Source organism: Grampus griseus, assembly GCF_964374135.1.
Source record: "Grampus griseus genome assembly, chromosome: 16".
Taxonomy (NCBI): Eukaryota; Metazoa; Chordata; class Mammalia; order Artiodactyla; family Delphinidae; genus Grampus; species Grampus griseus.
The window spans coordinates 7,098,819-7,242,997 of record NC_139010.1 but is presented as its reverse complement, the minus strand read 5'-3'; the positions used below and the strand labels follow the sequence as shown (position 1 = coordinate 7,242,997).

General features: G+C 44.7%; 1 protein-coding gene across 1 annotated transcript; it reads right to left on the bottom strand.

Annotated features, from left to right (window-relative positions):
• Nucleotides 1–93,468: 93,468 nt before the first annotated feature.
• KCNK1 (potassium two pore domain channel subfamily K member 1) lies at nucleotides 93,469–143,824 on the bottom strand (the record flags this gene model as incomplete). Its single annotated transcript, XM_082674249.1, has 3 exons — nucleotides 93,469–93,890; nucleotides 98,430–98,825; nucleotides 143,470–143,824. 3 exons carry the CDS (start codon nucleotides 143,822–143,824, stop codon nucleotides 93,631–93,633), a joined length of 1,011 nt encoding a protein of 336 aa, XP_082530375.1. The 3' UTR covers nucleotides 93,469–93,630.
• Between the last annotated feature and the right edge of the window lie 355 nt (nucleotides 143,825–144,179).

Here is a 144,179-nt window from a genome sequence, read left to right as displayed (position 1 = left end):
CATTGTAATTTGAAACAGAAAATGTAATACCACCTACATTAGCACACAAAAATGAAGTATTCAGGTATGAATAGAACATAATAGATACGAGATCTGTATGAGGAAAACTACAAAACTTTGAGGAAAGAAATCATAGATGAACTAGATAAATGGAGAGATAGTTCAGGTTCATTGGTAGGAAGACTCAATATTTTTAGGATGTAGTTTTTTCCAACTTAATGTATAGGTTCATTGTAATCCCAATCAAAACCTCAGCAAGCTATTTTGTGGCTATCAAGTAAGTGATTCTAAAGTTTATATGAAGAGGCAAAAGACCCGGAATAGGCAACACAATATTGAAGGAGAAGAACAAAGTTGGAGGACCGACACTACTAGACTTCAAGACTTACTATAAAGTTAGAGTAAACAATACAGTGTGGTATTGGAGAAAGAATAAACAAATAGGTAAATGGAACAGAATAGAGAGCCCAGAAATAGTCATACAAATATAGTCATGTGATCTTTGACAAATGAGTAAAGTCAATTCAATGGAGAAAGGATAGTATTTTCAATAAATGGTGCTGGAACAACTGGACATCCATTTGCAAAAAAATGATCATAGGCCTAAATATAAAACACAAAACCAGAAAACTCTGGAATATAACATAGGAGAAAATCTAGATAACTTTGGATTTGGTGATGTCTTTTTAGATACAAGACCAAAAGTATGTTCCATGGTAGAAAAAATCGGTAAGTTGGACTTCATTAAAAGTAAAAACTTCTGCCAAGATGATGAGATGATAAGCCACAGCCTGACAGAAAATATGAGTGAAAGACATCTCTGATAAAGGGCTCATATACAAAGTAAGAACTCTTGAACTCAACTGTAAGAAAATGAACAATCCAATTAAAAAACTGGCAAGATAACACAGATATATCACCAAAGATGATATAAGGACCATCAAAAAGCATGTGAAATGATGTTCAACATCATACGTCTTTAGGGGGTTGCAAATTAAAACAATGAGTGAGATACCACTACACACCTACTAGAATGGATACAGTCACAAAACACTGACAACATCAAATGCTGACAAGGGTGTGGAGCCACAGGAACTCTCACTCATTGCCAGTGGAAATGCAAAACGGTACAGTCACTTTGGAAGACAGAGTTGCAGTTTCTTACACAACCAGATATATTTTTACCACATAATCCACCAATTGCATAACGTGGTATTTATCTACATTGAGTTGAAAACTTAAGTCCACACAAAAACCTGCACACAAATATTTATAGAAGCTTTATTCGTAATTGCCAAAATATGGAAACAGCCAATATGTTCTTCAATAGGTGAATGGATAAAGGATGATGCATCCATATAATGATAGATTATTCAGTGACAAAAACTAATGAACTATCAAGTCATGAAAAGACATGAGGGGACCTTAAATGTATGCTGCGAAGTGAAAGGAGCCAATCTTAAAGGCTATAGAGTATATGATTCCACTTATATGGCATTGTGGAAGAGGCAAAGTTACGGAGACAGTTAAAAGATCAGCGGTTACCAGGGGTTCCTGGCATGTGTAGGGATAAGTAGGGTTGCGGGGGAATGAAACAGTGAGCACAGGGGATTTTTAGAGCAGTGAAACTCTGTTGTATGATACTATAATGGTGGATCCATGTCATTTGACATTTGTCAAAATCCATAGATTATACAAAACCAAGAGTAAACCCTAATATAGACTTTGGTTGATAATGATGTGTCAGTGTCGGTTCCCTGATTGTAAGAAACATACCACACTGACGCAGGACGTTGATCATTGGTGGGGAGGCCGTGTGTGTACATGGGGGTGGCAGGAATTTGGGACCTCTCTTTACTTTCCTCTCAATTTTGCTGTGAACCCAAAATTGCTCTAAGAAACAAAGTCTATTGAATTAAAAATTGTATTTTTCAGCTTTCCAGTGTCATAATATTCTTCTAAAAGATTGATTTACTGGATGCATTTTAACTTTTATGACTGTTATGATCATCAAAGCAACAAAGCCATTATAAAATAAAGTAACAAGTAATATCAGGTATATAAATTTTAAAAGTTACTATCTTTGTACATATTTTTTAATCTGTGTGTGTGAGAGAGACTTAGGAACGAGACACTTCTCTCTCCCTCCCCCCACACCCCGTGTGTTTGTGTGTGAAGACTTTCTTCTTTTTTTATTTTTTTAAAGATTTTTTTTGATGTGGACCATTTATTTTTAAAGTCTTTATTGAATTTGTTACACTATTGCTTCTGTTTTATGTTATGGTTTCTTGGCCGCGAGGCATGTGGGATCTTAGCTCCCCGACCAGGGATGGAACCCACACCCCCTGCATTGGAAGGTGAAGTCTTAACCACAGGACCACCAGGGAAGTCCCTGAAGACTTTCTTCTTAATCTCTTCTTCTGAGACTTGAAACAACCCTTCTTTTTCCCTTATATCTGACCTATCTCATCTTAAGCTGGTCTTGGACTGCCATGAACTGGTGTTTCTGGAGCATCCTCAGAGGACCATGTGATGTCAGGAATGTTGTTTAAAATGCTGATTCTGAATGATCACCTCTGAGTGTGGGCATGGAGCTCTCCATGCCACCGATTCCCTGGATGGGCCCTAGGCACGCTCAGAACCACTCATGTACATAGGAGGTGAAGTTTCATGAACTCAGAATCCTGCACCTTGCTTTTACAGACACAAATACTAACCCCAAGGAGAGATCTGGGCACAGCCAGAAGAAAAGCGGGGTCTCTCTTCATTCAGCCACCACATTCTGGCTACTGTGACCCTGGGCAAGGCCTTTGACCTTTCTGAGTCTCAGTCCCTTCAACTGTATAAAAAAAGATGACCTTGTAAGATCGTTGTGAAGATAAAATGAGTTAATGCATGTAAAGTGTTTAGAATAAGGCCTAGCACATGGCCAGGGCCAGCACTTAAAAGATATGAGCTCTTATTATTAGCAATGCAGCAAAAGGTTGAATTGATTATATTTTTTTGACAGCCACATCACACTGTTGACTTATATCCATGTTTATTGCCTAAATTGTGCACATAATTTTTACATGTGCAGTTGCTCAGCCACATCACTCCCCTCTTTTTTTTTTTAAATAAATAGCATGGAATTTATTTTATTTTTTAAATTTATTTATTTATTTATTTTAGGCTGCATTGGGTCTTCGTTGCTGTGCACGGGCTTTCTCTAGTTGCAGCGAGCAGGGGCTACTCTTCGTTGCGGTGCGCGGGCTTCCCATTGCGGCGGCTTCTCTTGTTGTGGAGCACAGGCTCTAGGCACACAGGCTTCAGTAGTTGTGGGACGCGGGCTCAGTAGTTGTGGCGCACAGGCTTAGTTGCTCCACGGCATGTGGGATCTTCCCGGACCAGGGCTTGAACCCGTGTCCCCTGCATTGGCGGATTCTTAACCACTGAGCCACCAGGGAAGCCCCTAGCGTGGGATTTAGAGTCAGATAAAATGCCTTAAATACTGGCTTCTCCACTCACCAGCCAGATAACCTTGGGAACCTAATTTAACTCCTCCAAGCTTCATTTTTTCATATCTACCTCAAATAGTTATTACAAAGATTAACTAAATTCAAGTATATTGAGAATTTAGCACAGTGGAGAGCCTGGGCTTGGTACTCAATAAATAGTAGCAATAGCAATGATTGTCACCTGCTGCCCCACCAAAAATTATTTACTTTTCAAGTTGTTGCAATGAAACTGGTGATCTGCCAACACCTGGTACATCCTACCTGAATGTAGATGTCTTCCTGATACTTATTTTTATAGATGGGTATTTGTCATTTTTTAAAGCAGTCATGTACTTATATCAAAACTAACACATTTTATCAAGCTACCCTCATAAATTTGCTATGTTAACATTCTTTTTTTTTTTTTTCCAGTTGGCTTCCCTTTGGCTCCTGGGTTAATTTGAAGGACGGCGGCCAGGGACGGAAATGATTATGTGCTGGCTTCATTTTGCTTAGTATTCATTTCTGAATAATTTCAGTTCTGTGACTGAAATGGGAGTCTGTATATCTGCATGCTGTGTCAGAAGAAATCCTACTAATTTTTTAACCTGAGCGAGGTTATGTATTTTTCATTTTCTGCCCATAATAAAACCTCAGTTAGTAAGTTCATCAAAATGGGTGGTGCGTTACAAGCCAAGCTAATCAACTGCTGCTTGCTAGTAAGGGATATATTCTGCAAATATGTTTTTATAGCTTAATTGTTCAATCAGTAAATGAAGTTGGCCTCATTAACTTTTAAATATTACTTTACTAAAAGCATGCTGTTTGACATGAGAAAGATGTATTCTTCACAAAAGGTCCAAGTACCTTGAAATACTTATGATATTAAGGTATATGTTTATTTTACAATTAATTAAACATGTATTGAGTCTATACCATGCCTAGAATTCTTTCCTAAACATAGTTTTCATGTCTTCCTTGCATCTTTGCTTCTTCATCCACATCTTTCTCTCTCTCTACTTAATGGCAACTACCCTGAGGCTCTCAGAGTTGGGAATACCACATAGGTTAATCTGAGAAGATTCACTCAATCTTCTTTTTCCAGAGCCTGTAAAGTCCCATTTCTTCTTCTTCGGGGTCTAGCGGCAATTGACATTTCCAGTCCTGCAAGGCTCCAAATTTCTGGACTGCACCTGTTGTGTTTCTTTTCCTCTTATAAACAAACTTTCTCTCTTGAGTTCGTCTCTTTCTATAACGCCTTGCCAAACACAGATGATAGTAGCTAACGCAGAGGAATACTTTGAAACACAGCCCATCGTCTTTACTACAGTCAAAGTGTCATAATCCTGGCTAAGGATATCTTAGCTGGTCTGGTCAAATGTCTGCGGGATCAGGGTAAAGACCTCCTTCCTACTGCACATTGTACAACATTAGAAATCTACTTGTCTTTCTGCCTGTTATTGGTTAATCCAACAACAGGATTCACTTAATCATTGAACTATAAGAGAAATAAATGGAAGACACGGTCCCTATATTAAAGGAAACAGTGGAGAAGGGATTCCCTCCTGAAAATCAGAATCAGGATTTAATCAAAGAATTTTCCCTGCCTCGCCCCAATAGGGTAGGAAGCCATCCCAACGCCTGCCCTATAGGATTTCATTACTGCTGTGGACCAATGACTGCTGTATATTACCCGTCCTTTCCCTTTCTCCAGGAAGTATGTGTTACTGTCATCCTGTCCCTATTCCGCTACTGTGTCTTGAGTGCACTTAGGGAAGCGGATAACTTGTCTTTCTACTCAAAGATTGCTTTAAACAGTCACATTTGAATTTGAGGAAGAGGAAAATTTAAAAATTCATACATCACTGGGAGGTCCTGGACTTTGATCTATAGGCAGTGACTTGATGGAACTTTGAGTTGTTTTCTTAAGGGAAAGGGTGAGCATATTCCAGACGCTCAAAGAGTGATAAAATGGATATTTGGTCACTGTGGCAGAGACAGTGCTTCACTTTTGCCAAACCTGTTTCGCCGACACTGTATGCCGTAACAAGGGCATATAGAAAGACCACATGTCTCAGCCTCCTTTAAAAGTGAAGCCATCTGGTACGTTCTTCTTAATGGAATGTAGGTAGAAGTCATGTGTACTACTTCCAGACTTGACCCCTAAAATTTCTTGAGAAATACTTTACGAGTTCTCTATTTGCTTTGGCGCTAGGGAATGATGGTGCCACTAGGTACAAGAAGCCTGGGTCTCAGAGTGTCCAGTTGGAGGAGAGCTGTCTTGGAGAACCACCCAACCAGCAACATCCCTTTGGGACATTTCATGAGCAAAAAGCAAAACTTTAATCGTATTAAAATAAAAATAAGCATAAACGTTGTATGTGCGCTAACCCATGGACATTTGCGCGTGTCTCTGTCACCGCAGCATAGAAGAATCGTCTTGACTTGCTTACCTTGGCAAATACAATACACCACCACGAATTCACTGGTTCTCCTCTCCCCTTTTACTTGGCCCTATATTTCCTCTTAGCTACAGAGTTCTTGCATTTGGCACCTTTGTTTAATCACAGAAAACTAAAAAGAAAAAATGATTAGCTTCCGGAGAAACATAACCCACTTGTATCTTTCCAAGATTTTTAGGCACTCTGAATGACGTACAGTTGAAAGCTATGCCCTCAAGGAATGGCAGAGCAGTAGGAAACAAGACACGTGCACAGATGCCTAAAATAAAAGGTAAAAAGTACAAGGTGCTTAAGTTAGACACAGAGTTCTGTAAGAATTTGGAGGAACCAGTGATTACTTCCTATACTGCAAATTAAATGCAGATAAACCCATGGCCCTGATTTTTAAGAAATTATGAATATGCCCCTCCCTCCATTCCTAATTATTTATCACCTGGACATGCAGTTTATCTGCTTCAGATTTTAAATTCTTCCCCCAGCATATATGAGAACTGTCAACTCCTGTCAGTGTATGTGAGCTTTGGGGATTAAACCAATTCCAGTTTTAACCAAGACAGATATTGGTAGGTACAGAAAACTGATTTCAAAAACAGAGCCCACAGACAAACATAAGTTCTTTAAGTATTACATACTTAGTGACTTTGCCCTCTATATGCGCTGGTAATCAATGTAAGATTCCTAACAACTAAATAAATTTAAGTTTTCTAAAAAGACTTGAGTAATTAGCTACTTCTGCTGCCTTTTCAGTGAGAAATCTCTTCCGTGGCATCTCTAAGAGGGAGGAATCTAGTCTCTGCTTAAGTACCCCCAGTGTCTGGGATCTCGTGACTTCCAAAGAAAGTTTTCCTGCTGATGGACAACTTAAAACCCAGCTCCACTTTTATCAATCTAAGCAGATAGATCACTTTCATTTTGAACTCCAGTCCACTCTTCTTTTCTTTTACTTCAAATAATTCTTCATTGATTCATTGGTTCTTCAACTCTTTTGTTATTTCTAATACTTCTTCATTGAGAAAGGGTTGTTATATGGAGTTGAAAGAAAAGAATACCTTCATAGAAAAAAAACACAAAGGAATGAGAGAAGCTATAGATATTTGTCCACAGCCCCTCTGCTCAAGGATAGAGGTGCTTGACCCTGGTGCCTTCTACTCGTGGCTTTGCTCTTGATTTATGTTTGTTTTTTTATCCAGTAGGTCCTGGGGCGTTACATCCACTCCATGATGATCACCCTGAACCATTTCGTACTCTTCCAGTGATGCCAAAGCTCTGTTTGAAGCGTTTCCAGTTTCTATCTGCTCAGGCCCACGTGCCCTTCCAGGGAGGTGGAGACCCAAGGGGGGACTGGTGACCGATGCGCTCAGCACAGCACAGTTTGTCCTCTGTTACATTGGCCCTTTAATCTCTTTAAGATGCTGCTGCCAAACACTGAAATATCCCCCAGGGGTCTGGGGGGATGTGTAGGAGGGCACAAACACACATCCGTATGATTTTGAGTATCACTTTAAGAAATTCACAGACCTGAAGAGGACCTATGCACCTCAAGTTAAGACTCTGAGCCTTACTACAGAGCTGAGTGACTGACTCCTAACATCCAGTTCAAATTACCAAGAATTTACTGAGCACAGACTCTGGTCAAACACAGCACTGGGCGTTAGTCAGACGAGAAGAAAGCACAGTACACACAAGGACACACTCCCTCAAGGGGAAGTAGACACACAATTTTAATAGAGCAAGTTTTCTTCTTTTTTATTAAAGTATAGTTGATTTACAATATGGTGTTAGTTTCAGGTGTGCAGCAAAGTGATTCAGTTATATAGAGAGAGACATTTTTTTCAGATCACCTTCCATTATAGGTTATTACAAGGTGTCGAATACAGTTCCCCGTGCTGTATAGTAAATCCTTGTTGCTTGTCTATTTTATGTATAGTAGTTTGTATCTGTTAATCCCATACTCCTAATTTATCCACCTCCCCCGCTTTGGTAACCAGAAGTTTGTTTTCTATGTCTGTGAGCCTGTTTCTGTTTTGTACATAGATTCATTCATATTATTTTTTTAGATTTCACATATAAGTGATATCATATGATATTTGTCTTTGTCTGACTTACTTCACTAAGTATGCTATTCTCTGGGTCCATCTGTGTTGCTGCAAATGGCAATATTTCATTCTCTTTTATGGCTGAGTACTATTCCATTGTATATATGTATTACATCTTCTTAAGCCAATGGTCTATTGAAGGACACTTGTGTTGCTCCCATGTCTTGGCTACTGTGAATAGTGCTACTATGAACATTGGGGCACATGTATCTTTTCAAATTAGTGTTTTTGTCTTTTCTGGATATATAGCCAGGAGTGAGATTGCTGGATTATACGGTAGTAATATAGAGCAGTCTCTGATGTATAATGGTGGTTAAATGTGCTTCTAGTGAGACGAGATGGATTGCAGCCAAGCGGTCTTCATTGTGACTATTGAGGGGCTCTGTGAAAACATCCCGCAACAGCAAGGCTGTTACGTTCAGTCTTTCATCATCACATCCTTGCCACCCTGTATGTGATGAAGTTAATGAGATTGATACATGATAAATAGCTGTGTAATCTTCGGTGGAAATTCCATTAACTTCTAAAAACGTCTCAGTGTCCTCTTAAACAGAAGGGAGCATTGTACTAGAGGACTTTAAGATCTATTCCAATTTTCTTTTTATGATGCTACGCGAAGTGATTTGAATTTTGTGTGCATTTCCTGCTTGCTTATTCAAAGTTTCTTGGTAGTTAGGAGACGGGCAAGAACGTCTGGAATGTTTTTCATTGGAGATAGTTTGTCACTGCTGGAGTTGATCGGCACTTGACTTTGTAATTTTTTTCCGTTCTACCAACTGCAGTAAAGGCCAGGCAGCTGGTCCAGCTGGCATGGCGTGGGGAGGAAGCTCTTATTCTTGAACGCAGGTGTAGGTGGATGAAAGCAAAGTCACGTCCCAGAGAGAAAAGCCTCTGAGTGTCAGAGAAGAGGACCAAAAGGGAGCTTCCGAGGAAGGGAACCGAGGCACGTTTCTGAAGTTAAGATGCAGAACCATAAGGTCAAAGATTCAAACGTCAGTGGATTCGCACAGAAAAGCAGGAGGGTGTCCGGGCAAATAACAGGAATTAAGAGCGTTGCTGTGATGGGTTTTTCCTGTGTCGCAGCAGTATGTTCTCCGTGGGCCGAATCCACTTAAATCCAGGGGTTGGCTCAGCATTAGGCACACCCCTTTGTCCACTTCCGCTTCCACTTCCTTGCTACCATCATTGACGAGTCATCTTCCAAACTCCCAAGGGTCTATTTTAATAATGATTTCTTTAGAACAGCCGTTGTAACCAACCCTCAGTGATCCAGAGGAGAGGAAATAGATCATGCGTATATAATAGGATTCCCACATCATTCATTTAAACCAACAGTTTTGATTAATATCTCATCAAATCATTCAACAGAACTGCCAGTAAATTACCAAATTTGGGGGTCTTATCTCTCTTCCTCTTCCCTTGTGTCTATCTGATAGAAATTTGATGTAGTAAAGATGACCCTTTGATAACTTTAACCAGTGTGTTGCACGTTCCTCTCTCTGTAAGTGACTACTCTCTAGCAGCCATTTTGCCGGAGCTCTGGGGATGGGGGTGAGGGCTGACGTTGCCGAGGGCAGGAGGGGGAGAGTGTGCTGTCAGGGACGTCTTGCCTAAATAGAGAGAAGAAAGGAAACTCCCATCTGGATTGTGGGAGATGAGAGACAGAGACCAAATTAGAGCCAAGAAGTTGGAAGGCAAGTTTCCCATTTGTCCCAGAGTTGAGGCTACATCTCCAAGGGCGGGGTCAAGGTGCTGTAGAAACTTCTTGGTAAGTCTCGAGGACACCCAGAACATCGGGGCTTGTGGCGTGTTTCCCTGGGCAGAAGAAAGACAGGCTGTGGATTCCTGATAGAGCAGATGACATGACTTTGGTCCTTCTGGCAGCCAGTGAGAAGGTGGGTAGAAGGTATGTGTGCTACTTCCAGACTTAGAAGCTACTTCCCGTTGAAGGAGCCAGAGAGAGACAGACAGACAGGGACAGGGACAGAGACAGAGAGTGCATTAGCCCCTTCCTTCCCAGTGTTGGCCACATGCCCCACTGATGAGAAGACCACAGTATTGGCACAATCCTAAGGTCTGCCAGACAAAACCACTGTGCAGGGGACTCCCAATGGTTAGGGGCAAGGCAAGCCAGTGGTCAGTGGCAACAGATGCCATCACACACCAAAAGGCCAGAGGGACCAGTTGCACTTCGGAAGATACTGGTCCCAGCCCAACCAACTATTCCACAACAGAGACCAGAAGGGACCCAGAGAACCCTGCATTGATCCAGGACAGTCTCAACTAACTGTCAACACTAAGATACTTCCTTGGAGGAGAAGGAGAAGGTATACAATTATGAAAGCAATTGTTTTAATACAAAAGGAGACCCTTTAAACTGGAAAAAGACAGATATGTTGTTAATGGGCTCGTTGAAGTTTCCCCACTATCCAGTGAGTTGGAAAAGAGGGTAGATAATTGCAAAAGCCAATTTTCTTTGCACCACTGAGGGCAGAATGGAAAACTCTACTAATCATGAGAGAAAAGACTGCCAGAGACAGTCAGCGAAGAGGAAGAATAACCAAGACAGTGCAGAGGCAGAATAATTAGCTTCTGAATAATTAAGACCTTTCGATGAACAGAACATCCATTACCCTTATAAAGAAAAAGACTCATTTCCAGAGGGTAAACAAGTTGCCTGGAGACAGTCACACCTTAACTGCAGAGCTCGGGTTAGAATTCACAAACATTGAGCCCAATCTTTAATCTCATTAAATATCTTCACACACATTAACTGATTTTTATGTAATGTGTCTTTATGTCCATGGTCTGGATGGAAAGGCTGAGGATCAGTAAACAACTGACGTGAATGATACGAACTGGCACCAGTCAGAAGGTAGGAGAACGTACTGCTGGGTTTGCATTTCACACTGGGTCATAGACCCTCCGCTCTATGGAACCAGGGCTCAACGGTATTTCTCAGAGTAGCTTTCCTCTTACAATGGCATGACGTTTGGGTGACTCTGGCTATAGAGCTAACACTGTGAGTCGATCTCATTTTCAAAGTTGACAGAAGGTCGGGGAACTTTGGTAAAGTTGCTGGGAGTTGCACAGAATTGGCAATAGTAATGATTCATCCTGCCCGAGGGTAGCTGTAGAGAAAGATCTCTGCACATCACACTCTTAGAATGCAAATACCAAGAGCGTGGAGAAGAGGGTCAGGTTCTGGAAAGGAAGATAACCTTGAGAAGGATTTACAATTAGAATTATCCCAGAGAATTTTCTTAAAGTTGCTTCACAAGCAGAAGCATCCCCCAGGGTAGCATCTATTCAAGGCCACAGAGGTCCTGTCATTCTTGACTCTGACTTCTGTAAAAGGAATAGATAAAAGGGAATTTCAGGGTGGCGCAATGGTTAAGAATCCGCCTGCCAATGCAGGTGACACGGGTTCGAGCCCTGGTCCGGGAAGATTCCCACATGCCACAGAGCAACTAAGCCCGTGCTCCACAACTACTGAGCCCACGTGCCACAACTACTGAAGTCCGTGCACCTAGAGCCTGTGCTCCACAACAAGAGAAGCCACTGCAATGAGAAGCCCGTGCACTGCAATGAAGAGCAGCCCCGCTCGCTGTAACTAGAGAAAGCCCATGCGCAGCAATGAAGAACCAACACAGCCAAAATAAAGAAATGAATAAATAAGTAAATAAAATGAATATTTCAAAAAAAGGGAATTTCAAAGAAGGCAACTTCGTCTTCCTGTCTGGGTCCCACCAGCTCAAGCAGCTTTATCACCTGTGACAGTCCTGAGGTCGCAGCTGGAGGACCATACTAGTGCAGCCTTCAGTCCTCTTCATGTGCTCCAGCACTTCGCCACAAGGGGCGCTGCTCACTCAACCACCTCCGCCCTCCTGCCATTGTCTCCTGAGCCCACTCGGATTTGGAACATCTAATAACAGCAAAAGGGGTTCTTGTTATTCTAGACGTCATAGAGGCAAGGAAAAGAAGGATAACTTGAGAATGGCATAACGTAACTGTTAATTTAAGGATATAAACATACATTAATATATATTTATACCTGTGCATCGAATTAAAATATTTTAAGTTATAACTCTGTATCATATGTTACCAGGCACTGATGAAACCTGCAGCCAAGAGTGTCCAGAAAAATGATGCCGCCCACGCCTCTCCCTCTTTGCACGTGCTTCCAGAATTCTTTTCTGAACCCTACTCCAGTCCACGTTTCCTGCTAATCCTCACGAGTCCACCTCTGTCTGGTCACTCTGGTGTCATTGCCCGTATGCTAATTAATTACAGAGATTTCTGGGAGAATTTGTGCAATGACCGAACGTTTAGACTTTCCAGTACCAAGTCTATGGTTAATTGCATTGAGAGATCCCCATCTTTTCTGTTCCTATATCTGACCCAATTTTCTGCAACAAGCCTCTCCTTTCTCTATATGGGAAGCAGTCAAGAAGTCCCATGGCCGATAGCGGAAGAGGAAGAGCTTATGGGTGACACCTGAACAACGTCCTCCATCAATTAAAAGCTATTTATACTCTCATTGCAAGACTAAATGCCCCATCCTGGGGCACTGGGACACTGGTGCCATGGAACAAAGTTTGGGTCTACTTGCCCACGCCCAGTAAAGCCAATCTACTGACACCCAGTCGTGGTGAAGGAAAATGCAGTGTTCATTGCAGGTATCAAGCAAAGAGTCCAGGCAGCTACTGCTCAAAAGACCAAAACTCCCTGATGGTTTTCAGGGAAAGGTTTATAAAGACGGGGTGAGGGAGGGGGCTTGTGGGGTGTGTGATCAGCTCGTGGACCTTCTTCTGATTGGTTGGTGGTGAGGTAAATGGAAGTCAGCATCATCAACTTTCTGGTTCCAACTGGCTTGGGGCCTACATGCTTGTGGGCAGTTAATTTCTTCCACCTGGTGAGGGTTTCAGTCTCTGCAAAACAGCTCAAAGGACATGGCTCAGAATATTATCTATAGCCCTTGGGGAAGAACTAAAGGTCCTTGACTTTGTTTAATGGCTAAACTATTATTATTTTGTCTTGCTTAACAGTTTTCCTTTCTTTCTTTATTTTTTCACCTCTATGATTAAGTTTATTCTTTGCAACTGGGGAAGGCCTAAGAGGCGGAAGTTTCTCTACAGACAAGAGGAAGGGCACGGAGGGCAAGGGTCTGTCCCGAGAAGGCCCCATGGCATCCTGCTTGGTTACACTGGGACGGCTCTTCACATACTGCTTCCCTAGGGTGCCGCTGCTTCATGCCCACTAGGAGGAATGTTGTACAGACATCCTATCTTCATTATTGTTACCCACTGCTCTGGAGCCTCAAGTCTGATTTCACCACAAAACAGACATGAAAGCATAATGACTTAAGGTCATATAGAGAGAGCCTATACGTATATATAGCATATAGACCCAAATAAGTGTTATTTTCTTCAGTGCCACCCATGAGGGACTCCTTCATTTATGACTTTTTGTTTTGTTTTGTTTTTTTGGTACACGGGCCTCTCACTGTTGTGGCCTCTCCCGTTGCAGAGCACAGGCTCCGGACGCGCAGGCTCAGCGGCCATGGCTCACGGGCCCAGCCGCTCCACGGCATGTGGGATCCTCCCGGACCGGGGCACGAACCCGTGTCCCCTGCATCGGCAGGCGGACTCTCAACCACTGCGCCACCAGGGAAGCCCCATGAGAGACTCCTTCAATTCAATCCTATTGCTATTGCTCAAAAAAATTTTTTGAAATTGTTTGTAGACTCTATAGCACAAACTTTTCAATATGTTCTGTGGTGATGATCTTTATTCATGTAGGTGGCTTTGGATTTGGAAAATAGTCAAAAGTCATTTGGATCAAACTCTGATTAAAATGTGGTTGATGGAGCTAAAGTGAAATCAATTTAGGGTTTTTTGGGGGGGGGATTTTTTTTTTTTGGTCAAATGTTCCCATGTTTGGAGAATTGTCAGGAGACAGAAGCCAATCAGTGGGCCATAGCACAGTCTTTTCCTTTTGCACGAAAATCTCTCAGAGGCTTCAGTTTCTACATGATGATTCTCCTGGACTATTTGATGGTAAACAGTAAAATCTACGTAAACAATGCATTATGTCAAAGAAACAAATGAACATTTAACAATTTTGCCACATATGTTTTCTGGACTCTCTAAGACATTGTCATTTTTCTACTGTTAACTTAATTTTAGTTTTCAGATCATATTCAAAATAATAAACCAAAAATCCTTTGCTTCATCTCTGGGCATTTCCTCAAGAGTTTGTGAAAGTCACATTAAAAGAAATAGGCTTCCTCCCACCCTCCCTACCAAGAGGGAGGAGATATGGGGATGTATGTATATACGTGGCTGACTCGCTTTGTTGTACAGAAGAAACTAACACCACATTGTAAAGCCATTATACTCCAATAAAGATGTTAAAAAAAAAAAAAAAGGGAAAAGGCTCATGAAATTCAGGAGGCTGGTAACTCCAGAATCTGCAGGGCCGACTTCCAGTTTGAGTCCGAAAGCTGGCAGGCTGAAGAATTCTCCCTAACTAGGGGTAGGGTCAACCTTTTGTTTTACACAGGCCTTCAACTGATTAGACAAGGCCCACCCACATTACGGAGGGCAATTTGGGGGCAAAGGCTGTGACCCACACGCACGTCACCATGCCTCTTCAGTGTGGTTCCAATGATAAGTGAAGGCCATGTTTTTCCTGTTCAGCCGACATTACTACAGGTATACACAGCATCACACATCCTCACCAGGTTTAAACACACTTGCTCGACAAATTCATTGTTCCAATGATCTATCTGCTATAACTCTATGCTCAGTTGTTAACTATAGCCAAACATCCTTCTGCTGACTGCCTGAGAAAGAAAAATAACAAAATGATTTCCGCTTCCTTGGATGAGAATTGGGAAATCCTTTCTCTTCTTTCTTCTTTTTTTAAAAATATTTATTTATTTGGCTGCATCAGGTCTTAGCTGTGGCTTGCGGGATCTTCGTTGTCGCGCGTGCGGGATCTAGTTCCCTGACCGGGGATCAAACCCGGGCCCCCTGCGTTGGGAGTGTGGAGTCTTAGCCACTGAACCGCCAGGGAAGTCCTGTTTCTCTTCTTTCTTACCATGGTGATCTCCATGAGAGTGGGACAGCAACACAGCTTAATGCTCATGCGTGTCTCCCAGGAAAATGCTTTTATTGTGTTATGAAAACCTCAAATCTTTGTGCCCTTGAACAACGCAGAGGTTAGGGGTGCTGACCCTTTGTGCAGTTGAAAATCTGTGTAGAGTCAGCCCTCTATGAAGTTCCTCTGTATCAGCAGTTCTTCATCCATGGATTCAACCAACCGCAGGTTGTACAGTACTGTAGTATTTAAAAATCTGCATATAAGTGGACCCACGTAGTTCAAACCTGTATTGTTCGAGAATCAACTGTATATATATTTTAACCTTGTAAAGCAGGGGTTTAGACAAAAGCAGAGAGTTGTACTTTTTTAGGCAACAAATATTTATTGAACAGCTATAATATGAAAACAATGACAATAAACATTTTATGTACATGGTTATTTCCCTTTGAAGACCACATTATACACAGGCGTATGGAGAGAGGAAAAATAGTTGTGACCAATTATTTTGGAATTAGGATGTGTGTTTAAAGGGAAAAAAAAGCATGAGTAATCCTGAAATGAGCATTTAGGGGAAATGTGACTACAGTTCATCCCTATAAGAAGCAGAGAGTTTAAAGCAATTCATGAAATGAGGTAGTTTAAGAGTATCAAAGAAAATATCAAAGAATAACCGTATACAAAACCCTGAACTCTTATGGAAAATCAACTGAATTTTCCACTAAAATACATGTTAATTATTAAGAAATAGTTGATATCTTACTAAATCATATTCCAAGTGTTCTGCCCGAGTCAAGGATACATTTTGTTTTCATAAAATAGATGTAAGATTGGATAAAACGAGCATTTAGATTTGCACATGTCACTGGTACCATCTGAAAATTTTTTAAATGACAAAAGAGATCTACAAAAAAAAAAAAATGCTGGGCTTCCCTGGTGGCGCAGTGGTTGAGAGTCCGCCTGCCGATGCAGGGGACACGGGTTCGTGCCCCGGTCCGGGAAGATCCCACATGCCGCGGAGCGGCTGGGCCCGTGAGCCACGGCCGCTGAGCCTGCGCGTCCGAAGCCTGTGCTCTGCAACGGGAGAGGCCACAACAGTGAGAGGCCCGCATACCGCAAAAAATAAACAAACAAACAAAAAAAGATAATAGATAAGAAAATAGAAAAAATAAAATGAGAGGAATAAGTTAAAGCTTATCAATGAAACTATATGTGAAGAAATTAAAATTTCATATTAAAATTGGCTTAAAAATCAAACAAAGTCCAGGTATACCCTATTTATCGAGATATTTCAAAACACTGGCTTCAAAGATATAGTCCTACATCTGTAATGAGCTCCCCTTTTCTGTGTAAATTGGCTCTAATATGTTTATGTAGCTTTGAAACAGAATTCCTAATAAGTAGAATGAAGGCATGGCTCCTTCCCCCAACTCCATTGCAAGACCTTAACAGTAAGAAATATGTCACTTTATTTCATTCATTCATTCATTCAACTAATATTTAATAAGCACCTACTATGTACCAAACACTGGTGTAGGAGCCTAGAACACAATAGTGAACACGATATTGAAAATGCTTATATCAGGATGTGCTACAATAGACAGGATGGTCAGGGAAGGGCTCTCTGAGAAGAAGATATTTAAATAGAAACCTGACAGAGGTTAGGGAGTAGACATTGATGCCGAAGGCAAAAGAATGATAAAGGCAAAGTTTCTGAGATGGGAACGTGTTTGGCGTGTGAGGAACAGAAGCCAGAGTGGCTGGGAGTGAACCCAGAGTGTCTGGGAGTGAGCCCTTCCTCACTCTGGAGTAAGCAAGGAAAAGTGAGGTGGCAGTGGGGTTGGTAAGGAAACCTGGTGCCATGTCCCATAGGGCCTGGATTCGGATTGTAGGGTGATGGGAAGCCATGCAGGGCTTAGAGTAGGAGGCAGCCTCGTCTGATAGATGCTTTTAAGTGATCATTCTACTTGGGGTGTAGAGAATTAACTGGGGTGGGAGTGGGCAGAGGACAAGCGAGATGGGGAAAAAAGAGACCAGATGGGCTGCTCTTGCAGGATCCAGGCAAGACACGAAAGGTGCTCTCACTAGGATGATGGTGAAGGAAGTGAGAAGTGGGCGGACTCAGGATGCATTCCAAAGACCGAGCTCGCAGGGTCCGCCATAGATGTGATATTTGAGAGAAAAAGAGGATTTGAGAATGACTCCAGGAATTTTGGCTTAAGTAACTGGCAGAATGCTGTTGCCATTTCCTGAGATAGGAGAGACTTGGAGAGAAGCAGTTGGGTAAGAAAAACAAAGAATTATATGCTAATATTAAATTAGATATCAAAGTGAGATATCAAAGAGGCTGTTGGATACTCATATTGGAGCTCAGAGAAGAGCAGGTTCATGAATGCTCACTTTCTTGTTATTCTTTATATCTCTTTACCTGGCACAATATTATAGACAATCTTTTGTCCCTACTCAACTTCTTTCAAAATAATTTAAAAATAAAAACCAGTGAATGGTAAGCAAACACTGTAATTGTGTTGTAATATCATAATCTTTAATTTGACGGTAGGATCACAAGTATTCGTCTTACGAGGTTTCATAAATTACACATACGTTGCATTTGTTCTTTTTGGGTATGACATATATCATAAGAAAAATGAAAAAAAGGACTGGGAGGTAAAGATATATAATCTCAAGTTGAGAGAACTCTTAAACTTGAATCTAAGAGACTGCAGGGAACTTGGGCAGCAGTTAAACTTGGATGTGGGATCAACTGGTCCATCGTGGGACGTGGAATCAACCTCATGCTGATGGGGGCTGGTATCAGCATGCTCGCATGTAGATGGAGCGGCCAGGGGAGAAAGTATGATGCTGTAAAGGAGGGAGGGATGGAACCCACTGCACACTGTTGCAACTGGCCTTGGTGCTGAGCGGAGGTCATTCTCCTCCATCTCAGGAGGGAAGTGTGAGTGCATGGCACCCATGGGGCACATGGAGCAGGTTGGCAGTTCCTTCTCAGCACCAGGATAGATCTGCACACATCCTAGGTGGTCCTCAGTTGGAGCTGCACATTAGAAGAACCTGGAAGCTTAAAAAACAACCTAATGCCTAGACCTCACCTCGCATCAATCAAATCACAACCCCTAGGAACAAGGGCTTTGCATCAGTATCGTTTAGAAGCTTCCCAGGAAATTGGCATGTGGATCCAGCTTTGAGGAACAGAATTCTAGCTCCTGAAAATGCACTGAGTGAAGAAAACAAGAAAGGAAACTTCTGTAGCTGATGAGCCTTTCATATTTGAAGTAGCAAAGCATTCAATAACCTGGACACAGAAATGCTGTTTGAAAAATTGTCTCGGGCTCCAGCTAAGCTCTGCCCTGGGCTGCCTGTAAATTCTCTCTTCTCTGTCCAGCCTCTACCCCCAAATCTGCTCTCATAAAACTTCATTAGCATTCCCAGAGCACTTTCTTTTGGCAGAATATTTCACCACTTGGAAAGGAAGCACATCCTATTATACCCACAAGAGGAAAATAAAGCTCGTGGAAAGAGGAGCAAATAAGGCTTCGTGGGCAGAATCTGATGGTCAGCGTCAGTACTTGCTTGATTTTCTGAGTTTTTCTCTGACTTTTGAGACCCACCCTTCCCTTTTCTCTGCAGCATCCCTTAGACTCCTGTAACATTTAGAACTGGGGCGAGAGAGCCTTGGGAATGTCCACAGTGATGGCTTGTGATTTTTTTTAATTTTTATTTTTAAATTTCTAAAAATAAATTTATTTATTTATTTTTGGTCACGTTGGGTCTTCTTTGCTGCGCAGGCTTTCTCTAGTTGCGGTGAGCCAAGGCTTCTTATTGCAGTGGCTTCTCTTGTTATGGAGTACAGGCTCTAGGCATGTGGGCTCAGTAGTTGTGGCTCACGGGCTCTATAGCGCAGGGGCTTAGTTGCTCCATGACATGTGGGATCTTCCCGGACCAGGGCTCAAACCCACATCCCCTGCATTGGCAGGAGGGTTCTAACCATTGTGCCAGCAGGGAAGTCCCCTATTTTTTTAAATTTAAGCCCCAAACACGCTATGCAAGCATATCTAAGCTGGCATGGGGGCCCAAAATGTAGCTTCTTGGGTTGAGGCAGAGGGAGGACCTGGACCCCACCTCCCTCTCTCCAGGGGGCCCTAGAGAGCAAAGTGTGCAGATCTGAACAGTACAACCCCCTAATTTGTAGATGAAGAAGTGGGGCTGGGAGAGCTGATGCGTCTTGTCCAAGGACAGCCAACCAGTGAATGACCACAGTCAGCAGAGGCTCCTTCTACATCCCCAAACTGCCCTCCTCCTGCGTGGAGACACAGTGCACTGCTAGAATAAATCGGCTTAAAAGCTATGATGGGGGCTTCCCTGGTGGCACAGTGGTTAAGAATCCGCCTACCAATGCAGGGGACACGGGTTCAAGCCCTGGCCCGGGAAGATCCCACATGCCGGGGAGCAACTAAGCCCGTGCGCCATAACTACTGAGCCTGTGCTCTAGAGCCCACAAGCCACAACTACTGAGCCCGCGTGCCACAACTCCTGAAGCCCGCGCGCCTAGAGCCCATGCTCTGCAACAAGAGAAGCCACCACGATGAGAAGCCAGCGCACCACAATGAAGAGTAGCCCCCGCTCGCCGCAACTAGAGAAAGCCCGTGGCAGCAACGAAGACCCAACGCAACCAAAAATAAATAAAAAATAAAATAACTCATTAAAATCTATTTAAAAAAATAGGTGTGGCATGGGCCCCACCCAATCAGAATGAGCTTCTTCTGAGGTTCTGAGCCCATGTGTGCCAACTGTGTGTCAGCCCAGATAAACATACCAATAGACACCTAGAAGTGTATGGTGAGGACATTCCATGCTCATCCCTGAGTGGGTCTAGCTGGGGAGGGAATGAGAGCTGAACAGGTAATACAGAAGGAAGTGGAGGACTTCCATGGAGTAAGGGATATACTCAGCTCCATTCTGTAAGGTCAGGTCACGAAAAGGAGAAGGTGAACTCTGAGAAGGAACCACAAAGTGACACTGTTGAGTGACACACCCACTATACAGCCTTACAACCCCACTGCTAAACCAATAGAGTGGTCAACCAAAGGAACTGTGTTCCTTTTCTTGTGCAGGGGCTGAACGTCTCTATAACTTCACCTCTCTATGCCTCGCTTGTTCCTCAACACAGAACCTCATTCATTCATTTCATTCAACCAATATTTATCGGGCAGTTACCACGTGCCAGGAGGTGTTCTAGATACCGGAGATGCAGTGGTGACACAAAGACACAGCCCCTGCTGTTGTCATGGAGCTGATGGTCTAATTGTCTTACAACAGCTTTGAAGAGAGTACCAGGGGCGTCCCCTGCTGCAGGCGCTACAGGGGGCCTTCGCCCTGTAGTTAGGACCACCTGACAGTCTCCTCTCCTTGTTCCTAATGAACTCAAATTCCCCAACTCAAGAACAGGCTAGGTACACCTGCCCCTCCTAATCGGTCAGTCTCCTATTCAGCCCAGATTCCTTTTCCATGGAGAATGTGCTGCTCTCACGTTTCTGAGGGATCCAGTTGCCTTTGGGCTTTAGTGGCCCAAGAACCTGCTCAGCAGCTCCCCTACCCTGAGGCTTCCATAGTGGCCACTTCACTTCATGAGACAAGGTAATCATGGACTCCTGGTCCCCCAGGGACCTCTTCACTCCCAGGCTCTTAGTGGCCCCTGGAAACCACATCACCAAGCTTAGCCAGGAGAGCCTGCAGACGTAGTCAATGAGATCTCCCCTGCCAACAGCTGACTTTCCCAGCGACCTCCCCTTGCCACCAATGGGATGTGTGTGATGAAAGCATCTTGAGGTGGTCTAGTCAGTCTTCTGCCAGGCTCTGGGGGCACAGTGGCTTCTGCCCCCCTTCAGCAGCCCCTCTGTCATACTGTGACTTGAGCTACCGCTTGGTACCATCTGGAACTCACAGGCAGAAGGGCCACAGTCACCCCCTCCCTCATCCTCACAGCATCTACAGACAGGTATTCCTAGACAGATCACAGCTGATGTGATATGGGACTGTGTTCCAACAGAGACACCCCAACCCTCGTTGATCTCCTTTTTATCAGGTAGAAATGAGAGTAACCTTGCACAAGAGAATAAGCATCTGAGCTTAGCTACCAGCTACTTAGGTGAGGACTGGAAAACGCCTGCTGCTCTGCACTTCAAGACCTTGGGATCCCTGGTCCCCTAAAGAGATGAGTTCATGTGTAGTCCCTCCAGCTGGGGGAATGAGTAGCCTCTGGTCCCAGCTGGCTTGTTTCCAGGCAACGAAGAGCTAGCTCACATAGCCATTCACAGTTCCGCTGGACTCCATTGAGGGACAAGCAATAAACAAAATAGAAAAAAAGGCATATAGTGGGCTAGAAGGTGATAAGCACTGTGGGGGAAAGTACATCTTGGGAGAACATTTAGGTTGTGCCTGAATCTCGGGGGACAGTGTGGAGCTGGATTCCGTTTCATCACTCCTCTGAAATTGTTCCTGCCATGGTAACCAACAATCTCTTCTGATGAAGATCACCAGAGTGATGACCTTCACTCTGCAGCCCTTTCATATTTGCTCTCTTGACGGCATTCAACTCTGTGGCATACTCCATTCTTTATATTCCCATAGCTGTCTCAGATTCATGGCTTTTTCCTCACTCTTTCTGTCCCTAGAGTACACTTTCTATTCTTATTTGTCATCACCATCCAATTAGACTCCCAAACCAGAAACCTGGGAGTCATGCTGGACAGGCCAGATGCAGGGCTAGGCTCTGGGTACATACTTGTCAGTAGAGACCTGGTCCCTTGCATCACAGAGCTAACAAAGTGTCAAGCTGGTGATGAGCATGATGGGACCTCCAGTAGCTCCTCCAGTAGGAGGAGCTATAAAAACGAATGTTTTCATGAACATTGACATTATTTTCTATGATGCTGCATTTCACACTGCAATTTACTCAATTACCACTTATTGAGGGACTTTACACATGTCACTCATACATATATATATTCAAAATATACATCTTAGGATTTTTTTTGGTTATACATTTCGTAATAGTGGTTGTCAGTGGGGAAGTTTGGGGGTCAGAATTACATCATGGGCTGTGTTCAGTACTACACACTGACACGTGTGCATACACATGTATTTATACAAAACCATGTTGAAGACTACAAATTCGGGGAAAATTCAGAAGTATCTGGGAAGTCATCACACAGTTACTATGTCCTTATTTACAACTGATCACGTTTCTAACTCTAAAACTGCCTCTGTTTTATGATCCAAAGCCTTATCAAGCAATCATGAAATAAAGAGCATTCTAACTGTGAGGCTGGTGGAAATGATCTAGCAGTTTTTTAAAAAGTTAATTTGGGGCTTCTCTGGTGGCGCAGTGGTTGAGAGTCCGCCTGCCGGTGCGGGGGACGCGGGTTCGTGCCCCGGTCCGGGAGAATCCCACATGCCGCGGAGCAGCTGGGCCCGTGAGCCATGGCCGCTGGGCCTGCGCGTCCGGAGCCTGTGCTCCGCAACGGGAGAGGCCACAACAGTGAGAGGCCCACGTACCGCAAAAAAAAAAAAAAAAAACCCCAAACCAAAACAACAACAACAAAAAAACAGCTTCCCTAATTTTTGTCCCTGTTTCCAACCAGAGAAATCTAACCAATCAGAAGAAGCCAGATATGCTCCCCTAACCAATCACATCGGATGCTCTAGTTACCCCGCCTCCAGCTTCTCCAGGCCAAGGGCCTCCAGTCACACCTGGAACCTTCCTTTGTCCCGCTGTGAAGCTTTCCCTCTCCTCTGTCGGCCCTTCAGCGTCTCCCAGTGATGGTGTCTGACTCCTTTGCTCCAGCAAGCTCTGAATGACAAACAGCCTTCACTTTTCCATCCGGTGGGTCTCCATTCACGGCCACCCTGCTGTTCAGACCCACCAGCTTCAATCTGCGGCCTCAAGCGCTCAGCTCGATTTTGTCTTCTTAGCTCTTCTCTTGGCATGGTCTTGAGAGTGAACAATAAATAGCTTAATTTGTTTAAAAGGACTGAGTTAGGGCAAGACGATTGGTTTTGGATAACTCTTTAGAAATAGGAGAAGACAAGATAGCATTCTCATCTTTGAAAAAAAGTTTTTCTTGTGAGGCATAGCAGCAAGGTATAGGTAGTATAGGTATAGATGTAGGTAGTATAGGTATAGACGTAGATTTTTGTTCTCTATTTGGTATGAAGGATGAGGTGAAGGGGAAAAAATTTTATCCCCTGTCAAGCAATAAGTGAATAAGAAAGTGGAAAGAAAAGGAAAACCAGTCACTGACCACTCTAAGCACAGGAATAATATTTCTCCTTGAAAATCAGCCACACGTCAGCTGACATGCGTGTGCATTTATAAAGTACACACACGCGCACACACGCACACACGCACACACACACGCACACACACACACGCACACACGCACACACACGCACACGCACGCACACACACGCACACGCGCACGCACACACGCACGCACACACACGCACACACACACGCACGCGCACACACACACGCACGCACACACACACACACACGCACACACACACACAGATTCTAGTTTAACGTCTAGCAATACATCTTTCACTTTTCTTCTCCCTTACCCATAGGCAATCTTATGATCCTTTATAATTGCCTCTAAAATTATTATATGCACGGAAGTGTAACATTATCAATCACCTTATCAATACTTGAAATATTCTAGATGTTAGAGCGCAGCAAAGGAAACGAAGACAAACAAAATTGGTCTAAACCAACACTCTCTTCTTAATGCTCTTTATAAAGTCGTAGCTGTATTCACACAGCGCTTACACTAAAATTCCAGAGGGAGTCAGGAGGAAACAGACAAGTAGCTTATAATTTTGAGTTTCTACATGAGACAACCATATGGTCTTTCTTACCTAACTCCCCCTATGCTCTGCTCCCACCCAACCCCACCCCCTCCCAACGATCTTTCACTCATTTCCATCTCTGTTTTTTTTTTTTTGCGGTACGCGGGCCTGTCACTGTTGTGGCCTCTCCCTTTGCGGAGCACAGGCTCCGGACGCGCAGGCTCAGCGGCCATGGCTCACGGGCCCAGCCGCAACGCGGCATGTGGGATCTTCCCGGACCGGGGCACGAACCCCCATCTCTGTTATGTACCTCTTTTTTGTTTTGTTTTGTTTTGTTGTTGTTGTTGTTTGCGGTACACGGGCCTCTCACTGTTGTGGCCTCTCCCGCTGCGGAGCACAGGCTACAGACGCGCAGGCCCAGCGGCCATGGCTCACGGGACCAGCCGCTCCGCGGCATGTGGGATCCTCCCGGACCGGGGCACGAAGCCGTGTGCCCTGCATCGGCAGGCGGACTCTCAACCACTGCGCCACCAGGGAAGCCCCTGTTATGTATCCCTTAAACAGTATTCCTTTAAAAAAAATTTGTCTTGAAACCTAGAAAATTAAGAATTCAGTAGTTACAGACAAGAGCAAGGAAGTGTCCATATTCCTCTGAGGTGAAACAAACAGGTCCCGTGTTTAATTTAGAAGCTCCCTGACACAGGATTGGACCCAATAACGGTTATCAGAAGTCCCTCCACAAACACCTCTTCATTTGTCCCCATACCGGGTTGCTCTTCTTTCCCTCGTGTGACCCTGTCAGCTCCAGAAGCAGCTTTGAACGCTCAGGAAGCCACGTGTAGTCTCAGGTACTGCATCATTTCCCTTTATGATCGCCCCCTTGCATCTGCTGTGTGTCAGTCATTCTGTGAGGTGGGGAGCTTTCACACAGAGTATTCCTGGGGGTAGGGGGGTGCATGTATCCTGGAAACTTGTTTTCTACCTCTTTCTTTAAAAACACGACCTTGCTTTCTTTGAAATACTGATCAAAACGCTCTTCCATGAAGACGTCCCAAACGAATACCCAATGAGCCCTCATTAAGGGATCCCTCCAGCCTCCCAGCTGCACTGACTGGAATATGCAACTCTCCACTCCTACAGTTTCTTCCCTCGCCTCTGTCCTCAGCTCCCATGTGACTTTACCAACCCCGCTTCTCAAGGAGCACGATGTTTCCATCCCTGTGGAAAAGAGAGAGGAAGGCGTTTCCACAATCCATCTCTCAACCAAAACACTTAATTATGTCCTTCATCGACAGGTACTGTGTGCAGCGGGAAGCAAGCTGGGAGCTGCTAAGTGTGCCTGTGTTTCGGCAAGTTTCTCTCATTAGTGTGGGAAAGATGGTACTTCTCATCTGCTAAACAGAGCCAGAGAGACTCAGCAGCCCAGGAACGAAAAGCTTGCGAGCGTTTTGTTTTGTTTTTTTCAAGTTAGATTGACATGTCTACTTTTTTTTTTTGGCTGTGTTGGGTCTTCGTTGCTGTGCACAGGATTTTCTCTAGTTGCGGCGAGCGGGGGTCACTCTTTGTTGCGGTGCACAGGCTCTAGGCACACGGGCTTCAGTAGTTGTGGTGCACGGGCTTAGTTGCTCCGCGGCATGTGGGATCTTCCCGGACCAGGGCTCGAACCCGTGTCCCCTGTATTGGCAGGCGGATTCTTAACCACTGCGCCACCAGGAAAGCCCCAGTGAGTGTTTTTTATAAACCTTCCACTGGGTCTTCAACACTTAACTCAGTGTAACAGGAACAGAAATGCTGGTTGTTGGTGGCTTCTACCCCATCCCCAACCAGTCTTTCAAAGGAGAACCCATGGTTTCCCCGTTCCCCAACTAGGGTGGGTGAACAGTTTTCCCTGAATAGTGTTAGATGTGGAGACACAGATCTGGAGAAAATGAGGAAGGCTGAATGGTCTGTAAGAGGAAGGTCATCAAGACAGATTCCTGGAGCAAATAATAACAACAACAACAATAACAACAACTTGAAAGGTGTGGAGGGCTGAGAGAACTTGGCCAAAGTAGAAGGGCAGTGAGAAGACAGTGACGTGACTTGGGAATGTCTGGAGGCAGCAGGCAGCAGGACTTGGGGACAGTCCTGGGGACAAGTGATGCTTTGGGAAAGAGAGATGTCCAAAACAGGTTTTCATAAGTCTCTCCATGTGCTGTAGGATGTAAACGCCCACCTCTCCCTCACGCTCTCTACAGTTCCCCAGTAAACTTTCAGAAAAGACCTGCATTGCTTTGCAGCGCTTTTGTGGTGCTGGGTTTTGCATCTTCTGGGTGCTGTGCTATTCAAGGTAGGAGCAAAGGGGCCTGTTGCATGGTTTTGTTTGTCTGGTGGACTGCCAACTGGGAATGGAGGCCAATGTACCCAACCATACCTTGGTTGAAATCCCAGCCTAGAACTGGGTCATCAGAGTGATTTCACCACAACTGCCAAGGTACTGGACCGGTGCTGTGAGGGGCTCAGGGTGTAACAAGCACCATCTGTGATGAACAGAAGTGAAGGAAATGACTCTTGAGTTCAGGATTACGGTTTTGGGGAGAAAGCACTGGGAGTCTGTATATATCCCATAGAAACCCAACCTTTGCATGGATCTCCCCCTCTCTGAGAGGGAAAGCCTGAGAAAGTTTCTCACAAGTTTGCAGGCTGGGAATGAGTGTTTGGCTCGAATTCTGGGGAGACACAGTTCTGTAGGAAGGGGAGAGATGTCCCTACGGGACAATTGCGGCGCTGCCCTGGTGTCATAGGCTCACGCGGGTGTAGAACCTATGTGGCTCCATTGCGTCACTGTAGGAGGAATTTGTAGTCGGGAGTTACTTTAAAAACTTAAACTTCTCCAAAAGCCATATGAATTCTAGAAACTAGCAAAACTAATTTAGAAGGATGTGGCGATGCCTGTGCTCAGAAAACAAGACCAAATAACGCCAGGACCAAAATTGGCATTGGAGACGTGGGAGGGGGCGGGAAGCGCCGTATATGTGACTCAGTCTGCTGCAAGTAGGGACCCAGTAAGTGGTCATAAATATGTTTCCTAACCCTCATCAGGGCCTCCCCCCACCTGTATCCTGCCCCCCAGTCATCTGGTTTGGATCATATAGGATGCCTCTGATTTGCTTTCAGGTGATGGAAGTGGTTAGAAAACCTGAACACCACTTAGGACTTGAAACAATCCATATATCCTTGCACTGGGCAGGGTTTTGATGATGAGAAACACCTGGTGGCAGTCTGTGCCCATGAGGAGAGAACTCTGTGAAAACCCCATCTTTCTCCTCTAACAGAAACATTAGACCCTGGGACCCGGGAGAGACACCCACAGTGCCCTGTGGAAACTTCCACGGTGTTTTATTCCCAAGACAGCCATCCAGCATTGGTATGTAAACTTGTATTAGTTCATATTCGTTATATGTGAACATTGTTTGGATATCTTGGATAGGGATGGCATACTCCATACCTTTTTTAATTATTATTTGTAAACATTTTTTAAAGTTTGTATTGGAGTATGGTTGACTTACAATGTTGTGTTAGTTTCAGGTGTACAGCAAAGTGATTTAGTTATACATATACATATATCTATTCTTTTTTCATATTCTTTTCCCATATAGCTTTTTACAAAGTATTGGGTAGAGTTCCCTGTGCTATATAGTAGGTCCTTGTGGATTACCTTTTTTTTTTTGCGGTACGGGGGCCTCTCACTGTTGTGGCCTCTCCCGTTGCGGGGCACAGGCTCCGGACGCGCAGGCTCAGCAGCCATGGCTCACGGGCCCAGCCGCTCCGCGGCATGTGGGATCTTCCCGGACCGGGGCACGAACCTGTGTCCCCTGCATCGGCAGGTGGACTCTCAACCACTGCGCCACTAGGGAAGCCCTGGATTACCTATTTTATATAGAGTAGTCACACCATACTTTGTGTTATTGAAATTTAGGATTAAAAAAAATTCACCAGCTTTCCACTTCAGTGGTGGAGTTTACGAGAACAAATGAATCGTTTTAAGAGACGGATTGTCTTACCAAGATTTCTTTGGAAAGGGGAATTTGGTTCCCCTCATTTGCTGATGTCAAAGCACATGAGCCTGCTGAAAGAGCCAGTCTGCGCTGGGTGTCGCTCCCCACCCCCCTAACCCCCCCTCCCCCCCGCAACCTCACCAAGTGACTGGAAACTTCGGGGAAGAAAACTGCTTCTGCTTGGAAGAGAACGTTGGGGGACGGGGAGAGGTCTCAGGAGGATTCCCTGGAAGTCTTGTTGGGTGACCTGCAACAGAAACGCTCTCTTTGCTCCTCAGGAAGTATCGCGGGTGAGGGTCCGTCCTCGGTGATCTTCTCAAGTCTGTTTTGTGGGGTTTTTTCTAGGTGCTTCGCGTGGAGACACTTGTCTCCAGGCTGGACCAGCTCTAAGCTGCTTCCGTATGGGTTATGATAATTAAGACTATCAGATCCATATGTTCAAATGGAAACACTCAGTAAGCTTTCTGTCTGTCATGGAAGTTTTTATAGAGACAACACTGGGATTCAGACATGGCAGCAGCCCAGAGAAATCTGTTTATTTTTTGGCATTAGAAGTCTTGTCAAAACGAGGGTTGGATGTGAGTCCCATTGGCAGAGGTGAGACCTGGGGAGGAAACGTACCTCTCTCTGCATGTGCTAATCCCCTCCGCGAACTCTTTCATGCGCCCCGTGGGGAGAGGGGAGCAGGCAGTCAAGGTCACAGGGACCAAGGTGGGATGCTTCATGCAGCACGGGGGAAGACTCTCCGTTGGGTGCGGCCCCCCCACGGTGAGCGTGGCCTTGCCTGGACACTGGGTTTGCCGCTGGTGGCCTCAGAGGACCAGCCCTTGGCTGGAGAGTCAGCACCCACCCCACGAATAGCCCTGCAGCAGTGCAGCCTGTAGATGGCTCTCAGGGTCTCTACCTATGTGGACCTAAGCAAGGGGCCTGAAGGGGGAGATGCGTTTAGAGACCTCAATTCCTGCCTCGTGGGACTTTGAGAAGAGGGCTGTCCAGGTGTGTGAGTCAGGCAGAAGGTAGTCAAATGTCAATGAATAATTTATGCACAGGCGGGGATCCCGAAAAACCCAGGATCACTCAGACTGAGGAGATACTACTTGACCGTTTAAATAAATAATACAACCTCTTCTGCTTCTATAAGGAGGGGACGGTGGATCTGTCATTAGAGGACATTCCCTTGGCATTTTTGTGGTTGCTGTTGTTATTGGGTTTTGTGGTTATTGTTGTTGTCTGTCTGTTGTGATGCTTTTTAGCAGCGATGACAGATTCTCAAGTGAAAGGTCCTCAGTCTCTTACGAAGGATGACTTGCCTATTGGACACTTGCTAAGCTTAAGCATGTGAGGAGGGACAGAGGCATAGTTTGTAACTGAGGCGTAAAGAGAAGAGAATGGTCAGATGAGGATAAAATCTGTTACCTAGGCCCTCATAATAATTTGTACTGTTTTACTCATTAATTTAAGTCAGTTTCTACTCGTGCCAAGCTGGTAGAGCCATAGATATGAACAATGCAGCATCTTTGCCTTTGATGGGGGGCAACCTGAACACAAATAATTTCAATGGAATATTAAAAGTGCGAGGACAAAGTTGCACTTGAGAATAGATGTGCAAAAAAAAATTCTTTGCCTTGAGATCTGAGAGGGTTTCACAGAGAAAGTGACAGTTGAACTGCATATTGAAGGGTAGGTGGGGATTTCCTTAAGGAGAATTAAAAAAAAAAAAAAGAGGAACGCTGGATTATGTACCAACCCTCTCGATAATCCATCTTGCCCCTTGAAGCAGGTAATTAAGACTTGGCTTTGAGACTGAAAAGCTAGTATGAGTCAATACATGTGCTTCTGACAGATGCTTTGGGGAAGATGCCAGAAACGCTGACAAGGTTCTCACTCAACAATTGTACTGATCATGTCTTTTTTTAACACTTTCTTTTTTTAACTGAGGTACAGTTGATTTATAATGTTAGTTTCGGGTGTACAGCAAAGTGATTCAGTTAAACATATCTATACATTCTTTTTCATGGTTTCTTACAGGATATTGAGTATAGTTCCCTGTGCTATACAGTAGGTCCCTGCTGTTTATTTTATATATAGTAGTTTGTATCTGCTAATCCCAAACTCCTAATTTATCCCTCCCCCATCCCCTTTCCCTCTTTTTTTTTTTTTTTTTTTTGCGGTACGGGGGCCTCTCACTGCTGTGGCCTCTCCCGTTGCGGAGCACAGGCTCCGGATGCGCAGGCTCAGCGGCCATGGCTCACGGGCCCAGCCGCTCCGTGGCATGTGGGATCCTCCCGGACCGGGGCATGAACCCGTGTCCCCTGCATCGGCAGGCGGACTCTCAAACACTGCGCCACCAGGGAAGCCCCCCTTTCCCTTTTGGTAACCATAAGTTTGGTTTCTGCACAAACCGTAAGTTTGTGCCTGTTTCTAAAACATGAACACTTTCTAATGTAAGCTGTACTTCTGCAGAGGTAGGGATATCGGGAAGGGGGCCTTTCACTATCTTGATATCACTGTTACAAGGCAAATCAGCCCGTTCTGATATTCTTTTGCCTTATTTACCTAAGAAAGAAGAAAATAGCAATTTTGCATGAAAACTTCCCCTAAACAACCCATCTTACTGTGGAATTTATTATATGCTCCTTACTCCCACAAAGAACCAAATATATTATGTAATTCAGAGGAAGGCCTAGTATTCTTAATGTTCTAAAACTCAGTGGACTAATAAATCTGTCTTGATCCCAGTCACAGGGCAATCACATCCCACTTCGCTCCCGTGACCACGCAGAGCTTTGAGTGAACTCAGGGTTGCTCCCCGAAAATGGGCTGACTCTCAGATTTGCCAAACTGTGGTCCCTTTTGTCTAAGACCTGGAGCCCATTTACCAACCACTGCTCTAATTCGCTGAGAGAATTACTCTGGCTGTTGTGGTTTTATGATGTCACTGCAGATAACGGGAAGTATTATGAACCAGAGTATGGGGTTGGTGTCCAACATCACAGGTTCTGAAGAGCCCATGTACCTGTGGTTGGTACAGGGAAACACATGGAGAGCGAGAACAGTTGTGGAGCCCTGAACCAGCTTTCCCCATTCCTGGGAAGTCATCCAGCCTTAGAAGACGCAGGAATTGCCCCCATGATGGGATCTGTCCATCTCCCAGCCCGTCTCGTGATCACTCTAGGCAGCGCAAAATCTCACTCTTAGACCTTTAGCTTCTACCCTTATATGAAAGGCACCAACCCTGGCAAAGCTACATACGGCCAGTCTTGCCCTTTGGGATGATTAAAGAACCTGGAAAAGGGGAGAAAAAGGGCAGGAGAGAACACATTAGAGAGAGAAGCATTTTCAAAGCTGAGGAAGTGAAGGTACCTTTTCTTTGATGCTACGTGTGACAGGAAGACTTGAAAGGAAGAAGGAAAAAAAGGTCAAGGAGGGACTCAGGATTGAGCTGCGGAAACGTACAGGTGATTTCAGATGCTGCCATGGGCGTCACCCCACCTCTGGGAGCAGCCACTGCGATGGTGGCCCTAAAGAGTGATGTACAGAAGACAGATGTGGCAGGAAGGGCAGCAGAAGTCTGAGAAAAACCCAGGAGGTGTTTTATTTCGGATTTCAATGATTCCGTCTGAGGCTCTTCTAACTTATTGGCCCTGGGGCCAGGGTGGGCGTGAGATGTTGAAATTTGCATGGCTGAAATAAATTCTCCCAAATCCTACAGTTATGTGGAAAGAGCCCCGGGCGCATTTCCCTAAAGCAGCCCTGAGTATTTTGTAAGGCGTGTCTCTGACATTCCTGGAGACACAGAGGAGCTATCTGGGCGAGCATGGCTCTTTTCCTTTCTTCACTGTGCATATTGTGACCAGTGGCATTGATGGAGGGTGGAGATGGGGCATCGGGGATCCTGACTCACCCGCCATTCATCCCACAACTGCTCACAGTGTTTCCTCCACACCAACCACGGGCCTCGCCGTGCTCTGTCTTCTTGGGACGATGCACCAGCTTGGAAGGAAGTCAGAGCAGACGTGCGCTCTCCAAAGGCAGCAGCAGCCTTCGGAGCCAGTCCAGGTGCTGCTGGGGGGGTGCTGGAGGGCATGAAAGCTGCCCAGCAGAGACCTCACTCCCGCCCCTTCACTGGACACCCTGCAAGCATGGCCCTCCCAGGCCACTTCTTCTGTGGGGTGGAAAACACAGCTTTCGGTGTCCTTGTTGGGAGAGCTGCCTAGCAGGGACTCAGGGATGGTTTTCATCTTCTCGGCAGACAAATCCTTGCCCAAACCAGGAGCCTGGGTGACCTGCTGAAGGACAGGGATGGTAGCGCCTGTCTTTGGCCTCTCTGTAGCTCCTCAGCTAGGATGGTGGGTCCCTGTGCCTGACCCACCCTTTCAGTAGGAATGAGCACCTCTGAATGTCTGTGCAGCCGCTACCAACCCCCGACAGGGGCAGGTGGCCTCAGGTGCCCGGGGAAGGCGACACCAGAGAGGGGGAGGACGGAAGGTCTACTGACTGCCCCCTGTTCCTGCCAAGCATCTTATACTGACCATGTCCTTCCTCCGTGCCCCCCTCCCTTCCTTCCTTCTGCAAATATTCACTGAGCACCTCCCATGTGTGAGGCCCAGGCCCATATGGAGCAACCAGGGCCACGGTAATACCCGGTTCTGAGGAACTTGGGCTCACAGAGGCTAACACTTTTGCTGGTGTCGCCTAGTCCTGCAGATGGAAGGGTTGAAATGTGGACCAAAGACTGACTAACTTCAAAGTCCTTTTCACTCTCTCAGGCTACGTCTTGCTCTGAGAACACATCTGCTATAGCTCTTTTCTTCACAGAGGAATGAAATGGACCAAGCCCGGACACATCTTATTCTGTGCCACGTCTGCTGGATGGGGTCTACACTCACCTGGCAGTCACGATGTCTCAGTCCCCTGGACGATGCAACCTGGACAAGCCTGCAGATACCTGCATGTACCATCACCCATCTATTGCTCTCGGCCACACATGAGAAAAGAGCCATGATTGAGTTAGAAAATGCTTTAAGATTTTCCTAGTACCAACATCAAGAAGAAAAACTGCAGAAGCCCAGACAGTGGGGCTCACAAACCAAGACCTGACGATATTGGGGAGTAAACTGAAAATAATTCTTGCCCTGGTCTCTGAGAAAGTGGACTGCATGCCCTCACCGCACCCAGTCCGGTGATTTCCGCCCTGTCCTGTGAGAGGGCACACGGTGGTGGAGAGGCGGGCTATGGTTCAGAGCACAGGATCTGGGATCAGACAGCCTGTATTCAAAACTCAGAACCTGGGCTTCCCTGGTGGCACAGTGGTTGAGAGTCCGCCTGCCGATGCAGGGGACGCGGGTTCGAGCCCCGGTCCGGGAGGATCCCACATGCCACGGAGCAACTAGGCCCATGAGCCACAACTACTCAGCCTGCGCGTCTGGAGCCTGTGCTCCGTAACAAGAGGCCGCGATAGTGAGAGGCCCGCGCACCGCGATGAAGAGTGGCCCCCGCTCGCTGCAACTGGAGAAAGCCCTCGCACAGAAACGAAGACCCAACACAGCCAAAAATAAATATATAAATAAATAAATAAATTTAAAATATATATATACTAAAAAAACAACAACAACTCAGGATCTGCCCCCGTGTGACCTTGAGGCCAACGCCTCTGAGCCTCAGGTTCCTCCTGTGAAATGAGGCCAGTAACAGTCCCCAGCTTGTGGGCCTGTTAACTACATTGGTTAACGCACTGAAAGCAGCGTCAGGCAGAGCGTAAGCTCTCAGCAAGTGCTGCTAATACTGCTACTACCAACACGGGCTTTCGTTCTAACTGACCCTATCTTTCACACAGGGATTTGAATAAGAGGCCACCGACACTGTTCCCAAACCAGGCTTGGGTCCGCTTGCCCAAGAAGTAAAGCCAGTCTACTGACACCCGGTGGTGGTGAAGGGAAGTGCAGCATCTATTGCAGGCGCCAAGCAAGGAGTTGAGGTAGCCTAGCGCTTAAAAGGACTGAACCCCCCCCCCCCGAGGCTTTCAGGGGAAGGTTTATAAAGACAGGGGGAGGGAGAGGGCTTGTGGGGTGTGTGATCAGCTCGTGGACATTCTTCTGATTGGTTGGTGGTGAGGTTATTGGAAGTCAGCATCATCAACCTTCTGATTCTAACAGGTCTGGGGTCTAGGTGCTTGTCAGCAGCACACAGTTAACTTCTTCCACCTGGTGAGGGTTTCAGTATCTGCCAAAGACCTCAAAGGACGTGGCTCAGAATATTATCTGTATCCCTTGAGGAGGAATGAAAGGTCCTTGATTTTGTTTAATGGCTGAACTCTTATTATTTTGTATTACTTGACTGTTTTCCTTTCTTTCTGCATTTTCTCACTTCTCTGATTAAATTTACCTTTGGAACTAGGGGGAAGGCCTCAGAGGCTAAAGTTTCTCTACAGACAAGAGGCAGGCAGAGGACATGGGGGGGGGGTGTGGTTTGTTCTGGGAAGACCCCATAGGGTCCTGTCTAGTTACAACACCACCAATCCCAGCAAGTCTTAGAAGACAACCCAGTGTGTCTAAGACATTCTATTCTACAAAGTGACACTCACCTTTTTCAAAGAGCTTAGGCTAAATTACCAAAGTCACTGCTGCTTTGTAAAGAAAAGTTTTTAATGAATATTATAATACTTTCATATTTTATATCTGATAATATTTCCATACTTTTTAGGACACTCTAAACTGTTGGCTGGGCTCTCTCAGCCCCTGGTATCCCACTAAGTCCACAGAAGAAGAAACAGCTATGTTGGACGTGAGTGCTAGAGGAGAGGGGAAGCTGGCTGAGAACAAAACAATGATGATGATGAATAATTAAATAAAACAACTCTCACTGTCTTCCATTCAGGCCTAATTTCAGTTTGTGATTCAGAAAGAGGCTGAGGGTATGAGAGGAAGCAGGTGAGGAAGTGGGCATTGCTCTAGCATCTCAGAACTCATGAGACAGGTCCCTTTATCTCTGTCACCTGTGTCCTTTTAGCTGCCCTGAACGGGCCTTCCCTGACCCAACTCTCTTAGGTCCAATTTCTCAAAACCCCAGTTTCCCCAGTTTTTGTTGTTTTTGACTGGATTTCAATAGATGCTTTTTGGCAAACTGGTCCCATTGCCTGATGTCTTTGCTCAATTACCTGATCTATTTCTTTAGAAAGTACCTTAAAGAGGGACCCCAACACAAGACATTTAAGGAAGGACTCAGGACACCCGGAAAATATGGATGTTGTGGGGTGTATCAGCCAGGGTCCTCCAGAGGAACAGAACCAATAAGGTACAGAGAGATCCAGATAAAATGAGATGGATTACAAGAATTGGCTCACATGATTATAAGGACTGAGACGTCCCACCATCTACCGTCCGAAAGTGGGAGACCCAGAAAAGCTGTGGTGTAATTCAGTTTGAGTCTGAAGTCCTGAGAACAAGGGGGGGGCAATGGTGTGAGTCCCAGTGTGAGCCCCAAGGCCCAAGAGCCAGGAGCCCTGATATCTGAGGACAGGAGAAAACAGTCATCTCAGCTCAAGAAGCAAGAGAGATATAGTAAGTCCCCTATATACGAATGAGTTCTGTTACAAGAGCGCTTTCGTAAGTCCAATTTGTTTGTAAGTCCAACAAAGTTAGCCTAGGTACCCAATGACATAATCGGCTATCCAGGACTGTACTGTAATAGGTTTATAATACTTTTCACACAAATAATATATTAAAAAACAAACAAAAAAATAAAGAAAACGTTTTTAATCTTACAGTACAGTACCTTGAAAAGTGCAGTAGTCCAGGACAACAGCTGGCATACAGGGGCTGGCATCGAGTGAACAAGCAAGAAATAAAGATACTGTACTGCCGTACTCTCCACAGTACTGTAGTAAAGTACACAAAAGCACAACCACTTGTAGAGGCTGCACACACGTGACAATGTACACCAGACACGTGAACTAACTTACGTGATTGGACATGCGAACACACGTTCGCATCTTTGAAAGTGCGCAACTTGAAGGCTCGTATGTAGGGGACTTATTGTAATTCACCCTTCCTCTGCCTTCTTGTTCTACTGGGGCCTCAATGGATTGGAGTGATGCTCCCTCACATTGGTGAGGGCGATCTTCTTTACTCAATCTACCCATTCAAACGCTAATCTCCTCTGGAAACCCCCTCGCAGTCATACCCAGCAATCAGGTTTCACCAGCTATCTGGGAATCCCAACCCAGTCCAGTTGACACATAAAATTCGCCCTCCCATAGGTGGTGTGAGCACGGCTTAAACCCTGCCAAAAGACACACGATTGGCTTAGCCATCTGTGCAGTGGCAAACGGCTTGGGGCGGAGATCATTTTCAAACCTCTGCTAAGTAACAAAGGCGCAAGCCACTCCACAGTGCATGGAGCTGAAGGAATCACACTGCAGCGAGGAGGCCTGAGCCTGTAACATAAGCCACCTCATGGCGTGGCGCCGTTGCTGGCCTTGCTGGCTGATAACCGTCCGTGCCAGGAGGCCTCCAGGACACATGGCCAGGCTGCCTTTAAGGCAATATAGATTCTGCAGCATGTGACGTGTGGAGAAACACAAAACATGCTGCCGGACTCTGCAGAGCATTAGCGCAGCTCTGGCCAAGCACAGATTGAAACTTCACTGTCCGTATGTGATGTGCTGTCGTTCTGTCGGCCGCGCTGAAAATTACAGCACCAACCAAGGCACAAAAGGGCAGCCGCCGCCCCGCTTGTCATGTTTTATTCAGAAGCTTAGAACGTAAGCCTGTTATAGTCTACTCTAGTTTGGATCAACTGGAAATTCAAAGATAAGGGTATGAATTCGAGTTTTGCATTCCCGTTTGCATTATGTTCCAATTACAACTTTTTTTTTTCAAGTGAAATATTCTTTAAAATGCAAGAAGGAAGATTAAACACCAAATTTGACTCTTCTTTCATGTTAAATAGCAAAGTAGGGTTTTCCGACTATTGTCCCTAATATTTGAAATAAATGACAATTTAAAAGAGGCCCACCCCTAACTCTTAAGGAAAACAAAGTGCGGAACCCTAAAGCCTGTCACCTATGGCTCTATCTGAATTTCTGTGTTGTGCTCCTGCACAGCCACTAGAGGGCGCACAAGCTAACGAACGTGCCTGGTCCCCAGAACTCTGGCACCTTTGAGGACGCTTGCAGCGGAATTTAGGACACGATATCCATGCTTCCATCTTGGTATCTGTTCTGCAAAAATACTGAATGAACTGGAAACAAAATCATAATACGGGAGAGCAGCGTTTCACTGTCCGAGTGTCCTTTGTTCCTGGAAACTCCAGGAACACCAAGAGCAGACAGGAGAGAGCATCTTGATCCTGGTTAAAGAGCTTTAGGACAAGGGCATCCAGGAATGCACAGACCGCAAGAAGCCCTCAGTCAGTTTCCAACTTGCCTTCCTTGGGTGGGGTCGGGGTGTGGGTTCTCTGACGAGGAATCCAGGCAAGCCCCCATGGAGAGAGGGGTGGTATAGAGAGGTGTGTGTGTGTGTGTGTGTGTGTGTGTAGGGCCATAGGCAGATTCTCTGTGCAAAATCTTTCCAAGGTATCCTACTAGATCAGGAGCTGGGAAACATCTGAATCCTAATAACCAGAAAGTGTTTTCCAGTGAGGGTAGCAGCAGGAAAGCCTTTTTTATTTTATTTTAACTCAGCTCATAGAAAATACTGTCCACACTCATGTGGTAAAATTGGTAAGTAATTTATTTCTCCCAGGAAGAAAATAGAATGTCCAAGTTACATTATCACTTTCTGATCTGTCTTCTAGTAAGGAGGATCCTTCCTTCCTTAGGCTCAGATTATACTGCTGACTACTTTAGAATTCCCCAAAAGGATTTTGAGGCTTGAGAAAGGAGCCCAGAAAATAAAGGTTAAGGGCAGCACACACATTGGAAGGCATTTCTTAATTTAATCATTATTTATTGAGTTTTTACTATATGCCAGTTGGAAACCATGCCCTGATAATTCAGTAGTGTAGGAAGTTTTTGGTGTGTGGTAACCACTCAACAAATGTTTAATAAATGAATAAATGAAAGAGTGAGTGAGTGAATGAATGTTATGATAGAAGAAAGTACAGGGTGCTGACGAATCATGAAAGGAGGAGTGGAGAGAGGAGGTGTTGGGGGGATTTGGGGAGGAGGAGGCCTGAAGGATGGCTGGAAGGCAGGGGATTAGGGAAGATGAGGTGGCAGTAGGATGGAACATTGTAGGCAAAGGGAGGAGCATGTCCAAAGATGCTGAGTGAGATGTGAAAGAATAAATACATTGGAGAAATTGCAGGTAGCTTAGTATCATGGGAACATAGAGATTACAAAGAACTTAATTAAGCATAAAGATTAATTTATAGGTAATTTTGAAATTTGATAAGCATTAATAATAATAATGGCTAACAACCAGACCCAGTACTAAATGCTTTCTGCATGTTAACACACTTAGTCGTCACAACAGTATAAGGTAGGTATTCTTATTTCTTATTATCCCCATTTTGCAGGTGAAAAAACGGAGGTGCAGAGTATTTAAGAAACATGCGCCAAGTCACGTGGATCTAATGTGTTATTAGGAGGTACTGAAATTTTTTTCCAGAAACCCAACAACGTAGAAGGACTATATGATAAAGACTATACTTTTTAATCATACAACCTTTAAAGGCTATAGTCTTTCAAAGCTACCCCTTGGAAAGATTTTCAAAGATGAAGTGAATGGACCACTGGTTTGGCCAAGTCTGGTTTTCTTGATATTTACCTGGAGAAAAATAATACAAGTCATTTCAAACAAAGAAGACATCTACATCATAGGTTAAACCATTATCTGGAGCTCGAATCTTAAATGGGGGAGGTATAACATTACATATAACTTAATTTACTCAATTACAAATACTAATAGCCAATTCGAAAAGTAACAGAACTAAAAATCTTGACAGTTGAAAGAGCAGAATTGGGAAAGAGAATAGTTAGATTTAGGGGAAATGCTTACTTTTTACAGAAAGTATTTGCATTAATATAATATAAAATTAGAGTCCAGCTCACATAATTAAAAAAAATAAATTTCCAAATAAGTCAGTATTTAACATTAAAAAATGAAAATATGCAGAAAAAGTATATATATATATATATTATCTTAGGGGAAAGAAAGCATAGAGGTAAAGATTAATAAAATTAATGAAAAGTATCTAAATTTTCTATGTTAAAAAAAAGTTCATATTTCCAAAGCAGACAGAGAGATGACCAATAAATACGTGAAAATATGCTCAACGTCACTCATCATCGGGGAAATGCAAATCAAAACCACAATGAGATATCACCTCACGCTATTAGGACGGCTATTATAAAAAAGACCAGAAATAACAAGTGTTGGTGAGGATGCAAAGAAAAGGGAACCCTTGTGCACTGTTGGTGTGAATGTCCATTGGTGCAGCCACTATGGAAAACAGTTCCTCAAAAAATCAGCAATCCCACTTCCGGATATATATGAAAAGGAAATAAAATCACTATCTTGAAGAGACATCTGCACCCCCATGTTCATTGCAGTGTTATTCACAATAACCAATTTATGGAAATTATAAACTAAATGTCTCTAGGCACTGTATATATACACACAGTGGAATACTATTCAGCCTTAAAAAAGAAGAAAATCCTGCTACTTGTGACAACATGGATTGACCTGGACATTATACTCTAAGTGAAATAAGCTGGATACAGAAGACAAATCCTGGGTGACCTCATTTATATGTGAAATCTACATACACCATGAACTCATAGTAACAGAGTAGAACGGTGGTTTCCAGGGGCTGAGGGAAAGGGGGAAGGGGAATTATTGTTTAACGGGGACAAAGTTTCAGTTTTGCAAGATGGAAAGAGCTCTGGGATGGATGGTGGTGATGACTGCACAATATGGATATGCTTAGTATCACTGAACTGTACTCTTTAAAATGGTTACGATGGTAAATGTCATGTTATGCATATTGTACCACAATAAGAAAAAATTGGTCAAACTTTATATGTGTGCAAAAAACCGAGAAAGAACATTTGCAACCTGTTTGACATTTTAAAAATTAATAAGAAATTACATCCAGATGCAAAAAGAAATAGGGCTAAAACAAGAATAGAGCATTTTTTTTTAAAAAAAGAGTAATATAAGGAATTAATGATCTGAAAGAATAAACTCACTAGGAATAAAAGAAGCTCCAATTAAAATATGTTACCCCGGGCTTCCCTGGTGGCGCAGTGCTTGAGAGTCCGCCTGCCGATGCAGGGGACACGGGTTCGTGCCCCGGTCTGGGAAAATCCCACATGCCGCGGAGCGGCTGGGCCTGTGAGCCATGGCCGCTGAGCCTGCGCGTCCGGAGCCTGTGGTACGCAACAAGTTGCCCTGTGAAACAGCTGCTTTAATACTTCATTAGTAAGATAGCAAATTGGTTTAAAATTTTTGAAGGAAAATTTGGAATATTTAAAATATTTACACTAAAATATGGAAGGATCCAGGACCCACCCCCTGGGGATACCAAAATCTGAAGATGTTCAAGTCCCTAAACCCCTTATATAAAATGGCATAGTATTCGCCATTCTCCGAATACTTTAAATCTAGATTACTAATACAATGTAATACATTGTAAATGCTATATAAAATGTTGGAAATACAATGTCGATAGTTCCGTGTGTGTGTGTGTGTGTGTGTGTGTGTAAATGTAAGAGAATGAGGAAGAAAGATTGGAAAGCATCAAGTTTGATTTCTATCTCATATCAAAGACATTTTAAAAAGTTCATCCACATCTTTTTGACATGAAATTGCATTTCTAAGGAAATTAATCAGGCATGCAAACGAATATTTATTGCAAGGATATTTATTTTAGTGTTATCTATCCTAATAAAAAACTAGAAACAAAATAAATGCACAAACGTAAAATATTGTACCTCTAGATAAGAGATTACTATGCAACCACTGAAAATCTTGATTAAACATTGTTTAAATCCATGAGGAAATGCTGACAACATGATTGTTTAAAATAGAGTTCAAAACTCTACCAGTATTATCCCAGTTTTATTTTGAAAATCTATACATTTAAATATAAGAAAAGAGGGAAGCAAATCTAACAAGATGTTTGTAGTAGTTGTCTATAAGAGGCCAATTCAAAATTATTTTTAAGTTTCTTCTATACATATAATATTCTTTTTTCACAAAACTACAGAGGCTGTGTGCTTTTTTTTTTTTAATTTTCAAAGAAAACTGAAGGCTAATTATGAAAAAAAGAAAAGGCAAATAAGCGAAGCAGACTTCCTTTAGTCTGCAGAGAAAAATCTCTTCACTGAGGCTGTTTGGTTAAAGTCCCCAAGTATCATGTCCAGGGACTTTGGGACTAAATTATGTCTTGGATCTCATATGGCAGAGAAGCTTCATTTGTTTTTTCCTTGGAGTTGAATAATCTCAACTCAAATTTCATCAATTATAACGCCTTGGAATTTCTCATTAAGTCATTATTTCTCTTCTTACTCTTTACTAAATTTCAGGCCAACGCCTGGAATCAGCAGCTCCTGTTGCCCTATGGCTTGTACACATCATTCCAGGTTTCTCTATTAAATGGCATTGCCATTTAAAATTATTTTTATGTGATGCTCTTTGGAAGGCCCAGAACATTTTGTATAGGAGCAATTAAAAAATAAAGGTCCACATTCCCCCTGGGGTAATCAATCATTCACAGACTGATGTTCCCCTTTTAAATGAGCTCCTAGGCTAGGTTTAGTGTCTCCTATTAGCTTCTACTTTATGAAAGCTTTACTGCATCTGTGTCATAAACGGTGTTTACAATTTATACTGAAGTTACTTCTAGACAGATTCAGGATGGCTTATGACAAAATATGCATGCATTTGTTTATATACCCACATACACTCAAGAGAATATGCATTCTCATTGGGGATGACATCACCACCAACGGGATGAAAACTGGTGCTTGGAGGGTTAGAAGGTCTTAAATAGTATAATAGTCTGTGGCCCTCCAAAGCTCCCCTCTACCCAACAGAGTCTTATTCTTTAGTATTTAATTTCTCTCATTACAAGGAAATTAAATTTAAATAAATATAATCAATAAATATGTCATGAAAATTTAAGTTCAATGAATTTTTTTCCCTTTAGTTGGAGCAATAATGGAAAAAGGCTGAGAAACACTGTAATAGGATAATAAGATGAGAGAAGAAAACAATGAAGGCTACGTGACACGCTTGGAGATGTAGTATAGTCATAACTGTCAGGCAATGGGACGTTAAAAAATGCAGGATAGGAGATGGACAAAACTGTAATGCACCCCATGTTCATAGCAGCACTATTCACAATAGCCCAGACATGGAAACAACCTAAATGTCCATCGACAGATGAATGGATAAAGAAGATGTGGTACATATATACAATGGAATATTGCTCAGCCGTAAAAAAGAATGAAATAATGCCATTTGCAGCAACATGGATGCAACTAGACATTATCATACTAAGTGAAGTAAGTCAGAAAGAGAAAGACAAATACCATATAATATCACTTATATGTAGAATCTAAAATAGGACACAAATGACCATATCTAGGAAACAGAAACAGACTCACAGACATAGAGAACAGAGTAGTGGTTGCCAAGGGAGAGGGGGGGAGAGGGGATGGATTGGGAGTTTGGGACTAGCAGATGCAAACTATGATATATAGGATGGATAAACAACAAGGTCCTACTGTAGAGCACAGGGAACTATATTCAATATCTTGTGATAAACCATAACAGAAAACAATATAAAAAAAGAATGTCAAAAAAATACAGAATAGGAGACACAGGTGAGGGTAGAATGCTGTCGTCACCACATGGAGTTCTGTTTTATTACTAGTTAGCATGTGAACATGGACCTCCCCTCTGACCTGCCCGTAACATGCACTTTCTGTCTGCCTCTATGATGTTTTACCCATTAATTACACAGCGGTGTGAATACCAAGCTGTGATTTCTTATGCGTGCTCTGTCCACAGGATAATATCCTTCATGTACAAACGTGCTCACAGTAATTGCTCTGGATCAAAGTGTTTTTTGGAATGTCTCTTCTGACATCGCCAGTTGATGAGGTGAACATAGCACATCTTCAGGTGACTCTGTTAATAAAGTAACTGCCATGTTGCAAAACTGCCCCCAGAACTGTCACACTCTTCTTCCTTTTTTATACATTTATTTATTTTATTTATATTTATTTTTGGCTGCGTTGGGTCTTCGTTGCTGCACGGGCTTTCTCCATTTGCGGCGAACAGGGGCTACTCTTCGTTGCACTGTGCGGGCTTCTCATTGCAGTGGCTTCTCTTGTTGCAGAGCACAGGCTCTAGGCGAGCAGGCTTCAGTAGTTGTGGCTCGTGGGCTCAGTAGTTGTGGCACACAGGCTTAGTTGCTCCGTGGCATGTGAGATCTTCCTGGACCAGGGCTCGAACCCGTGTCCCCTGCATTGGCAGGTGGATTCTTAACCACTGCACTACCAGGGAAACCCCACATCAATTGTTTTTAACCCTCAGTATTCCCATGAGATGACGTTTTTATTACTGCTTTACAGAGGAGAAAACCGAGGGGTTAAGTATGTTTCTCAAGGTCACAGAGAGAGGAAACTGGACGCCTTGGATTGAAATCCAGATCTGTCCGACTCCAGAGGTCTGTGCTCGGTCTGCCGCCTCTAAACCTCATCCGCAGTGTGCTCTGGAGGGGCCGAGCTGAAGTAAATAACTCTGCTTCGAGCAATAAAGAGTCCCGTGGGCCTACTGCACACACGTGGCTTCAGATCACCTCGGGAATGTTCAGTTTCAGGCGCTGCAAGTGAACTTTGATATCCACACACAACAACCAAATGTTAGCTTTCTGGGATTTTAATGTTTATTTTCTCAAAGAAAAGAAAGAAATTTTGAGTGTAAAGAAGTGATCTCTCCTTTCTCGCTGGCAAGATGTGCAAATAACCAGCAATGGTGGTCTGTGGCTTCATTTGAACCTTAACACTGATTAAGGCTGAATGGTTATCTTGTCTTTCAACAGAGGAAAGCAAGGGGCCCAGGGCAAATTTTAGGGGTGACAGAAACATTGTGTATTTGGATTATGGTGGTGATAACATGACTCTATATATTTTCTAAATTCATCAAACTTAACGCTTAAAGTATGTGAATTTTACTGTATGTAAATTATATCTCAATAAAGCTGCTAAAAATAAAAGCAGAGAAAGCTTGGACTGCTCCAGAGATTCGAGTATCGCAGAGAGCTTGTCTCGAGAGCTTGTCTCGAGAGCATCAGTAAATTAACTGCATGTGTGTCTTCCATGGTCAGGACTCACAGGCCTGTGTCCGGGCCTCGTTTCTCCAAATCCAGACAAAACGTAGCAGAGGGCAATGAGGCAGAATTTTAGCTATTTTGTAGGTCCTCAATTAATGTTGATCACCTCAGTTCTGGTCATTGCTTTCAAACTCCTGTCGATGAGATTTTACATATTTAAAGGTGTAACAATTATTGTTTTGTATTCTGGGATATTCACTAAGGAATCACTTATATTTCCACCGCTTTAGGAAACTTATATGGGAAATAACAAGTTATTTCTGAGAGGTTGAGAAGGAACCAGTCACAGGTCCGGCTGGGCCAGAAATGACATAAATTATAAATCCCAGAGAAAGCAGCCTCTTTGTGTTTGAGACTGTTTAACCTTCTTTTCATATCTCTTTCCTTTTCTTTTTTTTATTGAGATATTATTGACATATAACATTATATTAGTTTCAGGTGTATAACATAATGATTCAATATTTGTATGTAGCAAAATGATCACCGCAGTAAGTCTAGTTAACATCCATCATCATTGTTACAGGTTTTTTTGTCTTGTGATGAGAACTTTTAAGATCAACTCTCTTAACAACTTTCAAATATGCAATAGAGCATTGTTAACTATAGTCACCGGGCTGTACATTACATCCTCAGGACTTATTTATTTTATAACTGGGAGTTTGTTCCTTTTGATCCCCTAGATCCATTTCATACCCTCGCCCCCGCCTCTGGCAACCACTCATCTGTTCTCTGTATCTAAGGGTTCAGTTTGGTTTTATCTCACTTTTCTGAATAATAAATTTAAAAGATTATAATGTCTTTACGATATTATAAATCTAAAGGTTAATGGAACATTTTTCCATCCCCAAAAGCTATTTCAGTGGTAAATAAGGCATCAGCACATTCCCAGAGGGGGGCGGACTATTTATGTTTTGATCTCTATCGGTCACTGACACATAAACTTTTAAAGCAAACTTGGTCCAGTTAGAGGTGATACGGCTCCTCCTAGATAACCACCTTTTTCTTCCAAACAGCACTGCTGTATAGCAGCACCCGAGGGGTTGTAAATAGACACCTAGGGCTTCTCTGGTGGCGCAGTGGTTGAGAGTCCGCCTGCGGATGCAGGGGACGCAGGTTCGTGCCCCGGTCCGGGAAGATCCCACATGCCGCGGAGCGGTTGGGCCCGTGAGCCATGGCCGCTGAGCCTGCGCGTCCGGAGCCTGTGCTCCACAATGGGAGAGGCCACAGCAGTGAGAGGCCCGCGTACCACAAAAAAAAAAAAAAAAAAATAGACACCTACATGATGCTCCTTAAACTGCTTGATTTGTCAACGCAAAAATACCCTTTAAAACATTTAAAAATAAGTAGAGAGAATTCCCTGGCAGTCCAGTGGTTAGAATTCCATGCTTTCCCTGCTGAGGGCCCAGATTCGATCCCTGATCAGGAACTAAAAATCTCACAAGCTGCACAGCATGGCCAAAAAAACAAAAAGAACAAATGTATCTGTGTTGAGAAGGCTGCATATGCAGTTAGGACATGAATTCTTGAAATCACTTCCATCTACATAATGAGAATGATTGAAAAGTTTAGGACAAGAAATTTGCTGCAAATGACACAGGTGTCTAAGCAGGTGTAAGTAAAGGCAGCACACAAACATGGTTGTGTAACCAAGTGGGACCCTACGAGGTCTCCCTGGGACAGACCGTCCCCCATATCCTCTGCTTTAGCTTCTCTCTGAAGTACCTAGATGACAGTATTTGATGCACATTTCCTGAGTTGTTTTACAGATACTAAAAACACCACCAAATGGAAGAAATTCACTACTCGATGATCAGGAGCCCCCAGACCTACTGGCACCTGAGGACCCCCGTGACACCACCCTGTTACCTCACCATCAACAAATCAGAGAATTGTGCATGAGCTGATCACATACCTTGTGACCCCCCGTCCCTCACCTGGCCTTTAAAAATGCTTTGCTGAAACCCTTTGAGGAGTTTGGAGCTTCTGGGGCACGAGCCACCCATTCTCCTTGCTGAGCCCTGCAGTAAACCTTTCTCTGCTCCAAACTCTGATGTTCTGGTATTGTTTGGCCTCGTTGTGCATTGGGCGTGCGCACTTGCATTTAGTAAGAGTTGGATTCTTGCAGGCTCTGCCTTAAGTTGTGTAAAAATTCACACTAGTGGAGCATGTCCACCCTGGGCTGGGAGTCTGGAAAGGAGAACGCCAGTTTCCAGATCACCAGATCACCATGGGTTTGACTCTCTTGTTTATCCGGACATTGATCTGCTCTTTTTGCAGAAGTGTTCGTAAGTATGAAGGTGTTAGGCATAACTAAGGCAAGAAGAGACGTAAAAAAAAAAAACCCTGAAAGTTAAGCTGAGAGGTGAGATATATACATGGAACACTTGAATATTGCTCAGGGCAGGACCCAGGCAAGGGCACCAGTAGAGGCCACCTACCATTTAGAACCAGGTCAGCAAACTTACCTGACATACGTTTTCTCATCCTAGTCACCACATATACCTTCATGGTGATCTGAAGACCAGGCTGGTCCTGAGGATGTTCAGCGCCCACAACTGGAAGCTGATGGGGCAGGGAAAACCCACCCCTTTTTCTTCCCACCTTTGGTTCCGATCTGCCCTGCAAGGTCCTTACATGTGCGTGTGGACCCCCTGCCTCGGTAACACAGCCATGTTCCATTCACACCCTCTGGCAGGGACTTGACCTTGGGGCCTGGGTGCACATGGGGGTATATGCAGCAGCAGTGGAGTGGACCCAGGGTAGAGGCCTATGCAGGTCCCATCACCCCTGTGGGGTTGGGACATTTGGGCGGGGAATTCCCAGGTTTTAAATACATGGAGCATAGTCTAGGGGGGATGGCATGGGGGTCCCAGAGGGCATGCCCCACTGGCCCTGCAGACTCCTCATTCCATGGGAGCGGCATAGCCAGAGGAGACAGAGTGAAGGGGCCTCTCTACCTTGAGGCCTAAGCTAGAGAATCCTCTTACCTAGACCTAAAGGTGGTCCCAGAGCCCAACAAGGATGCTGCCATCTAGCCTATGTAGACCTGGTAAACACAGGGACAAGGGACAAACAGGGAGTTGTACCTGATTCACCAAAGGGTTCCAGGAGGCAGAAGACTAGAAGTCAGAAGTAAGGGCTGGTAACGATCATACGCACACGGGCTTTCTTAACTGCCGCACGACACTTCTCCCAGAGGATCAGGGATGAAAAGTGGGTCCAGAGACACCTTTTTAGAAGTAGCAGATGGAGTCCAGCACGACGAAGTTTTTCTACAAACGCTGGGCAGATGCTGAGACCAAAGGGGAAGCATTCTTTCATGGGTTGATGTGAGAGATATTCACCAAGGCCCTTGTGTGTGCCTGGCACTGTCCTGGGTGTAGACGATACCTAGGTGAGGAAGAACTGCGAGATCCCTGCATCCTGGTACCTGAATTCCAGTGGGAGACAGACGAGGGCACGGGAATAAGCCAATGCATTCCTGTTAGCCGCCGATTCCCGGAAGAAAATGAGACAGGGAGACAAAAGCAAATGAGGAGGGCTGGGGTGTGTGTGCGCGTGTGCGTGTGTGTGCGTGCGTGTGCATGTGTGTGTGCGTGTGCGTGCGTGTGTGTGCGTGTGCGTGTGTGTGTAGGGGTGGCTGCTTTAGCTAGAGGATCAGGGATGACCTCAGTGACAAAGTCAAAGTGCTCAGTGACCACCGATGAGAGATCCTGCTAATGGAGTTGTCAGGTTCGTGGGCAGATCCGGTCTCCTACGGGGTGATGCTGAGCCTGAGAGGTACAGAGGTTCCCTTCTGCATGGGAACCCCAGCTGCTCCCTAACCAGTCACATGTCCTGGGGTAAATCCATGAACCTCTCCCTGCCTCATTAAGGGATTTGTGAATTCTTGTGAACCTTAAGTGGGATCAGACGCACAAAGTGAAGAAGCCCAGTGGAGATCACCAGTGGAGACAGCTCTCAATACTAAGTCATAATAATTACCCGTAGTTGAAATAAACCTCGATTGCCAACCTTTTCTCATCCAGAGTGTGGAGAGGCTCAACGCCTGAGATGTGAGCGCAGTTGTAGAATAGAGTGCACCTGTTTGTCGGGTGGAGCATGTCCACCAAGGACTGTCAGATGACAGCTGGGGGAATCACAAAGACACGGCTCTGAAGCTCATGGGGGATTTTGCAAGAAAACAGTGTTTGGCTGGCTTAGGGTCCTGGGATTCAGCCCCGGCTCTGCCGTGAGCTGACTGTGTGACCTTAGGTGGGTCTTTTCACCTCCCTGGGCAGTGTTTTTATCACCTTCAGAGTAGAATCATGAACCGGATGCATTCTCGTTGAAGTAGCTCGAGGACGAGCTTGTTAAAAGTTAGAGAGATCCTGATGCAGTAGGTCTGAGCTGGAGACAAAGAAACTGCATTTTTACGAAGCACCCAAGTAGTTCTCAGCTGGGTGGTCCCCTGAGCCCACTTTGAGTGACACGGAGCTGGATGACAATCTTGGGTCCTGGGTAACCCCATTTATAAAAATCTACCCCATGTTTGGCTTGAGAGTCTGCTTATATTATAGGATCAGATGACCCCTACCCGTGAGCAGGCTTGGGATCGAATTCCCTAACTCCCAAACCTGCTACAGAGTTGGCTGGACAGATGAATATATGCCACCTGCGTTGGGCACCTCAGAAGAGGGGCATTGTCTGTCTCGACATGGAAATAGGTAACTGAGTGTTTGCAACGAACTCTGAGGTCCCCAGAGGACGGGGGAGCTGTGTAAATGCAAATCAGCGCTGTGTCGTGTATTATAATTTTTAGCAGCTTGGAGGAAAGCAAACGGAAGCTCATGCTTCCAGTCGGGATAGGATCTAACCGTTCCTATCCAGCTCACACTCAAAAACGTTAAATTTTGGCTCTGGGAGCAATGATTTTTGTGAACATGATTACTCTACCTCAAATTCAAATGGTCCTTTTTGTGTGACAACAAAATAAAATATAAAATAAAAACAAAGACATAACACAAGGAGCCAGGCTACCTGGTGTTTCTAGGTTCCGATCTATTGCTAAGTGGCTATGTGACTTGGGCTTTGGGAGATGTCGTTTTTTCATTTACAGCAGTATCACTTCTTTCTACCAATTTGTGGATCAGGGCAGGTAATGGCTGTGGAACCACACAGGACATGATGGGGCTTTTCACTCCCTTTGTATCATCCTAACTAACAGCATCTCTCCAAACTGCACCTGTGAGGTTCCTCCACATCTGTCAGATGTTGGAGGATGCTAGGACAGTTGAGGATGGCTGCAAGTGAGGGCAGAGAGTCATCAGAAGAAGAAATGCTGGCTGGAGGCGATTGTGTGGAGGAAGAGGGAGCAGAGGCTGTGATTATTCTGCCTACAACGGAGGCTAGATCATCGGACAAGAGATTCTGAAATGGCTCAAACCGCGGGGCATAAAGGAAGAAAGAAACGCTGGAGGCAGACATCAGTGAAATCTCATCAGATGCTTCACGGGACCAGGAGAGCCAAAGATGAGACACATCCAAAGGGCAGAGGAAGTGTGGCCACTGCTGTGATGGACACGCAAGAAGTCCTTTCTCTGTTGATCTTGTTGCCTTTGCTTCCATTTGGTTCTCTTCAATTTATTGCTTGTTTCTACTGAAGCTGTCACAGGGGCTGCTGTACATGAGCCCCTCACCCTTTAAGTCCCCAGTATCAACTCTGCCTCTAAGCTGACAATTTCCACATGGAATTTCCTAAATCACTAAGGTCACCTGACGCAGGCTCCCTTTGTGGTCTGTGGTCCACCAGCCTCTCTCTCTGTAATAAACACTCTGGCTTCTCCTTGAACCTAACCTTTGCCCTGTCTTCTCCATTTCGTCCTCATCACGGTGCCTTTTCCCCATCTTTGGGCTGTAAGGTATCCTTTTTCTACCTCTGCCCGCCATCCCTCCTCCTCTGCATCTGCAGCCTGGCACTGTCTCCCCTGAGTCCCAGATTTGCCTTGCCCCCTCGGGACCACACCTGATGGCCAGCATCTCCTCAAATTCAATACTGAGCTCATACACGACATCTCCCACCCTCAAAAACAAGACAAAACAAAACAAAACCCTAGGCTCTTGTAGGACTCTTTCTTCATTTCCTTTAATCATCCAGACTTCGGACTTCAGAACTGTCTTTGACAACTTCTTATCACCCTTCACATCTAAAAGGCCAACAATTGAGATGTTTGTTTTAAGAGCTTAGCCAGCCGTGACCTAAAAGAGTTACACCTCAGATACTCAACAGACTCCACAAAAAAGGAAAATTTAGGTCTAACTGGGTGACTCATCTTTTCCCCAAACCAGCACTCGGCTGCCTATGGCAATGATTTTCTGCTTATCACAGAAAAGCACAGGGGTTGGTCTCACGCATCCCTCTGCCCGCTGGTGTAGATGCTGTATTTCAGTAACAGCGGGGTGACCGTGCACCTCCTCATGCAGAGTCAGAGAGAGAGTAAGGGCTTTGTGGACAAAGTTCTCACCGGCCACCTCCTGTGCCCCCGGGGTTTCTCCCAGTCTCTGCATCCATTTCTCAGGTCTGTATTTACATGCCTGTTGTTTCTGTCATCTTCAGGGTTTAGATCCAGGAAAGTCAGCAAACTTAGTTTCCCATGATGTCCAGAACAATAAAACGATTAAGAAAGTAGAATAATAAATAAAAGTTTAAAAAACGGAGTCTTCGAAATTTTCAAAATGAATAAAATTTAAAATAAATATTATTTTACATAAAGAAATTCAAAGTCAGTATTATTTCTATAAATAGATTTTTTTTTTTTTTGGCCACACCGCAGCTTGTGGGGTCTTAGCTCCGCAACCTAGGATCAAACTTGGGCGCCCTGCCATGGAAGCCCAGAGTCTAACCACTGGACCGCTAGGGAATTCCCTAGAATTTAAAAATAAAGGAGAAGAATGGCAAAACCTCCTAAGCAGAATAGGAAAAAATAATAATGAAATAAAAGAAGAAATTTAAACTTTACAAATAAACTTTAAAAGGGCAAAGGCAGAACATGATAACCAAAAAGGCAAAATTTTTTAAAATTAGGAATCATGAAGATGAGAAAGATATATGGTAAAGTTGGATAAGTATAGAATGTACCAACCTAAACAACAAACCCAAGGCTATAGAAGATTTATTTATCAAAAAATTCATAGTAAAGAAAATAAGCAGAAAAACCATAAAAATACAAAATCCTTGGAAATGAGCATTTCAAAATGTTTTCTTAAACTAGAAGTTTATCACAAGGAGGGATTCGGGAGTGGAAAACCTCAGGGGGAAACTTCGGGCATGGAGTTGCCTGACAGACTGTAATGTCTACAGCTGGGCTCTTTGCCGCTCCATCATGGGTCCAAATAAGACGTGTTTCTTTACCAAGTGGCTAAAGCCCTCAGACTCTGGAGCTGGACGGCCAAGATTCCAACCTCTGCTCTTCCACTTAATAACTATGCTGCCCTTGGCAAATTATATAGCTTTCTGCGCCTACAGTTCCCCAGATATAACATGGGCCTAATAACAGTATTTATCTCACTGGGGTCCCTGTAAATATTAAATAGGTGATGTGCTTAGAACAATGCTTGACATTCCATATGTGCTTTATGAGTTAGTTGTTACTAGTTATAGGTCTCCAAGAAAATACTTTAAAGAAAACCTTTTGATTATGGAAAATTTCAAATATAAGCAGAAGTAGAGAAAACAGTATAATGAATCCCATGTGCACATCACTCTGCTTTGACAGTTATCAACTCATGGCCAAAGTGTCCCCCATCAACTCTGTCTGCCCTCCCCTTCAGAGTATTTGGAACCAAAGCCTAGATGTTGTATTAGTTCATCTTTCAACATTTCAGTGTATACCTCTAAAAGATAAGGTTTTTTCAAAAAAGAGAACCTAACCACAATGTCATTTTTGCACCTAAAAAATATTAACAAGGCAAACACTTGATAGGTCTTAGAACAGTCAGTGCATGGACCAAGCGCTTGTATGAAGGCCAAAACTTAATCTACTGTTATTTCCTCTAGATTTCAGCATGTAAAGCACGTACTCATTTGTATTCATGACCTGAAGCTAAAGTTTTTCCTCGTCTAACAATTTTGTGGTGACTCATATTATACAAGGAGAGTAGTTTTGTTGTTTTGAAAGTGAAAAAGAACCAAAGCTTTTCTCTAAACGCTCCAGGAATACATCCTGTGAGGTATGTTTTAAGAGACCATTGACAACAATTACACTTTTTCTCTGCACATTGCACATTGTGTAGTCTACAAGGGGGGCACAGCATGTGAGATCTCAGTTACCCAACCAGGGATCGAACCCGTGCCCCCTGCAGCGGAAGCGCGGAGTCCTAACCACTGGACCGCTAGGGAAGTCCCCTCTTCCTTTTTCATGTGAAAGACACATTTCAGTTCTAGAAAGGTTATCGTTATCTATTCCGTATCCTTCAAAGCATATTATTACTGTGACTCTTGAAATTCTTGTATTTCCAAAGAGAGGGAGGACAGAAGGAAAAACGTTGAACCTTCCATAGCACCAATCACGGTAGCATCCACTCCCACACCTGTCCCTGCTCCTCCCCAACTTTACGTAATCACCTTAGAAGGCTGGTCAGTAAACGGTAGAGTCTTTGTTCTGCCTCTGTTCCTAAGGTAAACCCCATATTGAAGTCTGAACACCATCTGGCTCTGCGTTGCTTTACAGTGTTCAGACAGAATTCATTTAGTCTCTTGTTTCTCTGCAGTTCCCAATGTGCTCACAGAGAAAAATTTTCAAGAGAGATGTATAACTCTCAACTTTCAAGAGAGATGTATAACATGGTAAATGAATTCATTTAGTCTCTTGTTTCTCTGCAGTTCCCAATGTGCTCATAGAGAAAAACTTTCAAGAGAGATGTATAACTTTCAACTTTCGAGACAGATGTATAACATGGAAAATGATTAAGGTTTTATTTTATCATAATTAGTTCGTTTCTGTAAATTAAGACTTTCCTTGATTTGGCCAGAAAGTGAAGTCTGGACGTTAAACTGTGATTTAATCAATTCTCCTGAGAGTTGAGTCAACCTTGTTTGTCTAGAGGTACAAATAGAGAAATTGAGGAGCAGCCTGCCTTTAGCATGCATTTTGGCAATGTGATCATTATTCAGGTACAGTAACACAGTTACGTTAGTATGTTATTGCAGTAAATAAATTCTTAGAAGATCAGTAGTTCATGTGCCCTGGTTACTAATACTAGTGACAGATGCAGTAAAGAAAAACCCAACTCAATACAAGTAGCACAAAAGTAAAGCGTAGATGTTATTATTTTTTATTTATTTTTATTATTTTTATTTGGAGGTGTTGGATATGTTTATTACCTTGATTGTGGAGATGGTAACATGGATGTACGCACTTGTCCAAACTCATCACATTGTATACATTAATACAGGAAGGTTTTGTATACAAATTATACTTCAAAAAAGCTGAAAAAACAGTACCCTTGAGATCACTCCATAGGGCTTTCTAGAGATATCTCTCACTCCTTTCAACAGCTACAGAGTACACCATTGTGTGGATGTGCCACCATTTAGTCAACTAATCTTCTGTTGGTGGACACTTTGGTTGTACCTACTCTTGCTATTACAGATACAGCTGCAATGAATAGACTTGTGACATCTTTAGCAGTTTTTATCAATATGCCTTTGAGATCAATCCTGAGATATACTATTGCTGAAGAAAGGGTAAAAACACATATAACCTTAGAGCATAGGTGTTTTTAAAAGGATGTCCAAATGCACATTATAAAAATTCATAATAAGAGAACGGTTATTAAGTTCAAGGCTCTGACTGCTAGGACTACATCTGATTACAAGCTGTCGTGTATTTCCGGGCTGAACTTCTGCATAATTACTCTTAATTTCCCCTAATGAACCTGTGGAAATAGAGAATCATAGTGTGAAATGGCAAAAACAAAACCTTCAAAAATAAAATAAATAATTAATAATAATAAATAAAATAATAATAAATATATATTAAATAAATATAACATTAAACAATAGAATAACTAAATAATAATAAATATAATAGCATTAAATAAGCATAATAATTAAATAAGGATAAATATAATAATATTAAACAAATATAAATAAATAAAATATATAATAATAATAAATTATTATTATTATAAAACCTTCAAAAATAAAACCTTGCAATTCAATCCATCTGGTGATCAGTTTTAGGGTCAAGATAATCAAGAGGATTTGACACTTGGGGAACAGTAATTGTTCGCATGTGTATTTCTTGTTTCGTTTTGCTTTGTTTTGTTTTGTTTTGCGGTACGCGGGCCTCTCACTGTTGTGGCCTCTCCCGTTGCGGAGCACAGACTCCGGACGTGCAGGCTCAGCGGCCATGGCTCACGGGCCCAGCCGCTCCGTGGCATGTGGGATCCTCCCGGACCGGGGCACGAACCCGCGTCCCCTGCATCGGCAGGCAGCCTCTCAACCACTGTGCCATCAGGGAAGCCCCGCATGTGTATTTGATAGGCAGGCAGCCACACTCAGATGGAAGGGAAGTTTAGATCTGGGGCTCCACATGACCTTCCAGGGGTGCACAGATGACCTTCTGGGGAAACCTCTGCCATTATATTCAAAATGGCATATCTCTGTGAGAAGCTTAACTTCTATCAAACTTTCAAGGGATTCATTTACTTCTGGATATTCAAATATGATACCGATAGGAATGGTCAAGTCTGGAGTAGAGGAGAGGGGCAGGGGACTGTGTAAGCAGAGGTTCCGTTCAGCTGTGGTCGGGACAGAGGTGCAGAGTGCAGTGAGTTTCCCTGACCTTGCGGTCCCTACCTGAAGCCTTGGGCACCTCCCGGTCACCACGCTGAGGAGCACAGCCATCGCAGCCCTGTCTGTGCCCTGCGTTTGTCCTTCACACGGTTCCATGTCCATGCGCTCCAGCCAGCTGTGACTGCCACCATGGGCTTGTCTGGGCCCTTTTCTGGCTCACAGGACGCTGCTCTCCCTCCTTCACAGTAAGCCCGACGCGCTGGAGACTTCACCTCCCCTGAGAGCAGCCCTGGACCAGCGACTCTTGGAGCTGGTGTATAAATACTCCAGCTCACCTACCGCTCAGTTGGGATAATCCTGAGATGCGTGTTTTATACCATTTCCCAGAGTCCCACACACACAGCATGGGATTAAGCCCCTAAAGGCCACTGTGGAAGCTGGTTTAATAATGCACACACATGGGCCATCTTCTCACCCCTGTGTCACCTCTCCGCTCTCCTAGTGGTCTTCTCCGCATCTCCCAAGAAAACTACTTGCACTTGAACCCTAGTCACACGGGTTCACTTGTGGGGAAAACTGGACCAAAGCCAGCCAAGCCCTGACCTCAGTCTCTCAGCACTAGTAACAGTCTTCTCAAAGAAAGAATTTCCTGCAAGAGTTTCCATTAGCAGATACAAACTACTATATATAAAATAGATAAACAGCAAGGACCTACTTATAGCACACGGGAACTGTATTCAATTTCCTGTAATAAACCATAATGGAAAAGAATATTAAAAAGAATACATATGTATGTATGTATAACTGAATCACTTTGCTGTACACCCAAAATTAACACAACATTGTAAATCAACTATATTTCAATTAAAAAAACAAAAAGAGTTTCCAGAGGTCTCAACAGGTGCAGAGGGGCAGCTAAGCCTCCAACAAGAAGGTACTGAGGCAGATTTGTTTTCCTGAGAGGTCCCTCAATTGTGAAGAGCATCGGCGTCCAGACTCCTCCTACACCCTGACTTCTGGGAAGTGCGGTCCCTTTTGGTCTCTTTGCCCCCTCGGAGATGTCCTTTCCTGAGAAGGTTGGCTGCCCAGGAAGAAGTCAATGTTCCCTGGGTGCTGCTGGCTCTGCCTCTGGCTCAGGTCAATGCACAGCGTGTCTGAGGTTGCCTGGGCTGTGGTCCCCAGATCTCAGAAGACTGTTTCCTGTGACCAGTTCCTCTCTTGTATCGCTGTTATCTTTCCACCGAGGCATCTAGGCTTTTCTTTCAGCAAAAACCCAAATCTCCTGCTCCCTGGGCCATAGCTACTTTACCCAGTGGAGGCAACTATGCTCTTGGAGAAAGAGAACCGTGTTGGACACAGAACATCTGGGTTTATGTTCTAATTCCAGCTGTGTGACCTTCTGCAAATCATTCAACCTCTCTACACTCCGGTGAAATGGGCAAGATTAACAAAATGATATCTATCTAACAGGGTTGTGATGCGGATGAAGAGAGATGGGTGATGATGACAGCATCTTGTAAATGCGAATTAAACCTAGCGAGAGAGCATTTTTCTCCTGTCAGGTTAGCAAATATAGAAATGTCTGATAATACGCTGTACAGGTGAGGATGGGGAAACAGGAGCTCTCATATGTTGCCAATGGCAATGTAAATTGTTGTCACTTCCCTGAAGGGACATTTGGCAAAAAGCTTTCAAAATTACAGGCACATGCCCTTTAGCCTAGCAATTCCACTCACGAGAATGTGTTCTCTGAGATACTTCATTCACGTGCAAAATACCTACACACACACACACACACACACACACACACACACACACAAAAGATGGGAATATTAACCATGTTATTTATGCTAGAAAAATACTGAAACAACCTAAACAGCCATCAAAAGAGAATAGGTTAAAGGAGTCACAGTTCGGTGCAATTCCATGCAATTGGGGGAAGAGCAAATCAACACCATCTATCATGACACAGAGTCATCTTTGAAATACATTGATAAATGAAAACAAAGCCAGATGCAGAACAGTATGTACAGTTTGCAGTCATTTGTCTAAAAACAATTACATGTGTGTGCAGACAACACCTCTGGAAAGATTCACAGGTGCCCCTGGAGAGGAGAATCACGTGGCTGGAGAACCAGACAGCTGAGGGCGTCTTATCTTCTTCCAATACTTTTTTTTTTAATTAATAGGAAAAATAAGTATTTATTTTTATATTATATAATATTTTAAAAACAATAAAACTAGCGCTAATAAAATTTTTTTAAGTTAATTATTTGAAAAAATAGTGGATAAACTGATGGATAATCTCATGACTCAATAAATATCTTTTTTTAATTTATTTTTTATTTTATATTTGACTATAGCGGATTTAAAACGTTGTGCTAGTTTCAGGTGCACAGCAAAGTGATTCAGTTATACATATACATATATCCATTCTTTTTCAGATTCTCTTCTCATGTAGGTTATTACAGAATATGGAGTATACTGTGCTATACAGTAGGTCCTTGTTGATTATCTATTTTATATATAGTAGTGCGTATATGTTAATCTCAAACTCCTAATTTATCCCTCCCCACCTCCTTCCCCTTTGGTAACCGTAAGTTTGTTTTCGAAGTCTGTGAGTTTGCTTCTCTTTTGTAAATAAGTTCATTTGTATCTTTTTTTAGATTCCACATATAAGTGATATCATATAATATTTGTCTTTCTCTGTTTGACTTACTTCACTTAGTATCTCTAGGTCCATCCCTGTTGCTGCAAATGGCATTATTTCATCCTTTTTTATGGCTAATACTTTTTTGTACTTCTTCAATCTCATGACATGTACAACTATTACCTATCCAAATATTGTTGATAAAAAAACTGGAAGGAAATCCAAGAAAGAGAGGATATATGTCTACATATGGCTGATTCACTTTGCTGTACAGCAGAAACTGACAGAACAGTGTAAAGCAACTATACTCCAATAAAAAAAAAACTGGAAAATGTGTGCAATATACAAAATTGTTAAACCTAATAATCAATGGGAGTAGAACCTGATAATAGTGCTTGCAAAGCAAAATCCTGCACCTAAGATCCTGGACAAACTTGTGGGACAGGCTGCCTGGCACCAGGGACAGTTCAGCCTCCACCCCTAGATGACACCATAATGCTTGTGTGGTTCGATGCTGAGATCCACTTCTGTCTCATCACACTGGGTCACAGCCCAGAGGCAGGGGCAACCTGTTTTCCTTTCCTTAGCAGGTGGCCAGCTGGTTGGCATAAGATCAATCATTTTCCCCATTTCCTTACCCTGTGTTCCCTCTCTACATGCAGACACTAGCCTGTTGGGTACGTTTGCAGAGATACACTGGTGAGTCCCATAACCAGATGTGTTTTTGTTTACTCCGGCTCTGCCTTTGCACGTATTTGTTTTCCTCACACCTGCTCTCATTAGGCCGTCTGGAAATTGTGTGCCTGTTGTGTGGACAGCACACGTTGCTGCCTTACTTTGTGAAGGATTGTCATCTTGGGCCCTAGTTCTCAAAGGGACACATAATGGTGCTGACATGTACCTGACTGGGCTTCTTTTTAGATGAAGAGCATCTGCGGAGGCTGTCCCAGAGGTGCCCACTGTCTCAGTCTTTCTGGCTGCTGTAAGAAATTACCATAGACTGGGCTGCTTGGCCACCAATTCATGTCCGACAGCTTTGGAGGCTGGCCGTTCAACATCAGGGAGCTGGCAGATCCAAGATGCTGTGTCCTCACGTAGCAGAGAGAGGGGAAACAAGCTCTCCTGTCTCTTATACAAGAGCACTAATCCCATACTAAGGGCTCCATCCTCATGACCTAATCACCTTACAAAGGCCCCACCTCCTAATACCATCCCATTCAGGGGTCAGGGTTTCAAACTATGAATTTGTAGGGGACGCAAACATGCAGTTCATGACACTCACCCACCAGCCCAGCAGGGGGCTCAAAGGAATCTTCAGAGAAAGATCACAGGTGACGCAGCGGTTACTTTGAGCGTGTAAACTGGTGAGGTGATGGCCTGGAGGGTCAAAAAGTGTGGTGTGCTAAGGAGTTCCAGGGGTGTTCTAGGCCAGAGTTTCTCGATACTATCCAACCGATGTTCCTTTTTAACACAAATACATTGTAACATCCTCCTCATTATTCTGAAATGAAATTTATAAACATTACCACCTACACGTAGAATTTCAAGAAAACAAATCATTCTAATTGCAGTATAAATTAAACCCATAGGAAAGACGCTTGTAATAAAATGCTGTGTCTTTCCATATGGAAATGCTCAGGTCTGCCCACACTACAGGACATCGTGGGTGGAGTAGTTGGATGTTTGTACCAACTGTACATGGAATCACCAGGATGCAACAGCTACAAACAAAAACATGGTGGGGTATATTATATTAGTGTCGAGAGAGCAACGACAGAAGCAATGGAATTTTATGAAACCAGAAATTACTCCTGTTTGTGTTCTAGACAAACAAAATACAATCTTACAGTAACATTCTGGGAAAATTTAAGTCATGGGACAATACTTTGAGCTTCTATGTAAAAGAAAGTTTTACATATAAAATGGACTTAGATACACATAAATCGGGTTTTCCTGACATAAAGGTCCAGTGGGATACCTGAAAATCATGCAGGATGTGTGGACAGTTCCTTATGGGGTGTGACTCTTGCCCAAGGAGATTTAGCATTTCTGGCCCATATCTAAATGCCAACATCCACCTGACTCCCCAATAATCATGACAAACAGGAAATGCTTGCACAAATTTCCAAAACACACTGACAGAGCCAGCCTTCTCTGGGCTCCATCTGGCCCAAAGGATCTCCCCAACTGGATTCCAAGAGACCTTAACTGTCCACCCTTAGAATCACTAGCTTGAGTTAATATACTTTCTTCAGAGCATCACTGCAAAACTGACACGTTACCTGGAAATGACGGAGAACGAACAGCTTGGCACGAATTCATTGCTATATTAGAGCACGCATCCCTGACGTAATAGAAATTGGGCAGAAATGGTCAGATCTGAGGTGGGAATGGGGAGGAAGTGAGAGACACCCCAACATGAAAGCCCGCAGAGAAGAAGCAGGTCCAGGTGCAATGCCACACAGACTGTTAGCCTCGGGGAATATTAGTGCACCTGTCTTCAAAGTTCTTTTGCCTGTGGGCTCCCGAAAGATATGTAAAATCGATCACCTAGCATATTGTGAGGTTGACGACAAAATTTTTTATCTTAAGTTTATACGGTTGCAAAGATGATAATTTCTGAGTATTGTACATATTGTCATTTTAAGACAAAACAGTTACATTTACCTTTTATATTAAATACCACAGTGGTGTGATACCCTCACCCAATGTCTTCTATTGTATTATAAAAAATTTAAACATACAGAAAAGGTGAAATAACTTTACATTGAACACCCATATACCTACCGCCTAGACTGAACCATTACAGTTTCTGTACTTGACTTATTACATGTGTATCCATCTCTCTATCAGTCTATCCAACCATCATCCTTCTTATTTTTATGCATTTCAAAGTAAGTTGAAGACATCAGACACACCTGAAAAAACTCCAGCATGCATGCTGTATACAATTAGAATTCCGTATTTGCTGATAGATTTTTTCTTTCGAGTTAAACTGAAGTAAATAAAATGTACAAATCTTTTAAATATATCACTTGAAACTCAAACCCCTGTAAGATACAGTGCATTATCTTCACCTCGGAAAGGTCATTTGTACCCCTTCCAAGTAACTCAACGTCTCCATTCCCTCAAAGTTCTGATTTTTTTCATACAATAGTTTTGCCTATTCTAGAAATTCATACAAATAGAATCATACAGGAAGCACTGTTTCGCTCAGAAAGTTTCTGACATTCATCCTATTGTTGCACGTAGCAGTCCCTTCCAATTTATGGTAAGCAGTGTTCCACAGTGTGAATTTACAACAAATCTCCTGTTTTTTGTTTTGTGAATAGGCTCAAAGGGCTAGATTTATTCAACTAAATTTCTGATCTAAACCCAAAAGAAAAGCTCTCAAAATTTTCCACCATTAGAGCCCTTTAGAGAGTAATATCAATTGTATACTAATACACGTCCACAAGTACCACTTAAAAGAAAACCAATTAAGTCAAAATTTATATAGGTGCAAAAAACCATCTTGTTAGATTTTTTCAGGAAATCAACGGCAAGGTCCTCAACGACTTTATATTGTAATATGTTAATAGATCTAGCAGTAACAATAAATTTAGTGTGCGAAATGCACTCTTAGGTAATATTTTGACTACAGTGGTATTCCACAAGCTGTCAGCATGGATAGAAAATTTCCATAATTTTAGAAAACTAACTCAACATCCTATAGATACATTCTACATAATCCTGTCTATTCTGTCGATATCTTAACTCTAGCAGGAATGTGAATTCCATAATACAGTGAAATCAAATAAGAATTTCTAAAATTGTGTCCATCCTGTTGATGGACACAAGCTGATCCTAAGTTTCATATAGGATCCTCAATTTCATGTAGAAATTTAAGGGACCCAGAAAAGCCAAAACTACCTTTAAAAAGAACAAATTTGGAGGACTCACACTTCCGGATTTCAAAACTTACTACAAAACTACAGTTACCAAGATTACATGGTGTGGCCTAAGAATAGAAACATAGACCATTGTAATAGAATTGAGAGTCCAGAAATATACCCTTACATTTGTGGTCAATTGATTTTTGACAAGGATGCCAAGACAATTCAATGGGGAAAGAATAGTCATTCAAGCAAGTTATTCTGGGATAAGTGGGTATCTACATGCGAAAGAATAACATTGGACACTTTCCTCACACCGTACACAAAAATTAACTCAAAATGGATCACAGACATCATGTAAGAGTTAAAACTTAAAACTCTGACAAAAATATAGAAGTAAACCTTCATGAACTTGAAACAGGCACAAGTAAACAAAAACAGAAGTAATGAAAGAAAAAAATAGACAAGTTAGACTTTATAAAAATTAAAAACTTTTCTGCAAATGATATCATCAAGAAAGTGAAAGGACAGCTCACAGAATGAGGGAAAATATTAGCTAACTATGTTTCTGATAAGGGATTTGTATCCAGAATACGTAAAAAACTTATAAAACTCAATAACAAAAGGATAACCCAATTTGCTGTGCAATAGAAATTAACCCAGCATTGCATATCAACTATACTTCAATTAAAAAATTAATAAATTATAAAAAAGACTAGTATACAAAAAAGTGGGTAAAGTGTATCAACAGACATTTCTTCAAAGAAGATATACAAATGGCCAATAAACACATGAAAAAATACTTAGCATCATTAGACATTAGGGAACCACAAATCAAAAGCATAATTAGATATCATTTTGCTCCCTTTAGAAGGCCTATAATTAAAAGACAGACAATAGTGTTGGCCAGGCTATGGAGAAATCAGAACCTTCATACACTGTTGGTGGAACTGTAAAATGGTGCAGCTGTTGTGAAAAACATTTTGGCAGGTCCTCGCAATGTGAAACATGGAGGGACCGTATGATCCAGCAGTTCCACTCCTAGGCGTATACCCAAAAGATAAAAAGCATGTTCAAATGATAATGTTCATGGCACATTTATTCCTAATAGCCAAAAACTGGAAACAACCCAAATGTCCATCAGCTGATGAATGGATAAATAAAATATGGTACATCAAAACAACAGAAGATTATTCAGCCAGACAATGGAATCAAGCACTGATTTACGCTACAACATGGATGAACCTTCAATAAATGATGCTATGTGAAAGAAACAAGTCACAAAAGACCACATGTTATATGATTCCTTTTACACGAAATGTCCAGAACAGGCAAATCTATAGCGACAGAAAGCAGATTAGCGACTGCCTAGGACCAGAAGTGGGGAGGATTGGAGATGACGCCGTGGACTGGCTGCTCCTGGGTACTGAGTTTCTTTCTGGCTGATAAAAACATTCTAAAATTAGATCGCAGCGATGGTCGCAAAGCTGTGACCATACTAAAAATCATTGACTGACGTACTTCAGATGGGTGAATTGTACGGTATGTGAATTATATCTCAGTAAAGCTGTTAAGTATTAAGATAGTACTGTCTGAGAATATTAACATAATAAATGTAACTTGTATTTATTCCCATTATTAGGAACAAAGTATTAGGGGTAAATACGTCAAGCATTCCATGTTTAAAAACCTTCACAGGGGCTTCCCTTCCCTGGTGGCGCAGTGGTTGAGAGTCCGCCTGCCGATGCAGGGGACACGGGTTCGTGCCCCGGTCCGGGAAGATCCCACATGTCGCGGAGCGGCTGGGCCCGTGAGCCATGGCCGCTGAGCCTGCGCGTCCGGAGCCTGTGCTCCGCAACGGGAGAGGCCACAACAGTGAGAGGCCCGCGTACCGCATAAAAAAAAAAAAAAAAACCTTCAGAAACCAGCCGTCATTAGAATGAGGGTAGATTTTTAAACACAAATTTGGACTTTGGCTGGTTTGTGGATTTGTCCATTTGAATTGATAGGAATTCAAAGAAGTATTACATTTAAAATAACAACACCGAACTAAGTTTTTTCACATAGATTTTTATCATTTTAAATCCATTTAATAGTTTTACTCTGACACATTGATCCTCTAGCAAGAACAGCATAACTGAGCTTCACTCAAATTTTTCTCTAGGTCATTATCATTTATCATTTGACAGCGTCAAAGCCATCACAATGTCTCTGGTCTGGGAGAATTTGCTCTTCTTACAGACACAGAGGTCTACTGCTGCTATTTCTTCTAATTCCTGAAACTACGCTCGTGTGATTTATATTTTATTTTCATCTCCTCTCCACTTGGACCAGATGCAAAATGGAAGTAATTAAAAATGCAGTCAGTGAAAAACAGACCAGCAGGATGCTTCATTTTTGCTGAGTTTTGCCTGGTATGTCATTGCAGGTTCATTCTTAAAGCTCTGAGCCAGCCTTGGGCTTAGCTCTCTCTTGGAAATGGCCAATTTCATTCAAGTAAGTGAAGCATGAAGTCATAGCAGAGATTGCTGCAAGACGTGCCCAGAGGCCAGACACAAGAAATACGTGATTGGAATCGAACAGTTTTGTTCCCTAGCTGATGCTGTTTCAGTGGAAGGTCTTAATTCCTTTCCTATCTTGAAGGGCTTCGGGGCACATGGACAAAGTTAGCTGCCAGTCGTTCAGGACTCTCCTCAAAGGATAGATTCCACAGACGCACATTTGACAAAATTGAGTCATACTTTTTTGTAGATTACAGAGATGAATCTAAAATTTTTTAATGAAAACCTCAAGGAAGAGCAAATAAGCAGCTTAGAGGGTGATTCCCATGATAACACTTTTAGGAGAGCAAAGCAATTCTTGCTATCAGAGAAAATTTATTTCTGATGACCTCATTTTAAAGTAAATTCCTCTAAGCACAAGTTCTGCCAACCTATAGTGTGCAGAGTTGCACGAAGAATTCCTGGGCTCATGGTTTCTCTTTGTCTACCAGTCTGGCTTCCGGTTAAATAGCATCACGTAGACAGCTCTCCAAGGACAGTCTGTAGTCCCCATATGGGCATCTCACCGGTCCAGATGGAATAAGCAGGGCTAGATGGTTCAGGGAGAGCAGGTGGGATGCGAAAAATGCCTGAATCTATGGCATGTCCCCCCAAGGGTGTGTGCACGTGTGTACACACATGCAAGTGTGCCATTCCGGAGTTCCCCGTTTCCTGGTCACCTCAATACACTCCTCCTTACTTACCGCTGGTGCAGTACCGTCGCTCTCTGGCTGTTCAACCTCTTCCTCCTTTCACTGCCGCATCCCGTCCAGGTCTGACCTAGCCACACTGCATCTTTATATTATATGTTAGGAAAATAATGTAATCAAAATCCATTGTTACAGTATCCTGAAAAAGTAGTTGCTTTTATTCATTTGTTAACATATTTATTTATTTATTTGGCTGCACCGGGTCTTAGTTGCAGCACATGGGATCTTCACTGTGGCACGTGAGATCTTGAGTTGCGGCAGGTGGGATCTAGTTCCCTGACCAGAAATTGAATCTGGGCTCCCTGCGTTGGGAGCACAGAGTCTTAGCCACTGGACCACCAGGGAAGTCTCAAAGGTAGCTGCTTTTAAACTTTGTGACTCCAAAGGTTTTTTTTTCTTTTAATTCATCCTCCCAACTCCTGATTCCTTTGAAGTATGAGTTATCGGTGATCATAATAAGTTCTAGAAGAAGATTTTGTTGAGGACAGTTAGGGATGCAGAGGCAGTAACTTATTTTTCCAATTTCCAGGGCCCAGCCTCTTCTACTGCCACATACCAAGAGTTACAATGTGATCACTGGCCTGTCCCTCAGTAGCCAAGCCAATCTAGATTTTTATCACGGCAGCACCTTACTTCTAGGTACCAGTTTTTGTATCAGCTAGTTATTTCTGCGTAACAAACCACCACCAAAATTAGTGGGTGAAGGACCAAGCATACTGAGTTCATGGGTCTGTGTGGCAACTGGGCAGTTCTGGTGATCTGGGCTGGGCTCAGCTGGTCTTGGCTGGACTCACTCCTGTATCTCTGATCAGCTGGTGGCTCAGCTAGAGATGACCGGTCAAGGTGGGCCTCAGTTGGAAAGGCTCATCTGTGGTCCATGTACTCTCATCCTCCAGCAGGTCCACCCAAACTGGCTCACGTGGCAGCCGGCAGAGTTGTGAGAGAGAGAACAGAGCACACGAGGCCTTTTGAGATCTAACTTGGAGCTGGGATATCAGTTCTGCTGCATTTTTTTTTTTTTTTTTTTTTTTGTGGTATGCGGGCCTCTCACTGTTGTGGCCTCTCCCGTTGCAGAGCACAGGCTCCGGACGCGCAGGCTCAGCGGCCATGGCTCACGGGCCCAGCCGCTCCGCGGCATGTGGGATCCTCCCGGACCGGGGCACGAACCCGTGTCCCCTGCATCGGCAGGCGGACTCTCAACCACTGCGCCACCAGGGAAGCCCCCAGAAGCCCCCATCTTCTTTTTTTAAAATTAATTTATTTATTTGGCCACGCCACGCAGCATGTGGGATCTTAGTTCCCTGACCAGGGATAGAACCTGCACTACCTGCATTGGAAACGTGGAGTCTTAACCACCAGACCACCGAGGAAGTCCCTCGTCTTCTTAAGCTTAACAACTTCCTCCTCCTCTTTCCCACATCTGATAATTGGGTTGGGAAGGACGGTGGGCCAGGAAAGAAGAAAAGGAGTCTATTGTCTCATATGACACTGTTGTAAAATAACTCAGGCATGATGTGTGTGGACGTGGGTCTCCTGTAGCTCTTCTCTTCCGCATACTGTGTGTTCAGCCAGCCTGCAGAAAATATAAGGCACTCTCAAAATTGGTCTATTAATTTGAAAACACATTGACACACAAGCCAAAAAATCATGATGTTGTACCATTTCAGCCTGGATAATATCCTTCACAAATCAAGAGTAAGTTCTAAAATAACATAGTTACAGGATTTATAGATTTGATTTCACTAGTAGCATACAGGTTACTTACTAAGCAGGTGATAGAATTTCTGTTCGATACAGTCCACTGCATGAAAAGAACAAAGTATAACCCCTGCAGCACTCAGAATAATAGATCATTAACTGGGCTATAACCTCTGCAATGAATTAATAATGAATGCAATCAAGCATAATTTTGAGAGTTTGAAGAAAATGTCTTTGATAGCTAAAAATTATTAATAATTTTCAATAATAAACTTAAATGACTTTTGAAAACAGGAAAAAACACTTAATTAAAAAAAAAAGAGAAGCCCATATTATGGTATATTTATACAATGATACTATGTAGCAATTATGAAGAATTAAAAGGAGTCCAAAATGTAGTGCTAGATGAAAACATCAAGGCTATATAATAACAATCATGACTAACTTTAAAATATACATCTATCCTTAACATACACATGGTAGATCTACATCTATATCTGTACCTATCTATATACACACACACACAATTGAAATCTATCCTTACCTACATATACATATACAAACACACAAATATATATCTAATCTATACATATATATATACAATATATTTTTTTAAGTGAATAATGGTACTTCTGGTAAGTGATATGGAGAGAGCCAGGAAGCATGGAGAAAGACTTGGGGTTTTTTTCGCTGAACACTCTTTTATGGGTTTAGTTTTTAATATATATGCAAATATGCCTTTTTATAAAGTTTTTTGTTGATCAATGGCAGAGAGTAAGCAAAATTATGAAGATGACAAAATTTAACTTGCTGAGTTTGAGGACCTAAGAGGGTTTAGTAAAATCGTATTTTGTAATAAAAATAGGCTAGAAAGAAAAAAGAAAGCAAGGAAGAGGAGGTGGGCAGAGAAGAGGGAGGGAAGGAGGGGAGAGGGCTGTGGATGTTCCGTGACTGAGTGTGTAAACATATTGTGTGTAATCTGACACAAGTATCATCAATTCCTCTACAGAAACACAGCAAACTCAGTTATCCTCCTTGACATTAGGCAGGTATCAATAAGACCATTCTAGCGACCACTATGCTTGTAGTCAGGGGATTAGCACCATGAATTGTGTGGTCAAGGAGACCAAGAAGTTATTAATAATTTTATAATACGTTTTCCTTTTTCTCTCCCTCTTCTAAAACCTTTAAATCCATTAGCACAGTAACACGGATTTAATCCCAAGACAATGGAGAAATCTGAAATTGCAGCATGAAAGGTGGTTTAATATTGCCCTCTGGGCAGAGAATTTTTTCTTGATTAAAAGCTAGTGATTTAGGATTAAAGTTATAAGATTATTGTTATAGAGCTTTAGAACAAATAAACGTTCTTCTTCAAGACTGAGTGTTTTGAAAACATTACACTAGACCACCCCTTAGAAGACTGACCTTTGTATCCTTCACTAAGAAAGAGAAAATCTCTAGGAAAGCAACTCTCTCGCTCCAAGAAAACTTGAGAACAACTTCATTTGATACTAATAACAATTCAGAATGTATCAGACTGTTTCTGTAAAAATCTACATCATATGAAATTCTTACCATGTTTGTTCATCTGAGTTTGACGTTTCTTGGGAGAATGATCAATATTTGATACAACTGTAATAAAATCTTTTTTTTTCAGACAAGTTGAACAAATCCACAAAAGACATGAAAGAAGACAAAATGAGTTCATATAAAGACATGAAGTATCTATTCACAAGCACCATACATTCACAAAACTAAGGAAATATGATAGGCAAAATACATCGCATGCAAATAACACAGTTTATTAGATTTTTTACCCACAAGACGATGGCCAGAACAAAGACAGTTAATGATAAAGTGCTAAAGGAAAAGTATGAACAGGATGCCCAGGGATCCCGGTGGCCTGGAATGAAGAATGAAAAGTTCAAGACTGATGCAAAGTTGCTAGTTGACTGCACTCCACATCCGCATGGTATCGCCCCCTTAGGAAGAATTGTTTCTTGTTCCTACTAGGGCCCAGGTGTGGTGCTCATCCCTGGGGCTACAGAAATGCCAGCACTGTCCTTGTCTTCAAGGAACTCCACAGCGAAGTGAGGAAGACAGACAAGTAAGCAATTTCTGTGTGGTGCTGCTCTGGTCAGTGTTCGGCAGCAGATAACAGAATCCACTACTGCTACCTTAAGTGGGAGGAGACTTATTTCAGGGCGTTACGTGGTTTACAAAATCACTGGTGGAAGAACTGGCTCTACCTGAGCTTCTGTGAAGAGTGTCCCCTGACATAGTAGGGAGCTGTAAGAACCAGGAGGCTGTCTGAGGAATTGAGGAATTAGCAGTTGCTGGTTCCATAAACACTCTACCTCTGCCCTGACCTGCACAGCAGAATGGACACCCTGCACCCTGCTTCCCCAGCATGTACATTCTGAAGTCGGGGTTCCCTGCTCTCCATTAAGGCTTAGTGGAACTTCAGTGAGGTCTGAAAAGGATATAATGTGAGAGAAAGCTTGGGGAGATAGTGAAAGAAGGGAGCAAAGGAGGAGGAAAGGTAGACATTCCCCCTCGGGGCTTTGGGAAACTGTGTGTGTGTGTGTGTGTGTGTGTGTGTGTGTGTGTGTGTGTGTGTGAGGGTGGGGGGTTTCAGGGAGGTGAAACTTACGCAGAGGGTGGGAATGGAGGTATTGATGCCTCTGTCCCCACTCAAGCTCTGCTAAATCATCATCTCTCAAAGTGCCTCTTCACCCGCTGGGGCATGACCACGTCACCGTGGGAGTATTACCTGCTGCAGCCACTCTCAGTCCCCACAGAGTACAGACAGTGAGATGAGAGCCAGATGTCTGACCGTGATGCCAGCGGTGGCGGAGCCCGGGGACCCCATGGCAGACACTGGCAACGGACTGTCAGGCTCAGGGGCTGGATGGAGGATGTGACAGAGACTTCGGAACCAGCACTGCAGAAACCAAGATGAGGACAAACCGGCCACTGCTGGCACCGTGGGATTCTGAACAAGCAGGGAGAGATCAGACAGCTGAGAACCCATAGTCTATGCCTCCTCCACAGGCTCCCTTACGACATCCCTTCCGTGTGCCTGGCCACCATTTCAGGACCGGAGGCAGGGAACGGGACACGCTATTAGAGAAAGAACATTCTTTTAATGCAAGAAAAATTAGGCACTTATGGGACTATACTAGTTGTCAGATCAGTCTAAGCTTTAAAACATGAAGAAAGTTAAATTTATTTATGCTTGGTATGTAGGGCTCAATAGAAAGACTAAAATAGTAGAGGGATTCTGCCTATCTGAATTTCAGCCTTAGTGAAACTATGACCTCACTACAAATATCAAAAAACATTTTATCTCGGTGCCTGGTGCCAAGTATAAGGCATTTTAAGGTGCCTCCCACGAGTATGTACGGCCCATGAAATATAGTTCATTGTAGGAGTGTATCCTTACTCCCTGGGCTCAACTGCAGAGAATGAGATTGTATTCCTTTGGTACTTCATGTATGTGTTAATCCAGGTCCTTTGGGAAGCTGATGCCAGGGTGGGATTAAACACCAATGACTTTATTAGAAGCTATACCTCTGCTATAGCTTCTAATAAAGAGTAAATGGGGAGGTCCAGGAAGGCTGCTGGACCTTGATGCAAAGCTGACGCTGAGTACGAGGCAGGAGATAGATGGGCCCCGGGCTGAGCTGCTGGAGTTCGTCCCCTGTGGACGGATACTCCAGAAAAGCAGGAGGGAGGAGAAGCTGAGCTCTGCGCAGATAAGAGAGAGAGAGACCACATATTTCTCATTCTCGAGAGGGCGCGCCACTCCATAAGAGGTGATGTCAACCTACCCACAGGCCTCTTCGCTAGAATCCATCTTGGCTACGAGATGTGTGCACACCCAGGGGAGGACCCTGAGACAAACCAAATACAGACTCAGAGCCAGGCAAAGCAAGATGATTGGCCAGAGGATACCCGGAAGACATGTCCCACATAAGTGATTCAAACTACCACGGGGGCACGACTCTTTCTCTGCGTCTGCCCGTGTAAGTCTATTCACATGAACCCTTTTTCCTCCTAAGAAACACTTTACTTGTTTCACTTCTTTCGCCTCTTTGTGGGAATTCATTTCTACAAAGTCGACGGGCCAGGGCTCTTGGCACTGGCCGCTGGTCCCTGGTGGTCTAGTGACTAGGATTCGGTGCTCTCACTGCCAGGGCCTGACGTCAGTCTATGGATGGGGACCTGAAATCCTGCTTCAAGCCGCTGCAGGCCTAGGACAGTCAAGAACAAGAGAAGGAGAGAGAAGGGCATGGTTAATGGAAGCGTCCATCACAGGTGCCGGGTGCCATGTGAGGAAGGTTCTGCTGGACCATCAGGAGGCCCTCAAGCCAAATCAGATGTCAGGAAGTCCAGGGGCTCCTGGGAATGGCCCGCTTTATGGACCCTGTTGCTCTCACTCATTGACTTCATCACGGTTTCAGGGCAAATGCCGTGATAGATTTCAGAGCACCACAGCCAGAGCCTTTGCTCAATTAAACTCCCTGTGATTGGAGATCTGTGACATGTATTCTCATGGCCCGTGCTATGTACAATTGCTCTGCCTCAACATATAGCAAAAACAATTCCTGCATCATGGCTTTGGCAGGTATGATTATCTTACAAATATGTAGATCTTAAGCTTAATAAAGGAGATGCATTTCTTAGGAACACCATTAGTATTTAGATTCACACTCTAATCTTGCTATTTTAATGACTGTATCTGAGCCTGGCCCTTGGAATGTCTCTAATTTACCTTCTTTGGAGTAGTTTATGCCTTCTGTTGCCAATCTTTTTTGAAGTCCAAGGCTGCTTTCTTCAATTTATTTAATAAGCATCTCACATATTTTCTTAACCGTGATTAAGTATACTTCCCACAGTGATAAGCCATAATTTCTCATATAACCATGAGTACTTTTCCTTAAGGTAAGAGGGTAAGAGAAGCAAGAATAACACTTTGAAACAAATGATCAGGAAACCTCACATTCCTCACCTATAAAATAGGGGACATAGGGCTTCCCTGGGGGCACAGTGGTTGAGAGTCCGCCTGCCGATGCAGGGGACACGGGTTCGTGCCCCGGTCCGGGAAGATCCCACATGCCACGGAGCGGCTGGGCCCGTGAGCCATGGCCGCTGAGCCTGCGCGTCCGGAGCCTGTGCTCCGCAACGGGAGAGGCCACAACAGTGAGAGGCCCACGTACCGCAAAAAAAAAAAAAAAAAAAAGGGAAATAATATCTACCTTATGATATAAAGGGAAGGATTAGCATTGTGTTAGTCACAAGGCAATTCCAAACCACTCCAGGTATTTTAATCAAAAGGGGTTTAATACAAGTAGCAAAGTGCTTACAGAATTGCTGGCAGGACCCTCAGAACAACACCCCAGATAATTGCTAACTCTGCCACAGCCAGGAAGCTGGGGAATCAGGAAGCCAAAGCTCTAACGAGTGACTTCAGAATCACACCGCCCTGGCTTCAGTCTCTGGACAGATCAGGAAGCTCCACAGGGCTCCCAGGATGACCGCAGCCAAGCGGACGCCTCTTGCCCTGCTGTGTTCCTTCTGCTGAACTCCGCTCCAGGTTTACATCTTGTACAGGAAATGATTAATGTTTATAAGGAAACTACCATTTCTCTGGGGCTTCACTTAAATGGTTTTGCATTTTCAAATCTACATTCCAGGAATTTCTAGATGAATGAGCTTTGAGAATCCCACCTTGTAATATCAAGACACATCCATTTGGGGGTTTTCAACGCTAGGATATTACTTTTTAAGTTTTAATTTTGAAGCATTGTAAAAACAGCAAGCACAGAACACCTCAAGCCACAAACATTTGGGATCTTTTGGAAAATAATTAAATTGAAATTTAAAATTTTGAAGAATTTAAGATTTTAAAGAAGGAATTAGAATAAGAACGCATCATGAGGAAAGTTTCCTACTTAGCAACTTGGTTGAAACCATTATATATATATATATATATTCAAAAGTATATTTCATTTCCGTATCAACTAATTTTTTCTGTACTTATATAATCCGTTTCAGGGATGGATTTTCCATCTGAACCAGGTTTAAGTAAGAGTGGTATTGTTACAGCAAACTTCTGTTTCCAAAAATAGTATCATTCCATTGATACCTCATTACTGGGAGACTTCCAATAATTTGTTTCCGAGCAGTAGAAAGCCATTTCTTCATGACTGAGAGAACTGGTCACCTCATGTTGGGTTTCAATGTGGAAGTCCCTGGAAGGATTTTTCCCGCTCTTTGGACAGTAGGGGAAAAACAATTCAGGAGCTCAGGGCTCAAAAAAGGAGACTGGGTTTGTTACACAAACGAAGCCGTCGACACTGGAGACAGTACATGTTTCCTGTGTGTCAGGGAGAGAAGAGATCTTTGGGCATCTTCCTGGTTCCCAGTTTACCAGAGCACAACCACAGATTCAGCTCCATCAGAGGCCTCGTCATCCAGGTTCGAGAACCGACGTGGAGGGACAGGTCTGTCCTTTGCTGTGCCTGGACGCCTGCTGTCGTTGGTTATGGTGGGTGGGCAGCAGACCTGAGGAGGTGAGGCTAGGTGGTCTGAGCTCTCAGCAGGCTTTTGCACCAGGGCCTGCGGAGCCCAGAGGTTTTCTTTTTCTTTTTTTTTTTTAAATTAATTAATTTAATTTTAATTTTTAAAAATATATTTATTTTTTGGCTGCGTTGGGTCTTCGGTGCTGTGCACGGGCTTTCTCTAGTTGCAGCGAGCAGGGGCTACTCTTCATTTCGGTGCGCGGGCTTCTCATCGCGGTGGCTTCTATTGTTGTGGAGCAGGGGCTCTAGGCTCGCGGGCTCAGTAGTTGTGGCACGTGGGCTCAGTAGTTGTGGCTCTCGGGCTCTAGAGCACAGGCTCAGTAGTTATGGCACACGGGCTTAGTTGCTCCACGGCATGTGGGATCTTCCCGGACCAGGGCTCGAACCCATGTCCCCTTCATTGGCAGGTGGATTCTTAACCACTGTGTCACCAGGAAAGTCCTGAGCCCAGAGGTCTTCTGAGCTGGAGGGTAACATCTTAAAATTTGCATTTTAAGGTTGGGGAATGAGGAGGGACAGGACTCCGAGAAAAGACCTGCCGAAGGCATTGTCTGGTCTGGAGAACAACAGCCAGAGTAATTGCAGACTCATGGGAAGTTTCTGAGGACAATTCTGGGGTCTTCATCTGGCTGAAGACGGGACCACGTCCAGAGGAGCAGCTAGCCCTCCCGTGGGCAGGGGGGTTACCTGTTCAACAGGACTCCAGGTGGGCACATCTGTGAGGCCGTTAGCTTTGTGATCTAGAGCATAGGTCCGCCAGTGTGTGACAAGCCACCAAAATGCCAGCCTGTTGTCCCAGGGCAGGACGGCCAGGTGCTCCCTGCACTCTGTCTGGCCTCACAGGCTGTCTGTCTGGTCCTGGAATCAACTCCACTTCTTTGTCAAGAGCAAGACCCTTCCCTTTACACACCTCCAACCTCCTCATTCTCGTGATCTTAGTCTATCGAAGACGCAGCAGGAAACAAACCAGGAGGTGCAGGTGGCTGATGCATCTGCCCAGCCTTCCTACTTCCTTTCACAATCACACAGGACATCTAGGTTGTGCGGTGTGACCTTGCTTCACGGCTGCAGAGTGGCTGCCGGAAGAGCAGTGCACTCACCCGGTCCCCCTGGCCGGTCACTGGTGCCTGGCGAAGCCTCTTGTTACGCAGCCAGGCCAGGAGTGCAGACTATTACGCTCGTGACTCACCTGGGCCACCTTCTTCATTAAGCAAAAGGCCCCGTATCAGCCAGTGCTCTGTGCCCTTGGCCAGCCCTCCTCCTGCCGTCTGCCTTGCTGATACAGGGGAGTGATGAGTTTTGTAGAGAAATGACTCATTCACATATGACTTATTCGAAACAGTAACTGTACAATTTATTAATGAGTATCCAGGACCTAGGCTGGTCAGAGCCTGCCTTTAAGGGGCCACTCTGCCTGGAGAGCAGTGCCGGATCCAGGCTTTAGGGTGTCCTGCCCAGTGGCTCCTGGGTACCAGGAGTGCCGTGGCAAGGAAGTCAGGAACACGAGGTTTTTATATTCCACATAATGAAAGATCTTGCTGGGGCCGCAGCAGTGCTAGCACCACTGTAACCGGGGGAGGTCCCATTTGGGCTGCGTGCAGGGCAGAGCTAAGGGCCAAGTGAAGGATCCCACAGGAGCCAGAGCTTCTCCCAGCACCGCTGGACTCCATCTGCTTCCTTCAGCGCTGGGATTCAGCTACAAGGAGCAGGTTCTCCGTTCAATTTTATGTAAAAACACATCCTCCGTAGCCAGAGCCTAGAGCAGCTGTTGCATCCCTGCCAACCCTCGGGTGAAACTTCTGGTCAAGATGACTGTTCCCTTCTCCATTCTGGGCCTCCATTTGTTTTCACAGCAATTTATTTTTCACTTTATTTAAAAAAATTTTTTTTCCATTTACAAATTCGTATTTATTTTTTAATTGAAGTATAGTTGATTTACAGTGTTATGTTAATTTCTGCTGTACAGCAAAGTGATTCAGTTATACATATATGTATATATATATATATACAGTCTTTTTTTTTAATATTCTTTTCCATTATGGTTTGTCATAAGATAGTGAATACAGTTCCCTGTGCTATACTGTAGGACCTTGTTGTTTATCCATCCTTTATGTAATAGTTTGCAGCTGCTAATCCCAAACTCCCAGTCTATCCCTCCCCCAAACCCTTCCCCCTTGGCAACCACAAGCCTGTTCTCCACATCTGTGAGTATGACAGCATTTTACTTTAAATGTCAGAGTAAAACAGGAGAGTGAAAGACTGAGTCAGAATAGCTCATGGGGTGTGAAGAAATGTCATCACCTGAAAAAAAAAAATGAGGCTTGAGTTGCTTTCCTCTACTTAGAGAGGGCAACATTGGCATGTGTTTTTTTGGGGGGTTTTTTGTTGTTTTTTTAACATCTTTATTGGGGTATAATTGCTTTACAATGGTGTGTTAGTTTCTGCTTTATAACAAAGTAAATCAGTTATACATATACATATGTTCCCATATCTCTTCCCTCTTGCGTCTCCCTCCCTCCCACCCTCCCTATCCCACCCCTCCAGGCGGTCGCAAAGCACCGAGCTGATCTCCCCGTGCTATGCGGCTGCTTCCCACTAGCTGTCTACCTTACGTTTGGTAGTGTATATATGTCCATGCCTCTCTCTCGCTTTGTCACAGCTTACCCTTCCCCCTCCCCAATATCCTCAAGTCCATTCTCTAGTAGGTCTGTGTCTTTAGTCCTGTCTTACCCCTAGGTTCTTCATGACATTTTTTTTCTTAAATTCCATACATATGTGTTAGCATACGGTATTTGTCTTTCTCTTTCTGACTTACTTCACTCTGTATGACAGACTCTAGGTCCATCCACCTCATTACAAATAGCTCAATTTCGTTTCTTTTAATGGCTGAGTAATATTCCATTGTATATATGTGCTACATCTTCTTGGCATGTGGTTTTGTTAGGAAAACCTCCAAGAGCTGGAAGCCCTTGAAGCAGGGGACCTAAGGGGTGAGAATCAGCACTTCTCGGCGGCAGGCTTTGGTGGGTTGGGGTGCGAATGGACGGTGAGTAAACCCGGGGTGTAACCTGCCAACGGTCTGCGTTCTCAGGTGGTTCACACAGGCTCGGCACCATTTGCTGGTCTTCACACGTGGCAAGATTCCCAGGGCATTTTCCTTTCAAATGTGACATATGTTCACATTTCATAGGACTCAAAATGACTCAGAGAGAAACAGGTCAGCAAGGCAAGAAACATGCATCTCTCGGCTGGCAGCAGCCGCTGCAGCCTGGGGGTCCTGGGATGCTCGCAGCTGTCCATGTGGCTGGTGGAACACAGGGAACTGGGGAGGGCTGACTCCACACCATGGGTTAAAGCCGCAAGGATGAGAGGCCTGCAACCTTGTCTCCATGGAGCGCTCACTCTAAGGAATTTGGAAACTGAGTTTTCTTTTGAGGAAGAGACATCTTCATGAACCTTGCAGGAAGGATACTTGTGCCATCACGTTTTGCTGGTTTATAAGGAGGCCTTATTTCCACCCCTCTCGGCTTCCCTACCTCAGTTGAGACAGCGAGGAATGTTCCTTTCCTTCCTGGATCTTCCGTCTTCAGCCCCAGTCCAGTCATTTAATGCCGGTCTGCACAAGGGCTGGTCCTGCTTCCCAGTTTCTCGACACTTCACCTTGTAGCTGGGACCCTGCTTCTCAGGAATTCTGGATGTGTTTGGCTGGGAATTGAAGCCATGCAGCTCAGGTTGGGACTTGAACCCACGGTCTTTTTTTTTTTTTTTCTTTTCTTTTTGCGGTACGCGGGCCTCTTACTGTTGTGGTCTCTCCCGTTGCAGAGCACAGGCTCCGGACGCGCAGGCTCAGCGGCCATGGCTCACGGGCCCAGCCGCTCCGCGGCATGTGGAATCCTCCCAGACCGGGGCACGAACCCACGTCCCCCGCATCGGCAGGCGGACCCTCAACCACTGCGCCACCAGGGAAGCCCGAACCCATGGTCTTTTAATCGAGATCACACATGTGGTCTCAGGACTTAACGAAGCACAGGTTCTGGATGTCTCATCACAGAAAGAACTCAGTGAGAGACAAAGTGATATGTAAGAAGTAGATTTATTCAGAGAGACACACACTCCACCCACAGAGCATTGGCCATCTCAGAAGGCGAGAGTGGCACCAGGGTCTGGGGTTGTCCGTTTTTATAGGGGTGGGTCATTTCACAGGCTAATGAGTGGTAGGAGTATTCCAGCTGTTTGGGGGAAGGGGCGGGGATTTCCAGGAACTGGGCCACCGCCCTCTTTTTGACCCTTGTGGTCGCTCTTGGAACTGTCATGGCGCCTGTGGGTGTGTCATTTAGCTTGCTGATGTGTTACTGTGAGCATATACTGAGGCTCAAGGTCTAGTGGAAGTCGACTCGTCCGCCATCTTGGACCCATTTGGTTCTAATCAGTTTATGTCGTGTCCTCAGCCTATGTCATTCTTTTAAAGGTTGTGCCCTGCCCCGTTCCCTCCTGTTTCAGAATGATCTAGATCATCAATAAACTTTCATTGTCTAACTTAATTTAGCAAAACTTTAAAGTTTTAAGTTACTAAAAATCTGGGGCAACTATTTTGAAGTAGACATGCCGTGAAACATAATTACTCCTAAAGAGTTCACCTAAAAAATCTCATTTATATTTAATTTACTTATAAAAATTCCATCATACCAATTTCATTTTCTTGCTGACAAATTTTGTAACAGAGATAGGCTCTTATTTGACTTCCAGTAAACCTAGGTACAATAAAAGTATTCTACTTAATGCTGATGACTCTAAAGACATGTCTGTATTAACTAAACCAACACATTTAAGCTAACTTTAATACCAAATATTAATTTAATACTGAATATTTCCCAGATTACAGGAATCTGAAATTCATTTGGGTTAGTTTTTGAAAATTTTTATTTATTTATTTTTATTTCTGAGAAGTTATGTAAGCACTTAATTTTTCTTTAAGCCAACCAAATAGATCTCTTTTACAAATTAATTTTGGAAATGCCATCCAGAGGTATCTAAAACATACACATGGACTATAAACAGACACAGCCAGAAATCTTTCAGTTTCATTTTAAAATTTAGTCATGAATCAGGTATTACAATACAAAACTTGCTAGTTTAAAAAGAACAGTTGGAATAAATTAAGCTTACTCATTTGAATTTAAAAAGACCTCTTTTCTCTTTTTTTTCTTCTCAGTCTCAGGAATTGGAGCTGGTCTAGATAAGAGTAAGATAAGAGTTCCTGAGAGCCCTGTTAGAACATTTACATCTCAAAGGCACAGGGAAAAAAATGCAAGTTGCTCCTAGAAGGGCTTTTGTTCCCTTAGGGTCAGAATTTTGAAAAGATGTTTTATCAATCTGGTTTTCTCTAACTGCATACACAAAAACCAATTTTGGAATGTCAAAGACCCTCATCTTGGCCATTTTTAGGGTGAGATTTCTTTAATTCCAAATCAAGTAAGTACTTGCAAGTGTAAATTCCATAAACCCATCTGGGGTGTTGTCAGAGGTTAGCTGACATCCCTTGTTTCTCTGTTTGGGAAACTCTGTTACCCATTTAAAAGTTGGTTTGTCAGAGTAAAATTGCTAATGAAATTGTGTGGTGAGCCAGTGTACTGTTTTTGAGCTTAATTCCTCTAGGTGTCGCCATAGAGTCATTTCAGCTCTCTTTTGTGTTTCTCCCTCACGCAGTCTGACACCGCCAAGGGCACTCGGAGCCCTGGATGGCCAAACCTCTGTGTGTGTGTGTGTGTGTGTGTGTGTGTGTGTGTGTGTGTGTGTGTGTGTGTGTGTGTGTGTGTGTGTGTGTGTGTGTGTGTGTGTGTGTGTGTGTGTGTGTGTGTGTGTGTGTGTGTGTGTCCACAGGTGGATGAGTTTCTTTAAAGCAATAAGTGGTTTTCCCTATGGGGCCACTGCACGGTTATGAGAACTCGCCTCCACCACTCTTGTAAATTTCTTAGTTGCCGGAGAAAGCCGTTACCAGCTGGGAAAAGCTGTGTCCCTTATCTTCGGAGTTAAGAGGTCTCCTCTGGTACCTTTACTTTTATTCTGACAAACTCTGTTAAGGTATCCAAACCGAGGAAAGATGTCAGGTCAGCCTCCTACCTAATCACCCAATCCAACCAGCTCAGTGTCTCTCAACTGAGAAAAATCTCCCAATGTCTCCCAGTTGAGGAATACAGGTACCCCTTTTTGAACGTAATCTCAAAGAAAACCTAATCCTCACAGAGAGGAGTTTATCCACCACTGAATAAAACTCAAGATTGTCACCCAGTGATGGGTGACCCGAGACCGGGAGAGACTCAAACAAATTCGTCAGGGCTTGCTGAGAAGGTGAACAGGCATGAGGTCCCTTGTTGGTACCAAGGCTCCAGACCTTTGTAGAGTTCAGGTGGTGGGGAAGATGCCCTGCGTCCCTTCATGGTCACCAAAACTGTTACTGAATTTAAAAACATATGTAAGAGCAGTGAGATTCAGTTTTATTTGGGGACCTTACTGAGGATTATAGCCTGGGAGACAGTCTCTTAGATAGCTCTGAGGAACTGTTCTGCAGAAGTAAGGGAAAAACCAGTATATATATGAGTTTTGGGGCTGGGAAAAACATGTAGTCAAGCATAAAAAGATTACTGATAATCACAAAGAACAGATATGTCAAGTTAATGATTTTAGTGCTCTTCTACGTATGGGAAGATGCAAGGATCTAAGGTCATTGAAATTCTTCCTTAGATAAGCATCTTAACCATCCAGGGGCCCATTTATCCAAAGCACAGAATGTTTCCTGTCTTTTCTATACTGAATTCCCCTCAGGGTGCAGTGTCAGTGGGCAGTTGCAATGGCTAATGACTTGATCCTTGTAGAACTGGAATGGTGGGTGATATTTTTTCTTTACACTAACACACTGTTACTGAGTCTGAGTTCAAGCTCATACTGCTTGCTGTACAACAGGCAAACACATGGAGAGATGAGGTGTTGGGACAAGGAATAGCGACTTTATTCAGAAAGCCAGCAGACCGAGAAGAAGGTGGACTCGTGTCCCAAAGAACCATCTTACCTGAATTAGGATTCAGGCTTCTTTTATACTAAAAGGGGTCGGAGGAGCGGTGTGACTGGTCGGTGCAGACTCCCTGGTGCCTGAATCCTTTGTTCTTGCAGCTGTCCCTATATGTCTGGTCACGAGGTTCCTGTAAACCTTCAAGACAGTTGCTATTTTCTGTTCTACAGCTTTTTATCTCTGTTGAATGGAAAAGTATTTCACTACCTTTAAAGGTCAAGCCTGGGAGGGAGAACATTAAGAAAGGGCTATTATGTATATTTCATGCTATAGGCAACATTCTTTTATAAAAGCTGCAGAGCCAGCATGACTCAGCACAACAGAGCACAAAACAGCAACAAAAGTTAGAGCTAAAGGAATAGATCCAATATGGAAATAAACCTCCGTTTCTGCCCACTCACCCGCCAAACACAGAGTACGGGCATAATTGAGACCATCAGTTCTTCAGTGTTGGGAAATAACTCTCCGTGGGCATTTTTACATCCATACACAGTCAGAGCCTTCTGAGCAAGACTTACTGGCAACCTGGATTAAAGGATGATTGAGTGGCAAACATGCTTTGGAACTGAGATAGGAGAGGCTCTGGGGTTGCCAAGACGTCCATTTTAGACCTATCGTACATTTGAAGTGGCAGCTAAGAGGAGGAGGGTTAAAAGGGGATTTAATACTCATTTAAAACTCAAGACATAAAAAGGCTTTTGTTCCATGTCTATCGGGGAACCAGGGATCTCTGAAATTGATAGCTTAAAAAAAATTGAATAAGGTTAACATTGCAATTTTATACATATTTTTATGTCATACGTATATCATGTCACCATAATCAGTAAACTGTTAAAGTGTCAGAAAATTCTGCTACCTTATTTTCATTCTGGTAGGAAGTAGATGGAATTAGTGTGTCATGTAGAAAGCCAAGTTCCTTCACAATTTATAGCCCAGTTTCTCAGACAAACTATTTAGAGTGACACATTTTTCAATGAGACCATTGACCAGCACAATAGCTGTGTCTATACGGCATGTTTATGCCAAATGCCACTACATCGATTATGTCATTTTAACGCTAGGACCTTCCCAAAAGGCAGTTAGGGGCTGGAACTATTACCCACAGTTTCGTAGATCAGAAAACTGATGTGTGGCACCTAATGACACATGCAGATACTGATAGAACTGGCAATGGAACCAGCTCTCTACAGTGGCAGCCCTGGTCCTTTGCCCCAAATGCTCAAGCCCTTGGCTGTTTGATTTCCCTATTGTCACTGTCCAATCCCTAGGCCCCATTTGTGTTTCTAAAGTGAAATTAAGGGTAAACCTATCCCCATGCTGTAATTTCTGAGACTGAATTTTCTAATCTCTTGCACTCCTACCGCTGTAAATGACCAAATAAAAACATGCTCATGGTCCTTGGCGCTCCAAATAATGAAAAGCTGTTACTATATTTTGGAAAGAGGTTAACCTTGGTCTTTGCATGTTGCTTGAATGGTTAACTGAACCTGCTCTCAACCTTCAAATACTCAAACCCAGAATATTTTGTTTTTACCTCAGTGAAGTGTTCCAGTCTTTATTTTCTGGGGAGGACTAAGGGAAAGCGATTTTTCATGAGTTAATGAACATTAAAAGCCAGTAGTTTTAAAGCCTGGCTAATTATCAGATTTCCTTGGAGGGCTTTTAAAAAATATAAGTTATTGTGTTTTTTGTTATACTGAAATCTCCATATTTATTAAATTAGGCTCTCCAGAGGTGGGGAGAAGGGGAGAACTTTGATCTTTTTTACATTCCCTAGTAATTCTGGTGATTATGCATTTGGGGAAAAGTCCAACTTTGAACACAGCGCTCCTGAAATGATTATAGCTGTTCTCTGAGATTAAGGCCCTTTACCTGCCTCCATCTCTCATCCCCCTAGGAGACTGGTAGAGATCAAATTATCCCATCGTTCTCATAAATGATAACCTCTTCCCCTTTACTGGTTCCTTCTCAAGCATTTAATGTGTTCAAGTGTCTTCCATCTTTAAAGACAATTAAAAAACTGTCTCCTCAACCTTACACCTCCCTCCACTGTCTCTTCTTCTCTATTCTACGTTTGGCTCACTGCCCCCTTGAGATCTCCAGACTCACCATCCCTACCCTTGGCTTTTAACTGAGTGCACCTTTCCAGCTCATACCTTCCTGGGCTTCCTGGCAGCATCACAACTCTTGGCCTCTCCTTCCATTTTGGAACACTCTTTGCTTGGCTCTTATGACAGCACATCCCTCTAGTTGTTTCTTTTTTTTTTTTTTTTTTTCCTTTTCTGGACATGGTTTCCAGAGAATTGGCCATCCCCCGTCCGTGTGACCCTGAGAATCATGTTTCTTAAAGAAAGATCGTCAGCCTACCTGGATCAGAATCATGGCAGGTGCTAATGAAAAATCTAGAGTGCCGGACCTACTAAACCAGAATCGCAGGGGAGATGGGTTGAGAATCTCAAATTTTAGCATGCATTGTAAGTCTGAACTTCCCAACCAGTGAGCCACAAATGAATTAAACAAGATGTAGGTGCTGCCTCTGCCCCCAGCTTTCTAGGGGCTGGTGGCAAAGGAAGGCATAGGCTCTGGGCTGGTTGTCCTCCTACATGAATGGCTTCATTCGTTTATCCCAGGTTTCTTATCAATAGAATAATTTCTGTGGATGCCAAGAGGGGACAGAAGTGGGAAGCAGCGCCCAAAGTAATCTGTATGCATCGTCAAGTTTGAGAACCACTGCCCTGAATGCAGGCGTCCCTTGGGTTCTCCAGTCTGGGCCAGCCTCTTTTCTCACTACTGTACTGTCTTGTCCACGACAATTCCATCCACTTCACAGCTCCAATGCCCGTAGCTACAGCTCTGCCTAGATCTCCTGTCTGAGACCTACAACCGCATGCCTAATTGCCTTTTGGCCATCAACTAGTAAATGTCCCGAGGATCCCTAAAACCAAGACGCATCAGGCCCAGAATGGAAGACAGATCTCCCCATGTCCTAAATCAACTTATCTGGTTCTATCGTACCTTCCCGTAGTCTCATAAATTGCTTTAATTGTAACAGCTGGATGAAACATCTCCTCAATAGGTTGTAAAGTTATTTATGGCAGGAACTTTATTTCTGCAGTTTTAACCTATCTTGGCACTGTATTATTACTTTTTACGTAAAAGATACTCAATAAACAATAACTTCCTCCTGAGCTCCTTTTTTTTCTTTTTATAGTTGTATAGAAGGATAGTATAGAAGTGTAGTTGATTTACAATGTTGTGTTAGTTTCTGGTGTACAGCTAAGTGATTCAGTTATACACATATATGTATATATATTCTTTTTCATAAACAAATTGTTCTATTATTCTGGAAATTGAGATTTTTTAATCTGGAAATTGAGACATGACTATTCATTTCATAGAGCTGGTGAGGAAAAGCTTACAAAGTAACTAGAAAAAAATGCCAAGCACACAGTAGGCGCTCAACAATTATTAGTGTCCTCGCCTAACATTTACCTTATGAGACGGGCATGCACCACTTTTCACAGATGAGAGAACAAAGACATTCAAAAGAACATTCCCAGTGCCATTTTGGGCACGGTACCTGGCTTACGGGGTCACTGTGAGAATAAAATGAAATAATATATGTAATTCTCTCAATGGGGCCTGGTGCAGAGTAAGTGACTTCTTATATATTAGCTCTTTTAAGGGCAAGTATTTGAGGGGCAATATTTTTGTCTTCTGTTCCTTGATGTGTCCCGTGTACCCAGAACTGTGCCTGCTGCATTGTAAGAACTGAAGACATAAGTGTTGATAAAATAAATGTCAGTTCCCTATCCTCACTTCCACTTTTTTACTCACTATAAACGAAGCATTAAGAAGTTTCTGCTCCCCACGTAGCTTGCCTGCAAGACACTAGAAATAAGGCAGAATTAGCCATGGCTCCTGTCCAATGGCCTGACAAAATCACTTAATCCATCTGGGAGAAAAAAGAAGATAGAGTGCGACATGTCGCCAAACCATGGAGGGGAAGGGGCTAAGAGAAAATATTGGGACTGAACAGCATGGCTCACGGGAACAGTTTTGAAACAACAACAGAAGAATCTAGAAATGAATGCCATATTGGTACATAGCAGGGGGTGAAGTAGAAAAGAGGAGGAAGAGAAAATTAGAAACTGCAGGGACAGAGCTATAACTGGCACCAGCACAGACACTGAGGTGAAGGCTGGCAGTAGTGCAGGATGAGGCTATTAGAACACCAGCGGATTGCGGTCAGGACAAATGGGCACCGAGCTGGAGCCAGCGATGGCAGCAAATAAAACGGGAAGCAAGAGGAAACGGAAGTGGCAGTAGAAGTAGAGTTAGAAGGATGAACATGTAGCCTAGACCCATTCATTCATGCAGCTAAGCATTCGATAGTAACGTGGCAGCAAGTCCTCCCTATGTGGCAGGGACTGAGCTAGGCAGGGGACCCGGAACTTTGTTGATAAGACATAGAGCTGAAGGGTTTACATGGCCTGTTCTTCCTGCCGCATCATCAGGCACATACTTCCCCTAAATACCTAGAAGGAGTAAACAAAAGATGAAACGACGGTTCTTTTGGGGATGCCAGACACGAAGCAGTTTCTATAGGAACAGCAGAACCCTGTAATAGGATGGCTCTGTATGGGTAACAGGGCTCTCTAGGGGCAGATCTGTTGTGTGAGATGAATCACAGACAAGTGTGTCAAAGCTTCAAAGAAACGGGAGGAGGGTAGGAAATCTGCAATGCATGATGAATGGGAACGTGCCACTTGGTAGGGAATTTCATTGCTAACCCTCAACTTTGGAAAAAAATTTAAAAAAAATTTAAAAAGCCTTGCTCTCGGAAGGTAAGACTTGCCTTGCAAGAGAACCTGTCTGTCAAGTTTTTATATATATATTAATTTATTTGGACAGGAAACACGAGGTCTCTGGATCACAGAATAGACCTTTGCTCTCACAGAGCGCTGCAGCAGGACCGGCTTCCCGTGGAGTGATACACCTGCACGTGCAGGGTTGTACCACAGGAGAGGACCCTCCAAGCTATGAAACTCGGAGTTTATATAGTTGGCTGGCGCATCTGCCCTGCCTTTTCTCTCTGGGCAGCGTGGGTGAGGGTAAGAGGGTTGGGAGGAGAGAGAGAAAGGCCTTTGCTTTGCATTGTAAACAGATACTCTCTAGGGAGAGGAAGTTGCCCCCGCCCTGCTTTTTTTTTCTCACTCTTTTGAATGTAAGCAAATATCTCCAGATGAGATAAGACTTCAAATTCCTCCACAGCAATAAACAGGATCTCAGTTCCAAAGCATGTTTGCCATTCAATCATCCTTTAACCCAGGTTGCCAGTAAGCTTTGCTCAGAAGTCTCTGTGTATGGATATGAAAATGCCCACGGAGAGTTTTTTCCCCACACCGAAGAACTGATGTGTCTTAGTTCTGCTGATGCTGTGTGTATGGCGGGGTGAGTGGGCACAAGTGGAGGCTTATCTCTGTTTGACGGACAGTCCATAGCCCCTGCTTGGCTTTTTCTGACACCACCTGAGTCGGGGCATTGGGGTGCCTTGTTATAGCCTAGCGAGGGTAGAAGTCTATGCTCCTCACTCTGTCTTTGCTGCCATGAATGTGGTGGGACGAGTTTTTTCTGTGGTGTGTCTTTCTTGGACCCTGAGTTCCATAGCTGGTAGGCTTTCATGGTTCCACTTTTCACTCTTCTCGTGTTTATCTTACACATAATGTGCAGGGTTGAATTAACGGGAGGAGTAGGGAAAGTACCCCTACTCCATCTTTCAAGATGCAGAATTCTAATTACTTTGACTTACCAAGAGGCTAGATCTTTTTTATTTTTAATTTTATTGAAGTATAGTTGATTTACAATGTTGTGTTAATTTCTGCTGTACAGCAAAGTGATTCATATATATATATGTATATATATATTCTTTTTCATATTCTTTTCCATTATGGTTTATCACAGGATATTGAATATAGTTCTCTGTGCTATACAATAGGACCTTGTCATTTATCCATCCTATATATACTAGCATCTGCTAATCCCAAACTCCCACTCCTTCCTTCCCCGTCCCCCCACCCCCTTGGCAACCACAGGTCTGTTCTCTATGTCTGTGAGGTCTGTTTTGTAGATCAGTTCATTTGTGTTCTATTTTAGATTCCACATATAAGTGATGTCATATGGTATTTGTCTTTCTCTTTCTGATTTACTTCACTTAGTATGATCATCTCTAGGTCCAACCATGTTGCTGCAAATGGCATTATTTCATTCTTTTTATGGCTGAGTAATATTCCATTGCATATATGTACCACATCTTCTTTATCCATTCCTCTGTCAATGGACATTTAGGTTGCTTCCATGTCTTGGCTATTGTAAATAGTGCTGCTATGAACATAGGGTTGCATGTATCTTTTTGAATTATAGTTTTGTCTGGATATGTGAAGAGGCTAGATCTTAATTATTCCCACCACAAAAAAAGAAATGATAATTATGTGATGTGATAGAAGTTCCAACTATCGCTACAATTGCAATCAAATTGCAACCTATAAATGTATCAGATCAACACGCTGCACACCTTAAACTTACACAATGTTATATGTCAAACATATTTCAATTTAAAAAAAAAGGTGGAGAAGGGAAGGCAAAGCTGGCAATGAGGGAAATGAAACTTAAATAGTGAGACTGATTGCCCAAGGCCCCTGTGGAGCCTGCCAAGAATTCACATTGTCTTAGGATTCTGCCTCATTTTGAATTAAGTCACTCTTGTCATTGTGAAAGTGTCAGACCTTCTCAGTAGGTGGTGAGACAGCCTAAATTTGAGGAGAGAAAGTCACATCAAAGGTTTTGAGGAAGCCGAGCTGCCAAATGGATTCCATCCATGTTGAAGAAATCCAACTTACGGTTAATGCTCTATTTAATCAGAAGCCAACACTGAGGACAGGTCATGAGGGGAGCAATTCAGCATCTCAAAGCCCTCCGACTGCCTTTAGCATCTCCCTTACATCTAACCTTTCAGCTTACTTATATCCACAGCACAAGCATATCTTCCACCCAGGCTTTGTCTGCCCATTGGTCCTAAAAGGCCTCTCTGGGTTTTGATAATTTTGATGAGATTTGCCCCCCACTTTAGGCCCCTTTGGCTTGAGTCAGGAGCAGAGTTAAGGGAAGGTGGTCTGACAGCCTCATTTCTACATCTCTGAGCTGCAGAAATTATCTGCAGTGACCAGGCAGTGTTTGGAGTCCCCTCCGTTGGCCAACAAAGTGGGTTCACAGCGTCCAGGATTAGCCCCCAGGTCTCCAGAAGCACGAGGAGTGGAGGTTACAGGCTGACCTTATCAAACACCCTTTGGCAGATGCCACAGCCATTCCAAGTTCTTGCTCTAGAAAGGAAACGATGTGGTTTTAAAAGCTGACAGAGGGCTGGGCTTCCCTGGTGGCGCAGTGGTTGGGAGTCCGCCTGCCGATGCAGGGGACACGGGTTCGTGCCCCGGTCTGGGAAGATCCCACATGGCGCGGAGCGGCTGGGCCCGTGAGCCATGGCCGCTGAGCCTGCGCGTCTGGAGTCTGTGCTCCGCAACGGGAGAGGCCACAACAGTGAGAGGCCCGCGTACCGCAAAAAAAAAAAAAAAAAAGATGTGGTACATATATACAATGGACTATTACTCAGCCATAAAAAAGAACGAAATAATGCCATTTGCAGCAACATGGATAGACCTAGAAATTATCATGCTAAGTGAAGTAAGTCAGACAGAGAAAGACAAATAGCATACGATATCACTTATATGTGGTATCTAAAATAGGACACAAATGAACTCATCTATGAAACCGAAACAGATTCACAGACATAGAGAACAGACTTGTGGTTGCCAAAGGGAAGGGGGTTGGGGAGGGAAGGATTGGGAGTTTGGGATGAGCAGATGCAAACTATTATATATAGAGTGGATAAACAACAAGGTCCTACTGTACAGCACAGAGAACTATAGTCAATAACCTGTGATAAACCATAATGGAAAAGAATATGAAAAAGAATGTGTACAACTGAATCACTTTGCTGTACAGCAGAAATTAACACAACATTGTAAATCAACTATACTCCAATAAAAAAAATAATTACAGTGACCCTTAAAATCTAGCTTGGTCACTGCTTAATGGCTGGAAATAAGCTTAGTCCCAGTTTTAAGGTCACACTGTCCTAAACTGCAGTCATTACACCATGTGCCAAGTTGGGAACACCTGCACAGAGGAAGCGTTCATTATGCAACGAGCACATGAATAAAAGGACACTTTTCCCAAGAATGCAGCAATTTGAGGGAACAGTGTTTACACAGAGCACGAACAAAGTAACACAGGAGTTTCAGGTAAATTATGCTGATGTCTTTGAGCATCTATTTAACCTTCATCAGAAGGTTAAATACCTCATGGCTGATGGGCTCTGGGTTTCTAGCCACTGCTTAGAAATGGAAATTAAGTGCTGAGTTATATGATAGATGTACATATAATTATATATAAAAACCCTCAAAACTCAGTTTCTTCAACTAAAAACAAATAATATAGATACATAATTTATTTACAGAAGATGTAAGCAGTGGTCTCATCTTCACATGTCAATGGCAGCGAGGCTATACATTCGTTACCACGCTACCTCCTGTTGGAAAGTGAGATGCTTAGTCTAAGGGCATTTCCTAGACAGTGGAAATGATCACTTCAAAAGCAAGGCTCTTAAAAATGAATTCTAATCATTTTGTATGGAAATACATTTTCTTTTATCTCCTTAAACAGAGCATATCAAACAGAGTTTAACATTGTTATGAAAATTGTGTAACCGAAATCACATCAATAAAAATACCGTGCCATCCCGGGAACTATTTGCCTCAGCCTGTGAAGGTTTCAGAGGGCAGGTCTTTTCTTCTTCATCTGGGTCTGTCCCTCACGTCAGGCTCCCAGAAGCCTGCTCTCCTTGGTGGACTTACCAGCGGTTAACACAAGGTTCTCAGCCGGGGTGGCAATCCACTCAGATCCACAAACCACACACAGGCGGCCAAGCAAATTTTTATCCACGTGGAAAGTCCATTTTTGCCACAAATTTATACTTTTACAATCATATCGACCTGAGCATGTCCTGCCGTTTGGCTTAGAATGGATCCAACTTGCTGTGAGTAACAGAGTTGTTGCATTCCTGGAGCATCTCACGATTTTCCTCCTGAGTACGCTAGAGGGGTCAGGAAGTAAACTCTTCTTCCCCGATGCGGAGCACAGGAGGCCAAGGGGATGGTGCAGGCACCGCGGATGCTTCTACCGGAACAGAGAAACTGCTCATTTAAAGCTGCCCGAGCAACTACATGGTCATTACTTCCAACTTGCGTCTTGAGACAATTTTTTTTTTTTGTACTCTGCCACCAAAAATTATAACATGGAAAGTCTAGGAACTGTTGGGAAGCAGCACGCGCGTTTATTTTCTGTGGGTTGGGAAATCAGAGCAGTAATTTTTTGAGACCTGTGTGCAAAGTAAGTATAAGCTCTGAGGGAAGCCAAGAGGGGGCTTATTTATTAAACGTACTTGGCTGTCAGGCTGGGAAAAATACTTAAAATCATTTTTATTTACTTCTGGGTTCATTATTGCACTTTAGAAAGCTGAGGTTGGGGCTTCCCGGTGGCGCAGTGGTTGAGAGTCCGCCTGCCGGTGCAGGGGACACGGGTTCGTGCCCGGTCCGGAAAGATCCCACATGCCGCAGAGCGGCTGGGCCCGTGAGCCATGGCCGCTGAGCCTGCGCGTCCGGAGCCTGTGCTTCGAGGCGGGAGAGACCACAACAGTGAGAGGTCCGCGTACCGCAAAAAAAAAAAAAAAAAAAAGAAAGCTGAGGTTATCTGACAGCACATTATTAGATAAGTGAGATGTTTGGAATATTGTCTTCAGCAAACAATCTCATGTTTTGCCTCATACAGAAAGCTTGGATGTACTAAATTTTCATAAAGTAAAACTCTTGGGAAATAATACATCAGTACATGGAAAACTTTAAATGTATTAAAGACACATATCTGAAATCTTACTGGGCACAGTTGAATAAAGTAAATGGTAAATACTGTATTATTTCAACTTCAGCTTTCTAAGGAAGGGTTATTTCTAATTTTGCCCAGGATCTGGTTGACCATGTGTGCATTTCTGAAACTACATCCCAGAAGGACTGACTGCCTTGCTGAATTGAGGATATCGGGATTCATCACAGCTCTCCTCAGCATGGAAGATTTAACAGCAAATCACCAAATGGATGCGCTATGCCACGCAATTGGGAAATTCCGCTCACTGAATTCTGCGTGAGAGATAGATAATCCCATGATCGCCCTCCAATGCATGCTTGTGTCAATTTAAAATGAACTCTTTTCTGGAGCAAATATTAGCTGCTTTAGTAAGAAGCCAGTGTGCTACTGATAATTTTAAAGGGTTAAAAACATTTTGCATTGACCATTTCAGTTACCGTGACATCTCAAGATTTGCAATATCTCCTTATTCATTTCCTAAAAGGCACGTAAGGCTGGTCTGTAGGAAGTATGAGCGTGACTGACTGTTTTCCAGACATTCCTAAACATTTTTTCCTGAAGCCACTCATAAATGGAGTTATTTGGGCCAAACTTTATCTGTCCCATGGGTTTCTTTTTAAGATTCTTTGGGAGACGGCTCCAATGCCTTGGTCTGTAGTCCCTTTGATTTGGGGGAGGCTAATTCTTACTCTGAGCTACCGTTCGTTGAGTATATCTCCTGCTCCAAAATCAACATACCTACTGGACACGCCTGACTTTAAATTCACAATGAAGGACAATGCTTTCCGCTGATTCTCTATCCTGCAGGTGTTCTGTGGGATTCTTAAGAACTCAGCCTGGAAGACTCCTGCCCAGGACTTCCATCCTTCAGCTTATACTCTGCTCACTCCAAATCCTCTTTTTTTTTTTCCCAGAATCCTCTTCTTTAGTGTTCACTTTGACTTCAACTTCACACTTGCTCACCTCCAACTAGAGGGTTCCAATGACACTTCTGGCCCAGCCTCTCACTTCCTCATCCCGCCCCCAGGGGACCCTGCCTCTGTTCTCTGGCTGACACAGCTCCCCCTTCCTCAGGACTCCAGGGCAGCATCTGTCCCTTGGCCAGTGACAAAAAGAAAGTCTGGAGAAGACACTCCCTTACATTTCATTTCTGACAGGGAGGCAAAACCTGCTCCAATTCTTGAACCTCATCCTTCATATGAAAAAGAACAAAAACAATGTGAAGGGTATTAAGATTTAGCATTTAGTTAAGGGTATTCTCTGCAGATTCACAAAAGCTTTGCAAGTGAAGTATTACGTTCTCTTCTAAGATTCCTAATGGCGTCCTATGTACAGCATTTAAATGTTGCCTTTGTGGTTCGTACAAATGCTTATGAATGACATCCTGATTCAGAATTTTCCCTTTAGGCTCTTCCTCGCTTTCTGTATTTTGCACTCCTCTCACATTAGAGTCGAGCAGTGGTGGCATATCATTGTTTCCTGCCTTGAATAAAATGCAATGACACTCCGCGGGTATAATCCACCTTTTCTCCAATTTACATTCTTCAGCGTCTTAGCACCATGCCAAGAACTGTGATCACCGTGAACTTTCCAAACCCAGTCCTGTCCAGGAAGCATGTATCCTCCTAGGGGTCTCTAGTCCAGCCCTTTTCTCAATTACCGACCCAGGGTGAGCCGTCTCCCACCATGGAGACACAGTCAGCCTGGAATGCAGACAAAAATGTGCTTACGGGGCAGGATAACCCAGAACGCAGGGACAGGAGGACACGTTTGGAATTAAACCCTGGAAAGGATCCGCCGAGGACGGTTCCCCATTACAGGAGCTATGGAGCGAGGCACTGGGGCTACAGAGTGGATGTCATTCCTTCTCATGGTTTTGCCACTCTCAGACAAGATGGGATTTTATACAATAAAGAAGGGCCCTGTTCTAAGTCAGGGGATACAATGTTTGAAGGCTAACAGCAGCGAGCAGGACAGAGCTGGTAACGGTGTGCCCAGGGCACACAGTGAAGGAGGTGAAGAGGCTTCCGTGGAGCCCCAAGGAGAGGACACTCTGCTCAGCTGGCTCACCAGCAGGATGCTGACTTTTACCAACATGTCAAGCATCATCGACTGGGCACGGGAGATTGGGACTTGGCTAGTGGGTCACTGAGCATGCGTCATCACACAGGGTCTAATTTTCTCTTCTAAAATTCCTAATAGCGTCCTGTGTACGGCATTTAAGTGTTGCCTTTATGGTTGCTACCAAAGAGTGCATACCTATTATCTACGTGGAGGAAAACTTTTCTTGATATATTGAAGCATACGACTGCAACCAACTAATATTTTTATTTATTCAACTTATAACTTAAAAAAACTCTCGGACTAATTTGACAGAATCTGTTCGTTTGGAGCGTCTGTGTTCCGGTTCTGTGCTTTAGTACGAGGTGATAGCAAATCATAATTCACGTCCAAAACAAAATATCTTAACTTTTTCTTTCTTTTTTTTCGTTCTTTACAAAATCATATTCTTTGTTACTTGTTCACCTCCAGAGAAATGCTTACAAACATTTTAGACATTTGAGACCATACTACTGCGAGAGGGTAGAAACATTTATTGTAGCAGAATACTAAAGTAATTCACTCATAAGTGTGTTATTCCCCTTATTTTATTGCAGCAACTTTTGATTCTTCAGTATAAAGAGAAATCAAAAGGGAAAATCTCTACAGTCTTGGGTTAAGAAGTGTGCTGGGATCCGGTGACCTACACCGTATGTACAGGATATAAACATATTTATACTTTATATGTACACAGTTAATGGTTATCTAGTCATTATAAATAGTAGGTTTAACTTAGAGTCTACAAAAATAATGATTTTAGATGGGCACATGCAAACCAGTACACATAAACTTATTTGTAAAACACATCTCTATGCTTTTCTTTTTTGCTTTTAAATATAAATGTCGCCATTTAACCATCAGCTAAATGATTTAAATGCAAATCCCAAAGTCCCCAACGAAAAGTATAAAATCTGCTTCTCTCCACAGAGGCACCCTGCTTCAAGTGTTGTTCACCTATTAGTAAAGTCGAGATAATTTTGTCACATATGAATGACGGGTACAGACCCCATTTTCTCGGATTTAAGACAGTCCTCCAGAGTAAGAGCTTCCTTTGCTCCATTATACAAAAAATCTTGCAGACAGTAGATATTTGTTCAAATGTCACCTTGGCTTTTACATACTCATCAAAATGAGCAAAGTGAAGCCTCCGCCCACTGCCCGGAGCCTGCGCTCTGGGACAGCGCGGCAAAGCCCTAAGCCTACTGGTTCGCGGCACCGTCGGCAAAGGCCGGTGACTGGGGGGGCACAAAAGGCTCATCCTGCTTCTGGTCCTCCTTCACGCTGGCCGCTTGGTCCGTGATGGAGGAGAAGGACATCTGGTCGTGCTCTATGATGTGCACTTGATCCTCCTCCTTGTCTTTCTTCACATAGAACATTTTTCTGAACTTCTTCAGCTCGTGGAGCTCACAGAAGGTTTCCAGAACCACCAACATGGCAATAAGACCCAGAAGCAGGTAACCTGTGTGAGAGAAATGACAGCGTCTCAGTGCGATCAAGCCACGCAAGACGCAACCCATCTGCTGATGAATAAATCCATTGCCACTTCTATAATTTCTAGGGATGTGTTGAATTCCACCGGTCAAAGAGGGACGACCCAGAGAAAAATGGAGAATGACTTAACCTCCTAGACCTAAATAGACGTTTCTCCAGAGAAGGCATACAGATGGCCAACAGGCACATGAAAAGATGCTCAATATCGCTAATTATTAGAGAAATGCAAGTCAACACTACAGTGTGGTATCACCTCACACCAGTCAGATGGCCATGATTGAAAAATCTACAGATAACAAATGCTGGAGAGGGTGTGGAGAAAAGGGACCCTCTTGCACTGTCGGTGGGAATGTAGATTTGGTACAGCCACTACGGAAAACAGTATGGAGGTTCCTCAAAAAACTAAAAATAGAGCTACCATACGATCCTGCTATCCCACTGCTGGGCATATATCCAGAGAAAACTCTAATTTGAAAAGATGCATGCACCCCAATGTTTATAGCAGAACTATTTACAATAGCCAAGACATGGAAGTAACCTAAGTGTCCATCGACAGGTGAATGGATAAAGATGTGGTACATATATACAATGGAATATTACTCAGCTATAAAAAAGAATGAAATAATGCCATTTGCAGCGACAAGGATAGACCCAGAGATTATCAAACTAAGTGAAGTAAGTCAGAAAGAGAAAGGCAAATACCATATGATGTCACTTATATGTGGAATCTAAAATATGACACAAATAAACTTATCAATGAAACAGAGACAGACTCAGACACAGAGGAAAGACTTCTGGTTGCCAAGGGGGAGGGATGGATTAGGAGTTTGGGGTTAGCAGATGCAAACTATTATATATAAGATGGATAAACAACAAGGTCCTACTGTACAGCACAGGGAACTATAGTCAACATCCTGTGTTAAACCATAATGGGAAAGAATATGAAAAAGAATGTATATCTGTATAGCTGACTCACTTTGCTACACAGCAGAAATTAACACAACATTGTAAATCAACTATACTTCAATAAAATAAATAAATTAAAAAAAAGAATGACTTAACCTTCTACAACCCTGGATGATTCAGAATCACATGGTGTGATTCTGGGAAAAAAAGAAGTTGGGGCTGATAAGGCATTGTTAAAGAGAGATAACACACTGTACTCGCCCAAGGGCAACCTCCCCTCCACTGTATAATCAGTGCTTCTCAAAAAGCCAGTGACATTTCGGAAGAGTTTCTGATGTATTATCAGGAGTGCTTGGCACAAACCTTGCCACCCTTTTCAGCACTCAATGCTTTTAGCAGTAGACATTACAGTTTAAGCTAGATGAAAATTCCCTTAAGAATGGACGTGGAGGGACTTCCCTGGTGGTGCAGTGGATAAGATTCTGTACTCCCAATGCAGGGGGCCCAGGTTCGATTCCTGGTAGTGAACTAGATCCCACATGCATGCCACAACTAAGGAGCCCGCATGCCACAACTAAGGAGCCCGCCTGCTGCAACTAAGACCGAGTGTGACCAAATAAATAAATAAATATTAAAAAAAAAAAAAAAAGGAACAGATGTGGATATTTACAAGGTCTTTGGGTGTGGTTATTTACACTTTCACCGGGGCCCCGCTAGCAGACTAAGCTTTCCATTATGTGACCAGTCATTTCTGGGGCACATGGACCATTCCTCAAATACTATGTTTCTGACTCCAAAATGAAAGATAACCTGTTGCTTCAGGTAAAGTGCTATTCCTTGGAATCCGTGATAGGAAAATGGTAATTTTAAGTCGATTCCAAGGCATTTAAAATCGGTTTTCAGAAAAAAAAATGGTTTTCATCAGGGAAAGGAACAAAAACACGAAAATGAAAACTCAAAGAGTAACAAAAATTCCAGTTTCATGACCCCAAATGGTAAAACGTTTGAGGACTATTTTCAGAAAATAAATGAACCAGGGAAGTCAGAATCGGTAGCATAACTGGAACAAGGAGGCTGATTACATCAAGAATGCAAAGTGACAGTTTTCTAGTATCTTTAGAATTTGGTTATTAGGGTTTGGTAATAAGATAGCATATTTTAGAAATAGCAATGACATTGTTAGTAGACTAATGGCTAATCTCCTCCTTTTCCTTTATGCACTATGTAGTCGAGCTCTTGAGGGCTGACAAAAAGAGCCATGATGTTTCAGACAAAAGCTGCGGGACTTTAGCCTATCCACAAACTAATATACCTTTGGAACGTTCATTTGCTCCACCTGGCACACGCACTATTCAGAGAGCCTAAGAAAACTACAATTCACATGGAAACAAGCCTTAAAACGTTCTGTAAGGATTTAGTATTACATGAAACATTGAGGACATTAAACCGTTGGGCAAAATTTATGAGCAAACAATTAGCACAAGAGAAAAGTAGAGCTAGCCACCATAATTAATTAAAGAAACGAATTCAACATCTCTTAAGTCATGAAAAAATTAAATTCAGAGAAGGAGGTAAACATTTTACCCTAATGCAAGACAAGAAAGTCTTGCATTAGGTAATTCTGGTGGTACTGTAAACTCATAGGCCATTTGGAAAGCACTGGGTCAACATGATCTATGAGTCACCAAAGGGCATGTTCACTTTGGGTCAGCCAGCCCACTTCCTGGAAAGATAACAAAGTAGAAAAACATGTAAACATACAAAAGTATTTACTGCAGTATTATTTATAATGCCCCCCAACTGGAAGCAATCTAAATATTTGATGGAGGGCTTCCCTGGTGGCACAGTGGTTAAGAATCTGCCTGCCAATGCAAGGGACACGGGTTCGAGCCCAGGCCCGGGAAGATCCCACATGCCGCAGAGCAACTAAGCCGGTGCACCACAACTACTGAGCCTGAGCTCTAGAGCCCGCGTGTCACAACTACTGAAGCCTGTGTGCCTAGAGCCCGTGCTCCGCAACAAGAGAAGCCACCGCAATGAGAAGCCCGTGCACCGCAGCGAACAGTAGCCCCCGCTCACCGCAACTAGAGAAAGCCCACGCGCAGCAACGAAGACCCAACACAGCCAAAAATAAATAAATAAATTTATTTTTAAAAATAATAAATAAATAAACAAACAAATATTTGATCGAAGCAGGACTAGATGATGGTATAGGCACCCGATAAAATATTATGCGGATATTAAAGATAAATATGGTAAGTAGAGGAAATGTGCAATCCCTCCTGTAACCATTTGGTAAATATTTATGGAACCTGTATGGTAGCCAGGCACTGCTGAAAGCACTGGGTGTTTATTAGTGAAGCCTTTGTCCTGAGTGAGCACGGTTTCATAGAAAAGCGAAAATACATACAGTTCAACTAATCCTTCTGTCATGTTAAGACTACAGGATAGGGCCAGGCCAGAACATCTGGCTGCCTGAGTATGTACTGTGATTTCCTAGAAGACATGGCATGAGCTGAGTCTTGAAAAATTCCTGAGAAGGCAGAAATGAAAACTATACGTACAGGGGATGGTGGTGGTGAGATGAACTGGGAGACTGGGATTGACATATATACACTAATATGTATAAAATAGAGAACCAATAAGAACCTGCTGGATAAAAACATTCAATTCAATTAAATTCAAAAACAAAACTGTACATACAGTATGATGTAATTCTATACATTGTGAACAGACAGGAAACAGACACACAAAAATAAATAGTTTCTTGCCAATGGATTTCTAAGTTTTCCATGACATTATATTGAATTTTTAAAACATTGTTTAAGTTATAAGTCACTGGCCATCTGAATTTTATGCCTATTTTCCACATATAAAATTCTGAAAGCGGCAAACATGGTCTAACTTCTTCAAAAAAGAACCAGATGGACAAATGAGATGAGCAACTGGTTTACGATTTTCCTGGTAAATGAAAGAACATGATGGATTGTTAACAGGCTACATCCTAGTCCTGGTTTTCTTGAGCTTAAAATAGTTAATAAAGTAGAGCAATTTTTTAAATCAAAAGTTGATTATCGGGCTTCCCTGGTGGCGCAGTGGTTGGGAGTCCGCCTGCCGATGCAGGGGACACGGGTTTGTGCCCCGGTCCGGGAGGATCCCACATGCCGTGGAGCGGCTGGGCCTGTGGGCCGTGGCCGCTGGGCCTGCGCGTCTGGAGCCTGTGCTCCCCAGCGGGAGAGGCCACAACAGTGAGAGGCCCGCGTACCGAGAAAAAAATTTTTAAAAAGTTGATTATCAAGTTATTCTGTGTGGTGCATTCTTGTGCTGTCATTTATAGTGTCTCTTACATTACTAGTAAGAAATTGATGGGTACTTTTAAGGTGCCTGGGAAACAATAATTCTCAGTAATAAGGCTTTTGCTTAAAGCATTTTGAAAGGAATCATGATGAAATGAAAGTTATGGGAAGGTGGCAAAATGGAAAACTTATCCATGGAAAGCAGTCAGGGCTCTGATGAGCGGCTCTCCACGAGTGGGTGAGTGGAGCTTGGAATTGCCAACAGAGCCCCGGCGGGGGCAGAGTCCATGAACCCCAATACTCACACGTGATCCCAATCTTGTAGAGCTCCCTGAATTTTTGATTATAGCCCTCTCCGGGAACATAATCCCCGAGGCCAATGGTGCTCAGGGAAATGAAGCAGAAGTAAAAGGATTCCAGGAAGTTCCAGTCATCCTCCAGGAGGGAGAACACCGCGGCCGGGATGAAGAAGAAGCAGGACACAGTGATCACACCGAGAAGGACAGCGTGGACGATGGCCACCGCCTGCTTGGAGAAGCCCCAGCGGACGTGGAAGTAGAGGACTGGCCTGCGGGTGACGTGGATGGTGACACGCTGGACCACTGCCGTCAGGAACAGGAGGGTGAAAGGGATGCCGATGACCGAGTAGATGATGCAGAAGGCCTTGCCCCCGTCGGACAGGGGCACAGTGTGGCCATAACCTGAAAGGGGAAGAGGTGGAAAACACCGTATAAATAACACACGCCTGCCGTCCAGCCGTCCTCCCCTCCCACCCAGGAGATGAGCCAGACGAAATTTACGTTGGTGCTTCAAAGGCTGTATCCCGTTACTGCAGTAAGATTCAGCAGCGGACGCCATACATTTGGGAAGTCCATCCCCCTGGGTCAGATCCACCCGGCTCTTCCCGACACATCCAAGCCTGGCGTTGAGGTCATTGTCAGGCTGAAATAGAAGCTCTGTGTGCGGCGGAGCTAACGCTTCGTCGTCTTAGCCATCAGGGAAAATGCATGATAGGATGCCTCTGTGCCAGGAGGGTGTACCCCTCCCCACTCCGCTCCCCCCAACCTTCCCCAGGAGCCTCATTAGGATCCAAAGCCAGTACAGGCTTGCTCCGAAACACTAGAACCAGGCAGATGACGGTACAGTGGGAAGATGGGGGAAGACTCAGTGAGGATACAGACATCAAGAAACAGGAAGATAAACGAAGATGAAAGCACACCGAGTCACAGGGCTGAGTGCTTCTTTTCAAATACTTTGTTCGATGATCTGGTTAAACGGCACATCCACAAACTGTTAACATTTTTTCCGCCTTGTCATTTCTGTAGGTTCCAAGATGCCATATAGTCCACAAAACAGACATAAAAAACCCCCACCCGTTAGGGTCAGTGGTCAAAACCTATGTCTCTGATTTTCCACTAGGTTTCAGTCATTCCCAAATCAAGCTAGTCAAGAGACTTCATCTGACAAATGGCTGCAAGAGAGAAGCCAACGGACTGTTTTTAAAATCTCACAAGCCCTGGGGCTTCCCTGGTGGCGCAGTGGTTGAGAGTCCGCCTGTCGATGCAGGGGACACGGGTTCGTGCCCCGGTCTGGGAAGATCCCACATGTCGCGGAGCGGCTGGGCCCGCGAGGCACGGCCGCTGAGCCTGCGCGTCCGGAGCCTGTGCTCCGCAACGGGAGAGGCCACAACAGTGAGAGGCCCGCATACCGGAAAAAAATAAAAAATAAATCTCACAATCCCTTCATCCTGAAAGGATGCCCATGTCTGAACAAGTCTGTCCAGGAAAAAGCCAACTAAATGCATTTTTTCGGGTGAAATCAGCTTCTGAAAAAAAACCCTCACTCATGGGGTTATTATTGAAAAGTGGCTTCAAAACCTGATTTCTAAAATATATCCTGCTTAGAAATAACTCTGAAAAACCTTCAGCTTCAGATCTCCGGATTCTCTGCTTTATACCAGTTTCCAGGGGTACGGGGGGCGGCCCAGGTCTATGTGGCCACCAAGAAGCTGCCCCGGTTACTCCTGTGCCTGGCCTCAGCACGACAGTCAAGGTGGTTTATCCCAGAAGGTTATGAACGAATAGGGAGTCCCAGCAATCTACTGAAATTGTATCCACTTGAACATATCTCCACACCCGTGCATTTTCTGTAAAGAGATGCCAGAGCTCAGACGCTCAGAGGATTGAGAACCACTGTGCTGAGCATCGGGTCCTGAACCCATCTGGTCCTCGCACACCTGGCTGCTCCTGGGATGCTTCAGCTGATTCCGGGAGTGGTTAAAGAGGGAGATGAGTCAGTTAGGGTTTCCAGAGGGTAACATGAAGGATGGAGAAAGCTTGTCGAATTCTGTTCATGCAAAAAAAGGAAGCAGCAGAAATGTGAATGCCTCACTTTTGAGGAAAAACACATTACAGAGGAATCAGACTTTATAAGTAAAGCAGCCCATATCACAGAAGACAGGGGCCAATCAGAGCCATGCCAGACATTAAGGAGGAAGGATATTTTAATGGTCAGAGATCTGGAAACAGAATCTGATCATGGAATCTTATTTAACACAACAAAGCTGACTGGAAAGTGATTCACAAATTTGGTAATGAGCCTCTGACCAAAAGTATCAGGAGACAACAGGGGAGCAAGCAGAGACTGTAAGGGATGGATTGACTTTGGCAGGAATTGTGTAGAGAAAACATAAGATTAGCTGAATTTGTTAGACTACGTAAAAGTCTTGAAGCCATGATTTTATTACTGTTTGGTAGCATTGCTATGAAGTATCTTCACTAAAAGTGTAACACACCTATTTCACATAGCCCACCTCTTCTGTAGCATCTGTTCCAATAAACTACACGATTTCAGTACTAGTAGAAAAAAAAATTAATTTCTAGTTTTAAAATACTTTAGGCTACAGTTTTTACTCTCCAATGATAATAGCTCTTTTTATTAGAATCTTAACTAAACTTCCATTTACTAAAATGTTATCTCCAAGCCATAGAGATAATCATTACAAGACTCTAGGATGGCTGTCTGCAGTAATGCTTTTTTTTTTTTTCGGTCAGTAATGTGTTCCCACTAAGAGATTAAAAATCACTAAAGTGTAGGTGCCTCTTGAAAGCCAGTTTCTCCTTCTGATGTTTGCATAAATAATTTTTGTTAGTGGAAAATACACTGTAAAATTTATATCTCATCTGCAGTCTCTACACTTTCAGTGCTTTACTGAGTACACAGCAATTCTTTTGCAATGGACAGTTGAATGCACCAGACAGAAACCTTCAGTCCTAGTGAATTATAATGAAGCAGTGAATAATTTACTCAAGTTCAGTCAACTGACTCCCCAGATAAATCGCAAAGCAAAGCTCATATTTTTATCTCAGAACCACATTAACATCCTTTACAAACTAGGAAGGATTTAGCAGAATGTTAATACCTTACTTATTTGGTGTTCCTTAAATTTTTCTAAGGCTATGCATATAATTTTGGGGCCCAAAAGATTGAGAATGGCAAAGTCTACTGGAAAAACGAACTTCAAAAACTTAGGATCCAGGGACGTCCCTGGTGGCGCAGTGGTTAAGAATCCGCCTGCCAATGAAGGGGACACTGGTTCAATTCCTGGTCCAGTAAGATCCCACATGCCGCGGAGCAACAAAGCCCATGCGCCACAACTACTGAACCTGCGCTTTACAGCCCGTGAGCCACAACTACTAAGCCTGCATGCCACAACTACTGAAGTCCGCGTGCCACAACTACTGAGCCCGCGAGCCACACTACTGAGCCCACGTGCCTAGAGCCCATGCTCCGCAACAAGAGAAGCCACTGCAATGAGAAGCCCACACACCACAACAAAGAGTAGCTCCCGCTCGCTGCAACTAGAGAAAGTCCGCGCACAGCAACAAAGACCCAACGCAGCCAAACATAAATAAATAAATAATATAATATAATAATATAATATTATATATATATATTTAAAAAACAAAAACTTAGGATACAGAGACGAAACTAGGATGTACAAATGTTCTAATAGAGTAGCCTCCTATCCCACGATTGCTGGGTTTTCTGTTCTGATTCTGCACCTGTAGGGCAGGTAGGAGGACATGTATCATGCGGGTGAGGGCGTAGGGGGCGCATCACACCGATGACAGTCTCCCAAGAAATCTGGCTTCGCCATCTGTCACTCTAACTAAACAGCCCTGACACGAGGCTAGCTAACATCCAATTTGGAGCCACGCCATGCTGGACACGGGCCTTCTAGTTTTTCTTGTATTTACATCCTCCTGAATGAGATCCAAGAGAACCTCTGTGGGCTCCTATTCCGTCCATTACAGCAATTCACAAACGTGCAATTTCTTCACATGTACCTGATGCTTTTGAGAGAAGTGCCGCTCACCACTACCTCTTGTGGTGACCCTGCCCGTATAAAAAAATACTCTTGGGAATTCCCTGGTAGTCCAGTGGTTAGCAGTCCGAGCTCTCACTGCTGAGGGTCCGGGTTCAATCCCTGGTTGGGGAACTAAAATCCCACAAGACATGTGGCACGGCCAAAAAAAAAAAAAACAAACCAACCTCTCATTTATTCATATTATTTAATATAACATGGTACAATGTATGCACACTCCATCTGGAATCCTTGCCTACAAATAAATACACAACTGCAGAGGCACCAGTCAAATGTGATAGGATGCCCTGTGGCCCAGAGGATGAGTTATATTCCAAAGAGGCTCACATAAACATCAGCTGAAAGTTTCCATCAAAACTGTATGTTGTAAAAAAATGATTCATTCTTCAATATGGAAAGTACATTTTCATTGGAAAACTTCACCGAATACTGATGAAAACGTCTCCTTGACCACCCACCTCCTCTTCAACTCCAGGTCTCCAGAGGTGACTGTTATGAGTCTATAGCCAATAGTTCCTGAAATTTTTCAAAGCATTTAGCTCCATATACATAGATTTCCAGAAAAACACAGTTTTAGTTTGTTTCTATCATGAATAGTATACCGCATGTATGGCTGTTCTGCTACTGTTTTCTTTCTGATGATTCTGCTTCAACATGTAGTTTTTCACCGTTTGCTACCTGCTTATTGACCGTTTGTTCTACATTATCCAATCAAAAAGATTTAATTTTCTAATTTAAATTTTTCAGCGAGCAACCTGGCCAACTTTGGGATTCCTATTACAAATGCTTTCTTTTCTAAGCATTAACAACTTTCAGGGTTCATTACCTGTCACTCTAAAACCACGTGCTTACAAATGAACTTATTTACAAAACAGAAATGAACTTATTTACGGATATCGAAAACAAACTTATGGTTACCAAAGAGGAAACGTGGTGGGGGGGGAATAAATCAGGAGCTTAGGATTAACATACATACACTACTGTATATAAGACAGATAACCAACAAGGACCTACTGTAGAGCACAGGGAACTCTACTCAATATTCTGTGATAACCCATGTGAGAAAAGAATCTGAAAAAGAATGCATATATGTATAAACGAATCACTTTCGTTGTACACCTGAAACTAACACAACATTGTAAATCAACTAGACTCCAATAAAATTTTAAAATAAATAAAAAATAAAATATGTGTTTATTCATTTTACCGCTTACACTAGTCCTATGAATACTATCTAGTGCTAAGTGATCCCAACTGTTTCATTTCTATATGTTTTCTTTTCCCTCGCACTGTTTATTTTAATTTTTTAATCTCTTGAATGATGTTTTTTAGCTCTAGAGTTCAAATTACAATGATCTTTCCCTTTTTCCTATTTTTAGACCATCTTCAATCTATTTTTTTTTTTTTTTTTTGCGGTGCACGGGCCTCTCACTGTCGTGGCCTCTCCCGTTGCGGAGCACAGGCTCCGGACATGCAGGCTCAGCGGCCATGGCTCACGGGCCCAGCCGCTCCGTGGCATGTGGGATCTTCCCGGACCGGGACACGAACCCGCGTCCCCTGCATCGGCAGGCGGACTCTCAACCACTGCGCCACCAGGAAAGCCCCTCAATCTATTTTTAAGACATGTATCCCTATAATGTCTTCTCCCACCAGCCTCTCCCTATCCTCACAAGCCAAGATCACCTTATGAAGCCCTGCTTCATGAAATCGAAATTATCAGAGGCGTAAATGAAAGTTGCGGAAACTTGGGCTTCCCTGGTGGCGCAGTGGTAGAGACAGGTAGAGACCTGTTCCCTCTGAAAGAGAATCAGCTCTTAATCTCTCTGTACCTTCCCCAGCACCAGCTTGCTCAAGTGGCCACCTACTGAGCACTGTCACTTAATCCCCTTGTTAGGTTACCAGAGGCGCAAGAGGGTAGCACGTGACCCAATAGCCAATATGAGATCATCACCAGATTAGTTCCGGTTTTCAGTATAGCTTTCCCAGGATTCCACGCAGCCCCATGTATTGTGGTCCCCCAGAAGGGAACAGACGAGGCAGGGTAAACAGGCTTAGGGCTGCCTAGTTGGAGTCATTTCAGGGGGCTCTGGCATGCAGGGGCTGGCCCTAGTTGTCTGGTACCCGGCCCTGGGGTAGTCCCCTGGTACGAGGGCGGCGGGAGAGTATCTCAGAGAGACAGCCCGATAAAGGAGGTGCTGGGGTGAGGGCTCTGGACTGGCTGGTTTGGATAGGAAAAGCACACTCACAGGTGGGCCCTTTATCATCTCGGGATTGGCTAAGCCTGGGAGGGGCAGCTCCTGCAGGATCAACAAGGCCCCAAGATTCCAGAGCATCACAATAAAGAGACACGTCATACAGAAGGAGAGCGAAACCAGAGCCTACCTCTAGGGAGGCACGCCCGTCGGGCTGGCCCAGAAGCAGTGCCAAGCCTGAGCTTAGTCTAGCAACCAAACCAGGAAGAATCCAGCGTGGTGGATATGGGAACGGGGAGATGAGCTTGACAGCATTTAGAAAAAGTCAGGGAATAAGGTCAATACGTAATTACAATGACACTTCACGATACTTCAAATTCCTAGAACCTTCAAAGGATCCTCGGGACCTCCCTGGCGGTCCAGTGGTTACGACTCCGCACCTCCAATGCAGGGGACGTGGGTTCCACCCCTGGTCGGGGAACTAAGATCCCACGTGCCGCGTGGTACGGCCAAAAAAAAAAAAAAACCTCATATTTGGTCCTTGTTAAGTCTGGTCTCCCCTGCAGACCTGGGAAGAGTGTTCCAAAGAGAAAATGAATGTAAAGCATTTGGTACGTTATGACCCAGGCATTTGCTTTATAAATGTCATCTCCTTTAATCTTCACATCAGCTCTTTGAGATAAGCATGCCAAGTCCCTATTTTACGGAAAAAGAGACACTGAGATTAGACCGTTTACCGAAGTTCTAAGAGCAAGCTCGTGGCAGAGGCAGGATTTGAACCGTGTGTTTACCAATCTTTTAAATCAGGCCATAGGGGCTGTGATGAGGGGTAACAGGGAAACACAGAGGAGCGATGATGGCTGACGACGTGGGCGATGAAAGCTGGAGAAATCCCTGTGTGTTCCCAAATCACGGAATACTCGGAGACAGATCAGACCTAACGCAATGACCACAGGGCATGGCTAACCTGTGCTGGGAGCTCCCAGAAACTCACCCTGCCCCGAGGGTCCGGGGCCCTGGGTGAGAGCTAGGCTGTGATAAAAGAAATTTTCACATATTGAGATTTAGGGAGGTCGTTCTGGCTACTACAAGAGATAACTTGAATTTTATGCTAACTAAAAATAGCCTGTTTGGGCTTCTCTGGTGGCACAGTGGTTAAGAATCCGCCTGCCAATGCAGGGGACACAGGTTGGAGCCCTCATCCAAAAATATCCCACATGATGCGGAGCAACTAAGCTCGTGCGCCACAACTACTGAGCCTGTGCTCTAGAGCCCACGAGCCACAGCTACTGAGCCCGTGTGCCACAACTACTGAAGCCCGCGAGCCTAGAGCTCGTGCTCTGCAGCAAGAGAAGCCACCGCAATGAGAAGCCCACGCGCTGCAACGAAGAGTAGCCCCCGCTTGCTGCAACTGGAGAAAGCCCGCGCACAGTAACGAAGACTCAACACAGCCAAAAATAAAATAAATAAAATAAAATAAATAAATAAACTTAAAAAAAACCCAACCTGTTTGTGGCCTGTCAAATCTACATTGTACATCTGCTTTAATTTTTAAAGAAAAGGGCACACTGACCAGAAGTAAAGAATGTCCACATGAAACACAAAGATTAAATGCCTCCCTTCCTGGGATACCAAGGCTGGGATTCCTTTGATGACAAGCCTGCCTTCGCAGGTGCTAAGGCTGTGCTGACTCGCTGTGCATGTGCTGGTCTGTTTCTTTTAAACCTTGAAGGAATGGATCCCTGACTTGTTTGACGTTCTTTGTTCTGACAAGATATAAAACTGTGTCGAAAACCATGCTTCTCTGGAGCAGTTTCTCAGAGTCATATGCGAAGCTGGCTCCCGGGCTATAGTCCTCAGATGGCTCAGGTAACACTCTTTTCTATTCTTATTATTGATTGTTTATTGATTTTTTTTCATCGACAGCTATCTAGGCAGCACACTGGCCTGTCCTGATTTTCCCCTGGACCTGAGACTTCTGCTTGGTCCAGTCTAATTCACTGTTTTTCTGGGGTTTTTTTGTTTTGTTTTGTTTTTAAAATATTTATTTATTTGGTTGTGCCAGGTCTTAGATGCGGCACGCGGGCTCCTTAGGTGAGGCACACGGGCTCCTTAGGTGTGGCACGCGGGCTCCTTAGGTGCGGCTCGCGGGCTCCTTAGGTGCGGCACGCGGGCTCCTTAGGTGTGGCACGCGGGCTCCTTAGGTGTGGCACGCATGTGGGATCTAGTTCCCTGACCAGGGATAGAACCCGGGCCCCTGCATTGGGAGCGCACAGTCTTATTATGCACTGTGCCACCAGGGAAGTCCCTGTTTCTAGTTCACTGCTGCCTTTGCTTTGGGGTTACTCTCAGTATTTCTTTCCACCTCTGTTCCCCTTTGAGCTACTGCAGAAGAAATGTTTAGGTCACCCCTGGTCTACCTGGTCCCAATTCCACGAGAACACGGATGAGAGGGTTCATACCCCCCCCCCCGATGAGTGCCCTCCACACCAACCTCTTGCAGACGTTACAGCCTGTTACAGAGGATGCTCTACACCCACGGGCCCGGCATTCTCACCCCGGCTGCTGCTGCCGTGCGTGTGGCAGCACCCCGTCCCCGCTCCTTGTGTAGGGGTCAGCATACCTGTGCAGGCCCCCGCTCCCCCCCGTGTGTCTGTCACACACAGACCTACCTTCCACCCCGGGACCTCTGACGAAAGAGTTGGAATCCTGATCTAGAGCCTGACTGTTGTGCAAAACAGTGCGGCTGAGGAATCACACGTCATATTCTAGTCTGTCTTTTTGCGATTTCTTTTTCGTTTCCTCTCTCACCCATTCCTGACCACGTCTTAGAAATTTCTGACAACAGGAAAACAATGAGAAGAAAAACGGAAGGAAGCAACAGAACAAGGGTCTAGTCCTTCCGAAAGCGCCAGTATTTTAAACAAGCCTTTCTCGTTGTATTTCCTCCACCTGCCACTTCCCTCAGGTGTGCCTTTGGGTTTGACATAATTATCCTGCAGCCACTACTTCCCTGAGGTCTAAAGTTCTTAGACTGTAAAGGCTTCCCAGTCGCGCACTTTTAGAACAGGGTTTGAAAATTCATGCTGGTAGGCATCTTCCCCCGGGGCATGGATGCTGTGCAGACAATTCCAACTTATTTTCCCCTAGGAACAGCAGGCACCTTGCCCTGTGGAAGACAGGGTAAAGGTAAAGGAACAAGTGCTGGAGGACAAGAAGAAGACACACCATTTACTTGACCTTGAATTTCCAAGCCCCGCCATGCAGATAAGCAGCATAGCTCCTGTCTGGCCCCAAGCCTAAATCCAGGCTAGTAGTGGTCCTAAACTCTTGTCTGGTGTAAAGGGGTGGAGAAGCCCTGGATGCCTGCTGGACCAAACCACCCCTCGCTTTACAGAGACTCAAAGCAGTGACGTCCCAAGGTTTTCTGGCAGGAAAACACAGGTGTCTACTTCACCTTGGTGGAAAAGTCTCTATACCTTTGAAAGGCAGAGGTTCCTGGAATAAACTTTCTCTTTCTCTTCCATTGGACCTTAAAGACACTGATGCTCTTGAACATTGAGAAAACAGGGAGGAAAGTGCAAACAAAAAAGTCCTTTGGGGCTTCCCTGGTGGCATAGGGCTTCCCTGGTGGCGCAGTGGTTGGGAGTCCGCCTGCCGATGCAGGGGACACGGGTTCGTGCCCCGGTCCGGGAAGATCCCACATGCCGCGGAGCAGCTGGGCCCGTGAGCCATGGCCGCTGAGCCTGCGCGTCCAGAGCCTGTGCTCCGCAATGGGAGAGGCCACAACAGTGAGAGGCCCGCGTACAGAAAAAAAAAAAAAAAAAAAAAAGTCCTTTGCAGGCTTCCCTGGTGGCGCAGTAGTTGAGAGTCCGCCTGCCGATGCAGGGGACGCGGCTTCGCGCCCCGGTCCGGGAAGATCCCACATGCCGCGGAGCAGCTGGGCCCGTGAGCCATGGCCGCTGAGCCTGCGCGTCCGGAGCCTGTGCTCCGCAAAGGGAGAGGCCACAACAGTGAGAGGCCCGCGTACCGCATAAAAATAAATCAATTAAAAAAAAAAAAAGTCCTTTGCAATACCACACGTGTAAACCAAAGGTGGTGCTTAGGGAAACGGGCCGAGGAATCTGACATCCTAAATTTGAATCCCGGCTTTGCTTCTGACTAGCTGCGTGACCCTGGAAAACTTTATGCCTTCATTTCCTCATCTGTCAAATAGGAACAATACCTCCTACCTCTTGGAGGCGTGATTAGGATGACACCAAAGCATCCATGCACAGATGCTGGTACCCAGGAAGTTCAGAGCAAGTAAACTCTTCTGTGGATGCTGAAAACACTACCTGAATTCTCTCGACAATATGTACGCTCTTCCAGACTGGCCACTAGGCGTGCTAGTGAGAAGACGTCCGTATTCTCTCCTGTCATCTGCTCACATTTTCATTTTCCCTCCATCCTTCAACACCCCTCTACCACACCGATGGGTAAAGCAGTCCCTGGTGACAGCGAAACACCTAACAACAGCACTCAGGGACAATCTGACACACAGGACTTTGTGGCCTCTCTGTAGCTGGGGACAACACTAACGACCCCCATTCCAACAGAAAAATCCAAAGGTTCCCTCTCAACTTCTCACTCCCTTCACTGTCAACGGCCCAGTAAGGCCCCATTCACCACAACCACGTTCCTATGGGTAGACCCCAGGAAATTCCAATGATTAAAGGTAGGTGAGACCCCTCCCACAAAGGTTCTCTACTAGGTGGTATGTTCTACAAAGAAGAGAGGCACTACATAGCCACACAACCTATGGTTAGCCACACAACCTATGGTTAGCACAACATATGGTTAACCTATGGTTAAAGTTCTCTCTCCTTTAGGTACTGCAACAAGCAGTTACTTGAAAGGCTGGGCGGAGGCGGATACCACACTCTCTAGAAGCCAGATTTCTACCACCTTCTGGTCCAATCAGGTGACAGAATCCTCAGGATGCTTGGTGAAGTGGCAGAGTATTGAAGACGTCCGAGTCCTCGAGCCGGAATGCCATGGTGAAGGATATCCATTTGCTGGGTTCTAAAGGTTTTATACCCCCTCGTGCAAGAGGAGATGAAAAACACCTCTAGTCAACCTACGTAACTTGAATGAAAAGCCATCCACGTTACCCATGAAAATACTTGTAGTAATCCTTATGCTAATTCATGGACTCTAGTCTATACTTAGGCCTTGCTGAGAGCTCGGGAGAGCGGATTCCTAGTTACGGTCTCTCAAATGCTAACTAACTTCCCCTGGAGTACATGTTCCTAATCAGGGAACTTCACATGCTAACTCCCTGCCTCTGGACTACAGACGAATTGATAGGAACGCCATCACACCATCGATATGGGGACACACAACACCTCTGTACTCCTCTTAGGGCCTGACGTGACTTGACTTTTCCTTCTAGCAAATCTCACTTCTCTCGGCTCTGGGTCAAGGCCCAGTCGGCACAGGACCTCCTTCAGGAACACCCGTGAGTGGGTCTTCCACAGGGTGAGGCTCGCCTTGCTGCCTTGGTCCCAGGGCAAAGCCACATGCATCCGTCAAGGACACGTGCCTTGGTTACCGGAAGCCACTGAGGTCAGGGCCACATCACCGCAGCATCGCTTAGCCGAAACTTACTAATCCAATATGCCAGGGAAAACTCAAAAGCGGGTGGGGGAGGTGTGTGGGATGGAGGAGATAAGAATGGGAAGATTCAGCGTGTTGACAGCTGGCTTGTGGGTACACGGAGGATCCGTTATGCAACTCTCTCTAATTCTGTCTATATTTGAAAATAACCTAGAAGGACAGACTTAAAAGTTAAGGCTTTGATGTGTGGATGTAAGAACAGTTTTCCATCTACGTAACAGCGAGGAGGACATTCTAGATTTTTCTTTACTCCTTGAAATCCTGCTTTGGTACAGGGCAGTGCTGGAAGTTAGCACATGAACAGAAGATCAATTAGGACACAGAGGTGTGGCACTCAGAGACATGAAGATACAAATGTGCTTTTTAAACTGTTACAGGGACTTCCCTGGTGGCCCAGTGGTTAAGACTCTGCGCTCCCAATGCAGGGGGCCCGGGTTCGATCCCTGATCAGGGGACTAGATCCCACATGCATGCCACAACTAAGAGTCCACATGCTGCAACTAAGAGTCTGCATGCTGCAACTAAAGATCCTGCGTGCCACAACTAAGACCCAGTGCAGCCAAATAAATAAACGAATGAATGAATGAGTAACGGTGCTGGAATTATATATTTAAAAAAATAAATTGTTACAAGTCTGTAACAATTCCATAATCTCCTTGAACAGATGGCTTAACACCTCCCGTTGTGCTTTGAGAGCACAAACTCCCAGGCTGTAGGCAGCTCAGACGTGTGTGGGCCGGATGGATGGGGGGATGTCAATTCTGCAGCTTCCTCAGGAGAACTGCCAGGGGGCCCATGCACACCTGCTGTCTGCTCCTAGATGGGGGACACAGTTCTCAGGTCCATCTGCCAGCCTTGGGGCGGTGGCGGGGGGGGAGTTGCAGCGGTGCGGTCCAGGGAGCACCTCCTGTCCTGGCAACCCATCACTGATGAGCAGCGTTCCAGAAAATGCTATTTCTCTAAGGCTGAAGGAAGTGCAATCCACTCCAACACGGCTCCCCACAAATGCTGGGACTGACTTCATTCTCCTGTGAAACTCCCGGGGCAGGGGGACAGGATCCTTGGGGCGGGGCGGGGGGCAAGCACGAGAGCAGAACAGAGGATTTGCAGCCGGAACCCAAAGGCAAGGCAGCCCTCCCGGCTCGGCATCGGGGGAGGGGGAGCCCTGAGGACAGAGCAGGGCAGAGGCAGGGGGGTGAGGGCGGTCCGGGTGGCGGGACTGCGGGGGGCGTGTAAAGGGCCAAGCTCTCCCAGCCACCCCGGTGGCTCAGGTGCCCTCCTCCCAAGAGACCCCCAGATGTGGACCTGGCTCTCCCCGGGGGGAAGCTGTGTCTGCCTTAAGGTGATTTCAGCCCTAAGTTCCAACTGATGTCTGCTGAGCCCTGAATGTGTTCCAGGCAGCGGGGTTTGACAACCTCATTTACATTCAGGTACGAAGTCATTCAACTAGAACCACCTTGCTCAAGAGAAACCACATAAAACTCACTGATCCCCCAGCCTGGGGAGAGGATCCCTCTGTAGCAAAGGCAGATTGAAAAGAAAAAGATTTACGTGAATGGAAACAGAGGCGCAGATGACACACCCACTTATAAAGCTGACACCTTAATAAGGGGATTCGGGTACCACATTCCCAAAGATGAAACACTGGGCTCAAAAGAGTCACTTTGAATAGAATTTTCTAGCTCACAGATATGCTGGATTTTAAGCGGGGAAAGGAGAAGGAACAGGTCCATCAGAGGCCTCCCTCACTGGTCCAGGTTTGCTGGGAAGATCTGTGGACCCAAACGCACTTCCTTCTACTGGTTCAATATGACCTCCATCTAAACCACTGTGTTGAAACAGGTCTGTCTCCTCCAGGTCACCAATGGCTTCCATCTCGTGAAATCCCCCCAATAGTTCTATTCTCACGCTTCTCAACTTCTAAGCGCCATTTGACCAAGCTGACGGCCCCTTTGAAACAGTTTCTTCCCTTGGCTTCTCCCTCTCATTCGCTGTCTCCCGGCTCACAGGCCCTTCTCAGGGTCCTTCACTGGTCCTTCCTCCGTGGTGAGCGTACCAGACTCGAGCCCTCCAGGACTCCCCCCTCATACCCTGTCTACACCCACTGCCAACCCCAGACGACAGCCACCTGGAAGCAGAGGGGGATCAGAGTCGAGCCTGCTTGTGACCCAACAGCAGCGTCACATCTTTGAGGCAGCTCTGCCTTGGATGATCGCATCCAGACTCGAGGCTTTAAGTACCATTTTACGCCTGTGGTTCTTCAACCTGGCTACGCATCAGCTTCACCTGGGGGCTCTTAAACACCTTAGAGATGTCACTTCAACTGGTCCGGGATGAAGGGCAGATGCTGGTACATATATATACATATATATATATATATATTTTAGAAGATGTTGGGGATAGGAGTTTATTAATTAATTTATTTATTTTAGTTGTGTTGGGTCTTTGTTTCTGTGCGAGGGCTTTCTCTAGTTGCGGCAAGCAGGGGGCCGCTCTTCATCGCGGTGCGCGGGCCTCTCACTATCGCGGCCTCTCTTGTTGCGGAGCACAGGCTCCAGGTGCGCAGGCTCAGTAGTTGTTGCTCATGGGCCTAGTTGCTCCGCGGCATGTGGGATCCTCCCAGACCAGGGCTCGAACCCGTGTCCCCTGCATCGGCAGGCGGACTCTCAACCACTGCGCCACCAGGGAAGCCCTGGTATATATTTTTAAGCTCCCCAAGAGACTCCAACATACAGCTAGGATTGAGGACCACTGATCTATATACTACAGTGATGGCTCCCAAATTTACTTGTCTTGTTTTCTGAGCTTTCAATTTATGCCTAACATCCTATTCAAAATCCTGTCTTGGATGTGATACAGTCATCTCAAAATTAATGTGTCCACAAAAGATGTCTCGATTATGACATACTTAAGGGACCACCTCTGCCCTCATCATCACCCCTGACCCGGAAAGCCTCAGCCCAAATCTGCCCCTTCCCTAGCCTAGTCTTCCTCGTTTCAGGAAACAGTACTGGCATCTGGTTCATTCTTCAGGCCACACACCAAGGCGATTTTTAAAAAATTCTTCTTTCCCTTCTCCGCAACCTCTGATCGATCAGCAAATCCTATTGGTTTCACTTCCAAAATATGTTCTAAAGCAGATCACTTTTCATCATTCTCCCTGCTGCTGGATTCATGGCCCATGGTTTTTCTCCTGCGTCCCTTCCCCACTTCCCCTCACGATTCCACTCCCCCAGCTGCTGATGTGTGCCAAAGCTATAAGACACTTGCGTTAGCGCCCTGTAGCTGCCTTGAGAAGCCGACTTGGCAGCTGAAGTGTATCTTCTCCCGGTTCTGGGGGCCAGGGGTCTGAAATCAAGATGTTGGCAGGGCCGCACTGCCTGCAAAGGCTCTGGGGGAGGATCCTCCGTGCTCTCCCAGCTTCTGGTGGCTCCAGGCCTCCAGGAAGGTGGTTTGCTTGGCTTGTGGCCACATCACTCCATGTCTAACTCCACCTCCACGGGGCCTTCCCTCTGCATCGTCTCCTTTTCTGTCTCGTATCACGACATCTGTTACAGCATTCAGGGCCCATACGGACGACCTCACCTCGAGATCTTTAACTCAGCTACATCTGCAAGGACCCTCTTTACAAATAACATCACAGGATCCAGGGTTAGGACCTGAACATAAACTGGGGGCGCGCAGGGGGCACCATTCCACCCACTTCAATACTATAAGGTTAGCTTTTTTTGTGTGTGTGTGTGGTATGTGGGCCTCTCACTGTTGTGGCCTCTCCCGTTGTGAAGCACACGCTCCGGACACGCAGGCTCAGCGGCCATGGCTCACGGGCCCAGCCGCTCTGCGGCATGTGGGATCTTCCCAGACCGGGGCACGAACCCGTGTCCCCTGCATCGGTAGGCGGGCTCTCAACCGCTGCGCCACCAGGGAAGCCCTGCTTTTTTTAAAAAAACAAAACTACTTCTCAGACAGCTCTGCTAAACCCAACAGCGGTACAGAAGGCTGACAGATTACAGGGAGCACTTCCTTTTTTTTTTCTTTTTTAAATTAATTAATAAATTAATTTATGTTTTTGGCTGCGTTGGGTCTCCACTGCTGCGTGTGGGCTTTCTCTAGTGAGGTTAGTGGAGGCTACTCTTCGTTGCGGTGCGCGGGCTTCTCATTGCGGTAGCTTCTCTTGTTGCGGAGCACGGCCTGTAGGCGCACGGGCTTCAGTAGTTGTGGCACACAGGCTCAGTAGTTGTGGCTCACAGGCTCTAGAGTGCAGGCTCAGTAGTTGTGGTGCACGGGCTTAGTTGCTCTGTGGCATGTGGGATCTTCCTGGACCGGGGCTCGAACCCGTGTCCCCTGCATTGGCAGGCGAATTCTCTTTTTCTTAATATGAATTTTATTTTTTTTGAATTTTATTTTTTACCCAGCAGGTTCTTATTAGTTATCTATTTTATACATATTGGTGTATATATGTCAACCCCAATCTCCCAATTTATCTCACCCCGCCACTTTCCCCCCTTGGTGGCCATACATTTGTTCTCTATGGCAGGCAGATTCTTAACCACTGCGCCACCAGGGGAGTCCCTAACGTCATGTTTGAATAATGAAAATCATATCACATCACCCCTTGGATTAGAATCCTCTAATGACTTTTCACTGCAAGTACCGGAAATAGAACACAATCTTTAATTCCTTGCTATAGCTTATTGGACTCTGAAGATCTGGCCCCTGGCTACTTCTCTGCCCAAACTTCCTACTACTACCCCCCTCATATACTACTCTCTGGAAAACACCGGCCTCTTGTCTCTTCTTCCAAAAGTTTGAGCTCCGTCACAGGAGTGGCTCCTTTTCTTCATTCAGGTCTCAGAACAATATCACTGCCTGAGAGAGGGCTCCAGGGCACCCTCTCAAAAGTGGTCCCATCCCCTCCATCACTCTGAAGCCACTACCCCATCTCAGTTTCCTGTCTCGCACCAAACACCGCCTTACTTAGTTACATACTAAGATGTCTTGTTGACTGTTCCATGCCCAAGTGCCCAGAAGAGCCGCCTGGTCAGTAGGGTGCACTGAATAACTGTTTGTGGACTATATGGATTAGTAGGGTATCTGTTTAAGAAGCACCGTGAACGCCCCTGAGATGGGTGGCAGTTTTATTGTCAAGACACGTGAACTTCGAAAACTCCTTTGGGATTGTGGCAGCACAGCTGATTCTGTCTTATTTACACTTTCCCTCCAGAGTCCAAATGGTCTACACTGAGCGTGGCACGGGGGAGTGGTGAACTCAGATGACGCCGGGTCCGGAGATGGTGTGAGCTGTGGTGTATACGGATTCAGCCACATCACGCCATGCCATAAGGGGGGTGACGTGGGGACAAGCAGAAGCGGCCAAAGGCCCCATGGACAGCCCACACCCAGCTGAGAAGTTCAGGTCTCCACACCTCCTCCTCTGACCTCTGTAAACAGGGAATGACAGGGTATCACAGTCCGAGGACTCGATAAGGAAAGAGAACCACAGCAAGGGCGGAAGTGCAGTAGCTGAAGGGGACTCACTCTGGGGCAAGTGTCTACTAATAGCTCATCAGAGAAAATCTTATCCTCTAGAAGGAAATGTCAAACTATAAAGTCCTAAGTTGCCATGAATTCCATCACCATGCAGTGAGTTAGAGTGGGCCACCCTCTTACCCTGGACTCCACCCAGACATTTTATTTCAACTGGTACCTACAATGCTCCCCCAAGAATCCCCTAATTTATATATACCCCAACCGCCCAGTTCTCCCATCAAACCCCGTCCTCCGTTCCCAACCACCTAGAGGCGAATGTACCATAACCAGCTCTAACCCAGCAAATCTACGAAGGAAACCGAAAGCTCACCCCTCAAACCAGATGGGACACTGGCTCCCCTGTCCACCCGCCGGCTGCCTGGGAAGGATCCCCAACTCGCCCTGCCTCACCACCACCGTGCAAGGGCGCACCGCGAGCCCCTGACTGCGGTAGAATCGCCCCTGCCGCCTCCTTTTTCTCCGTCATCGCTGCGCTGTTACGGTTGAGGATGTTATCATCCCTCCTCTGTACCCAGAGGAGCTACCCGCTCTTCTCCCACTCTGCCCATCCCCCGCGCCACCATTTCTCACTGCAAAAGGTTAAGATTCAGACCCCCAGGTGAACGCTTAGTGCCCGTCGGGTCGGCCTCACGGCCTGCTCAGGGCTGATCAGAGAGAACCGGGAGATGCTGCCGGAAGAACACACCCTGCCCTTCACGCTTACACGATTTCACACGCACTGCTCCCTTTCGTCTTTCTGGCCTGTCCCCGAGCCCCCGCAGCATCGCCGTGACAGCTCCCAAGGCACGTAGCCCCCTTCCCCCTCGCCTGTCGCTACCAGAAGCGGGCACAGCCACCCGGTTCCTGCCCTCGTCAACCCGCAAGCCAGGAGTGACCACACGTGCATAGCGCGGGATAATCAGCTGTCCCTGGAAATGGCCTGGAGGGGAGCTGGTCTGGGGAACCTTTGTTTCTTCCCACTTTATCACCAACAGCATGCGGGGAGCAGAGGGGCCATCCTGTGATGCTGAGGGCCTGGCCCGAGGGGAGGGGGCGGCAGGCAAGACGCTGCACCAAACACAGCTGCCAGCTAGACCAACGCCTGCAACCGCTCCCCAGCGGACGATATAACTGGAGAAGAATCAACCCCCCGCACCAGTTTAAGCCACTATAAATTGGGATTTTTCTTTACCGCAGCTGAAAGCGATGTTCATTGGTACAGTCACTTGTATTACGGTGATCATTTACATGCTTCTCTAAGATACGTTTGATTCTTCTAACTCTGAGACCCTAGCACAGGGCCTTGCATATGGCGAGCTGATGAAGGCTATAAAACCCAGAAAGTGGGGGCTTCCCTGGTGGCGCAGTGGTTGAGAGTCCGCCTGTCGATGTAGGGGACGCGGGTTCGTGCCCCGGTCCGGGAAGATCCCACATGCCGCGGAGCGGCTGGGCCCGTGAGCCACGGCCGCTGGGCCTGCGCGTCCGGAGCCTGCGCTCCGCAACGGGAGAGGCCACAACGGTGAGAGGCCTGCGTACTGTCAAAAAAACAAAACAAAACCCAGAAAGTGTTGCCTGTGAGGAAAGCAGCCCTAAGAGGCTGTCCAGGCAGACACGAGACGTACCTGACATTTATGCTCCACATCTTCCCAGAAAACCACCTCTTTTGGAACAATTTACAAGGGTACTTTAAGAGACTGAAAATACATATGTAGAGAACAGACTTGTGATCGCCGAGGTGGAAGGTGGATGGGCGAGGGATGGAATGGGAGTCTGGGATTAGCAGAGGCAAACTATTATACATAGGCTGGATAAACAAGGTCCTACTGTAGAGCACAGGGAACGATTCAATATCCTGTGATAAACCGTAATGGAAAAGAATCTGAAAAAGAATGTATACATATATATGTATAACTGAATCACTTTGCCGCACAGCAGAAATTAACACAACTTTGTAAATCAACTACACTTCAATAAAGTAAATTAAAAAAAAAAACACAAATGTAAACTGTTGCCAGATTTCCACCACAGGGATATTAGTTCACTTGATAAGAAAACAACTTTTGAAGCCAATGTATTTTACCATTGACACCCAACTGTAATTAATTACCTTCAAGTCTGTTTTGTTTTTCAACGGAGATGAAATGAGAAATATAATGAGTCTGCTGAATTCAAGCTCATCACCAGGGTCAAAAGCCAGGCTGGGCTTCCAGACAGTTCCTGAGAGTTCAGCACTGAGAATTCCAACTGCCCCTTTATTACTCACCTGCCTACCTGCAGTAAATCAGGCTCAGAGTTAAGCCCACACTGACAGCAATATCGCACAATGACTATTTCTTATGTTTCCTTGCCTTTTCAAAACTACTCATGGTGCCAAAAAAGTTCTTTTTTATCAGAGGAGTACACTTCCAATGTATTCAAATGTTACCAAAAATGTTTAACTCTTCAAACCAGTATCATATATTTTCTTCTCCCTGTTGCTTCCTATGCACCTGGGGTATGTCTTTCTATTTGGACAATAGAATTCTCATCTCAGATCTCTTTTTGGATATAAAGGTTATACTCCCCTTTGCAAATCCTCATTGAAAAAATGAGAATAGTGAAGTCATCGCAGGACCCACTCCCTACCCACACCGTGCTCAATTGCTAATCAGTTTCTCTCCTGTTCACCCCAAAGCCCCAGGTTAGCAGATGCAGAGAGGCCAGAATGAGGCAGGGGGAGAGCCCCAGAGGATCTCATCCGGTGAGTGTGACCTGGAGAAAGGAACAAGCATTCAGTACTTTTGAGGAAGGAGTTTTCAGGATAAAAGTCAGGAGTACAAAACTAAAACCCAAACCACAGCCAAGTACATACATGAACAAACTGAGACAGGCTGGTACCTGGGACCTGGCGCCCTTTGCTGCAGCGCTTGTAGCTGGCTAAAGGTCTCTCCTCCAGCAACAGAATACAAAGAAACTTTAAGGGACTAAAAATAACTGCATGCACAAGCAATTGGGACAAATTAAGGACAACAAGATACAAAAAGACCAAAAACCCAACTGCCACTTCTGAAGAGCCGGGAGCAAAAGCAAGGGGGTCAGAGGCAAAAGCGGGGTACTGTTCATGCACCGTGCACACAACACCACCTAAGCAGTGGGCAAACCACCTAAGCTACCCCTCCGGCTGACCTTTGGACCTGCCCCTACCCTCACCCCATATAAGGGACAAGGTCCCCCACCCTGAGGGAAGCAAGCAACAGAAACTGTTACTTGTTTTCACTCCCCAGCTGCTGCAGCAAGGGCCCCAATAAAGCCTTGCCTGAATTTCTTGTCTGGCTTCTTATCAGTTTCTATTGATTAAGGAAGGCCAAGAACCCTGGTCAGTAATAAGACCACAATGCCAAGTTCATGAGATGACTGATTGCCTCCAGGTTGTTTTTATAAACACCTGACAGCCTAAAGAGCACTGATTCTGCCCCCAGGATATTAACGGGGAAAGGATCAAGTATTTGACACAAACACACAGGGAATGTTCAATGCTTTGTCAGATTCTTCTATTTTAAATATCCTAGGCAAGTAAACGAGAAGGAAGCTTGGTGGTGAAAAGGGCGGTATCTCTTATGGGAGAGAGAGAGATTCAACCAGGCAACATAAAAGTTGGAAAATCAACCCCTCTCATAAATGTTGATAGCTCAAAAAATCAGGAATGTGCTTTGGTTGTGATGTTCGGGTCTATATGACACACCTATTATGGATCAAACACTTAGAGATGCTGCAGGTTCTTCAAAGAAACATAGAACCAGCTCCATGCTCCTCTCGTCTTATGAAAAATATAGTTGTGGAAACAAAAAGAGAACATTCTTAAAAAGGCAGAACAGTGTATTATTAGGGGCTAAGTGCGTGGTTAGAAATGCTCTATATAAAAAAAGAGGTGGGCAAGCACGATGCGAAGTCAGTGTCAGCCCTTTCTTTGATCTGGGTCCTGATTTAGGGTCACACGGATGAAAAACTCAAATCCTATACATTCACCTCTTCTTTCGGTGCTTCCGGACGAGAGCCTAACCGCAAGCCAACAGTCGTGGGTGAATATACACGTGGGTGCAAAAACATGAAGACTTTTGTTTGAAGACTTTGGTCAGTGGAAACTAATCATCACTGGCCTTATGTTTTGTTTCCCCAAAAAGTGACTGGTATCATTTGTTTTGTGGGCAGTTACCCTTAGGGAGCAGGAAAACGTATCTGCCGCTTCTGTGGACCCACGTGCTACCCCACAGAGCCAGACGTAGGAAGGACAAGCTGCTTAGTAGAACCACATGAATTCTTCCCTTTCTAAAAATATTACTTTCTGGCATAAAACACTTTCCCGAGTGTGGCTCAACTTATCACACAGCCCAGCGATGCAGAGCTGGGATATTCAGCACGTCCTGCTTCCCACCAGCTGGGTCCCCAGAGCTCGCACCTGCGCAGTAGGGCGGCTCAGCCACAAAGAGCTCAGTGTGTCCCAGAGAAGAGGCTGGGAGGCTGGCGGTCTCCACGCCCTGCTGCGCTGCAGCCTCCAGGATCTGTCACCACTTCACAACGCTGCACAGCAGAGCTCCTTCTGCAGTGCTTCAGTCCATCTGTCTTAGGAAACATTCTCACTTCTACAAAACCATCATTTCCTGAGCGGATTTCTTTTTTGGAAACATCATTAAATAAAAACACAAAAAGAGAAAACAGCCACTGTTTCTTCTTTTCCTAACCCACGTCTTTGTATGACATCATTAAAGAGAAGCAGTGAGCCCCCTGTCTAGGGAGGGCACATTGTAGAGTCAGGGGAAGTAGAGGCACATGGGGTCCCCCCCACTTTTAAGCATCTCAGATCGGACACTAACTTGGCTTTGTTTTACCGTTTAAGACAGAAAGAGTGACTATCCAAACCAGCGTTTTATTAACTTTAAAAGTCAACGCTCCTTTTGGATAAATGAAACAAGGACAAGAAATCCATCATGGGGTGGGGTCCCGCTTCTCACTGGCAGGGGAGGGGAGGGATAACCCTTTATGTTTTTCCACAGCCCAGAACATTCTCTCAAATGTTATTTTCTGTAATTGGCACCGTAATAGAGAAGAACAAATCTGACTCCATATTGGATCTGTTTCTTTTACTTTAACGTTTGTATTCTATTGCTTTTGCTACAAGTTAAGAATGTTGCCTGTAGCCTGAAATATAGCCCATTCTCAAGGCTGTGACCTTTAAAGGTATAGCACTTTTCCATTCATATAGAGATAAAAAGTTGCAGAACAGAGAATAACATTTGTCTTGTTGGAGGTTTATAGGAACACCATGGCCTGACCTACGTGGACAGATGCAATAACAAAGGATTCCAACACCAAGGAGTCTGCAACAACCAGCCACACCCCCTCCCCCCTTTAGTATAAAAGAAGCCTGAATTCTAATTCAGGTAAGATGGTTCTTTGGGACATTAGTCCACCTTCTTATCCATCTGCTGGAGATTCCAATAAAGTGGCTATTCATTGCCCCAGCAACTAGTCTCTCAATTTATTGGCCTTTCGTGCAGCAAGCAGTCTGAGCTTGGACTCAGTAACAGCATGGTAAATAATAAATATAAAATATAATACTTAGTATTCAAACTACATATCCCTCTCCCCACATAGCCATTGAGAATCTCTGCTCTGAAAGGCCTTAATTGCTGTTTCTAATCAGTCCAATAAATGGAACCATTTAAAACATAAAATGAGGGACTTACCTGGTGGTCCAGTGATTAAGAACCTGCCTTCCAGTGCAGGGCATGCAGGTTTGATCCCTGGCCAGGGAACTAAGAGCCCACATGCCGCAAGGCAACTAAGCCCACATACCGCAACTACTGAGCCCGCACACTCTAGAGCCCGCGTGCTGCAACTAGAGAGCCCGCGCCACAACTAGAGAGAAGCCTGCGCACCACAGCGAAAGTTCCCACATGCCGCAATGAAGATCCCGCGTGCCGCAACTAAGCCCCGACACAGCCAAATACATACATACGTACATAAATAGATAAATAAATAAAATAAAATGTAAAATGAACTTCCTGCTCCTCAAATGACCACATTGTATTTACTTTTAATCCAGAGTTTCCCAAAACAATATTACATTCTAACCATTCCACTGTACCAAAAAAGCAGACTTTCCATTGTACAAGTTTTGTACAGGTGAAATCTCATCACTGGTCAGCCCTGGGAAATACACCACAATCAGAAAGATTCCACTGAAAGCTTGGTAATTCTGTGTTTATGAAAAGATAAACAAGCACTGGCAAATGGAAATTTTAATATGAGTGAGCTGAGGGGCTAGCTTGAAAGAGATGATGGTGAAAACTGAGAGATGGGCAGAAAAACTGGTTAAGTGTATCGGTGAGTTTTTAAGCCCTTTTGTTTCAAATTCTCCTTACATTTTCATCCCACTGAGCAAACAGAAGCCAACAGAAAAGACTTCCCACAAGAACCCAGCAGCACATCTCCGCACCCGTGAAAATTACCACCAGCCTTTCTCTTCTGTTCCTGGGGCCAGCTTTCCACCCGTCCAGGAGGTCCCAGCCCCACTCACCTACCAAATACTCAGCCCAGCAGGTCTACCTTCTTTCCACAAGCAATGTGACTCTCCCATCTTAAACGAAGAAGCTAACCCTTCTCCTGACCCTCCACTTCCCTGCCAGCTACGGACCATTTTCCTGCTCCTCTGTGTAGCAAAACTGTAAACCATTATCCACCTCTTACCTCTAATTCCTCTCCTCTTTTTTTTTTTTTTTTTTTTTTTGGCGGTACGTGGGCCTCTCACTGTTGTGGCCTCTCCCGTTGCGGAGCACAGGCTCCGGAAGCACAGGCTCAGCGGCCATGGCTCACAGGCCCAGCCACTCTGCAGCACGCGGGATCCTCCCGGACCGGGGCACGAACCCGCATCCCCTGCACCGGCAGGAGGACTCTCAACCACTGAGCCCGCAGGGAAGCCCTCCTCTCTCTTTTTAATAGACTTTACTTTTTAGAGCAGAACGGTTCACAGCAACATTGAGTAGAAGGTACAGAGAGTCCCATAAACTCCCTGGCTCTACACAGCCACAGCCTGCCCCGTAACCAGCATCCCCCATCAGAGTGGTCCATTTGTTACAACGGATGGACCTACACTGACGCATCATTACGGCCCAAAGTCCAGAGTTTACCTTAAGGTTCACTCTCGGTGTTGTACATTCTATGGGTTTTGACAAATATATAATGACATGTATCCATTATTATAGTACCATACAGAATAGTTTCTCCTTGCCCTAAAAATCCTGTGTTCCACCCATTCACCTTTCCCCCCATCCCCTGGACGCTACTTTTGGCTGTCTCTATAGTTTTGTCTTTTCCAGAATGTCCTATAGTTGGAATCATACAGTATGTAGCCTTTTCAGATTGGCTTCTTTCACTTAGCAATATGTATTTAAGCTTCTTCCATATGTTTTCATGGCTTGATAGCTCATTTCTTTTTAGTGCTGAATAATGTTCCATTGTCTGGAGGTTTCACAGTTTATCTACCCATTTACCCACTGAAGGACACTCTCTCACTGTCTTCTGAATCTTACTCAGGTTGGGTTTTTACCCTCACCAACTCGCCGACCTTGCCCTTGCTAAATCCAGTGGCAGTCTCAGCCTTCACCTATTCATGCCTCCTTGCAACGGCGCTAGCACTGATCACCTGACCTCCAGGCCACGGAGGTCACCTGCTTTTCCTATGACATCACTGATCACCTCTGAGGCTCTCTCATCTGTTTCCTCCTCTTTCTGACCTCTAATGTGGGACAGCCCAGATTCACACATCCCAACAGCTACTCAGTATCTCCACCTGGCCATCACACAGGCATCTAAACTTAACACGTCCGTAGCTGAGCTCCCAACCTGCTTCTACCTGGGTTTATCCCCTCAGCTAGTGGCACCTGCACCTCCACCTCACTGTGACCGAAGCCAAAAGCTCTACAGTCATGCTCATCTCTTCTTGGTCCCTTTCACCTACATCCAATCCATCAGCAAACCCTACAAATGGTTCTGCCATTAAAGAACATCCGTATTGGACCAATTCTCACCATCCCCCGCTCTACTACTGTGGTCCAAGCCACCAAAATCTCCCTGCCGATCACAGTAATGGTCCTCCAACTGGTCTCCCTGATCTGCCCAGACTCATACACTCTACTCTCCAAACAGTAGCACAGTGACCCTGCGAAAACAAGTCAGATGGTGTTTCTCCTCTGCTTCAAATCCTCCAGTGGTGCTCTGCCTCATTCTCTCACAATAAAACCCAAGTCCTTATTATGGCCCATATGGCCCTACCTGATGTGACCCCCATACCTCTCTAATTTCATCTGCTACCACACCCTGCTTTTACTCAGCTCTAGTCACACCAGCCTCCTAGCTCCATGACAGGCTCAGTCCTGACTCAGGGCCTTTGCACATGCTGTCCCTGCTGCCTGGAATGGTCTTTCCTCAATATCCATTTGCCTGGCTTACTCACCCACTTCAGGTCTTTATTCAAAAGTGGCCTACTCAGAGAAGCCTCAGCAAGCCCCCTTATATAAAACATCAACGCTCTCCTCAGTGCAAACCTCGTATCACCCTTCCCTGTTTTACTTTATTTTTCCTTAGCACTTAGTTTATGTAAAGTATTATATAAATTTGTAAGTCACTTATATTGATTATTATCATTTGTCCTTTCTTGAATGTATATACCATGGCAGGAATTTTGGTCTACGTTGTTCCCTGATGTCCCTGGGCCCGTGCGTCCGGAGCCTGTGCTCCGCAACGGGAGAGGCCACAACAGTGAGAGGCCCGCGTACCGCAAAAAAAAAACAAAACCGGGACTGTCAGAGCACTGGAGTTTGAGTCCCACACTCCACTCCCAACTGCTTCTGGTTAAACAGGACATTTACATTCACATCTTTAAGGCTATAGGGGAAACTAAGGGCCGCCCTGCTATCCACAGTTTAATGATCGAAGGAAGCAACATTAGTGAGAGCAGTTTGAACTGAAAAAGCAATATCAAAATGTAATATTATTCTTACTTCTTATTATTCAAAATGTAATAATATTCTTACTGAGTGCTTATATTTCCTACTGTATCCTGATCTCATTCATTGTCACTGCTGAACACTGGTCTTTACAATTTCTTGTACCCAAGCAAATACGCAGTAAATGAATGAATGGAACTATCGTTTTGTTGTGTACTGGTCTATTCTAACTCCCCCTTCACAGTACTAAAAGCTAAACTGGTTTTCCCATTAATTAGTTCATTAAAAGCGAACTGGTTTTCTCTACCATTAATGAGGTTGGGTGTTTTCTTCGTAAATCATATGCTTCTAGCATCACCTCATTTCAAATTGTTTCCCCACCCTCAAACAAAAACAAACAAAAAATATATCCCCCAACAAACAAAACATGGAATTTTAGACACTGGAAACTACCAAAATGTGTCTCCTTTTCAGACTGACCTTAAACACTAAGTAAATTTCATCTTTTACAGGGTATTATTCAAGATTTTAGATAAATCAGCACCACAATTTTGCTCTTCTACAGAGAAGGATCAAATGGGCCTCCAAATTCTATCTTACAAAACTAGCAGTTTAAGGAATGCAGCAAAGTAAATATTCTCAGATTCAAGAATATTTCTTAACTCCTCAGAAAATCAAATATTAGGTTTAATGAGCCATCAACATTTCCCAAGTATATTATGTTAATCTGGCTTTTTAAAATGTACTGACCTACATGAGAATGCCCTGGGGAAGAGCCCTAAAATACATACTCTAATGGAGTTTTCCTCTTAAAATGTTAATTTTTGTTACATACTTTTACTGTTTCATACCTGACCGCACAGGTGCAAATGATAAGTCCATCTACTGTACGGTAGATTTCTAAGGGTCACAGAATGAACCTGTATTGCTTGTAACCTCCTCTCCACCCCATGCTTCTCAAGGATCCCACAGCTATTTTCATACAATTCACTCATTGGCAATGGATACAATTTTCATTGAAAAGACACATGGAATCAAACCAAAGTTAACAATAATCTAGCCTTTGTATGGGCCCAGGAGGCAGCTCTGACGCACAGCTACAGGTAGACACTGGGAAGACAGGTTTCAAAACATTTCTGAGAATAGAGAATATGACCACTCAGCTCATATCTTCAAAGGCAAAGGCTGTTTAGAAGATGAGAAGCTTCCAGAAGCTAAGTTCTGAGAGCTGAACTGCAAAGGAACCTGACACGGAAGAAAAACTGGAGGACAAAGAAAGAAGTTGCCAGGTTGGGACACTGCAACAGTGAATTGCTTCTGGGAAGAGGTACAAACCCAGGATAATGAGAAAGGGTGACTGAGACCACCAAGATTAGTGTGTGTACAGCAGAAGCACCCAATTAAGTGCAAGACAGAGAGACCACATCCTGCGCGTGGCCTGCTGGATGTGGTCAGCAAGCCGTAGTAATTACCGGAACCACTGAACCAGATCCCCTGGTGAAGTCTGAGCAGCAAACAGAGGACAAATCATTGCCAGGAGAGCCTGCAGCAGTGTCTCCACTGGATCTTGACAGGGACTGCAGGCAGTTAAAAAAAGCATGAGCTCCAGTATTGTAAGACTATGAAAAAAATGGACCCTTGAGGCTTCTCGTCCATGAACTGACGTTCTCATCCTCCCTGGTCAATAGTACAAACAAAACATTCTCCTTGATATAATCAGGTGGTTTGCACGTCACAACTTATCAGCTTCAAGTTAGAGCTGAAATTTTTAGGGAAAAAATGTAGGAAACAGGGCAAGCATGTCCATGTAAAAGTGAATTCATGCAGAACATAACATGAGAGGAATTATTAACTTTGGCAGCAGGCTTGAGGGGAATGAATGGAACATTGCCTGAAGTAAGCAGACAGAGCACATATTAACTGCTGCTGAGCCCGTCAGCAAACGTCCCGCTCCCACTTAGGACACAAAGCTATGCTTTCCTCTTCCAATGAGCACAGCAGCACACATGTATTGACAGAACCAGGGTACCAGGGTCATGGCATCTCGGGCAGACACTGTCTGGTTTGTGGGGCTGGAGGTTAGAGTTGGTTTTCAGGTCCAGGGCCAGGTTGAGCTATGATCCCTCTCCAGGGACTAGGATAGGGCTCTGCCCGCATCAGAGGGGATCGAACCAGAAGACAGGCTCAGTCACTAAAGCTTCTGGATGACACACTCTCTCTACCTCTGCATTTAATGAGAAATGGAGAGTTACCTGCTGGGGAAAAGGCTGAACCCATCGGCCTTTAACGAGAGCACACACAGGAACGACCACGCTGTGTGAGAAGTGTGAGGGTGCTTCTCTGGGAACATATCGCTAAGATTCTAGCCCAGCCTCACTGCACAGGTGAGGGGAAAAAACGGGAGGCTGGAAAAACTCAGAAGCAAAGGAATCATCTCACTGGGTTCCTGCATGCACACACCTTTTAAAACATGCGAAGTGGACAGATGAAATTGAGTGGCTTTTTTGCACTTTTAGATAGAAGGGAGAGTGGCTTTCAAAACCATCATGTATATGAGCAAGGAGGAATTCAATTAAATTCACGCTGAGTTAACGCGCTGCATACTCTCTTCAATGTACCAGGGCACAGGCTAATTTTTTTCTGCTTTTGAGCTGATAACTGTTGGGCTTAAAACCCTACTCATTAAGGAGAAACATAATAATGAGGTGGGCCTAATTAAACTTTGTGTCTTCGAGCAACGACTCTCCTCCTCTTACCCAATAGCTACACAGACATCAGCTAGCCAGCGTGTGACACGCTCTCGTGGGCATATACCCTGGTGTGGTATCCGGTTGGTTGGAAAGGGAAAGAAACACTATGATAATCAGTAACCATCACGCCTTTTAGAATTACGAATTCCCAACACTGGTAGAAATAAAACAGACCGTGGATGGGGCAAAATTCTCCCAGCCAGAGGTAATGCATTTTTTTTTTCCTATTCAAGAAAGCTTATTAGAATGGAAGTAAGGGTGACATTATTATAAGAATAACATTTAACCTATTCTAATTTAGTCTTTTGGAAATGCCCGAGCCCTGCCTCTCACCTGCTTCAGGGGAGCTCTGTATCACTTTTCTGCTGGGCTCTTACTGCCCTGAGAGTACCTCTGACCAAGGAGACCTTGGGGCAGGGGTAGGGTCTAACGCTGAAATTCACCAGGGTGGATTCTCAGAGGTTAGATGACAGATTCTTTTTTTAAAATTAATTTTTATTGGAGTATAGTTGATTTACAACGTTGTGTTTCAGGTGTACAGCGAAGTGGATCAGTTATACAGACATACATCCAAGTCTTCTTTAGATTCTTTTCCCATATAGGTCATTACAGAGTATTGAGTAGAGTTCCCTGTGCTATACGGCAGGTCCTTATTAGTTATCTATTTTATATATAGTAGTGTGAATATGTCAATCCCAATCTCCCAATTTATCCCTCCCCCAACCCCTTTCCCCCTTGGCAACCATAAGTTTGTTTGGGCAGATCTTTATTTATTTATTTTTGGCTGCATTGGGTCTTCGTTGCGTCGTGTGGGCTTCTCACTGCGGTGGCTTCTCTTGTTGTGGAGCACAGGCTCTAGATGCGCGGGCTTCAGGAGTTGTGGCTCATGGGCTTAGTTGCTCCATGGCATGTGGGTTCTTCCCGGACCAGGGCTTGAACCCATGTCCCCTGCATTGGCAGGCGGATTCCTAACCACTGTGCCACCAGGGAAGTCCTAGATGGTGGATTCTTAACCACTGCACCACCAGGGAAGTCCCTTGGGCAGATTTTTAAGAGAATTAAAAACCTGATCAACTTTGCTTTGCTTTTCAACATTTCCAAATATGGGAATCTCTCAGACTCACCAAGGAGCTGTGGAAATACCTTGGCTACGAAAACAACTGTGCACATGTGGGTTCAACACGGAACACACTTCTTGAGTTCACGGCTTTCCAATGAGGTAGCAAGAAGGAAAAGGAGACTTTGCTAGTGTGATCACGTGTGTGGTTAAAAATAAAAGTCACATCTGATGAGGAAGGAAACAGAATAAGACCGTGAATTTAAAGATGTATATACTAAGGGGTGCCTTTGCCTCAAAGCATTTATGAGTTTTCATACAGCTGTTCTGCCATCCCAGCTTCCTCGTGAAGAAAGGATTTGTAATACTGGCTGCCCCTGAAGCAAAAATGAAGACTAGCAGATTAGAGCGAAGCCAGACGTCCTTATGCTGAGTCTGCGCACTAGGGAATCCTCTTGCATGCAAAGAACCACATGTATAATATGCGTGTTTCTTTAAAGTCAGGAGCTTGGTCACTCAGGAACGGGGCTGAAGTTGAGACTTTAGTCTGTCCAAAGAGAACTAACTTAGAGCCAAGTAGAAGTACACACATGATCTGGGGAATGGCTATTCTACCGACTTTGAATTTTTCAACACTATTTAGAAATGCTCCTTTGTAACTAAATGACATACTAATAACTACAAGAAACACTGATTGCCACAGCCTGGAGAGCTTGTTCATCATCCTGTGGCTGAAGCCACGAGAACTTGCGGGGAGGGACCCAGCTCGCCATAGCCTCCCTGCGTCCCCCAGAAACACAGTCTGGGGGCTGGGCAGCCCACAGAAGGGTGAGGAGGTGAAGGAGAACAGGCCTGGGGTTGTTTCCGGCCACATACACACCCGGCAAGAACTTGAGCAACATGGTGATCCACGTTAACCTCATGGGGGTGTGGGCTGTGAAATTCTCGGTATGCCAGGCCACGGTGATCTCCCTTATCCCACTGCCCCAGGGCCTAGAAGTCCCCATTTATGTCCACTTACGAGCTCTGTGTGAGCTCTTCCTGGGGCCCTTCCCCACCCCATCCTGCAACTCTCCATACTCTGCGTCACCTGCACCTGGGCACTTCTGTCTCTTCTTCAGTGCAAGCTACCTGTGTTTGACTGACTGCAAAAGCCTCAGAGCCGTGGCCCCTACGTTTAGCTTCCCTCCTCTTAAGCCAGTCTGCAGGCCGGACTGTTCATCACAGCGCAGGCTCGGGAACCTGCAGTGGCACCCTATTACCCACAGAGTCACGCGCAAACTCTGCTTCCCACGTTCGAGGCCCTCGTCTCGACATGTACATCTCTTCAGCGGCTCACCCACAGGTGGCTCTGGGCTGGGTGAGGCTGGCATCCCATGCTCTCTCGAAGGCCAGGCTCAATTCCTCTTTGGGTACCAGTGCTGAGCATACGTGAGGCTTCTCTGAGCACCTCAGCCCACCCTGGTCTCCCCTGCAAACTCCTACAGCTGCCCCCAGGGCCTCACACAATTCAGCACATGGGTATCTATCTATACTCTGTATGGCTGTTTATGTATTAGTTTACCCTCCGCAGCTGGACTGCAGCCTTCTTTTTTTTTTTGGCTGTGCTGGGTCTTCATTGCAGCGCGTGGCCTTCTCTGGTTGTGGCGATCAGGCTCCAGAGTGCGTGGGCTCAGTAGTTGCGGCACGCTAGCTTCTCTAGTTTTGGCCCAAAGACTTAGTTGCCCCGCAGCATGTGGGATCTTAGTTCCCTGACCAGGGATCAAAACGGCATCCCCTGAATTAGATGGTGGATTCTTTTTTTATATATATAAATTCCTTTATTTTTGGCTGTGTTGGGTCTTCGTTGCTGCATGCAGGCTTTCTCTAGGTGCGGCGAGTGGGGGCTACTGTTCATTGCGGTGCGCAGGTGTCTCATTGCGGTAGCTTCTCTCGTTGTGGAGCTAGGGCTCTAGGCACGCGGGCTTCAGTAGTTGTAGCTCGCATGCCCAGTAGTTGTGGCACACGGGCTTAGTTGCTCCGTGGCATGTGAGATCTTCCCGGACCAGGGCTCGAACCCGCGTCCCCTGCATTAGCAGGCGGATTCCTAACCACTGTGCCACCAGGGAAGTCCTAGATGGTGGACTCTTAACCACTGGCCCACCTGGGAAGTCCCTGGACTGCAGGCTTTTTGAAGTCAGTGGTTATCTCTTTCAGCCATTTTTTTTTTTTTTTTTTTTGCGGTACGCGGGCCTCTCACTGTTGTGGCCTCTTCCGTTGCGGAGCACAGGCTCCGGACGCGCAGGCCCAGCGGCCATGGCTCACGGGCCCAGCCACTCCACGGCATGTGGGATCTTCCCGGACCGGGGCTCGAACCTGCGTCACCTGCATCGGCAGGCGGACTCTCAACCACTGCGCCACCAGGGAAGCCCCAGATGATCTTTTTAAATAGTAGATGTTCAGCCAGAGCTGCTAGGAGAACGAATGCGGGCTTAGATCGTGTTCCATAAACTACTAACAGAAGTTTGCATTTTTGTCGCTGTCGTTGTCAATTTCAGTTTGTCCTTTCCATCTTTAAATATAAGATGCATCGGGGAGGCAGGGCGCACAAGGTGGAAGATTGCTGGTCCCCTTGGCGGGGGTGAGGCCGGGGCTCCGCTCCCCCTGCTGGGCACTGCATCTGCATCACTGGCCAGTGGCTGTTTTGCTGCCATGGCTCAAGTCCCAGCACTGGTGGCAGGTAGGTCGTGATGTGGAGGCTTCTCTCCCCACTCATAACTTCTCAGTGGGGCATCTGATACCCAGGCAGCTGCAGAACAGCCTCTCCGGCTGCTTTAATTAACTTAATCCACCTAACACCAGTCTTTAAATAATTGAGCGCTTGGCAACTGGTGTTCAAACATTTGAAGAATTTTAGTTACAATAAGGTTTTAACCTTTTAATTCTAGTTTCAAACACTGCTTTCCTTCCTGTTACGCACAAGCAGAGACGACATCAAAAAAACAACATTTGAGAAAAAGAAGAGGATGCTTAGACCATGGATGGCCATGAGCAGGGAGCTATACAAATGGGATCATTTCACGTGGCAATTTGGCAAACTTAATAAAACAAAATACTCTGAGGAAATGAAAATTACTCAGGTGGTTTTCTGAGTCACATGATAATTTTCCCATTTGTTACAAACTGTAAATGTGTTTATTTGAAACTGACAGACTCTGAAAATGTCTAGATCCCTTGTGGGAAAAACAAAAAACTCATGTTTTTCTTATTTACTTCCTAAAAAGAGAAGCGACCTAGATTGATTCCTTGGTAACTTAAATGTTAGCTGCTCCTGAAAAAGGTATACCAAAGATATTTATTTATTGTTTTTCTTTGGACAAAATATAATGTAAATTTTACATTGAACTGTATCAAATGCTAAATATACGATTGTTAAACTTAAGAAAATATAAAGCAAACCCTTCTGCCCTCCCCCCCAGTTTCCCACGCAGCCTTACATAATACGAAAGTAGAAAACAATACGACAGTTTAGATGCTCTTTCTTAGCTTGGAGGTTGAAGCACAGAGTTGAAACTATGGTTACATGCATTCCTCAAAGGGCAACTCAGCCCAGAGAATTCACATTTTCAAGCTGAGCACCCTTCCCTCTTTTCTATTTAAGGACACTCTCTTTCTCCTTCAAGGACAAGTTCAGATATCACCCCTCAAAAGCCTTTAACCTCTGCAGTCAGATAAATGATGCAGGTGATGTTACCTGAAATCAAGGCCCGCTGAACAAATGGAAGCAGTTACAGTCTCCCCAGGCCACCACCCTGGGGCGAGTGTATGCTTTGTGGAGACCCCTGGACACCCAGTAGGGATCTCAAGTTCAGCAGGCCCACATCTGAGCTCCACCCAACACCCCATCCTTCCCCAGCTTTCCCTCCGTCTCCACACGGCCAGGGGCTCTGACCAAAAACCTAGGTTGGGGGGGTTCCCTCTTGACCACTCTGTCTCACAAGTCACATCCAATCCATCTGCAAACCCTGTGGGTTCTACCATCAATACCTACCTGAAATCTGACCACTCTCATACCTATTTCCACCGCCCTTTACTAAAAATCTCCCAGTACTCTCCACCTTGCTGAGAGAACAGCAAGAAGCTCTGCAGTGGCCTATGACATCCTCCACCACAGGCCCCATCACTCCCCCTCCACTGCGATCCAGCCACAGTGGCTTTCCAGCTGCCCCTCCAATATGGGGGCCCGGTCCTGGAACACAGTTCCCCAGATGGCTATATAATGGCCTCCCACCTCCTTCAGCTCTTTACTCAAATGCCATCTCCTCAGGAAGGCCTCTTTTGGCTTCCTCATCAAAGACCACCCCCCTCCTGGACCCCACCCTGCCCCGAGCACACACTAATACCTGCTCCCTAGCTCCTTGGTTCCCTTCGCTGCAGGACGTTTCTCCTTAGGAGATTTATCCCCATGGTACGTACTATGCACTTAACTTAGTTATCTTGTTTCCTGCATCTCTCCCCCTCCTAGATGGACACATCCAGGAAGGCAAGATCCCCAAGGGCCCAATCAACACTGGCTTAAGAATCCCTTCGTCCTTCCTTTAGATCCCCTAGGACCCTTCACTGGGCACTGAGTGGACAGGAGGCACTCAGCTACAACTGCTTTTATACTGCGAATAAAAAACATTGCCGGCTATACATCAGTAAACAATGCTGCAGCCGTCGAGCCTTCACATTACAGCCGCCTGATCGCGCATCCTGAGACTCAGGATTACAAGCACAGGACACTGGCCTCACATAGCTGACGTGCATATCAAAGGCACGAATTCAGTGAGCCCAGACCTTGCATCTTCCCCTACAGAGAAAAGCACTAAATTCCTTAACTTGAGAGGTCCGGTTTTCCTTAATTAACAGTAACCTCTTGATGTTTTGACTACCTGGTCTCTGTTGCAAAAACTCCTCTATATCCTGGCTCCCCCTATGCCTTTTCGGAGCAGTCCCTCAGAGTTATCTGAGATGCTGTGTCCCAAGCTTGAAGTCCTCAGAATGTCCGCCGAATAAAACAAAATTCTCAACTTTTAGGTTGTGCAAAATTTTTCAGTGGACAACATGAATAACTTCAAAAGTTATTAAAGCAATTTGGGCCTCTGTCTCTTCATCAAGGCAATGGAATTATATCTAAAGGCCTCCTGAAAATGAAGAACATCTTTAGAACCTTCCTCATTTTCCAGAAGAGGAAACAGATTCCCAAGTGTGAAGATACGTGCCTTAAATTGCACTTAATGAGGACCTACTGGGTGCTGGGGATGGGAAGGGAGGCTGAGAATGTGCTCAGACTCAGGGCCGCTCTTGGGAGAGGTCAGATAGGGAAACAAATGATGTCAGTACAAGGCGGTAAGTGCTGTAACATTAGAATGGACTGTTCCAACATAAGGGAGTACACAAGGCCTTATGGGAGCCATCAAGCAGAAGGCTCACTGATCAGACTGTGCTGCAGACCAAACAATGAAAACCAGGGTCTGAATAAACCGCAGGAGGCTTCCATAAAGCTGAGTGGAAAGGGGACTGAGGCATCGACTTGATTAAACAGCTTAACCCGGGTCACGGTGCCACCAAAGCAGTAACAAGGGCCGGACATTATCATCAGAGCCGCCAACTCTTATTCTCACGTGCAATCTATGGACCACATTCAAGGCAAATGAAAACTAGCGTTTTTTATTGTGTGCTTTTTTTTTTGTTTTTTGTTTTTTGCGGTACGCGGGCCTCTCACTGCTGTGGCCTCTCCCGTTGCGGAGCACAGGCTCCCGACGCGCAGGCTCAGCGGCCATGGCTCACGGGCCCAGACGCTCTGCGGCATGTGGGATCTTCCCCGACCGGGGCACGAACCCGTGTCCCCTGCATCGGCAGGCGGACTCTCAACCACTGCGCCACCTGGGAAGCCCTATTCTGTGTGCTTTTGCTGTCTCTGCTCTGCACCCATTAGCCAGAGTTATACGGACACTGCATGAACTGGGTCTCTGGTTCCCCGGGAGCTTCCTGCCTAAAGCTCATCACCAGGTATCAATCCGCCCAGGCTTCAGAGAGCAGGCTTTGATTTCACGGAGCAAGTCGACCTGAGCCCGAGGAGCCAATGCAAACAGTTAGACTCTGATCTGGGATTGAGCATATGGGAGCCAATTAAAAAACACTGCCCGAGGCTTCCCTGGTGGCGCAGTGATTGAGAATCCGCCTGCCAATGCAGGGGACACGGGTTCGTGCCCCGATCTGGGAAGATCCCACATGCCGTGGAGCGGCTGGGCCCGTGGGCCCGTGAGCCATGGCCGCTGAGCCTGCGCGGCCGGAACCTGTGCTCCGCAACGCGAGAGGCCACAACAGTGAGAGGCCCGCGTATCGCAAAAACAAAACAAAACAAAACACTGCCCATGTCTAACATAACCCAATTAATCTCTTTAATATAAGAAGTGATACTGTTTTACCAGTTCAAGAGGAGAAACATGAACACGGCTAGAAAATAACAGACAACCCCTGCTGGTCTGATTCATGCTCAGGGAGAGAATCACACAGCCCTTTCAGATACAGCCCCTCTATACCTCCAACCCCCCCTTCTTTTTTTTTTTTTTTTTTTTTGCATACCATATCATTTCATTTATATGACATTCTAGAAAAGCTACAGCAAAGTAGTCGTTTCTGACTTTGGGTAGAAGAAAGTGACAAGAAAAGAGCATGAAGAAACCGTGTAGGGTGATGGATATATTCTCTATCTTGATGATGCTGATGGGAAAATTCATACAGCTGTATCCTTAAAAAGGATATATTTTCCCGTACGAAATTACACCTCCATCATCCAGATTTAAAATGAACAATCAAAACAAAGAAACTTATTGGAAAAGAGCAGAGAAACCCATAAGAGTCAAGCAAAAGTACGGCATATTCCTTGAAAACTACAGAATATAGTTTTTATTTGTTGAAAGTGTGGAATAAGAAAGCCAGCAACTCCCCACCCCACTTTCTTCATTTTGACCTCTGGTCAGGGGCACAGCCCTGCCCCGACAGAGAGTGGCCACAAACTCTGAGGACAAGGAATCTACCCAGAAGGAACAAAGCAAGTCAGAGCACCAGCTGAGTGAAGGAGAGAGAAAGAAACATCATGGCGGTGAAGACGATGCCTCTGAAGTTGCCCACTTTTCAATAGAGAGACAGCCTTTGTCTCGTGCCGGTAAGAGGCGGTATGATCACACACCAGTTAACGGAGAAGCAAAGCATCTCAGTCGTTCATAGATTTGGCCACAGTTGGGATCGAATGATGACATCTCTTAAGAATAAAATCTGGCACAGGGCACTCTAACTACACCAAGGAGAGTGTACAGTGTAGACACCGTCTCTGTGCCTGAAGCCAGCTTGTAGTAAGTTGACCCACGTGAGTTGGACATCGGTATGGGTTACAAGGGTTGAGCATTAGCAATTCCACTTGCTCCAAACTTCCAGCACTCTACTCCTCCACGTTGGTGCTCTGCCCCAACGACCAGCAGTGCCGTAAAAACTTGTCCTGAAAGGCACCAGACTTCCCCCTACGCTACTGGGATAATTGGAGATTGTATTCGTGACAAGACGTACAGTTGTATCACAAAAGCAACACATACTTTCTTTCAAGATACATTCATTTATAACAGTACAGTATGTCCCAGGTGCCATAAAACAGGCACAGATAACAGCATATTTATAGTCTTGGGAAAAAAAAAAAACATTCAAAATACTAAAGAACTGATGTTCTATACACAGGTACGGGTTTACACATTAAACACTGATGTCTACTCTTTGATCATTATTGGATGGAAATGTTTCTAGAATTTATCACACACATCTGTGTTTTCTTAAACAGAAGCATGTTGAAGTATTGTTCTCGGTATTTCAATGATCACTTCAATATATTTCAATTATATCAATTACTAGACTGTGTTCTAAAACAAGGATGTCCAACCCAACCCAGGCAAACGAAATTGTTGGCTGCAACAGTAAAGACCTTAAAAATTATGTTTGTGCTCCTATATTTTTGGGGGAGGGGTGGAGGGGTTATTTGTACAACTAAAAAATAATTACCTGAGTAATTCTGTATTAGTTTGCTGGGGCTGCCATTACAAAGTGACTGGGTGACTTGAACAAAGAAATTTATTTTCTCCCAGTTCTGGAGGCTGGAAGTCCAAGATCAAGGTGTCTGCAGCGTTGGTTTCTTCCGAGGCCTCTCTCCTTGGCTTGCAGATGGCCACATTCTCACTGGGTCCTCATTTTAACTTAATCACCTCTTCAAAGGTCCTACCTCCAAGTATATAGTCACATGTTGAAGTACTGGGGTGAGGACTTCAACATCTGAATCTGGGGGGACAGGAGTCATCCCAAAACAACCCCCTATGCCCAGACACTAGGTAAAACTCAAGTTCTTAATTCAGACACGTCTGGATTTAAATCAAGGCCAGTCACTTCTAGCTCTGTGACCTAGTTAGAGAAGTCACTCAAGCAAAACTTCCGTCCCAGCCTCTGTAAAGTTAGGATATGACACCTACACCTCATCACTTCCTGGCAATACACAGAAGGTAATATATGGAAATACTGCCGGCACACAGTATCACTTTATTTCCCTGGTTTTTAAGGTATGTGTCTTTTCACGACCTTTCTCTTAACGTTTGCCTGGAGCTGTGCCTTTCCTTTTGTCATTTTTTAGGGGCTTGAAAACCAGATCATTGAATTTGTTAGAATTAAATGTAAAGGCTCAAAATCGAGACCAAAGGCTCTCCTGTGAATAAATAGCGCAAACTTCTGCACGTGGGACGTCAGATCTCTCTTCTGGCTGATAGAGTTTGCTTGTTTGCTTCTGGTGGAATTTCCTTCCTTGTTGCCATTTCTGCTCCAGATATAATATAGTTATTTACTGCACATTTTAGATAAGGTAATCCCAACAAGAAGCGTAGCTCTGTCACCATTAAAAAGAAAAGAAAAAAAGCAGTGCGTCACAGATTTGACCAAAAACTAGTGACGCATCCTATAATAAACAATCATTTGTTCTGGAAGAGGCTATGGGTGGCAGTGCATAATTTAAATGTTGCAAACCACTTAAAAAAACAGCACAAAGAAACCTGAGGGAGCTAAACTGTCTTCTAGAAAGTTTTCCGAAAGGAAGTAAGGCACGTAGAACTCCTCTGACTTAGAGTTCCTTCCAAACATCATTTTAAGGAGGGGCTGGCAAACGTCTTCTACAAAAGGCCAGACAGTTAATATTTTAGGGCACATGGGCCTCTAGTTTCTGTCACAACTCTCAGCTCTGCCATTGGACGTGGAAAGCAACCATGATACAGAAGCAGACGGGTGTGCGGCTGTACAGCAATAAAATTCGTTCATGGACGCTGAAATGTGATTTCCAAAAAACTTTAATGTGTCAGGAAGTACTGTTTTCCTTCTGACTTCTTTTCAGCTATCTGAAGATATAAAAACCATTCTTAGCTTGGGACACACAAAAATAGGTGGTGGGTCAGATTTGACCCTGAAGCCATAGTTCACCCACCCCTATTCTATTCTAAGAGCTCAATAAATATCTATGGTTGGTGAAAATACACTTCTCCTTCTGAAAATAATCTGAAAACTAAGGATCCATCAGGCACCTCCCATTACCTTTTCCCACCCTCTTTTTTTGAAAACTGCCAGTGCTGCCGACCTGACTAACACAAAGGCCATTAGAAAACAAGCCAAATTAAGTTCCTTTTCTGGGCCCTTTAAATAAGAGTCTTAAAACAGCTCTTCATAACGAGGGACAAGGCAGCATGGAACGGGGACTGAGCAATCGTGTGGACCCCATACTCGTAAAGCAGCAAGGGTCGTGGCAGCTTTAATCACATATACATACAAAAACTGTATATTTTCCCCATCCACCATCATGATAGAGCCTTGCTCAGGGAGATGAATATGAAGCAAATATGCAGTAAACAGACATGACAAACTGTTCTTTTTTTATTATTATTAATCCCAGAAATACAAAATTAGTTTAATTAATATAATTAATATATTATAGCATATTAAAGGTAGAAAGTTAAAAATCACAAAATTATGTCATTAGAGAAAAAGCATTTGTCAACAAGCAAAACTCTTTCATAGTAAAAATGCTCAATAAACACTTAATAGAAGAGGATTTCACCCTGATAAAGAGAACATATGTTGATTATTTCCTTTGTGTAGAAGCTTTTGAGTTTGGTGTAGTCCCACTTTTGTACTTTGGGCTTTGCTACCTGTGATTTTCAGGTGAAATCCAAAAAATATTGCCACGACCAACGTCCAAGAAGTTTTCCTTATGTTTTTTGAGGAGTTTTACAGTTCTAAGTCTGTGTTTAAGTCTTGCTTACAAATGGAATATTAGTTGGCCATTAAAAAGCAGCAAATCTTGCCATTTGCAGCAACACGGACGGACCTGGAGATCATCATACTATGTGAAGCAAGTCAGACAAAGACAAACGTCACTCGATATCACTCATATGTGGAATCCCATTTAAAGAACGACACAAATGAACTTATTTACAAAGCAGAAACAGACTCACAGATCCTGAAAACAAACCCATGGCTACCAAAGGGGAGACGCTGGGGGGAGGGACAAATCAGGAGCCTGGGTTGAACATACCCCTCGGTTCTTCTTTTTCAAAAACTAGCATAGGGCTTCCCTGGTGGCCCAGTGGTTGAGAGTCCGCCTGCCGATGCAGGCGACAAGGATTCGTGCCCTGGTCCGGGAAGATCCCACATGCCGCGGAGCGGCTGGGCCCGTAAGCCATGGCCGCTGAGCCTGCGCTCCGCAACGGGAGAGGCCACAGCAGTGAGAGGCCCGCGTACCGCAAAATAAATAAATAAATAAAATAAAATAAAATAAAAATTAGCATGGCTATCAGCAAAACCTTTTCACTCCATATAAACTTTTAACCTTGTGTTAAGTACTGAAATTTATGTACAGAATAGCATATCAAACATATTTGTATATTTAAAAATTATTATAAAGACAACTATCTAAACACCATCTAAATTACAAAATGTAACACACTAGTAACTGAGAAGACACATATGAGACCTTCCAGAATAACACTCCGTCCTGCCATTTTATTAGTAACTACCCTCTAGATGTCTGTAGTAATCTTTTTTTTTTTTTTTTTTTTTGCGGTACGCGGGCCTCTCACTGTTGCGGCCTCTCCCGTTGCGGAGCACAGGCTCCGGACGCGCAGGCTCAGCGACCATGGCTCACGGGCCCAGCCGCTCCGCGACATGTGGGATCTTCCCGGACCGGGGCACGAACCCGTGCCCCCTGCATCGGCAGGTGGACTCTCAACCACTGCGCCACCAGGGAAGCCCTGTAGTAATCATTTTTACACATATCATATTGTTGTTGTTTATGGTTCCCTTATTTTAGGTAAAATTTACGCATGGTCAAATGTACAAATGCAAAGTTCAAAATTCAATGTATCTGGATAAATTCATACACCGGTGTCAACTACAGTCCTACCAATAAGCAGGTTACTTCCATCACCCCAGAAATTACTTTTGTGCTCATTCCTCATTCAGAATTATCCCCTAGTCCTCACCTCTCTTCCACTGTATATTTCACTAGATGTTAATTTTGTTTATTCTAGAACGTCACATAAATGTAATTACAGACAAATACTTTTTTGTATTTGGCTTTTGCTCAGAATATTGTACATGAAATTCATACCCGTTTTTGGACAAACTGTTCTTAAAAATGAATGAGATTGCTCACCATTTTATAGGGCTACTGAAGAAAAATTATTTCTTACTCTCCAAGTGTCACCTAGATATTATTTCTTTAATCCTTGAAAAAAAAAAATCACAGTTATGTGGGAAATACCCACATGTATAATAACCTCCTTTTATTTTTATACAGCCCTGCCCTCTGAAAAGGTAAAAGTGGACTGCAATTTCTTCCATGCTCGCGATTTCCATGTAGATGTTGCTCTAGATCTTTTTATAATCAAGAAGTAAAGAGATGTTCAATTATTTGCTGGAAATAATTCAGAGTCCTTGGCAGAGCAAAGAATGAAGAGAACATTGCTGAATTACCAACTTAAGGCTTCTTCCAAACAGACCATGAAGGAAGACTTTACCCAGTTCGTTCCAGAAATGGAAGCTTGTACTTTCTGGGAGAAGATTCTGCTATCAGTGAGTTCGTGTTCCTGTGTTACGATGGTGACTACCAAGAACTGCAACTTTGTAACCCCCATTGTTACCATTCTGGCCAAGCCAGGGGTTGACTGCACTGATTGACAGGGTGACAGTTATCTCAGTGAGTTGCCATCATCCGTGGTAGAAGAGTTTTTAAAAAATTACAGCTGGCGGGGGGTGGGGGGGCGATGAATTGGGAGATTGGGATTGACATATACACACTAATATGTATAAAATGGATAACTAATAAGAACCTGCTGTGTACAAAAATAAATAAAATTCAAAAAGAAAAAAAATTACAGCGTGTCTAATATCTACCTGAAGAGAAGCATAAACCACGATTCCAATTCATTTGAGTTGCCTGGTACTTTTCCAGCAAATATTTTTCTAGGAATGAAGTACACTAGATTGACCCTAAAATTACCTGACCCTCTGCCACAAAACCAGTAACACATGGAACATCAAACATGTCACAGGATGGGTTAATATAATACCGAAAAAAGAGTATCTATGATTTAGAATAAAATTCTACATTTTTATTAACATTCTATTTGAATTAATAAATTCTATTCTATCAATGACAAGAATTCACTGATTTGCTAATTTTACAAACCAAGAAGCAAATGTTTTTCATCTAGTTTATCCTTAAGTGCTCCCTTGCACTGATTTCCTAAATGAACTCTTGTTTTGCCTGAATGCACACTTTCTTAGGAACTACAATGCAATCCGAATACCAATAATAAGACATCTTTCCCCACCTTTTTTTTTTTTTTTTTAAAAAAGAACTGCAGATTTTTCTAGTTGCAAAAAGGGAGGGAGGGAATCTGGGAAAGAACTGTCTGTTCAAGATGTAAACTAGTATTTTTGACATTTAATTAGGTGCATCTGATGTTGAGATTATACAAGAGCTGCATCAGTGATGGAAAATCCCACCCAGGAGCAGCAAACCTGTTCTTTTCCTCATAATACAGTTCTTACTCCTGTTCCATCTTTGAAGTACCGTTATTTAGAAAGTACTAAAACTTATCATCATTCTCCATAATATTTACCCAACATTGTGACCTAGCTGTAGACCTTCTGCAGCTCAGTGAAACCACTTACTTCTGCAGAGAAGAAATGATTCCCGATTTAGCACAAACATACTCCAAAGGAAAGACAAGGTGAGTTCTAAAGGATCTAAGGAACAGAGTGAGGTAAACACAGTGAAGGCGGGACTGGTCAGGAGAACAAAAACGAAAGAGCAGCGCTGGAAAAGTTAAAAAGTAAGACAACAGGTCTGTCTTAAGGCTACTTTTAGAAAACGTCACAATACAAAGTAGAATTCTACTTCTGTTTATTGCAGGGCAGACTCCTCTGTCAGTTTAGTAATTCACCCCACACTTGAGTCACCGTATTACATGAAACCTGGATAGTATACCATTACTCATTACCAAATAATTAGCAGAACTGGGTTTAACCCAAGGGGATTATAAAGAAATAATCCCTGGGAGGCGACGGGGAGAAGGCAGAATCCGAGAAACACAAGTTGATTCACCTGTAAAGGTGGGGGGATGGTGTACTGCACGTCCTGGCAGGGAAATCACGAGGCCCAGGTTCCAGGACGACACCGGCAACCAGGAAGCGTGTGACCTTGTGGAAGCCAAGATGGGCTGTTCTAAGAACTGACCTCATGGATAGAGGCGGGACGGCGCGCCAGATGCTCTCTGAGACCACTTGCCAGGGTCCAGAGCCCAATGGATAATACCTGCCCCTCAGGTGTATACGTGCCTCACTTGGCCGCTGCTGGGACAACTTAGCCTGCTCCGTCCAATCTGGCATAGTTTCTGCGTCCTGGGGCGTGGGGCCGGCCTCCTCCCGCCCCCAGGACATCCTCCATCCGTGAACGTCCTGCCGGGTGGCCGGGTGAGCGGTGCGAGCGAAGTGGCGCCTAGGAGTTGAAGGGTGGCCTCGCACACGGAAAGTTGAAAAAAAAATGCTGCATCAGGGTGCCCCCATTTTGCCGGTTCACGGGCAATCGGATGCTCCCTTCCCTCAAACCTCCTCCCGCTCCGAAAAGAAACCGGATCGGCCTGTGTGCTCAAAGGTCACCTGCGATGAGCAGAGCGCTGTCACTCGGCTAACCCTAAAACAGCCCCCACGACAGAAAAGAGCCGAAAACACCACTGCATCATCCGAAGAGAGGCCCCCTCCGGAAGGTGACCCTTTAACGCGTTATCCTTCGGTTCCGCAGCCTCGGCCGGACGGGATGGGGGAGGGAGGGAGGTGAGCGCCCTCGGAGCACCGGAGAGTTTTCACCAGCCGCGGCCTCGCCGCGCGCTGGCCAGGACGGTACCGACTCCAAGAGGACGGTCCGGTGTAGGATGTCGCGAACTAAAAACCGCAGCCCGAGGGACCCCTGCAGCCGCCCAGGCCGAAGGGTTAGGGACCACGATCTAAGAGTTCCGGGAGGCCACCCCCGAGTCGCGCTCTGAGGCCACCTCGCCGGCTTCCGGCGCCGCGGAGCCGGTCCCCAGTGATCAGAGCCGGAGGGGCCCGGGGATGGAAGGACGAAGGCGGGGGCGGGGGGCGGATCAGGGGGCCGATCGGGGCCGGGGGCGCGGGGCGGGCCTCCTACCTGTGGTGGAGAGCACGGTGCTGGCGAAGAAGAGCGCGGAGGTGAAGTCCCAGTTCCAGTTGCCCGAGGCGTTGCTGAGCACCGACACGCCATAGTTGCTGGCCTCCAGCACCCGGCCCAGGAACTGCTCGAGCTGCGGCTCGGACAGGCACTCGTGCTCCTCCAGGAAGCGCCGCTTCAGCTTGCGCAGCTCCTGGCGCAGCAGGTCCTCGTAGGGCAGCTCCACCGACGAGAAGACCACGGCGCCGAAGACCAGGTAGAGCAGGTAGCCGAGCACCAGGAAGCCGAAGCACCAGGCCGAGCGGTGCCGCTCCACCAGGCGCACGCACGAGCTGCCGGCCAGGGACTGCAGCATCTTCGCCGCCGCCCGGCCGCGAGGCCCGCGCCGCAGACCGGCCCGCTGCCCGCCCGCTCCGGAGAGCTTCTTCGCCCTTCTTTTCCTGTTTCCTTGCAAATAGAAAAAACCCAGATGATGTGGCGCTGACGTGGTGGCCGGTTCAGGTAGCCCGAGAGTCGCCCGAGATCGCCGAGCAAACTTGCAGGCTGCGCGGGGCGCTGGGCGCGCGGCCGGGGGGCCCCCGCCCTTGACTCCGCCCCCCGGGCCGCCTGGCCCCCGCCCCCCCACCCCCGGCCTCGCCTCGCGGCGCCTCCGGCTCCCCGCCCGGGTTCCCCCTCCCAGCCCGCCCGAGCGCCCGGCAGGCGGGGTGGGA